Source organism: Coffea arabica, chromosome 9e (genome assembly GCF_036785885.1).
Source record: "Coffea arabica cultivar ET-39 chromosome 9e, Coffea Arabica ET-39 HiFi, whole genome shotgun sequence".
In the NCBI taxonomy this organism is placed as follows: domain Eukaryota; kingdom Viridiplantae; phylum Streptophyta; class Magnoliopsida; order Gentianales; family Rubiaceae; genus Coffea; species Coffea arabica.
In genome coordinates, this window is record NC_092327.1 from 388,058 (window position 1) to 532,236 (window position 144,179).

General features: G+C 34.6%; 9 protein-coding genes and 1 non-coding gene across 11 annotated transcripts; 5 read left to right on the top strand and 5 right to left on the bottom strand.

Annotated features, from left to right (window-relative positions):
- The first annotated feature begins 14,000 nt into the window (after positions 1 to 14,000).
- LOC140014859 (protein S40-1-like) lies at positions 14,001 to 14,417 on the top strand. The gene has a single exon (XM_072066486.1). The coding sequence runs from the start codon at positions 14,001 to 14,003 to the stop codon at positions 14,415 to 14,417; it is 417 nt and encodes a 138-aa protein (XP_071922587.1).
- A 19,965-nt stretch (positions 14,418 to 34,382) lies between these two features.
- On the bottom strand, positions 34,383 to 45,060 carry LOC113707668 (exonuclease 1). The gene is made up of 14 exons (XM_027229949.2): positions 44,759 to 45,060; positions 43,926 to 44,045; positions 41,885 to 42,008; positions 41,642 to 41,779; positions 41,258 to 41,467; positions 40,918 to 41,093; positions 40,710 to 40,782; positions 39,549 to 39,672; positions 38,818 to 38,981; positions 38,668 to 38,722; positions 37,929 to 38,590; positions 37,717 to 37,768; positions 35,066 to 35,288; positions 34,383 to 34,984 (listed from the first exon to the last, which is right to left on the bottom strand). Exons 1-14 carry the CDS (start codon positions 44,917 to 44,919, stop codon positions 34,906 to 34,908), a joined length of 2,361 nt encoding a protein of 786 aa, XP_027085750.2. The 5' UTR covers positions 44,920 to 45,060; the 3' UTR covers positions 34,383 to 34,905.
- Positions 45,061 to 54,717: 9,657 nt separating this feature from the next.
- Positions 54,718 to 54,819, bottom strand: LOC113709153 (U6 spliceosomal RNA). Its single transcript, XR_003452576.1, has one exon. It is a non-coding gene; the product is annotated as a U6 spliceosomal RNA (small nuclear RNA).
- A 1-nt stretch (position 54,820) lies between these two features.
- LOC140014871 (bidirectional sugar transporter SWEET2a-like) lies at positions 54,821 to 57,788 on the top strand. Of its 2 annotated transcripts, XM_072066504.1 has the most exons (6): positions 54,827 to 55,356; positions 56,502 to 56,538; positions 56,630 to 56,846; positions 57,046 to 57,204; positions 57,311 to 57,430; positions 57,565 to 57,788. In XM_072066504.1, the coding sequence occupies exons 1-6, from the start codon at positions 55,203 to 55,205 to the stop codon at positions 57,679 to 57,681; spliced, it is 804 nt and encodes a 267-aa protein (XP_071922605.1). In that variant the 5' UTR covers positions 54,827 to 55,202; the 3' UTR covers positions 57,682 to 57,788. The 2 variants fall into 2 exon arrangements, with proteins under 2 accessions (XP_071922606.1, XP_071922605.1); XM_072066505.1 differs by lacking the exon at positions 57,046 to 57,204 and having other exon boundaries at positions 54,821 to 55,356.
- A 4,071-nt stretch (positions 57,789 to 61,859) lies between these two features.
- On the top strand, positions 61,860 to 64,714 carry LOC140014794 (uncharacterized). Its single transcript, XM_072066230.1, has 2 exons — positions 61,860 to 62,114; positions 62,771 to 64,714. Exon 2 carries the CDS (start codon positions 62,780 to 62,782, stop codon positions 64,631 to 64,633), a length of 1,854 nt encoding a protein of 617 aa, XP_071922331.1. The 5' UTR covers positions 61,860 to 62,114; positions 62,771 to 62,779; the 3' UTR covers positions 64,634 to 64,714.
- A 3,688-nt stretch (positions 64,715 to 68,402) lies between these two features.
- Positions 68,403 to 74,359, bottom strand: LOC113710517 (eukaryotic translation initiation factor 4E-2). The gene is made up of 5 exons (XM_027233568.2): positions 73,929 to 74,359; positions 69,993 to 70,158; positions 69,755 to 69,880; positions 68,817 to 68,882; positions 68,403 to 68,716 (listed from the first exon to the last, which is right to left on the bottom strand). Exons 1-5 carry the CDS (start codon positions 74,207 to 74,209, stop codon positions 68,666 to 68,668), a joined length of 690 nt encoding a protein of 229 aa, XP_027089369.1. The 5' UTR covers positions 74,210 to 74,359; the 3' UTR covers positions 68,403 to 68,665.
- Positions 74,360 to 76,834: 2,475 nt separating this feature from the next.
- Positions 76,835 to 79,826, bottom strand: LOC113710129 (oxoglutarate-dependent flavonoid 7-O-demethylase 1). Its single transcript, XM_027232966.2, has 4 exons — positions 79,599 to 79,826; positions 79,253 to 79,500; positions 78,829 to 79,153; positions 76,835 to 77,288 (listed from the first exon to the last, which is right to left on the bottom strand). Exons 1-4 carry the CDS (start codon positions 79,815 to 79,817, stop codon positions 77,025 to 77,027), a joined length of 1,056 nt encoding a protein of 351 aa, XP_027088767.2. The 5' UTR covers positions 79,818 to 79,826; the 3' UTR covers positions 76,835 to 77,024.
- Positions 79,827 to 89,223: 9,397 nt separating this feature from the next.
- LOC113710128 (uncharacterized) lies at positions 89,224 to 100,002 on the top strand. Its single transcript, XM_027232965.2, has 2 exons — positions 89,224 to 93,169; positions 99,746 to 100,002. The coding sequence occupies exons 1-2, from the start codon at positions 89,224 to 89,226 to the stop codon at positions 100,000 to 100,002; spliced, it is 4,203 nt and encodes a 1,400-aa protein (XP_027088766.2).
- Positions 100,003 to 120,154: 20,152 nt separating this feature from the next.
- LOC113709573 (protein SRG1-like) lies at positions 120,155 to 123,952 on the top strand. Its single transcript, XM_027232371.2, has 4 exons — positions 120,155 to 120,442; positions 122,025 to 122,272; positions 122,683 to 123,007; positions 123,331 to 123,952. The coding sequence occupies exons 1-4, from the start codon at positions 120,185 to 120,187 to the stop codon at positions 123,595 to 123,597; spliced, it is 1,098 nt and encodes a 365-aa protein (XP_027088172.1). The 5' UTR covers positions 120,155 to 120,184; the 3' UTR covers positions 123,598 to 123,952.
- A 6,160-nt stretch (positions 123,953 to 130,112) lies between these two features.
- LOC113709398 (cysteine-rich repeat secretory protein 55-like) lies at positions 130,113 to 131,078 on the bottom strand. Its single transcript, XM_027232151.2, has one exon. It carries the CDS (start codon positions 131,054 to 131,056, stop codon positions 130,268 to 130,270), a length of 789 nt encoding a protein of 262 aa, XP_027087952.1. The 5' UTR covers positions 131,057 to 131,078; the 3' UTR covers positions 130,113 to 130,267.
- Positions 131,079 to 144,179: the final 13,101 nt, after the last annotated feature.

Genomic DNA, 144,179 nt, shown 5'->3' on the forward strand with positions numbered 1-144,179 from the left:
TATGAAATAAGAAAATAAAAAGTATAATTTCATTGCATGCAAACATAAAGAATCACAGCTAAAGAGAAAGATAGAGAAATCTTAGCCAAAATGATGAACAAGTCCCCAAATTTTCTATTTCTTCAACAAAATGAGTGATACAATGAATTCTCCAAGTTTTTCTTACAAGTTTCTCGCTAGAGAGAATGAGGGAGAACTAAAACTAATGTCCACCAAGAACTACCAAGAATCCCCTCTCTCTTCAATGATTCTTACATATGTATTGTTAAGAGAGTCAAAAAGCGATTAATGATAAGACATAAGCTCTTTTTTTTTCTTTCCTAAGCAATCTTGAGCATGTGCATCCAAAATTCTGAGGTAAACTTGAACTAGAAAGCAGTGTGAAAATAGAGCAAATTGCAAAACAAATTACAGGAAAAACATGGGAGAATATGCGATCACCCAATACGCAACCTAAAGCCGTATATTGAGGTCACATATTACCTTCTGGATTGATTTCTCAATAGTTTTTTGCTCCAATTCCTCACTAATCATCATGTCCAAATGTTTATTCATGCAATGCACCATTAATACTTGCATTTGATCTTCTACTTTCTGAATTACCATCGAATCAAGAGCTAATGACTTCGAATCAAATTCATCTCGATCCAACGTTGAGAGCTCATCTCAATTTCTGCAAATATAACCAACTTTTGCACATTAGGTTGTTCAAATGAAGCTTGCAAAATTTAGAAATTTAGGGAGTAAATTATATCTTAAATCATCCTAATTTATACCAAAAATACACACAAAATGTTACTAATATCCATATATAATAAACACTTATCAAAGGGAATCAATTTTGTTAGTGATCAAGATTCTTTCCACAGACAAACCTTCCTCCACAATCTCTCTCTTTTTTTAATTTTTTTTATAGGGTTACCCTTGATAGAGTTCACAATAATTGGTAATAATGAAGACTTCAAATTCAGCAAATATAGTCTTCATTTTACACAAAGCAACTAGCTTGCGCAAAGTTCCTACAAATTTGATTATGATAATTTTAGCTCTCTAGACAATTTTTTCAACAAAAGTAGCTTTTTTTCCAATAAAACTCTCTCACTTGAAATTGGTGCTTTCTCAAGTGCAAAGAGAAGATGGGCCCTTCTATTGGGTAAAAATATTACTCCCTCCATCTCATTAAAAGTGTCATACTTTCCTTTTTAGTTGTCCCAAAATATGTGTTATGTTTGACATTTCTAACTACTTTATACTTTGAAATTCCCCTTATATCCTTCATTAATGATGCATAAAGACAAATGTGATGGAATTATTTTCTACTTTTTACTTTGACTAGCACATGATAAAGAGTAAAAATGAATCAAAAGAAAAAAAAATTTGGTAGTGTACTGCATAAAAAATACATATCCCCAAATATGACTAAATAAATGGGATGGAGGGAGTATACATTAAGGATCATAAAGCAATTATGACATTTTTCAAATCTTTTAGAAGAGAGATTTGAATCAATTGTGAAAGGTGAGACTTTTTAGAACGCTTAAATCAATGAATCAATAAACTAGATTGATTTCCACAAGATAAGGAATCAGAAAAATCCACTGGGGAAGATGATAAAGGTAGATTGATTTCACAATCATTAAACTCATTTTAAAAAATTCAATTTCTTTCATGAGAATTTGATCAAATCCAAAGTTAAAGCATCTTGATATGGGAGAGAAATTGAATTTCATCCTTTTGGAATATGGGATATTTTCGTCTTATGGATCACTTTTGCAGTAGCACTATCGTTACTCTATTCAGATTGGGATGCTTTTTGAAGTTACTCTTAAGAACAATGGCTTTTTCGTTTAAGAGTCATAACTTTTTCTTAATGTCACCAGCATTCTCATTACTTCATCTCCCCCCGGGCCCCCCTTCCCCCTCTTTTAACTAAGAAAGGGGTCCAAAGACAATACAATACGTGCTTATTTTCAATTCTCAATCTCTATTTTTGGCAGAAGACTGCCCAAGTCAAATTCCTAGCAACAGCCAAATATTAAGAATTTCATGATATGTCATCATGAATTGTACTCTTAAGGAAGAATTAGAGAGTGCACCATTTTCACCATGCTTATGTATACGCATATCTTCGGTGTGGCTATTTATGTGATTTGATCATGTCTACAGGTCTATATAGATCATACAACTCAAAATATTCATCTGTTTATGACTTTTAACTAAATCACAAGATCCTAGGATTTTTTATATATAAATTTTAAGGGATGGTAGGTGCAACTCCAAAGGTTGTTCTGCAATTTATGAATTTAATGGTATAACAACACTAGTTATAGAAATTTGTAAGAACTAATTTTTGCATGGCTTCAATAATACATGCAATTTGAATGAAAGTTTTTGAAATTTCACTTTTGTTTCTTGTAATCTCACGTCTGTTTCTCTACCGACAGATGTATAGAAGCATGATACATGTACTAATAAAAAAGGATTATAAAGAAAAGCGTGAAAAAACTTTTAGAAATACTTCAGCCTCAACCTTCTCTCTCCCCTCTCTCTACCCTCAACCTTCTCTCTATATTTCTTCCTCCATAGGAGGGAAATCTTGGCCTCAAGCCAAGGTCTCACTTTCTCTTCCTTTGTTCTTACTTTTATTTAATAAAGTCTCTTCTAGGGTATTCTATTGAGAGTTTTCTTCTCTCCTAAGCTATGCTGATGAGAATTTTGTTTTGTTTAGTTTTTGTTTTTGTTATTTATTTTTTCAAATCTAAGAAGTTCTTCTTATCTATATGCTGTATCTAAAATTTCTTGGGTCTTTTCGTCATATCTCAACATCAGTCTTGAGTTTGAACCAATTGGATATCATATCTAAGGGAATAGACATGTGACGTGCGCAGGGTATACATATACAATTGGCTCATCCACAATTAAGTTTTACATTTATAATTCCTAAATACCCCACACGCGATTTATCGTAAGTATACGAATCGTGAGCGAGTATAGGGTATTAAGGGTCGATCCCACAAAAAAGATTGCAATTACCGGTGATTTTTGAACTCCTTTATTATCTAGACTACCATAAATATAAAAGTAATAAAATAACACTAGAAAGCTCCTAGAGGTATGAAATTCCTTACTACTTTTGCAAATGAAGTTACCGGTTAAGTGAATGCTATTATCTTGGCTGGTTATGGTGTAATTTCCTTATGCATATGAAACCTACTCTCGTAGTGAATCAACTATACTTGTAATTAAGCCCTACCTACTCTCGTGATTATGAATTAACTACAAGCTCATTTCTTCTATGAAATTACATGAAACAAGTCACTAAAGCCACATAGGTGCACCTCTACTCTCGTGAGTGTATTTCCTAGGTTTATCACTATCTTGAACTAGTGTTAAATTCCAATTCTCATTGCAAATTTAGCACCTTTAGATAATCACAACTAATGTCCGGTTAATCATGATTAGATAAGCAAAAGTGATAAATAACTTGCTCAAAATAATATCATCAAATAACCAAGTAAACATCACTAACAAGATATAGCAAGTTCAACCATAACTCTAGGCATAAACTTCAACTAAACATGATAAAATCACAAAACCAAACTTGTATTATAGCTAAACATGAAATCAAATACAAGAGAGAAAATAGTAGAAGAGATATCACCCTTGTCACGTGAGATCAACCTCTCCATCTTGCTCCTCAATCTTCATCCAAATCTAGCTACAAATATAAGAAGGATAAACTACTCTACCTATACTATACTAATGAACTAAGAAAAACTAGTGAAGACTACATTTTTAGTGAGTTTTTCTAGCCTTCCAAAGTTGTGAAAATGGTCTCCAAAGGCAGCTATTTATAGAAGATTCAAGAGCCAAATGAGTTGCTTCTAGTTATCATTTTTTACTCTTGAAACTCTCATGAGTTGTTTCTCCAACTTTCTACCCTTTTCTTGGTCAGATACAGCCAGAATTGCTAACTGGAATTAAGTTGGAAAAGTTGTGTGAAAGCAAGGCAAGTTGATGAGCAAGTTGCAGCAATCAGGCAAGAATACACGACTTGAGAATACGCGACTGCAACCCACGTTTTCATTGAGTCGCGTTTTCACTTCTGTGCATTTGGGACCACTTCAACTACTATATTTTCGGTGATAGAGGCCGAACTAGCTCTTGTATGAAACACAAAAGTTGTAGCCCTTTGAGTTAGCTTTCCAATGCCTCAAAACTCATCCAATTTGGAGCTCTGTGGGCCGATATATGACCAAAATACCAAAGACTGGTCAGAGCTTTGTTTCAGCTTACGACCACAGAGTTTGTGCTTCTGTATTTCAACTTTTTGACAAGGAAAACGACTGATCTGGATTTTGATGTCTTCACGCCAAATGTAGACTGTCTCTTAGCTTTAAAATGGTTCAAGAATCATCTCAATCCAATGCTTGTAGCTCAAGATATAGCCAAAATACCACAAGGTGTCAAAGCTGTGAAACTTGCTTCCTTTTGTTCTTGATTGCATTTCCTCTCTTGCACTTCATGTCTTCTTTTTATCACTTTAAACCATCAGCAATCATCCAATTATCTTCACAACTTATGCCATTTGATGATTGAACCATTAAACCTACAAAAACATGAAATTTTTACCATAAAAATCCATAGAAAAAAAATTTCTACCACTTAAACCATAAAATACATATTTTCACTAGAATCTTAGTTAATTAGCTATAAAACTAACTAAAACACACCAAAACTAAATAATAAAACATACTTAAAACATGTAAAATATATTCTTATCAACATGCATAAATATCTATGGAGCGGTTCGTTCAATTGGTTAGATTTGATGATTTGTGATTTACAGTGTAATCTTTTATATTTTGTAAGTCTGTTAAATGTAATGATTTTTCAGATCAAATATATCTGTGACATGTTCAATATTGTTTTCTACTATTAACACAGATTATTTTGTCAAACAAATCGTGTTGGACGATTTCCAACTAGATTATTAATAATATTGACTTATGTTTTATTTAAAAAAAAAAAAACACACACACACACACACATGTACCTTACAAAAGTTTAATATCTTTGTCGAAAGTAGTCGAATAACATAGGTTTCGTTTGATAAAACTGAATCTGAATTCTGAAGTCTTAATTCTGAAATTTGAATACTGAAATAATTAATTTGCTGAATTTTAAGCACTGAAAAAATATATGAATGTCTGAATTTTAATGCTAAACCTATTTATACTGTTTGATAAATATTTATAACTAAATGTTTAATAAGTTTAATTTGACAATTTTGCCCTTATATCCTTTCATTCAAAAAAGAAATAGAATTTATGATTTAATTAGTTTAAAATTGTAAGGTATGAAAATGACAATATTTATTTTTAAATCAACTTAATATAAAAGATGAAATATATTATATGAGAAGTATGGAGAAGATGTAAAAGTCATTAAAAAGGGAGAAAAAAGAAACTAAAAATCATTAGATAGAGAATCTTAAATTGTTTAATTAGATAAGAATTTTGAACATAATTAACAAACAAGGGTAAATTTGGTAGATAAGATAAGGTAGTTGAAGTAATTCTATTGATTCTTATCAGAATTAAGCATTCAGTTAGGATTCTTGCGCTGAAAAAAATACACACAGGTTCAGCACTGCTTAACAAGTTCAGCAAATAGATTTTCATTTATCAAACACTCAAAACATCTGAATGTCTGACAAAATTCAGATTCAGCACTTTTTTATATTATCAAACAGACCCATAATCTCCTATTGTAATAAAATACATGTTACCATTCTTGTATAGCAAATTAAACAAAGGAAATCTTCTAACCAAACAGGTTAAGAAAAATGCATAGAATCTTAACACAAGAGTTTGAATTATCAAAAATCAATTTACGTTCAATAGCCATCTCAAATTTAAAAAAAAAAAAAAAAAAAGGCTAATGCATGAACTCAAATATTCAAGGTTGTTCACCCACGATGGTCACCAAGTCAAGCATTTTTGCATTGACAAGTTAAAATCAGGTGTCTCAGACTCATCTGAGAACTGACTCATTAAATTTAATCTTGAGACGTACGCCAACATCCCTCCTCAAATAGCAGACAAATAAAAATGTTACTTCCATCTCCATCTCCATCCACGTACTTATTATGTAGTCATTCTCTTCAAAAAGAGCTCAAAGAAAAAATCCAATGAAAAAAAGCTTGAGCATTCTTTAAATATATAAGTACTAGATATTGCCCCACCTGGCCTTTCCGTTTTCGTACGTACTTGTCATTTCTGGGTTAATTTCAGAAACTTCCCCTAAGGTTTATGACAGTTTCACTTAGCACTTTTAAAGTTTTAAAAATATTACTTGCCTCCCCTATTTTTAAATTTTTGTAACATTTTCAACCCAATTCAAATTATGTGATTAAAATATTCATTGTAGAAAAGTGAAAATAATTTCTTTCCAACCATGCCCATTCATTGCCTTATTTTTTTAATTGTAAGTATAATAATCAAATGTTAAAAACAAGGACAAAAGCATGAAGATGTACTTTTTAAAAAGGCCAAATTATAGTAACTACAACCATAATCAATATTCTTTTTTAAAGTACAAACAAATAATAAAAATTTATTTAACATGCTTTCAAATTACAAAATAATTTTTTTCCTTTAACATTTGTCTATTTGGCACTCTAAGGTCACGTTTTAAGGACTAAACCCTATTTTTTTTCTCACAAAAGCATATATTTCTTCCATAAAAATGTTACAATTCAAGAGATCAACTATGATTTTAAAGCTTAATATTGGATCTAGTTTCATTTATTGATATGCTTATCGTTTGCTTTTAGATTACCAAATGAGAAAAATCTTTCTTTTTAAGTAAAATATTTTGATTGAATTTAATAAATTTTGTGAACTGTTTAGAATCTTCAATTTTTATTTATCTAGATCAAAGGCTTGAAAATTTAGAAAAGGTAAAGAAATTTTAAATTACATTTAAAACTTATTTGAGATGTTTAGAAGGTGAAAAAAGTTATTTTCTTTAGCTTTATAATATTTCAAATAGTTTTTATATGCTTTGTTAATTATTTATAATTTATCAATTTTAAAATTTGTTTCCAAACTATATTTAAGATTTGCTAAAGGATCTCTCAACCCTACACTTATAATTTTTCACTAAAAAACACATCGATCAGGTTTTCAAATATCAAGGGATTATAAATTGAATGCAATAATTTTTTTTTGTAAACATAAAATTTTAATCATTTATTTTGAATTGAATTGAAAATGTTATAAAAATTTCAACATAGGGGATGCAAGTGATATTTTTAAAGTTTTAAAGATACTAAGTGAAATTGTCAGGCGAGATAGGTTTCTGAAATTATCCCTTTGTTCAATTCCTTGTATAGTAATTTTGGCAAGCAAGTATAGTAATCAATCATTGCCCCCAAAATTGAGACTTTCTCTTATCCACTAACGAAACGAAAAGGAAGTAACCATTTACTACACGAAATCAATGACAGAGGCAACGTGGCATGAAAACAGGGAATAATGGAGATTCCTTCGAGTGCGTGGCGTATGGGAGTCAGTTTCGAAACGTGTCACGGTTTGAGTGGTTTGTCGTCTTTGAAATTATTCGACCGTGTGGTGTCCATCTGACAACTCGGTGGACGAATTATTTGAGGCGGAGCAGCAGCCGTTGGATGCGCCGAGTTCCATCGTCACTTTAAAAGTACGGCTCGAATCCAATCATTAGCTAAATTGCAGCTCACTCTATTGGAAAATTTGAAAAAAATGCCAATATTTTACAAGTTTTATTTGTAAAAATAAAATTTGCTTGCATCACACAAATACATTTTTTAATTATTTTTTTATATTTCTAACTTTTCATCTCACCTATATCAGATCATTAAAAATACTATAATATTATTCTAAATAATATTTTCAAATAATCTCCTATCCAAATGTACCTGTATTACGATTGACTGCTTAGCATTTTATGGTGTGTCAAATTTCAAAGGTTTTGATTGTATACATAGAGTCTGTCGAAATCGGTATTTTATTTGCACCAATTAAAAAGGGTTTCAGATTTTTTTTTGATAAATTAAGCAATAATTAGGTAGATGCATTTACTAGTATGATAGTGCCCATTGTACACCCATTTAAAAGTCCATATATGTTTGGCTGTGAGTGTGGCCATCTTTGATTTGGAGGTCGTATACGATAATTTGGTGAAATTTTTAACCTTATTCATGTGTATTTTGAAAACCAAATAAAATAATCTAAATCAATTATAGATGGTGAAAGAATCTAAATCAATTATAAGTCTTTTCAATTTTAACCTAATTTTCAATGTTAGTCTAATTTTTTCTTTTGATAAAAAATAAATTTTATTGACAAGATTGCTGAAATCATTTAGTACAATTTGATTTACATCATTGAAATTTGCACTATTGACAGGTTAACATGTACTACAACTAATAGATTTACAATTTAACAAACACAAAGATGTGAAAAATTACGAACAAATCTGAAAAATACAAGAAATTTCAAAATATCTTCTAAAAATATAAAAATCATTGCAGCTCCATTTTGTACACGTTACAATTATCAAATATGTTAATGAACTATTCTAAACTCTAATAATGACAATAAGATCTATCGAGATAAACCCAAAATTCAAAAAAATTCAGATCTAACAACCGAATTTAAAATAAATTCAGATCTAATAACAAAATAAGAAAAAACTATACAAAAATCTCACTAGAAACTTCTCGGAGAATAGAAAATTTGGAACCCCAGAAAAAATAGAGAACTTTCACTAAGAAAATTAGGAGAGACTTTATTAGAAAAATCAAATATAAAATGAAAAAAATTAGGAAAGACTTTATTAGAAAAAAATAAAATATAAAATGAAATCCATGATCTTGTTTCCAAAAGGAAAGGCTTTTTGAAAAGAGGAAAAGAAGTAAGGGAGATGGACTTGGTTCTACTAGTTAAGGTTGATACCTACAAATTGGAAATTATGGATTCAATGTTAGTCCAGATTGAACCTAAAAGTAAGTTCATAACACAAAAACCATAAACTTCTCAACTTGGTAGGTCACAAAGGAGTAGCGTGTGCCATTCCATGCACCGAGCTATTTATTACGTGTATCCAAAACCCCAGTTTAGACACATAAAACTTCCAAATCGACAATTTCATTGCAGATGAGCACAATATTATTGGATCTGTAATTTCAAAATTGGAATTTTACGGAGAAAAAATCATCAAGGAAGGAAAAAAAAAAAGACAAAAATAGCTTTTCGCTCTTTTCTAATACCATCTTGTCCCCACATGTCACTTGACTTTTTACGTTAATTGTGTTCTTTAATTTCAAAACCCCAATGACGGGGAATATATTATATGTGTTTAGATGAAATATACACATGCCTTCAAGCCAATACAACCAAGTTCTTGATTACTTCAACTACCAAAAAAGCTACTCTTCCCAACCAGTATTTTTGTTTCGAGCTTATCGTCATCTCTTTCTGTCCATACGTTTTGCAATCTGCCGGATTCCAATTCATCATGTCCTTCACCAGTTAAATATTTTCAATCAGTTTAGCTGTCGGATGTCCAATGAGCCAAAACTCTGTAACAAGGGTTTTAAGTATTATAATTAACGCGGATATGTCTAACGGGTGCTCATAGGGCACGCGTACGCGTTAAAATATATTTTATATGTTATATTTTTAAAAATATAAAATTAATTAGAAAAAGTAAATAAATACAAGAGATGATAAGCAAGATTAAATAAGGAAAGTATATAAACACAACCGTGGGAAGACAAAATTAAATAGAAAAAATATATAAATGCAAGAGAAGATAATAATTGTTAATATATATATATATATAATATAGGTTAGTGAATACTAAATATGTTAATAATTGCTCTAAGAGCACTCGTTAAAGAAACCCCTATAATTAATGCAAGAAAGAGTTAAATAAATGGGGTATAATAATTATAATTGTATATAGTCACATAATAAATTAAATATAATTTAGATGTGCTAATGAAGGTATCCACAAGAAAAATCCATTTTCAATTTACAACTTCTTGATTTGCCAAATAAACCACCAATTAAATGCATTATAATTCATAGTCTGTTTCCATGTATTCCATTTCTTTCCTTCAAACACACAAGTAATGCACACAGGCGCACACTTCAAATACTAGTTACCTTTCCTAGCTGGCACTGAAGTTGAGTGTATTGACAAAACAAATTTGACTTGAAACCCAAAATATGCAGTAATTTAATGCTGAATTGAATTACTACCAGAGAATTCCTGAATAAAGCGGCAGACGTTATTTGGTTTTCTCTAAAAGTAACGCGCCGTGTTGCACAACCTATTACAGCTGGATTGTATAGGACTTTTAGCTTCTATTGAATGTTTCCTCAAGCTGGTCAGAAGAGCTTGATGGAATAATTTACTGATTTTCTTGGTTCAACCTGTTATATTTTACGTGGCTGTATATACGCAACGGATCTTCTGTCACATATTCTGTGTCATTCTCTGTCCCACTTTTTATTATATTGCTATTTCTCCTACATAAATATCATGTTTTAGTTTTTTTTTTTTGTTTCCTTAAGATCCAATAACTATTAATTCAGTAAAAAATAAATACAACAACTTCAAAAAAGTAATATTTAATAGAAAATTAAAAAATACAACAGAAAATTTATAAAAAAAATCTCATTTTTTATGCATTTTGATTTTTTGAGTTTGTTAAATTTTGTGTATTACTGAATTAATAATTATTAGATCTTAAGAAAACAAAAAATAACTAAAATATGATGTTTATGAAGGAGAAATAACAATATAATAAAAAATGGGACAAAGAGTGACACGGAGTATGGGACAGAAGATCCGTTGCGTTGTACATATGTGAGTTGAGGTAATTCCAATAAATGTTGCCTTAATTATCTGTCCATCAGTCCAAATAAGCGGGTATCATTTGATAAAAAAAAAATTTAAAATCATATAGCTTAATTAAGGCATTTAATCTTTCAAAAAAGGGACAAAAAATTTTGGGGGATTGAAGTGGCGAAAAAAATGTGAAAGAAGGAAGAAAAGAGGAAAAGAAAGGAGCAAAATCTTTTTAGTAAAGCCACATTGATCTTAGGACAAAATAAGTCACATTGTTCCTTCATTTAAATTCTGTTTATGTACGAGAACAACAAGTGTCACCCTAAAATATAGTGTAACATGGATTGACACTTAAAATTGTGTTAGAGGATTCAAAGCCAATAAATAATATAAAGCAATTCAAACAAGAAGAACATGTATAGTTAGGTATGAAAATTTCTTTTATTGTAGCCTTTCAAGTATATCGCACATATCACAATTACTTGAACATAAAACTGTAAATAGTCAATTTTTTGTTGGCACTCTTAGATTCGGATTCTTGCATTAAACATTGAAAAAAAAAAAACAGTGTATTCTTTTATCATCATCATCATCCTCGTTGTTGTTAACCGAATTCAGATAAAGAAGAAAAGAGTTACTTTTATTGTTGTTTAACGTGGTAAAGTTTGACCTTACGGAGTACAAGAAACAATCAAAATTTGTCGCTAAATTTGAAACACATTTTGTTCAAATTTCAGTCAAATTTTAATTAGTTTGGAAAAAAAATTAGAGTCAAAACTTGTTAAATTTTCTGACTTTCATCATCTAACTCCCACCTAATACATACTCTAGTCAAAATCATTTACACGTGCATCCATATCATCTACAAAATAACAAGTCAATCTTGTGGATAGATCTAGTTATAATATTCTACAAGCTGAAGTGTTCATCCCCATTCCATTCAACTCTACCTTTTCTACACTTCATATGTTCATAGAAGTAAGAGTTGTGAGGTTTATTTTACAAAAATCTCTTAATTTTCTAAGCGAGAAGAGAATAACAAATACATAAATCACCAAGGTGAAATAATTAATTAGCCCTCGAATGGGCAAAAATTGTAGTATAGTGTAATTGTATGAGTACGTAACACAGATTTGAGAGAATTAAATTCAGCATCTCTTTTTTTTGAAGCCTCCACTTTTTTTTCTTTCGCCATTAGACCAAGATCAAACTAATTTAATAAGAAGCAAAAAGTCGGATGCTCGAATTACATTTAACATTTCACAGGTATAACTTACAGCTTAATAATTGACCTTCAATTTTATTTTTTTTACATAATTTTCAATTATTTTTTTGTTTTTGTCTAGATAGAAACTTCAAACCTTACAAAGGAGGAATGAGAAAATTGAGGGCTTGAAAGCCGAACTAAGGACTTCACAATTACTTGGCCAACTCGACCAATGTCTTTACCAACTAAATTGGGTCTTGGGATAATTAATTAGCTTAATTTCTCTTTGATATTCCATTACTCTTGCAATCCAAAGAGTGCAAAAGCCTCAACTAGAGACAGTGAAACAATATATAAGATTGAATAATGGAAGTTAATTAACCGTAAAATAAAGTATTATTATACACAAAATTCAATGGCAAAGTTTACTCAAACACTTCACGAAAATTTTGTTAGCATTAAGTAATAAAATAATATTGCGACTTTACCGAATTAAATGAACAACTCCTGTATCTTTCATCAATTTTGGGGCTTTTATATCTATGAATCTATGTATAAATACGTCTATATACAAGGTTTATTTTCCACCAATTAAAATACTTATACGTATATTAATGCCACGAGATGTTAAGTGCAATATACGCTAAAATATGTCAGCCAAAAAAATAAAAACAATTAAAGAGGGAAATAGAAGCCAGCGGCTGCTAGATCCTTAATTTACAATCGTCATTGATATAAACCCCTTAATTACTCTACGCGTCATGTATACAAGAATTTGCCTACTAATTCAACAAGAATATACGCAGCATTATGACATAAGACGTCCAATGTAATATGCACTATGTGGAGACAATTCAAGGACAATTAAAGCTTAATCCTCAAGAGTCTCTAATAGCACGAAATTAATTATTTGCAATACCTACACTTTAAATAAATTTTAAAAAAAAAGACTTCTTCCATTTATTTTTCGACTCTACACAGTTTAAAAAATTCGATATTTGATCCACTAGCAAAATGATCTTTTCACATTTACCCCGAGTATAAATTCAATGTACTTGCTTTTGGAGCTTTAAATTTCCAATGGTTTTTTTTTATTAATGTGTTTCATGTTGTAATGTGACCATTTTTGGTAGGAATTATACAAAAGGTAAAATAGGAATGTTGAATTTATTGATTCTCCATGTTGAAACATAACAAATCACTTGAAGACAAACAAAAAGAGAAATCAAGATTAATAAAATAAGGTGGAGAGAATATTCCAATTTACATGAGTTACCATTACTCTTGAATTGTGCATATTCTAGCCTATACTATCTAAAATTTGTGATACCAAATCGTACCATATCACCTTTTATATATGTGCCTCTATATACATTTAAAAAAAAGAAAGAAAGAAAACCATTTTTGCAACACAGAAGAAGATCAAAGGCAATATACAAATATTACACACAACAAAAGCCGTGAGTTGCAAGTAACAAAGCTGGCTTAGTTTAGGCAGCTATTCTTTTTCTTTTCTTTTTTTAAATGCAGCTTGATTTGGAGAGTAACTTTTAGAGAGAGAGAGAAAGAAAACTTTTTAGAGAGAGAAAGTTGGGTCCACACTCAAACTCCTTTCTTCTGACAACATCTTGTGTCATCCAATCAAAGAGTACTCACTACGATTTAGATCCTTAAATAATCCAATCAATCATTTCCCCATTTCCCTATAAATTCCATCCCCTTTCCCTCCTTTCCCCAGTTTCCTAGCCACCATTTTTTATCATCTTTCTCCCTTTCTCCATCATTTCAGCAGTCCCCGTATTCATCTGCTTGTATCAGCTGAAGAAGTTATACATACTTTTTTGTCAAAAAGAAGAAAGTAAGAAAAAAAAATAGCAAAACCCATTTTCCAATGGCGGAAGAATTTCAAGAATCTGAGGTGATATTTCAAGAAATTGATGGCAGTGAAGACAATGAGGAGTATTATATTCCTATGGAATTGAATTCCAGGGAACTGAGGAAAATCTCCAACCCCAAGAGAAAAAAGTTGAAGACCAAGAAAAATACTTCTGCATCGCTTCCTGTAAGTATACCGGAAAGTTTTTCGGGCAATAATTCTTGTTTTCGGTCCATGGAATCAGACTTTAACGATGATGATGATGGCGACGACGGAGAGATGGAGCCACCCCATGTAATTATCGGAAGGCGAATCACCAGAAAAGTGATGGCATTTTCCGTCTGCACCGGAAATGGAAGAACTCTCAAGGGAAGAGATTTGAGTGAAGTAAGGAATTCAATTCTCCGGATGACTGGATTTCTTGAAACGTAACATAGAGTTCAGAAGTTTCAATGAGAGAAAAACCAAAAAGAAAGGAAAAGAAAAGGAAAGCAAAGAAAGCTTATTTTCTCATCTTCCTTTGTCTCTTTTGTTGTTTAATTATTGTCAGTTTTTAACTGTCACAGCTGGATATTGTAATTTTTTTTTCGATGTAAGAGAATTACTATAGTGTACAAAATTCCCAGAAAAGGGAACCAAAAAACAAAAAAAAGGAAAATGAGTATCTCAAGTTTCCAAAATTAGAAGGGAAAAAAGTGTTTCATAGCTCAAATTGTTCAAGTCATTATTAATTAATGTTGTGATTTTTTTATTATTATTATTATTTTTATGTTGGTGTAGATTATGAATATACAGGTTGTTAAATTAGGTTTTTGTTAGGCTAAGGTGGGCGCTGGGCACACTGTTTTCTGCTCCTGTCCGGTCTTAGAACTGCCCAACAAGAACAGCTGTTTGCAAAGGGATGAATGCAAATTCCAACTTATGATTAATTGTGTACAATTTGAAAAGGACATTAGTATATGGTTTATGTGTCCAAATGTGTTGTATTTGTATTCGATTCCTTATAATGAAGTACAAATAATGCATTAAATTAGCATTCTTTGTAAATGTGGAGAGATTTTACAATAGTTTCAGTTTAAACTTTCACGCCTTCTAGATACATAAAATTGGCAATAAATTCTTCTTTTTAATTATTATTTTACCTTGTCAAGAAAAAGCCAGTGCACCCTTTGTATGTTGAGTTTACTGTGACGCCTAGATGCAGAATTTAAGGAAGTGTAAGGAATTGTGTACTTTCTTGAATTAATTAATTCAAGAATGTCTGAACTCAATTCGATTAATTGGCAGATTTAATTAGTTCAAGCCCAAAAATAGTTTTAAATGATTAAGGTTATATTATATTTCTAAATGCACTCGAATTTTGAAGAATGCTTTAAGGCGGAGGGTCACATTTTTCTGCATCGTAATATTGCAATAAACTCACCATACACAAGCCCTCAAGGGCTTGGTCTGGTGGTTGAGGTTGCTGAAGATGGAGTTTCAGGTCCCTGGTTCGAACCTTGCTGCCAACAAGTTGCTGAGGGTGGTGAATAGTCTGCGGGGTCCACTCTCTGCGAGACACACCTAAAAAAAAAAAAAAAACTCACCATACACAACAATGGATCTTGTTATAATACGTGAAAAGTCAAATTTCTTAAAATCTTGTTACGTATAATTGGTTTCAACTAATTAAATTCTTGTGATTTCCTAATACTTACGCAAGCCAAAATATGGGATCTTTTAGATGGAGGACATTTGTGATGGGACAAGGGATAAAACGCAATTTGGTGGCTAATGATCTCAATAGAGAGGGACTGCACCATTTTTATAAAATAAAAAAATTTGACTTAATCTAAGATAGTGATTTAACATGTCCTTGTTGAAATTTTTATGCTTGTTCGTACAAAGCTATCCTAGATTAGGTTCCTAGCCCAATGTTTCCTCCCAAGTTTACATGTGCTAGACTCATTATAAAACGTAAAACAGTGGGGAGTGGATTATTAAATTTCAGGTTAATTAACTTGTTTGCATACCACGTAGAATCCTCAAATGAGTAATAATTCTTGATAAACAAAAGACAAAACGCTTCTAGATTAGGATTACAGCATAGTAATATTTGATGAGACTAATTGATATTCTCTGGGATTGTGAGTTGGCACATTAACTTATGATTAGTACCTAATTAGTCACATCTAATATATAGGAAAAACTATTGAAATGGATCATCTATGATTTAAATTTCTATTTTCAATATTAAAAATGCCATTGAAAAGTCATCCACCCTAATTCTAGTTTTGCCACAAATCAGAACCAGGTTCAACCTTTTATTTTTAAACTCTATTTTTCCTTTTTTTTCTTTCTTTTTTTTTTTCTTTTTTTGCAAAAAAGTTCATATTCAGAATTGAATGTCACACAAACCAGCAATGCAGCACTGTTCTTAAATCTACATAGCACTATTTGACTGTGTATACTACTGCCTGTACAATATGGATCTATTGCTTCTGCAGCTGCGGATTTAATTGTAAATTGCATCGAATGGTCCGAATCGAACCAACTCACCTCAATCTAATTTGGGCTTTTTTTTTAAATGAACAGTTCAAATTGGACAGAGTTAAAGTGATCGAATTTAGACTATTTCCTACGTACATCACAGTAAGTTGCTTAATGCATTGATGACAAGCCATGGCCTTAAAATTGGATGAGTTTTCCTCTCCTTTTAAACTTTTATAGAAGATTGAAAAGGAATCACAACAATAATAATTTTTTGAAAAAAATAACTTTGATATCAGACATTTTCTTCAAAATACGAATAAAGATTCTTGACCTTTTTTTTTTTTGTCAATACGATAAGTTATCCTACACTAGGGGAGAAGGAGAACCTGAAGAGGTTCAAGGATAACTCGGAGGGAACTGAACTACCACCGGACCAAACTACGCACCCGTCTGGATTTTTTAAACAAAGCCATTTTAATGTGAAAAACTTTTGTCTCCCATCCCACCAAATTTTAATGTATTGGTGGTGGCCACCGATCCAAAGGCTGATGGTTTGAACAAAGATTCTTGATGCCTTACTATATGATGTTATTGAAAAAGGTACTGTCGAGTTCCCGAGAAATCAGATTCTGTATGGTAGAAAGGATGCAAAAAGGGGTGGGAGAATTTCTTGTAGAATTTGCTATTACGTTTAACGAGAAAGTAGAGTAGAATTTTCTTTTTCTTTGGTTGGTGGAACTGATTCGCTAAATTTTTATCAATGTGATGTGTCAGAAGGGTCAATTATTAGCATCACAGCAGAAATATTTCTATTCAGGATTATTAGCAGTCAAATATGAAATTTATATTTAATCCATTTGTGAAAGGGCCTAATGGTTCGCTTTTTGTACGAGTACAGAGAATAATCAGAATTAACAAAAACTGATCTTTGAATGATTAAAGATTTTAGTTTTTTATCATTATAAAATATATAATTAGAATACAAAAGTCACTGAAAGCATCAAAAACCTAATTTCCAAAATCAACGGAGACCAAGCCCTCAGTCATTTGCACCTCACATGATTCTATGAATTGACTAGACTATCCCAACAAAAATCAGAAATTGACATGGACAGAGAATTGAATAATTAAAGTGATATAAGTGTGACACATGATTTTGGATAATACATGTTAATCATTTAATCAATTCATCAAAAACTTGAGCGATAAAACCATTTTCACAATGGTTGAAATGATAAGACAACTGATGCAATATTTTTGGTTGTCAAGCAAGTAATCAGGTCACTTCATTTATTTATTAACGAGTTATTCTTCCACTAAAGGGCAAATTGATCACTTCATTTACAATTCTTTTTCCGCCATGTCGATTACTAATTTTCTGTTGAGATAATTTAATCAATTTAATTAGTAAATCATGCAAGATGCATATGATCAAAACAACTAAATTTAGGCAGCCAATCCGATTGCACCTTATTGGAAATAATATAATATTATAGGTGAACTACAACCTTTAAGGAGGTACGCTATAAAAGAGTATATTTTGAGGAGATTTATAAGAATTAACCCTTAAGTTTATCAATATCGAAAACATTTTCTATTAAAAAAATAAAAATTGATTTCCTACAAATACTCAATCTGTTACTCTATTCCTAAGCTAAAACCAATATTATAAAAGAATAGAAAGAAAAAAAACAAAGAAGTACTGGTTTACTTGTGGCCATTTTATTTTCTGACTAAATTAACAACTATAATACTTCTTCCGTCCCATTGTTATTATCATGTATTCACTTTATTGATGTTCTAAATAACAAGTCACCATTTCAAATTTAATACATGTTTTATAAAATACTGCCATTTAAAAAAATAACTTTTTAAAATTTCAATACGATCTATCAAAAAAATTTAAATTTAACAAATACATATATAAATTCATTAATATCATCTCATCTAAACATAATAATTATCATGCATCCACACAAAGTTTGAATTCCCAAAACTACTCCAATATTGAGACTTGGGACGAAGGGATCCAAAAATTCTGCTGCCTCATCATTAATGTGGTGATGCCCAAGGTTTGTTTGGATAGAGTATTATTTGAAATATTATTTAGAATAATTACTGTATCATTTTTTGTGATGTGATGTATGTGAGATAAAAAAGTAATTGAAAATATAAAAATATGGATTAAAAAATATATTTATGATGCAAGCGAAATATTATTTGAGATATTTGTGCTATTCAAACACTCCCAGATGTCAGACTCTCAACTGTTGAGGTGTCCGAAGACACATTTGACACCCAGGCCACGTGGTCGGCATTCAAGCCTAATTGCATGTGTGCAGTCGCCACGTGCCCAACCAACGAGCCCGATAGATTAAAATGTTTTTGTACCAGACGGACACGTGTCTATATCACGAACACATTGACGTGGACCACATTGTAGCCACAAATAAATTGAAGACATCGACTTTAAACTTTTTTTTTTTTTTGAATAAAACGTATAGCAAGAAATTGTTGTATGGATTCTTCTATGACGTGTTGTGAGAGCATATTACAAATATAAGTGGTCAGTTATTTGTTTTTTCTGTAAAATAAAAAAAAAAAGATTTGTCGTATTAAAGTGTATATAATTCACTGGTGAATACTAATGGGTTTGTTTGGATTGTGAATTATTAGAGATATTTTTACTGTAGTACTTTTTGTGATGTGATGTATGTGAAATAAAAAGGTAATTGGGAAGATAAAAAGATGTGTTGGAAATTATAATGATGATATAAGTAAATATATTTTGGCAAATAAACTGCAATCCAAACAAAATTAAACTTAGAATTTTTCAATCTATTTTGGATTTGTAACATAAGATACTCTGTTAGAAATTTGCAGTAATATGAAACTCTTTTATTCATTTTAAAATTTTCTTCATATAGCTTATTTTTATGAAATGATTTGTTTGGATAGAATGTCATTTGAAATAATTATTGTAGCACTTTTTGTGATGTGATGTATGTGAGATAAAAAAATAATTAAAAATATAAAAAGATGAGTTGAAAATGTGTTTATAATATAAGAAAAAAATTATTTGAAAAAAATGGAATATTCAAACATATCTAATTATTATTTTACTTTCAAAATGTGAACCCGTGCATATTACAGATCAAAATGCTAGTTCTTTTTTGGGTTGAAGGCCTAGGCTATAGTTCGCTAATGAATACCATCAATAAGGGGTTTGAAATTTTGAACACAATAATTCATTGGTGAATACTAATGTTAAACTTTTATGGTGACTCATTTTTCTCCTTGGTGGGCTTAGGGGCAAAGAATTCCAAAAAAAAAAAAATCATATAAGATCAAGGCAAAATCTTTTGCTCCCAAAAGATACTTTTTGTGCAAATATACTAATGAAATTCGAGGAATGAGTGTTCAATAGGACAAAATTGATGTTTCTTAATTGTAAAGTACTTGATAATCGTGGATTGGTTTTTTGCATGGTCAAATTTGACACTATACTAGGACTCTTATAATACTAGTATTTAACATACTAATTGATGGTTTTTCCAATCAGAAACTGTATGCTATCCTTAATGAGGATCTCCTAGGCAGGAGAACCTCCAAATTTTGAGATTACAATTTACAGGGAGTGAAGATTTCATTTTATCATGGAGAAGTATTCTTATTGTTTTGGCTAAATTATAATCATGTACGGGAAAAGAGGTTTAAAATTTAGACTCGACCTTTTTACAGGGAGAATTTGTGATTTAACACATAAATAAATTCCATGTAATACACTTTTTTTACATTGAAAAATTACTCTACTACTTAAAAAGAATAAAAACAATGGTTAAAAAGATTTATACATTTTCTGACGGTTTCTCTGTCAGAAAACATACCATACCAATAATACCTAACAATAAAGAAAGATATTTTTTTGTTTTCTGAGAGAGACAGTCTGCTGAGCTATTGTGGGGGCTTTTTGTGCCACAAACTTCCAAAAATGAGAAAACAACAAAGGCAAGGATAATCACTAGGCTTAAGAATACTTCATGTATGCTATAAATTAATCTTTTGAATAGAATATATAAATTAATAATAGAGTATCTGTTTTGGACGTCACCAAAATGAAGGGTAGGTGAGGTGCAATTCTACTTATCCCACTCAGCAAAGACCTAGAATTCTAATTTTTTGTTTTTATCCAGATATATAAACATTAAAAAAGCAAAAAAAAAAATTTTTTTTTTTTGGGGACTCAAGTTTGGGGCGTCAATCTCAAAGTTGAGTGGCTGTTCAGCCATGACAATGCGTCTTGAAATTGGAAATTGATGTAGCTGTAACATCAAAGAAAATTATATATGCACAGACACAGACAAAAATAGTCAGAGTTTAATTATAAAGATTTATTAATCTAGAATTGTGCAATCTTTCCAAGGAATATACGTATATGGATATACCAATGGTGAGTGGAGAATGAACCAATCGATTGATTGAGATGTTGTACAATATATGTTAATATAGAATTGTGTCATCTTCCAAAAAAGAGCAAATTACCTGAATAGTTTGATCAGACAAAATGGTTCAAAATTATACTTTTGATAATTTAGTAGGTAAAAGTATACTATTAATAATTGAATGGTCAAAATTCGACTATTCAAAAAGTTTAATTACTACCCAGGTAATTTGCTTTAAAAAAAAACTGTACATATACCGTAATAGTAATGGAGATTGGAGAATGAACCAACAAATTTGAAGAGTATAATTACTTTGGATTGAGATAAAGGAAGATAGGTGTATCATCGATTAAAGAAAGGCCAATTGGTATACTACTAAAATTTTGATGATGTGGAATTAGGTTCTCAGTTCCATTGCTCTATTTTCTAGTTCAGGCATATTTTTCTGGCTTGAAGGTGCACGTTTTAGCTTCACACGTTAAAAAGGAAGCACTTGACAACTAAAAGTTTTCTGGCTTTAAATTTTTTTTTCAAGAAAAAAAATAAATAAAATTGGAAATCTTTGGTGCGTAAATTGCTTTTGAAGGTACACTTAATCGATCAATATCAATAGAAAAATTGAAAAAAAAAAAACATCTTCTATAATATTTACCTTGTGATACTAAAAATATTTGCAAACATGTAGTAACAAATATAATGGGCCGATAAGTTATTGAACAGGAAAAAAAATAGTTATTGAACAGAATTACTGTTTCCAATTTAAGGGCTTTTGATCCTTCTATGGGTGTGCTTAACATTAAATTTTCAGATATAAAGCTATTAATTTGGTAATTATTGTCACGATGAATAATAAATCAGATATCTGAAACGTTTATACTCAGAATCATGTCAAAGGAAAAGTACATATTTCAGATTTTAGGTATTCTGATGTTTCATTTCATTCATGGGCACTCAATTTTCCAATTAGTTAGATTTTTTCCAAGAAATATCTGGAGAATTAAAGCATTTGTCATGGACTAGGCAGCTGGAAACAGAATAAAGAAAGCAACTCTTCATCTATTTTTCCAGAAAACGAACGGCAAAGGTCACATTTCTTGAATTGAAGCGTCTTGCTCTTTTGTCAAAATTGTTGAAGATAAAGCCCTTATCTACTGCTTAGAATTCAAAGAATCTGACCAAAATGCTATTCCAGTTCCACGAGTCCAGACTCATGTAGCTGTTCATTTTCCCAGTCACCAAAAATGCCAAAGAATGTACCACCATTAACAAATGGATAAAACTAAGGGCTCTCAAGAATTACGTGTAACAAGGAGTTGCCCATTTGTTTGAGATACTCAATATAATTGGTTTTGATCCTAGGAAAGAGTTTTCGTCAACTTTAGGGTAGGAAGCTGATTATGACATCTTCTAAGCTATAATTGCGTTGGCTTATCATTGAGGTTCCAATTTTGGATTAGTTAGGAAAGAAAATCAATCTTCTGTCCTCGGCCAGTTGCTTTTCAACAATTGTATCATGCTTAATTATAGCATTCCTACAGTGATGATAACTCTTGTAAATGACAATTATCCTTAATGGTACACTTTTTTTTTTTTTTTTTTTCTAACAAGCGTCCAATCGGCACATGTAGCAAACCAAATTTGAATCTTACTTATCCTATAAAGACACATATTCACATTTATTTTTTATGTACCTTTATGCATTCCTAATTTAACTTCACTTGACCAAAAAAATTAACGATTAATCTTTTCTACATTGACAGTATAAACACTGTCAATTTTGAATAAATGACAATTATGCAAAATTTAAATTCGAAATATAACTTTTACACATGTGTCATTGATCCAACGGTGATAGTGTATACACTGTCAATGTATATAAGATTTGCTCAAAAATTAATGCCCGAACTTCTCTTAAACAATAGTTAGTTAGTTAGTTAGTTATAGAGTCCGCTAGAAAAAAATTCTTTCTTCTTAGCAATATTACATAGTTCTAAGATGATCGCAACATAGGGAATGAAAATCAAAAACCAAAAAAGAAAGAAAAAGAAATATGTTGCACATTGATGAAATTAGGCTTCTACCATATCATAATCAAGTTTGGCGATTTCCAAATTAGATAGTGAGTTTCAAATTAGGTAGTAACTTAACAACTCAATGGCTTGTCTATTACTCTTATCGGTGCTAACCAAACATGCAAAATTATCAATTGCCCATTACATTTACTTGATCATTATCTACCAAGTTATATATTGAAGTATCACATGACAATGAGAATTGTATATCCACAAGAAGCCAGCCTAGTATTCAGGTGACACCTAGGGGCATGGAAAGATCCAAGCGTTTAAGTAAAATATGTCCTATAATCTGGAATTAAGGCCATATACTACGTATACGTGGATGGTATTGTATCAACAATAACTGAAAAGTCACTATTTGCCCTAATGGAGTAAGTCCTAGCACTATTAGATTGGGACAACTCTAGACTCAACTCAACTTTGGTTCATTTACTCAACCTCTAATACTTGTCCGAAGCGAAATGGTAAGTAGATGATAGAGAAGCATATAAGCATTATGCTACATGGAATGCTTAACGTATGGTTCTTTGATTGGAAATACCTAGCTACTTTCTTTGACAAAAATTAATTTGACCCTCGGTTTTCTTTTCTTTTCTTGTTTTTGGATAAACAAGAAAATTTTATTCATTCATATAAAAATGCACCTACGGAAGCAAATTTCACAGGTGTAATAGAAAGAAGGGATTTCTTTCAAATTTGAGAAGCCAACAACAGATAATATTATAAAACTCAAACAATTTTTTTCAAGTACAGATAAACCCTTGAAGCTCCAATAGATGAGTTACGCATGTCTTGTACAAGCTCCAATGGAAAGTTTAGATTTGACCAAATTGATCCGAGAAATCTCAAATCTAATAAGATTAAAGCACAAATTAAAAAACTCTCACCAAGGAGACAAAGAAGTTCTCACTACGAAAATCCCTGGGGAGAATTAAATTCTCATTGGGAGAATCGTAGAAGAGAAAATTTGTTGAAAATTTTAATTTCAGAAACAAAGAAAAAAAAACCCTAGGGAGAGAAACTAATAGAAAAGGCCGAGAATAAGATATGGAGGAGTTTGCTTGCTGAAGAAACTTTGATGCCAAGAGGGAGAAAATAGGTTTTCTTATCAAAACAAATTCATGAACATATGCGTTTGCAGATCAAAAGTTTTGTTTTTCTTAGAAAATGCTGCACTTAGCGGGGTTTTACACGATTTCTTCTGCATTTTCTTGATATTCTCGAAATATCAGCCAGTTTTATGTTAACGGAAAAACAAAATCTGCAATAGAGATTTAAATAGAAATAGGAAAAAGCTCTACTGAAAATGGGAATAAAATGAAATGGGATAATAGCATGGTATCTTGTTACTAGCACTAAATCCTCTTTGTGAAGCAAATGTGAAGTGTCACTATGACTACCCAAAGTCAAATCAAATTGTTGAACCGCTGCAGGTTTTCGCTTTACCTTGGGCCATGAAAATTACTCTATTTTCCAATATAATACTAGTACAAGTAAAAGAGCCTTTGTTTGTCCTTATTACCTTTTCTTCACTGCATGTCACCCCCTCCCCCCCCCCCCCCCCCCCGGCCAACAAAAAAAGGCAGAGAAAAGGAAAACCTGAATTTTTAGAAAGTAGATAAGAGGATTTGATTCATTAACCTACACCCAAATAAAGTTTTAAAATTCTCTTGATGGCTAACCCAAATTCTACATTTATCTAGTTAATATTAAACCGATTTAGCTAGGTGAGAGGGATGTCACTTTTTATTCCTTTTTAAGTCCCTCTTCTTGTTCCCAAATATTAGCCCATGTGGGGTCTCTTAATGTTATCCGCTCCCCAATATTAGCCCATGAACGGTTCAGTCCAATGGATGCCATCGTTTTCAAGGATGCGGTAGTGAAGGATAAAACAACAAAACTACATAGACTTTCCCAGAATCCAACTTTGGACTTTGATCTGAGCCCACTTTTAGGCCCCTATCAGCCCAAAATCTGTGGTTCCATTCAAACCTGAGAACATAGAGTGTTTGGATTGCAAATTATTTGAGATATTTTTACTGTAGTACTTTTTGTGATGTGATGTATGTGAAATAAAAAGATAATTGGAAAGATAAAAAAAGTGTATTGGAAATTGTAATGGTGATGTAAACAAATATATTTGAGCAAATAATCTCCTGTCCAAACACACTCACCTCTTATATGAATTTCTTCTTGCACTTTTTGTAGGAGAGAGTAGGGGTGTGCAACGAATTCGAATTCGGTAATTCAGAAATTTGAATTTGAAATTTTTCAAAATTTTGAATAGGAATTACCGACCGATTTCGATTTCGATTCCGAATTCAATTCGAAATTCGGTAAATTCCGAATTCATCGAATTCGAAACCTTTTTTCCTTTTTTTTTCTTTTTTATTAGATGTATTGTTATATAATATAAATTTTATATTACATGTATTATAAAACGAAATTGAAATAAAAAATATTATTATAAATATTATAAATATTTTTCGATTTCAGTGCCGAATTCCGAATTACCGATTTCGAAATTTTCGAATTCGGTCGGTAAATCTAAATTTTTCGATTTTGCACACTCCTGGGGGAAAGCATAAAATTGGTTAACGGAAGTTTCGATCGAATTAAATTAAATTTGGTGAATTCGGTGAATTTGATTTTGATTTTATTTCGGTTAAAGAATTTGATTTTGGATTCAAATGTTCAATTTCGATGTTAAACGAAATTTCATATTTTCTATCTATTATATTTATATTTTTAATTTTTAATTTATTATCCCTTGCAATTTATATGTTTTATGTTATATTTTAAAGGATAAAATACAAGGTAACCCCCTATTGTTTCGCTCGAAAAAACACCTTACCCCCTATCATTTAGAAGCCTCTACATAAACACCCTAAATTTCATAACTAAAGTGGAAATGACCTTCCGAACCGATTGAGTTACTGGCAGCATGTCGAATACCCAAAATACCCTCATTTGTAATAGAGAGGGAGAGAGAATCAAGAACTGACTCTCTCTCGTTCATCCTTTGTAAAGAGAAAAGAAATCCTAAAAAGGTGAAATGTGAAATTACGTTTTACATTGTTGGTGAAATATCGTGGATCTGAGTTGAAGACAGCGTGGCTGCATCTGGTCGCGAAGAAGGGAAGGTCATACTGGTGGCTGCATCTGATCGTGAAGCTTGTTCGGCATTTTTTAGGTAAGAATCAGAACTTGTTGTTCGATATTCAGTCCATTTAATGTTTAGTATTTGTATTCTATTTCCACTATATATTAGGGCTTACGTATGTGGTTTCTAACATTTTTATAGTAGGTGGTCCATATGTAGGTGGTTTATCGAAGAAAAATGGGTAAAATGTAAAGTCCTTAACTTTTTTAGCTTTTCTTGAGTACGTTGATCTTTTTTGGAGTGTATATTTGATGTCAGGAGGAAATAATATGTGTCGGGTTTGGATCTGGGGTTGACTACTATATTAGCCATTGCCATTGTTGAAGCAGAAAACTATGACAGTTGGACTTGGTTTTTGAAGGAGCTGATTACTCATATTAGAAGGGACAATGTAGTGCCTTATACCTTCATTTCTGACAGGCAAAACGACCTAGAACATGCTATAGAGGAGCAGTTTTCAGGTGCAGAGCACAGATTTTGCCTTAAGCATCTGTTTGAAAATTTCAAGGCAAAGTTCAAAAACAGTGAACTAAGGGAATTGTTTTGGGCTACTGCATCAAGTATCTCAGCAAAGCAGCACTGTTGCAGTTAGTGACAACAACCCTAATTCTCGGTCCAAAAGATCTAAGAAGAATTAGGATCAAAAATTTATGGATGTTGTTTTTAGGATTTGTGTCGATGTAAACAAGTTGCAATGGCATATATGCTATCTTTTGGTCATGCCATATATAATGGATTAACATGTTTTGTAAGTGATGCAACTTTTTAATCCTTTAATATTATTGGGATTGTTGCTAGTTATCTGTAGTGACATTATTGGCATTATTGCTCTTTTTTTGTAATGCCATATATTAGATTGTGGCTATCATATTATGACTATCCAAATTACTAATCATGAGTAAACAGGTTGTATACCTATTATCTTTCTTTCATTAAGGAATACAAACCATGACAAAAACTGGAATTTTTTCATAAACCAAAATCATTACATTATTTGGTACATCATATGCTGCCACTAACCAAATTACTATTTTTTATAAGCAACAATAACTAGAGATAAACAACAAACGATAAAAGACAAAATCATTATCACTTTCAACATCCCCACCGTGCCTTCAACCGTACTCAATGTCACTCTTGGAGAGACAACTTTCGTCTACTCTTGTTCCTGGACTTTGACTAGTAGATTCATTGCTCATTTCATCCCTTCTTATAGGATTGCACCATGTCCAAAAGAAGCAGGACTCATTTTCACAAACGTAGTACAGCCTAAATTTTATGGATTTGTTCGATTCCACGATCTTGATTTTTGCTCTTTTCTTGTAGAAGCACCGACACTGTTCATACCTAAGATCCGTCAAACCTCCTCCAAAATTTGTAGAAGTGGACATGGCAACTTTCAATTCTCCCTAGGATCTATCAATCCTCTTACATTTTTTGCTCTTAATTCTTCTCGCTTTTTCCTTTCACTCCTTGATGGCTTCAAATGTCTTCTGCCCTAATATGTCACTTCAATATAGCAACTGAAGGGTAGTTTGGGAATGAAACTCAAGGTCTTTCCAAAGGAATCCCCCGTACCCATCACCACTAGGTCGCACTCCCGGTCACAAGTCAATTTTCACTTTAGCTATGAAGTTTAGAGTGTTTATGTGGAGGTTTCTAAACGATAGTTGGAAAATGTGTCTTTTTGTGAAACCACAAGATGGTTCCTTGTATTTTACTCTATTTTAAATCTTATTTTGGATATATACATATATGTACACATGTACACATTGGTCTTTGGTTATTGACTATTTCATCATTATGAATGAATATATTAATACCTCTTTAGTAGCTAAAAACAAAAAATTACATAAGTCAAAGTATTATACATCAAATAATAATAATGTCTAATACTAAACTGCTTATTACATAATATGTGCTTAATTCACATGCATATAAAAATAGATGTGGATACATTGTTCTTCTTTAGAGTTTATGAATGATTACTTTATACATTAATTTACAAAATCGCGTGATATAACTTTTAGATATGAATTGCAAATAGAGATGAAAATGGATGAATTTGTTTAACTAATTTTGAAATCAAATTCTGATTTTAATTCAATTAGTCTTCAATTTGGTAAAAACGAATTCAATTTCGACTTCAGTTGAAAGTTAAGCCAATTTTATTTAACCAATTAATCAATTAACTAATCCATTCTTAACTTTAACTTTATGTTGGATTAGTTTATAGTAAGAATTAATCTTACATATAATTGATAGTGTATAGTATCATGGTTAGGTATATGAGACATGAGTAAAACTTGAATTTTTTTGAGGAAAAAACTAAGCAATTTCAATAATGAAAATGCTGGAAATCGTCCAGCGTTATTTACTTGGCAAATATTGGAGCGGAGCTCTAGAGAATTTCAAATTGGTTGGCTGATCTAGCGTATTGTGCTAAAATATGCACAAATCCAAATTACATCCACAATATGTTGTTTTAGAATGGCTATGTGAATATCCTTAATTACAAATCCTATATTTCTTCAGAGTTGCTAATCAACTTAACACATGAGGAAGCATCTCCTTCCAAGATGAAATTGGGGATCATGAGGACCTCTACCAATGATACCGCCTCTCTTGCTACAAGAGGTTTAGCCGACTCAACATCAACTATACCTTCAATCTTATTAGATAAGCTAGCAATAAACTTTTCCTACACGTACCACTTGATTAATAGCTAAGATAGAAGCATCAAAATTAACCTTGTAGTAGGGAAAAGATGGTCTGGACCAGGTGCAAGGATGCTGCTGAGTTAGTGTTGGTGAAGAGTGAACACTTCCTTCCTAGAAAGTAGCAACATGGTAGTGTGCAATACTAACAATTGACAGAGGGTCTCAGAAAATGCCATTGAAAAGCATCTCATTCATATTATTCTAGATTTCATAGCAGGGAGTACCAAAGAGTTCGCAATCTTCCTTCAACAGAAATCTGTGTATGTCCTTGAGCCACAACTCAACACAAGGCTGACAGCATGAGTAAACTTTCCTCTCAAGATAACAAGAGCCCATATCTGAATTGAGCCAGGACAATTGTAAAAAAGATGGTACAAATCACCATGTGATCCCTTGCAAACAGCATAAAAGAAATCCATTAGGATATTGCATTTCAAGAAATTAGAGAATTATGAGATATATGCCAAAGTAGATGCTTTGTCCTGTTAGGGAGCTCAAGTGACTAGATTTTTCTCCAAACCATATCTTTGCCTAACATTGTACCATTTCGCATCGTCTGACCCGAATCAAGGATATCAGAATCCATTATAGCATGATATCCACTTTTTACTATGAATTTCCCATTTCTTGAATAATGCCAAATCCACCTCTCTTTCATCCTTGTTCTGGCAAGAGGTAAGCTTTTGAATAAACTCAGATACAAATACACTTGTATCCAGGATGCGTAGGAGCCATTTATCAGGCTAAATGTGAATAGAGTCTCTTGACCCAACTCATAATTTACATCCAATGTTCAAAGTCCTTTTTCTTTCTAGCATTCCTCTCCAATTAAAAATGGGCAACGTTTGAGAAATATTTGGCTTTAAGGACACGGTAAAGAAGAGAATTTGGGTTCGTTAGAATCCTCCATACTTGCTTGGCCAACATGGCACAGGTTAATGTCTTCATGTTTCAGAAACCTAGGCTATCATATAGTTTTTTGGAGCACATAACTTGTCCTAGCTTAACCAATGCATTTTGTGCTTTTCTAGAGAATCCCTCTACCACTGGTTGCAAGTCATAGAATGTATATCCTGGATGATACTATCGCGTAAAAGGAAGCACTGCATGGTAGATGTATGGATTGTTCAAACAATCATTTTGAGCAGCACCTCCTTTCCCGCTCGAGATAAATTTTTCTCCTTTGATCTCTGCAAATGATGCCAAATGCGATCCTTGATTGAAGAAAAAAATGTATGATTTTGATTTTCCAATGATCATAGGGAGACCCAAGTATTTGTCATGAGAGTCTACAACTAACATATTTAAAATTTGAGAGATACTAGTTCAAGTGTCCTAGGGAGTATTTGGGCTGAAGGCGATAGCAGACTTATCTAGATTGGTACATCATCTTGATGCTCGTTTGTAGGCTTGAATCATCCTCTAAAAATTAATAGCTTCCTCTAAAGTGGTTTTGCTAAAGAAAAAATTATTATCCACAAGCAAGAGTTGGGCTAAAGACGATAGCAAATTTATCCAAATTAATACATTGTCCTGATGCCCGTTCATAGGTTTGAATCACTCTCTGAAAATTAATAGCTTCCTCCAAAGTGGTATTGCCAAAGAGAAGAGTATCATCTACGAACAAGATATGAGATATCAATGGAGCCTTATAGTTAACAGCAACTCCCTTCAATTTAGCATATTGAGAGGACTCTTGTAAAAGACAAGAGAGTGCTCCCACAAATAATAAATAAATAAGGTGATAAAGGGTTGCCCTGTCTAAGTCTTCTCTGTGGAGTAATGGATCCAAATTCAGCACCATTGAGCATAAAAGAAAATGTGACCGAGGAGAAGCACATATTTATTAATGAGATGAACTTTGTGTCAAAACCATGTGCACTCATGACTCTAAGAAGAAAGTTTTTCTCAACCCTGTCAAAATCCTTGCTCATTAAACCTTCCCTTTCCTACCTTTTAGTTTTGATATCGTGATGAAACTCATAAATAACAAAGCATGTTATCTGTAATTAACCTACCATGAATAAAAGCAGATTGAGGCTCAGAAATGATATGAGGCAGAGTAGACCTAGTTCTATTAGCCAAAACTTTGGATGCTAGATTTTAAATAACATTGCAAAGGCTAATAGGCCTAAATTGAGAGATTTAGCCTAGATTCTTACGTTTTGGAATGAGGACAATATGCATAAAATTGACACTACTACTAAAGCCACCATTATTTAAGAAGGATAAGACAAACTTGGTGATGTCCTACCCTACAACATTCTAATATTTTTGAAAAAAATGGGACTAAAGCTATCAGGACCAGGAGATTTATAAGGGTGTGATTGAGAGACAGCTTTAGATACCTCTTTGCTGTGAAAGTCTTAAGAAATTGTATATTCATCTCTGAAGTCACTTTAGCTCTTATGTGCTCAAGAATAAGTTGCAAATCTCATTCCGACTGATTTGAATGGGAGAAACTTTTTCCAAAATGATCAGTAATGATCACCTCTACAGCATTTGAATTTTTGCTACATCTTCTATCAGGATGTTTAAAGCCCCTAATTGTCTCGTCGTTTGGATGCATGAGCATGGAAGAAGGAAGTATTCCTGTCACCAAATTTATACCAATGCCACTTCGCCCTTTGTTTCCACCTCATGCCTTCCTTGTCAGGAGTTTCTCAAGCGAATGCGCAAGGCTGCCTACTTTGGATTTGGTGGAATCCAAGCTTGTCCGTTGCTGGAAAACATTAATTTTCTTCTTGTTCTGCTCCATTTCCCTTTTAACATTTCCAAATGATGCTTTGCTCCATGCCATTAAACCCAGCTTACAATCTTCAAGGCATTTGTTAACATCCTCACCAAAAATCCATCCTTCTAGGATTACTCAATCACGCTCCTTTGACTTTAACCACATGGCCTAAAGCCTGAAAGGGCAATTTTTCTTCCTTTCAAAGGGATCAGTGGTCCTATCTTTGGTAGTCACCAATATTGGGCGATGATCGAAGACATGGGAAAAGAGATAGTTGATAGTTGACCATGGGAAAATTGAACACCAGGCTTGAATTTGATCAGCACAAGCTCTATCGAGACAGGCTCTACTCGTGTTCAGAGCGATAGGATTGCTGAGCCAAGTATATTTATATCCTTCGAAGCCAAGATCCGAGAGCTCACAATAATTGAGTGCATCACAAAAAGAGCTAATTTGCCATCATGGTCAATTAACAAGTTCCTTGTACTCATCTTAACTTAAAACTTCTTTATAATCCCCAAATCAGAGCCAAGGCAGATGGGAGCAGTTTTTCTATGTTTTAAAACTCAACCGTACATCTTGCCTGAGAGAGGTATTGGGTTCGCCATAAACGCCTGTGATTCTCCATGATTCTATTGTCCCGAAGCTACTCCTGACAATTGCATCGATATGTCACTAGGAAAAACTCAGGGTAGAGACATCAATATCTTTCGCCCAAATGAGGGCTGGACGACCAGAATTGCTGCTGGAATCAACAGAAATACCAAAAAATTAATCTTAGACTTCAATTGATCTACTACTCTACTATTGCATTTTGTTTCACAAAGGAATAAAATTTTGGAAGCTTCTTGTCCGGCTAAATCACAAACTTCACAAACCATCCATGGATTCCCAAGCCCAGAACAATTCCAACTTATGAGATTCATCATGCTCGGCGGTGCTGGCTTTTCATAGGTAGTAGCACTAGTAAGAGGAAGAAATACTTCATTAGCTTCACCAATGAAGTCAAGCTTCTTCATCCACAAGTTTATGGTTTTTGGATGTCAAGTTTCGATCCTTGGATCGTTTCAATTTCCTTTTCCCTGAGGCTTTGGCGGAAATGGATCCTGTGGGAGAGACTCATGTTGAAGAATTCGGTTTCCTTTTCCAAACTCCCCATTTCGGTCCTTCAATTTGTAAAGGAACTAAGATCACAAATTGGCTCTCAATATGAATTTGGGCATTTCTGCTTCCCTTATCAGTTACAATAACTTCAATGGGAGTATTCTCAGCCTATGTCGGAGACAATTCTGCCAAACTAGACTCCTTATCTTTACTTACCAAACATATTTCCGGATGAATCCCACTATTGTCAGTTTGAGTTGTAATTTGTTTGTATTAATCCCACTATCGTAAGTCCTTGTAATCTTATTTTAAAAAAGAAAAAAGTGACCCAATATTGACTAAAATTCAGAATAGCAATAACTGCAAATGGATCTTGATTTTTGGGACTCCAAATTACCAAATAAAATTGGGTTTCAAATCCAAAACTAATACCATAAGCTTAAACTCTCTTGGTGGACATAAATAATTTGTGTGATATTTTACCATTTGTTTTATCATTTACCTTGACTTTTATAAGATTACATAAAAAGTTCTGTGATATGCCATGTTTTTTAGTAGATTTCACGAGATTTTTATATATAGAGTTCACGCATATTAAATCTATTGTAGATGATGACACTGATATATATCTAAAATTTCAAAATTACAAATCCAATGTGTCCCGTCAAGGATCACGTTAGTCATTTTGAAGTAATCATTAACCTGCTGTAACATGAAAAAGCAATCATTTTTCTTTCACTGACCAAATTTTAACAATATGTTATTAAACTCGGATTGGATGGTGACTCAACTAAACTATTGGGTTGGGGTCAACTAGTCGGATAGGTCAGACCGTTCTCAAAAATCCACTAACGTCAGCATGATATCATAATTATTTTATATTTTTATAAGTTTCAGTAATATTGATATCATAATTATTATATTTGATCAATCATAGAAAATGTTCCAAAAATATTAGACTTGCAATCAAATATACATCTAATAATTATATATAAAAAAATGTAAGTTCACAGCTAAAATATGTCCATTCACTAAAACTACTTGTAAAACTAAATTAAAACAAATTAATGCAAGTTGGAATCACTTATTCTAAATTGATAAAATCATAGGGACGAAAACATGTTGATTTAGAAATCATTCAAGAAAACAAGTAATTTTGGTACTTACACTAAGTGGGTGACGTTTCTTATTCCTATTAATAAATGAATGTGTTACAATTTCAGTAACTTAAATTATGTTTGGAAAAAATAAGAAAGAAAAATTTGAGAACCGGATCAACCCGTTGAATCGAGTTACTAATTTAATCGAATTTTTACGATTTTGATTGATTTTTGACCAAAACAATTTTATGCTACAAATCATCTCGAAAAGAAGACCGGTTCATGATCGAAGCAGTCGGTCCGATCCGGTCCGGATCTAATAACACTGATTTTTAATAACAACAATGATCGTTAGATTAACACACAATACTGTAGATAACAATCGTAAGACGAGTTTGATGCTGAACAGCAGCGTTTTGTGCCATCTCCAAGCTTATTGAGACAGCCACATAACCAAGTACCTCAAACCTGTACTTAACAACATCAAATTCGAGCACTAATTGTTAAAATTCCAGCTGCAAAAGGGGCCTCAAGGCCTTTTGAAGAAAACTTCTGATGCGGAGAAAGGTACACTTTCAACTCAAAAATTGAATAACAAGCAGGAATCTTCTCTTCCCACAAAAAGGAAGGGGATTGTAGTCTTGTATGGTACAAATATTCCACAGTAACAAGAAGTGGCCCAGAACGTCAAAACTTTCTGGCCATGAAAAATCCAATGTTAAATCATTATAATCATCATGATACAAAGATAACTACTGGCTAAACCATATCGCTATAGCCACATGCACCATAAACATCAGAACAAGAAATGGTAGTGATTGTTACAAGGGAAATGTCAAGGGGACCACCATTCAGTCAGGCGCTGAAAACACAAATTCTTGCAAAAGATGTCCCGGATCAATACCTGTCAGGGGCAACAACATTTGGAGCATGGCAAACAATAATATGTGATGGCAAGATCAACCCCAAGATCAGCTAAAAGATCCTACAGTCCCATCACACTCACTTATAAGCATTGTTGATCAAGCACCTTAGCACTAGCTGGAACTGACTGGAGAAGCACAGGAAGTCATCCAGGGATCAACTTTGGATACAATGTAACATCCATGCTCAGAGTCTACGGGAAGTTGATGATGTCTTCTTACTTGGTGCATATGCAAATTTACTGAGATCCATGTTGCTGGACGACCTTTACATAAGAGGTAAGACTAGGTCAATCCAAAAACTCGGATTGGCTAGAAATTACACCATAAACCAATGCTATGGTTACCTGGTTCTACATGTGTTCTTTACATCTTTAAGGGGTGCGCGGAGACCACTTGCACGAGAACCATTTGACGTGAATTTAAATGATGATATGACTGAGGCAAATTTTTCCATTGACTTCTCTGCTATATCAGAATAATGTCCTAAGTGAGAGATATTACACCCAAATTTTCCTTCTTGAGCGTTTGTGTCTCTAGTTGTGTCACCAACCATGGAAGTATCATCACCTGACACAGATAAACAAATTATGTCTCTACTAAAATGTCCTCTTCTCTAGATTGCTACAAAGTAATCATACACCTTTGTGCAATTGGAAAAGTAAATTTACATTTATAGAACAGATAGTCCCAGTCCTAAATCTTTCAAACTATTTGATAATACCAGTGCAATAGAACCAGTTACTACAGTTGAAAGTTCTATCACAAGATTCCATCTTTCAAAAAATTGCAGACTAGCCGAATAATCGTTTTAAGTTATGTACATATGGAGTTCTTCCAGGAAAAAAGAAAGACCCAACAAGGCCACAGAGTTTATCATCCCTGATCAACTATAAAAGAATTGTTTGAATGCCAAATAAGGCACTGATTGGGTTGCTATTGATAATTTGTGTTTATGTTAATGCTTCAACAAGTTGGTGGCCTAGCTCTTATCCTGGTCATAATTATTGGCATCAAGATGGCTAACAACCAAAGAACAAACATGGTGTACAAGACAAGCATTGTAAAAATACCTTAAAAGCACATTTACTGTCCATCTTTAGACAAGTACATGATGTGATATTGTCCTAAGCCAAGATAAACCACATAGAATTCTATCTAAAAGCTTGGACTAAGAAGACCATAATAGCCCAAATTTGTTTATCAGAAATTAAAAGTGTCCTTACTAGTAGCTTGGTGTTGAACAATTTTGGGCAATGGTCAAGACTCCCAATTACTAGAGCTACAATACATGCCTGAGGTGTTAAACCCCTGATCAGTTGGTAGGGAGACGTAAGTACATGTTTGCAAACTATGAAGTCTGGGATGCCCCTGAAGAAGGAAGACATCAAATCCCCTTTAGCCTTAATGGACATCGATCTTTGTGGAAACTGTTGGTCATTTAATACCCTTTTGACATGCTCAAGAATATCCTAATAAAACCTAAAATTAGAAACTTGTTAGGTACTAAGTAATCATTTAGGAGCCTTCGATGAACTTGCTAGACTGCTAACAATTTACTGAGAATTATCTAAAGCAGAGAAAGTTTCAATTAATAAAACACAGCACAAGGTATGCTCCATTGATACATGTTATGGGACAGAAACTATATGGCCAGTATACACAACAGCTTCATCTCAGCATGTGGTCAGGAAAATTCCAACATGAATATGAATCTTACAAATTAGTAGTGATTAGTATTAAACTTTCTTTTTTGGTATGCTTATCAGAAAAAAACAAATTGTATATGCTTCTATATTAACCTAAAATTAAAAAATTTTCAACAACCTAAGCATTTTTATCCCATGCATTATCTCAAAAGTGGTGTAATATCTTTAGCTGCTCATCCACTTCATATCTACCCTCATATCAATTTCACTCCTAAAAGAAGCATTCCTTCACATAACAACAAAAAATGTTGTTAAAGAGTTGTTTTCCCAGACCCACAATAATAATTCTATACGTCCAAACTTTTTCTAGATATCAAACTTCCGTCTGAACAATGTAAGTAAAGCCTATATTCCCTATTAGCCTTTCCTATTAAAGTATGTCAAATCAACCGTAAAATCCACAAACTTTCAACTGTCCTGCAACTATACAGATGCAACCTGGTATTTTCTTCAGTCGAAAGAGTAAAGGTTTGTCTATAATGAAGTAAAACCAATGAACTGAACCTATTAACAAATTCATCGACATCCCTTGTGTTACCAAAGTCTACCAGTGTCTACAGATGAGACCAGAGGTAACAAGCCATAGGATGAAATGTATCTGGTCCATTTAGTCCAAAGAAAGTGGAACCCATTGTCACATGCACTTCTAATCAGGATGAGTGAGCCAGATTCAAAGGTCATTACATCTATTCCAACACCCAAGAGTAGGTTGCTGACAGGGCCGTAAACAGTCTACAAGAACTAATATGGCAGTATATTAACATAGCAGCAGAGTGGAAGAGCCTAACAAACAAACATGTTGCCAAATCTTGTGCATTTGAAGAAAAAAGTTAATGGAAGGACAAACAGATATCAGTAGCAAACACACAGAACAAGATGGGAAAAAGAAGTGAATTCTAAATAACTTTAGTACTGCTGCCAAATCTTGTGCATTTGAAGAAAAAAATTAATGCAACCACGAATAGATACAGTAACTAACACACAGAAAAAGATGGGAAAAAGAAGTCATTAAATTACTTTAGTACCGTTTTAGTAGCTCCATATGAAGCTTTTTGCAATTGAAATGAAGTATACCAGTACACGCTATTTAAGACTTGCTAAATGAGATAGTCCAAAAATCAAAATACAATTTGACTAATCAGAGTAGTCAATAATCTCAGTAACCTCATTATGCCCAAGTTTTTTAACCAGACAACAAAAGAAAATAATTTGCTGCAAAATAATGCATTTCAACCCAGAAAAAGAACCTACTGACAATTCAAGAAGACCAAGCTGAGATATATACATACTTTGCATTGGAACAGCTGGACCCTTCAGCATATCATTTCCCCTGGCATCTTCCTAAAATCATGCAAACCAAAAATATTAAAGCCGATTTTATTTCCTTTTTCTTTACTCAAAGAGAAGATTAGAACAAGACAAAGTAGTCAACCTAAAAGATCTGATATTGAGATCAAAATATTAATAAGGTACCATCTGAGTTTGAGTGAAAAGAACTTACTCTTGCATTTTCAATATTAGTGATCTTTCTTTTCTTTCTTGAATCTTCCAGAAAACTCTTAGTTAAAGAAATGTCAGGAATTGAATATTCATCTGTGTCAGTAGCTATCTGATCGTCTACCTTCAGCTTTTCATACTTGTTTAATGAACTATGCTGAAAACAGAAACTTCTCCCAGTTGCATTTCCCTGATCTGTGGTTGCTCTAACTTCAATCTCATCCAAGACATATATATTGTTATCATGAGGAGCATTAGATTCCTTGACTAATGGCTTTTCACTCTTGTCACATGGACCTCTTTCCCTTATGGATTTGTGTTTAAAATAAGAACTTCGAACAATCACATTTTTGCTCATTACGCTTATTTTTTTCTCACTGCTTTCTGAGCCAAGCATATTTGCACAACTGCCAGCAGGAATCCCACATTTATTACTAGCTGCTTCAGCTCTATCTTTCTTTTTAACCTGATTTGTTTCCTTCACATCCTTGTGCAGAAAATAGGAACTCCTCACAATCGTTTTTGTATTTTCTGTTCTCAATTTGCTCTGATTTTGGTCTGAGGTGCTTTCCTTATGCAATGCACTACAAGGTTTGCAGACTGAATGTTGTACCATAGCAGGTTGTGCTCCTTTGTCCTCTTGAGTGTCTTCTGATTCATCTACTCCTGTTTCATGTAGAACTTTCAGACATTACTTCATCTAACAGGAAGTTGAAGTGCTGAAAGGAGACACCTATACTTACCATGATGCCATGATTCCAATAATTCAGAAGCCTTATTAGCGGCGGTACAGTCCACCTAAAGGTAGGTTCATACTAGCATTAAATAAGAGTTCAAATAGCTATATCAAAAGTGAAAAACAATTGAATCGATGTAGACACCAATTTACTTACTGACTCTGGCAACATTGTGGTCAATGTCATCAATCTTCGAGATTCAGCATCTGCTTCAATCGTCCTTGTCGTACTAAAAATTCCATTCTCTGGATTTGGACGCTTAAGCATAGGTGTAAGTCGTGGGGCTATATATTTCCTCTTTGCTTCAACAGAAGCAAAACCTTTATGTGTTAAGTCAAACAGAGACTGTGATCAATAGGGTGGTAACATACTAGTAAATTTTTAAACAGGGAGAGCTTGATGTGATGAACATCATCCAAAATGAGTAAAAGAGAACTTGTTCCTGCAATTAGCATCCAAAATGGCAGGAGAAGTGACGTTCCCATGGAGGAAAATTAGTTATCACCAAAATCTCAAACTTAAACGAGGTATAAATTTACCAAAGGATTATGCCTTTTCCACATACCTGACTCTGCAAATGTTTTCAGAAGCATGGGCTTTTTAGGGATCTCTTCCAAGGAAGAGAAGGGAAATTTTAATTCTACACTGTAGGCCCATTAAGTGTGTAATGCATCACTAGTTTAGTATTCATAAATGTGGTGCAATGCTGCTAGTAAGTTTGAATGTAACAGATCATTCATAGACTCTACAGCACATATGAAAGAGGATGCATGACAACAAACTACTAGGAGATGCAAGTACTCTGGTACAAGCATTCAGGAGTTAGAAAATTTCATTGCTAACAATAATGAAGAATGTAAAGCTAAACAAAGGTGCAAAATGGATACAGAAATAGTTAGTCAGGAGATTCTTTTGTGCAGGCAGATCAAGCTTTTTACTTTCACCTTCAGGTTTGAAATTCTTTAGCTGGTAAGATTCATTGACTGCCAATTCGGCACCACCATGCTCATGCTGTCAATGAAAAGATGAAGAAAGCATCACAAAACTTAATCAGTTAACGAAAAAGTAAGCTGATAAGCAAACGTGCAAAAAGTCAATATTTATGAGAAAGTTCCAAAGTAAAGATTACCAATCTAGATTTGGAACATCTCTCATTATCAACAGAACCAAGTAATACTATTTGACTAGCAAGACTAATGAAAAATAAAAAGTGGTGAAGGGAGTACAAGTCTGATTATGAAATCAGATTTTTCAAACCATCTCCCTTCACTACAATCAAGGACATAGTGTCTAACATTTCGGAAGTCATAGTGGAGATCTCTCTTGTGAATCATCGTTCATAATTTGTTCAAATATTGTCACTAGCTACTAGTCAGGACTAGGCTAAGTACATACTGGAAAGGGAAGCAAGAATGTGAGGAAAATACCACCAACACTTTGATCATTCAAGGGTAAAACCCAGTTCAGAGGATTAGCCAAACAACAATTTGAAGTTTCAACCATAGATAAAATATGCTTACAACTAAAGTAAGCTCATAAACTAAAGTCTGATATTCTGCCAAGTACATTTAAGGTCTTATGACTTTTCCAGAAAGTACCAATGTGTTATCATGTTCAAATAGTCAATAGTTGGGAACAAGCACAGCCAACTTCAGATAATAAAAAAAAAATGCAAGAAACGTAGCTCCCACCATGCAAAACTTAACCTCAATAATAGACTATAACCTTGAGGCAAAGCAACAAAGAGAAAGTAAGCCATATGTGGTTTATGATATTTCCCATGTATCCGATGAGGGACAGCACTTTCAAGTCAAAAACAACATTAACCAGTAATGTAACTGCTACCCAGGCACATTAGTGACAGAGAAAATCATAGGGATCTTTCCAAGAAGGGACAAGGACAAGATGACCTCATTGTCCACATGGAAACATATTATAAGTAAGCAAAGCAGTAAGAACTTCATTTACTTATAAAATTAGGAAAACAAAAACTTCCTATAACTATATGTGAGGAAGCCAACCAGTTATCAAAAGAATCATCCATATACCTCAAATGGCATTTTTGTAAAAGGATCAATGTCACCTTTTGCTATCCCTTTAGCTACATCGTTAGAAATCGATGTGTCTGTGGTTAAGGTGTGACTCACCAAATATCAAAAGTAAATGAAATATAGAAATGTAAGATAGAGATATCTCAAGCACATAGACTTGATACTTGAGAAATACACAAGAAAGATAAAGATTATTCAAGGATATGGACCTAAGAAATCTAAACTGGCATCAAAACTATTTGGTGGCTCAGACAAATGTATTATCTCTTCAGTAAGAGGATCATAAACTCTTTGATGCTGGAAAGTTAGCATCGCCTTCCTGAAAGATTCTTCATAAAGAGGAGAAACCGCAGCACTATTATACTTCAAGTGCTTTAGTACCTGGGATAAGTAAAAAGAAAAGAAATTTTATTTAGTGCAAGCAACAGAAAATAGAGGACTAGCATATTTGCAAAGTTAAGACGCTTTGGCGCTTGCTTCCTGAAGTGAATAAAATACACTCTACTAAATGCTTGCTCTCCAACTAGCTTCAACAATGAGACTACCTTGTCGTAACTTTTGAACTTTTTCATCAGTGTATGAGCTTTCTTCAGACCCATTCCAGGCAAGGACTGCAGATAGTCACATCCACTCAATATGCACATCTCAAGAAGCATCTGCTTGGTAAACCCTATCAAATTTAAATCCTTGTTTTGTTGTAGCAGGGAAGTGCGAAATTCAACACCTTGTCCAAACTTGTCCATTTTATAGATGATCTGGATTTGGCAATGGATCAGACCACACATGTTAATCACATGATATCGTGGAAGGACACATTTTTTTTCATGTATCAAAATTAATCAAGCTCAATATAGAACAGATTGCATCAACTAGGGAATGTGTCTACACTCTGGGGAAGTCATATTTGGCAACATTAGCAACGAACTTACTCTGGGACAACCAAAGGCAATTAAATCTGAGTCCTCAGTTATAACCGCATCAACCTGTTTGCTGACTGCCAAAAAGGTCATTTGAGCATCTGCTTCATATGGAGCCACGACATAGCATACATTTTCCTGTTTCAAAACCTTTGGTACACAAACATTAGAAAGAAGCAGTAGTGAATGGGAAAGACATTAAGCACTACTTTGCCAAACCATGTGGTTTATTGTCACAAGAATGCACATCTCTACCTGAATTAGGTCATATGCAATTGAGGGTGAGATGTCAACAGCTTTTTGATAGCATTCATAAGCAGCAGCCGGATTACCATTCGATTCATGCTCAATGGCACGAGAAAGGTTTTCCCTTCTTGATCTGTGGTACAACATTGAACAAATCTCAACTTCATTTTCTGTTTTTGTTCTATCTTTGCTATGAACAAATACAGATTATGGCTTTTGCGCTGAACTAGTCAGTCTTAACCTTATCTTTTATCAGCTATTATCATTTTTTTTTGTCTGCATTCCATCCCTGTGCATGTTTCTGACATTGAGATACCCATGATGGACATATTTTTTCACTGACAAGCCTAATGAATCTCATGATGATGTGTAACAAACTCTTTTTCTATTAACTCTAAATACAAGAATAGAAATCAAGAAAAAAATAGTTTTATATTTTTGCTAACAACCACGTTGTTCTAAGTTGCCATAAGACAGCTATGTGTTATTCTCCTTCCAGGAGACAAAATGAAGGACAAGGTTCATCTACTTTAACAGAAACAACTGCTTACACCCATCAGTCAGATATATCAAGTATGAAATCTGTCTAGTAGAGTTTTCAAAAATTCATTATTCATCAGAAATACAATCAAGAAACTCTTTTTCCTATTTTCCTTAATTACATTTTGAAGGAAAAAGCATAGTGCTCTTACAGGGGATGTTTTCATAGCTATTGTGAATAACAACTACTGGATAATATTAGATGTATTATCAAAATCATTACACAAGAAACTTTAAGTAACTGAGAAAGTTGATATATTGTTAATTGACCTAACATTTGTTCATAAATTGGAAAACTGCTTTACTGTTAGAGTTACAGTGTATAAACTTTTACCGTTACCCATCTTTTACTAGAGTTTAAATATATTAACACTAATTAATAAGTCAAAGTTCAAAAGATTCGAGCACTTGCACTTGAAATAAAACAACAGTGACAAACATACAATCAGTCAGCAGTAAACTAATTTTTTTTTTTTGCAAAGCATGTGATTTATATTGTAGAGTCCAACTTGTATAACAGGAGAATCTCGTATGTTGTTAAGTGGTCTTAACTTTATGAGGGCTTAAAGAAATTTAAAAAGATCTACAGAGACCTAGGTGGGTTGGTTCCTTCATCTGTTTAGCATTGATGAAGTGTAATGAAGACATCAGCCATTGCAAATGAAGCACAAGTATTTTCAAATGAACATACTTTCCAACATCTTACAAAATATAGCATTTTCCATTTTAAGTCAAGAAAAGAGCCCCGATAAAGAAAGACCAAAACTAACACATAAAACCCAGCTAGCCATGTCCAAGTCGGTAGCTTTGCTCAAAACTAACACATAAAACCCAGCTAACCATGTCCAAGTCGGTAGCTTGGCTCTAAGTAATTAACTTCTCTGACTAGTGCATGACGGAAAAAGGAACACGTATTATACTGTGTTGAATGGTGAGGTTATAACATATAGAACAATGTGACAGTAAATTAGAAAAGGTACAAATATAACAAATAAAGTAGTTTTTTAACTTATCTTTGAGATGGAAATGCAACTACATAGGTACTGTATCCTTCAACTGAAAGGAGGCAGGTAAGGCAATTTCTCCTTTTCATTAGTGGAGATTAGCATGGAGCGGAGGTAGAAGTGGAAGATTTGAGTAGGCATAAGGTTACATGAGGGGATGGGAGCATTTGAAAAGAAGAGAAGGTACAGAAATCACAGATGAGAAATGAGATCACATGCTCAGTGAAATTCCTTCAGGCATTCTCTGAAGATGACTTGATCAGTTATCATGCACCAAAAAACATTTACAGGTGAAAACATGGCTACACTAAATTTTTAGCCTTTATTTACAATGAGATTTATCAGCAGTGCACTTGTCCACATCTACACACTTATCCAAAACAATCTGCTTGCATCAATATTCTGTACCAGCACAAATGTCTTTTCGGCTGAACAGACAAAGCTCATGCAACTTTAATCATAATAAACTATATAACAGAAGCTGACAATTCTTCAAGATACAATACCTTGCACGCTTGTTCTCTTGCTCACTTTTCATCGGTAGAGGACCTCCATCAAACACAAGTATGGGTTTCACACCATAATGTCGAAGCATATTCACTCTGTGCATGCAATACTCGATATGCCTGCAAATTTAACAGATACCTTCAGAGTTCTATTACCAATGGAAAAAAAAAAAAAATTCACTTTCTTGTTGTAGATTAAGTATGACAAACTACAGAATTCCCAACACTTCTAAAAATGTAATTCAGGAAAAAGTGTAACAATTATGGTAGGGAAAATGGCTGCGAAAGATTTCTCCTCTCTAAACTATACAATGCTCCTGAATTCAATGTTTTCACCTGTACTTAGCAGTCCTAACTATATTACGTGAAGCACACAATTCATCTCTTTTTCCTTTTTCAATTCTTCAGTAATTACAGCTTCAATTCCAACTTGCCAATAAACAGATAAATTGCACAAATGGGCATTTCATCACGCATAAGAACTGCAAAAAATCATATATCAATCCAGACAAAAGAAATAAAAATCCCAAAACAGGGGTTTTTCACCATCTAAAAGCCCATTTAATTCACATTCAATTCGCACACCAATACAAAAATAATCAATTCAAGCCATTAATCAACAAGAAACATTAATATGTTAGGAAAAAATGTAAGAAAAAGGCGCCCTTTTGTTGGCATTAGTCAAAAAACCAACAGCGACATTTTCATAAGCTAAAAATTTAATTTTTCCAAACCCTTTCAAGCCCTCAAAAGAACCCACAAAAGAAAAGAAAATGCATAAATAAATAAGCAAAATGATTGAACAATCATGTGTTCACATAGAAGACGAATACTTGGTGGTGGGCAGGCCTTTGCAGAGCTCTTTGCTGCAAGAAAGAGCCCCTTTGTGAAGCCATGAATAGGTGTCAACAGCAACGCAGCAGTCCTTCAAATCTTTTATGTGTATTGGCATCATTATTGATTTCAAGAGGGGCAATAGGCCTTGGATACCCATTTCTTCTTCCCTCTTTTTGCTTATAATCTAGTTCAAGATTCTATTGTTGCTGCTGTTTTAGGGGTCCTGGAAATGGGGTTTGAGCTGAAATGAGATTTTAGGGCTCTATTCTTGGAGGACTAAGCAAGGGGCTTTGGGAGGAAGGGGGGTGATTGATGGGACGTTATGGAGGGAGGAGTGGCGGGAAATTTTTGTGGAAAATTTGAGCTCCCCTGGGGGGCAAAACGGGGAAATCAAAGTATAGTTGGGAGAAAAATGGATAGGGATAATTTCAGAAACCTCCCTTGAGGTTTCTAATAATTTCACTAGCCTCCCCTAAAGTTTATAAAATTATACATACCTCCTTTGAGGTTAAGGTTTTATTAAAAAAATTAGTCTAATTAAAAAAAATAACATTAAAAAAATACTTTAAGGAGAGATAAAACTTTTATTCCATAATTACCCAAAGGAAACATGTCAAACTCCTTACTCTTCATATTTTCTTATTCTATCACTTTTTTGCACCACGTTTTTAGTTCGATTTTTCTCCAATTAAACTTTTCACTTATTAGAATAATATAAGAGCAAAATTAAGTAGTTTCTACTCAAAATAAAGCTTAAATAATAGAGTTGGCTTGCAACTTATACATCAAAATATACTACAAATTTAACCCTATCACATGGGATTGCTTGGGATTATAATTTAGATTGACATTTCTTATGCCCATTTATACTCATAGCGTCAAAAAGGGACTATTCCTATAATTTATGACAAAAATAAATTCATTGGAAACCTAAAAACAAGCACCATTTTTAACACTAGTAATCTTTCTAATTTATCTTCTTAGCTTGCCTCCCCTTGAAGCATTTCACATTATTTATCATAAAATACTATTTTGTTTTTTGGTAAATGTCACCTAAAGATTTAGCATTTGTACAACCAATTCATATTACTGGTATGATCTAAATATGTTAGTGTAAAAAAATAAATTGTAAACTAATAGTGTATGAAAAACATATTCATCTATATATAGTACAATAAGAGTAAATTATAAACTATTTATGAATAATGAGTTGGGATGACCAGGGCAGTTGTTCATTTGCAATACATTTACACCAATAATTTACCATTGTAAATCGTTTTGTGGAAGACGTTAGGAAATTGGCTTAATTTTTTTTAGACAGATTTCTTGTTTTGTGTGCAAGTAACTAGTTTCCTAATTGGTTTTCGTTACTTGAAGTAGTAGCCAAGAAATATTCTATTTAATTTAGAATTAGAAGTTATTTCCTATTCTGTACAAGTTTAAGAATTAGAATTGGTTTCCTATTGTTATTTGGCTTTTGGCCAAATAATGTTCCCTATAAATAGGTGGGTTAGCATACTACACAATAGACATACAAGGGCACACAAGATGCGACATGTAACCTTATATATGGGGTGAGAGATGGTTCTTGAGAGATGAGAGATGGAATACAAAGGTTGGGTTTGAGTTCAAATTGTATTCTTGTATAGGGTTTTCCTCTCATAATAAATAACGGGTTTCTCTCCGTGAACCTAGGCTCAATGGTGGAGTCGAACCACATTAAATATTGTATGTCGTCTATCTTTCATACTTGTGACTTGTTTGTCATTAAATTATTGTGTACTTGATATCTCAATAGTTGTTTATTCTACGCTTGGATCCTAACAAGTGGTATCAAAACTTGGTTGTGAGACTGGGCTATTTACAAGCACTTGGATCCCAACAAATTGAATGGTTGGATCAAGAGTTTGGTTGTTTAATGTTGGATCCTGGTTAACTATTGAGATCAAGTGGATTGGTAGTTGTTACTAATTGAACAAGTTAATGAGTGGTATCCTTGTTTCAATGATTTGGCAAAAAGTATTGATGGTGAAGGATGGAAAGTCAAAAAGCATGGAGATGCTTGACGGTGAATCTAGACAAATGATTCAAGAGTCAAGGAAAAGGTGGAGTCCAATGTTAATTTTGGACATGAATCATTGGAAACTTTCTCCTACCTCCGACGGTTTATACTTCATTTCGATTATATTTTTTGGGTAGTGTGGCACGTGTCCCAAGAAACAAGGAGATCTAATTTTCATGCCCCAGAAGACTCTAACAGTTACGAGTTTTTCGTTTTAGGTGGAATCTTGGAAACCACACGTGGCGAGCCAGTCCTGAAAATGGGAAGAAGTATGGTAATTTTATCACTTGGTTGCCTCAATAGTTAGGGTTAGAACTCACAGAAGGGGATCCCAAATTGCATATGGTGGTGAGGAAGAAATCCTGCAAAAGAAGATAGTGAATTGATGCACGTTCTCACGAGTCAATTGGAGATTGGACTCGGGGTAACTACACATATTCATTTGCCGATTGAATCAATTTGGTATCAGAACTGTATTGGTTCGGGTGTGTAATTTGGTACCATATTATTTGGTAGTTAAAAGCAAATGGTTACTAAAAGAAATTTTCGCCAAGGTGGAGATTTGTTAGGAAATTGGCTTAATTTCTTTTAGACAGGTTTCTTGTTTTGTGTGGAAGTAACTAGTTTCCTAATTAGTTTTTGTTACTTGAAGTAGTAGCCAAGAAATATTCTATTTAATTTAGGATTAGAAGTTATTTCCTATTCTGTACAAGTTTAGGAATTAGAATTGGTTTCCTATTGTTATTTGGCTTTTGGCCAAATAATGTTCCCTATAAATAGGTGGGTTGGCATACTACACAATAGATACAAAAAAGGCACACAAGAGGCGACATGTAACCTTATACATGGGGTGAGAGAAGGTTCTTGGGAGATAAGAGATGGAATACAAGGGTTGGACTTGAGTTCAAATTGTATTCTTGTATAGGGTTTACCTCTCATAATAAAAAACGGGTTTCTCTCCGTGAACGTAGGCTCAATGGTGGAGTCGAACTACGTTAAATATTGTGTGTCGTCTATTTTTCATACTTGTGACTTGTTTGTCATTAAATTGTTGTGTACTTAATATTTCAATAGTTGTTTATTCCACGCTTGTATCATAACAGAAGATATAAATAAAAATTACTAACTTGTGAGTTTCGAATGTTCATGTAAAAAATATTCTTTCAATGAGTTGCAGCATTAAAACATTTTATTTTGGCTAAAAACTGATAATTGAGAGATCAAAAACAACAACTCATTTGGATCTACTACTGATGCAATCGTTCTTGCCCTTTTTACCAAATTGACATATTTGTGTAGCTTTTACGATTGATGTATTAAGAGTCATCCTACAAAAGAAGGAAAAGGACCTAGTATATTGAGTTTTTTTTAAGACACAAAACATTTTGAACAAAATTGTTTCTCTTTTGAGAAATTGTTTTACTAGAATCAAATAGTTTTTTATTTTGAATTCCAAATGGATACTGAATTAGTATATATAATTCGCTATATAAACATATGCATTCGCATTAATGATCCCCTTACACATAGATAAATTCGTAATTCAACTAATTTTACCCTCTCTAGGCAAAATCTTGATCAATTTTGATACGTATTGACTTTTCAATTTGAAGTGTAGATGTTATAGTTTTTGTGATAGCATCTGTTCAATCATAAGTAAAATAGAGTGGTGGATCACAATTGTTTTCCACTAGCGGATTATCAAACACCAATTGGACCACCAGTGTATACTGTCATTCTTCTGGAAAACAAAATAAATTTAAGAGTCGTTTCTTTCTTTTAGGAATGGCAACGGCCAGGGGACCTCCCCCGGTCCTCTAGTCTCCTCCACCCCCGCCCCATTCCCCGCTTCCCTTGCGGAGGCACCTGCAGGAATTAATAAAAATCTGTCCTATAATTATATTGTTACTAATTTTTTGTCAAAATTCAAGTACTTAAAATATAAACACATAATCAAGTCATTATCCATTATAATTTTATAATTAAAACTCATAAAAATAATTAAACAAAAATTATTTGAATACAATCCAACACGATGAGATAAATACAACTAAAGTAGTCATCACTTTTTAATTTTAAGAATCATTCTATCAAAGCATGCCTTTAGTCATTAAGTATTCAATTTCCTTCCTCAATTGCCATTAGGAATTTAATATAAATGTATTAGTAAATTTAGAATAACTAATTAATAATTTTTATTTGCATACATGTATAATTATTAATATTACATATACTAATATATATTATATAATACTTATAACCAATAATATGTTTATAACTAATTAAATTAAATATTATACACACACACACATTTAATTTTTCTAATGGGGAGTGGGGGTATACACCACTGACCCCGCCCCATTTTTTAATCAAAGGGAGGGGGAATGCCCTGCCCCAACTCCTACCCCATTAACCCTCCGCAGACACATGTTCCAATTGCTATCCCTAATTTCTTTCTTTCATATTCTAGAAGTAAATTTTCAAGCCTTATCAACCAATGCGGTAAATAGGGGTGAGCAAATGGTACATATTCAGTAATTCAGATATATGAATTCGATAAATTCGATTATTGGACTTACAGAAATTTAAACCGCTTTCAAATTCGAATTGGAGATACCCGAATTCATTTCAATTCCGAATTTGAATTCGAAAACGGTAATGAATTCGGTTAAACCGAATTCATTAAAAAAAACATAAAAATTCTACCGAATCCTTTAATTGCAATTTCCGGCCTAATTAAACCCTGTTATCAAGTTTAATAGCTACCCTGCTATTGTAATCAATCTAATTACAATCTTACAAGCTACAACACCAATTCAAAGGAAATCAACATCCAAATTATTACACACACATTACAAATGCCAAAATTCATCAACTGAAAATATGGAAGGCCAATATACAATACAACTACAAGTCAGTAATATTAGTTACAAACTTACAAATTACAATGATTGGTGATAAGTGATATTAGATACAAACTTATCATTTACAATAATTAGTGATAAGTTACTAAGTTACAAACTTATAATTTATTTCAAATCAAAAAACAACTTATTTACTTACTTATGTTATTGTATAGTTGTATACACAATGTCACTTATTTACTTATAAATTACAAAGTATGTAACACATTATACTTACATTTATTCTTATTCTTATACAGCTTTTCTGGAAAAATATGCAAATCACTTAATTTGCTTTTAATAGTGAAGGCCAATACACTAATACATTGATTTGCAATTCATATGCATTCACTTAGACTGCTTAGTTGTCTTGTTTATGCTTAAAGCCTTAAGATTAGTGAATAGAGAAAATGAATTTTTATGTTAAATATGTAATGTAATTTTAGAACATACTAATACTTGCAAGTTACAAGTTACATATTCAAATATCAATAATTCAAACATGAATGATATACCAAATTTCCAATATCTAAATTCTAATTACTAATTAAGTTTATTGTTTAATATTTAGTATTATACCTCTACTTATTAATTATTATCTAATTCTAGTCATGTATAAAATAATAAGTATTATAGTTATGTTATGTATTGTTGTATATTTGTATTATTACAGTCATATAACAATTAACAAATACTAAAATAGTATATTGTACATCATTATATATTATTATTATTATCATAAGTACATGATAATACCATATACTAACTATTATTAATAGCATTTACCTATATAATATAATAATATATTAGTAGTATATACTATTACTAAATAGCATTTATCTATACATTATATAATTTTATAAACTAATTTGGTATTCGAATGCGGTAATACGGTAGCCTATTTCATTTTACTGAATTTGAATTCGAAATCGGTTATTACCAAATTCATAATCTCATTACCTATTTTATACCATATTAGAATTTGGTGAATTCGATAAATACCGCTTTTGTATCAAATTACCAAATTGAATTTGAATTCAGGTATGAACCGAATTTGTTCACCCCATTCGGTTGGAGTGGGGTGGAGGTATACTCCTCTAACCCCGCCCCATTTTTTAATCGCGCCCCATTTTTTAATCGAAGAGAGGGGGAGTGCCCTGCCCCGACCCCTGTCCCATTAGCCCTCCGCAGACACCCGCTCCAATTGCTATCCCTAATTTCTTTCTTTCATATTCTTGAAGTAAAATTTCAATCTTTATCAACGAATGCGGTAAATATCCAATAATAAAGAGGCGTGTGCCGAAAGCGACATGAAATTTTTTTCCTGAATTTTGAAAGGGAAATCGATTGAAAAGCAAATCCCTGGACACTTATACTCATTATACGCATCAAATTTCATTCTCTCCAAAGTTGTGAGTTAACATTTGTACACTAATCAATCAAGCAATTTGGACTCGCTAATACTGAACCGCAGGCAACTTGCACGCTTGTATTTGAAAAGTCAGAACAAGGAGTAGTTTGTTTTCATGGGAAAAAAGAATGGAGAAGAAATAATTTATTGTCCAAGTAACATATTATTTCAATAATTCGACAAATATGAATGCTAAAAACCACTTAAAAAAAAGAATAAAGATATAAAATAGGACTACGACTAGGCCCTATTTGATAATTTAATTCAACACTTGAATTTAATAGATTTAGATCTTAACATGTTCAAACTTGTTTGATAACAAAAAATAGATCATTTGAATTGATTAAGTGGCACTGAATTTTTAGGTAAAACTTGCTCTAAAAAATAAATAATAAGTTATTCACTTATGAATTAATGTGATGTACATGCAAATGTATCAGATTTAGTACTTCGCAATTTAGTAACTTAATGTTTCAAACTTTAAATTTTATATTTTAGTTTTCAAACTTCAATTTTATCAAATGCACCCTTAGTTGTTTAACAAGTCTTTAGATAAGGGGAGAAGGGTAGGATTTGATGGTAAGATATGAGAGGTTGTAAACAAGATGTCATGGGGTTGGCTTACCAAAAAAAAAAAGGGGTCTTTGGATAAAGTTTTTTCAACCCCGCAATCAGGCATATTAATATTGGGTTTGGGTTTGAAACTCAAAATCCAAACCCAAACCGAAGCCCACTAAATCATTGAGGTCTCCACTTAGACCCGGAGCATAATGGGTTGAGAACGAATTAGATCCGGATACACATTTGGGTGCTTCATAGGTATACATGGAATTTCATATAATTATGAATTAAAATTAAAAATTTGTGTGACCAGAGGTTTAAGAATAGTTAAAAATTAATATCCAGTGTATGATAAATATAATAAATATACCTCTTTCAATACCATGATTAATATTGAAGAATGTAGCATGTAAAAAATAAGAACAGCAATTATAAAATTAGTATCAAATTAGATCAACTAATTGTACTTCTTTCAAAAATATCATCTACATGCAATATTTTAGCTTGTCCGTGCTTAAGATTCCTCCAATTTTTTCCCCTCAATTTACTGTAAAACTATATGTTATTGTACAATTTGAATTTTGCTTATGAAAAGTCATTCACAACAAATATTTTTTTTTAAAAAAAAAAATCTTAGTTGTTCAAGCTACTTTAAAAAAAATATTTTGTTAGGTAATATAACATTAATTAATGGCTAAAGTGTGTTGTGCAGGTCTAAATAGGGTTTGGATATGAATTTGGATTTTAGACGTATAACTCCTTTTATATCCTAAGTCTCAATAGGATCCACTTTTGTATAGGATTTTTTATTATTTTCACATCATATATTGATTCATCGATAACATGGTAAGTAGCCTATATTTAAGTGAATAGGGTTAATTTTACTTTGTATCCTTTAACTATATCACAATTCTCATATTAATCCCTAAACTCTAATTGGGACACTCTAATCATTAGGTATAAATACTATTGTATTTAAATACAATTGTCAACAAAATCCACAAAACTAACCAAAATGCTAGTCATTTGAGTAGCATGATTACACGTTATAAGGGCATAGAAGAAAAATTAGATTAAAAATAATCAAAAGAGTTTCTAAAGTTAGTGGGAAGAAAGGAATTTAGGGATCCAAAGTAAGAGCCAGGGTGTAGTCTTTTTTTTTTTTTTTTGTCGAAAAAATAGATGTCCTATAACCTAATCTAGCCTAGTCTAAGGGGAAGGGGAGGAGGTTCGATGTGAGTACAGACTCCATCGATGAAGGTCAATTAAGACCGCCACAAATTGTGGCAAATTTGTGGGAGGCAGGGATTGAACCCCTGACCTCCAGCATCACCTTTAATGGTGATTACCACTGGACCAAATGGCCAGTGGCTAGCCAGGGTGTAGTCAAGGGATTAAATTGTCTCAAATTAGAGTTGTGGGTAAACCTTCACACCATGTTATTGTTAGCATCAATGGTGTTAACTGAATTGACCACAATGGAAGTAAAATAAATGGTGAAGAAATTATGGGACATGTTTGGCCTCTGAAGTAGATAATACATTGAAGCTTTAGTCCTTTACTGGCTGCATCATTGAAGCGTGAGTACTTGTACCCAAAAAAAAAAAAAAAGATAAAGTATTTCAATTCTCTTTTGTGGCTTTCAAACATTTTTTGAAATCAGTGGTATGAAATGTTTGCGAATTGTACTGATAAACACGCATGGTGCCAAAGACGAGCAGAAAAAAGCAGCAACATGAATGTTTCACAAGAAGAACAGCCTAGATGTTTTACAGGTTTATCTAAGGTTGGATTGTGGTTTTCCGTAGAAAATTTTTTTACGTTTTTCACGAATATATTTTTTAATTATCTTTTTATTTTAAATACATCAAATCGTTATTGTATATTTTTTTACAAATACTCTTAAAAATAGCAATTCAAACGGGCCTAAGTTTTCAGGCTTCCAATGAATTTGTCTTTATCGTACAACTATAGGAATAAAAAACTTTTTTTTGGACATTTTAAGTAGCAACCCCATATGATGTTCCAACAAATTTCTCATAAGTCTTAACCCGTGAAACCCGGATCGATTTCATTTCAAGGATTTTTAATGATTTTGTTCAACATCACTTGTGGTCCACTCAACGCTCCCTTTGACCAAAATATTTTATTTCTCGCTTAGAGGTGTCGTTTACGCTAAAGCAAATATCTTCCAAAAGGGATCTAAATTAAAATATTGCAAAAGCATTTAGAGCTTATCCAGTCACCAATTCTGCAATATCTTTGGGGATTTTATTATTTTAATCATTTTATTAGGTACGTCGGTATATAAATATAAATATATATATATATATTTGAATCATAAGAAACTCTATAAAAAATGAAGAATAGAGTAGACCGTGACAAACAATATTACTATACAAAACACCAAAAAAGATGGGAATGATAGTGCTGGCTAATGTGCTGGCAATACAGTACTACAACATGATTAAGTTATAGGGATATATACTGCTATAGCTGATAATCAGCTCAAATTTCTAAGAAGTGATTATCATAATTTCATAGCTTATGCGAGATTGGTGATCAGAGAGAATACTAGTAAATAGGTATTTGATTGGTAACTACAGCTGCCTAAAATGTTCTCAATTTAAAATAATCGTATAACTTTAATACCGTCCTGAAATTGTAGATTTTGGTGTAGTACAATAAATGTGGATCATAAAAATCAAGGAGGTTTTTGTTCAATAGTTAAGATGGAAAGTCGAGGAGGTTTTGATGTAATAGTTGAAATTGAAACTCCAAAACTTAAAAATCTTGGATTATAATTATCGTTTCCCTTCAATTTCTCCCTTCCTGCTTCTTAAACCTCACTCTTTATCTGCTAAAAAAATAATTAAAAAATATACATAATGAGGAAAATAGAGTGATAATTTTTTTTTTCTGGAAAACAAAATAAATTTAAGAGCCGTTTCCTTCTTTCTTTCATAGTCTAGAAGCAAATTTTCCATCCTTATCAACCAATGTGGTAGCTATCATTTCAACAAAACAATCAAACAATAGTTTGTGCGTGTCATCCTTGCGCAGGGGCCATGCGAATCTTCTCTATATCGTTCCAATTTTATCGAATGTCCCCGAAGGGACAAAACAATAGTTGGTTACTCAAAAGTGATTGTTGCTTCCCGTACTTACACCTGTGGCAATTTTATCTTTTCCCTTTTCTATTTGAGACAATAATAGGGTGATACTGATACCCCAGTAAAATTTAAGTTGGTTGGCCTTTTTTAAATAAACCTGGAAAATGACCGATCAAACTATCATAGTATCATACGATTCATATCAACAAGGACAACCTCAAGTTGAAAAACAAAAATAAAAAACGTGTGCTTAGAAAAAGCATGTGAGAGAGGCGCGCCATCTCAGTTGGGCCCGTATTTAGGAAGCCTCTTGGCTGGCATTGATAATTGCTGCGGGTTTCCACCATAAAAGCTAAAAATAATTAGTAGTATGTTTATTCAAGAACTTATATGCTTCAGAAAAAAATCAGAAAATTGAGAATTAGTCTTAGTTGTAGAAACTGTAATGACCAAAAGTTTGAGAAGAACATTGGAAAGATGATGATTCAGCAAACAGGGCTTATCTCTACTTATTCAGTTCTCAGTTATGCAGCTGGAGTTGCAGGTTCCTTCATCCATCTCCATTTTCTTCCTCCTCCGTTCCTCTATCTGTGGATTTCTTGCTCCTCTTTCTTCAGTTTCTTGCATAAGGATATCATAATCTGCTTTGTTCATAAACTTAGTTTTACAAATTTCATGTTTATGGATCTTTATTTGTGGTTTATCATCTCGTTTTCTTGGTAATGAGTTGACTTTAGTTTGGGATATTCCTCAGTCCTTATTTGAGTAAGCATCTCTGTACATTGAGCTGAGTATTCCTTTTTTTCGCCTTTTCTACTTTTCAAGAATACTACTTGACAGACCTTTTTCGTTCTGTGGATTCAATTATTTATTTATTTTTGGGTGCTTTTTCTCTCAGTCGCCTGTTTTTCTAAGTGAAAGGAGGAGGAGGGAAAAAAGTACAGTAACTTTAATTTTTTTTAAGAAAAAAAAAGTTATTAGATGGAGCTCAAAGAGCGGTATATGAGAAGAGATGAGCCTATATATATATATGTATATATATATATCAAATATGCTATCATAGCGTAGCAACCTACCATAACAGCAAGCATAAGCCATAGGCTGTTTCTGAAATATTAGCAGCATCTCTGGAAAATATTATTGTTTGCTTTGACTGCAGTTTATGGCCATCAACATATCCAAATTACCTTTTCCTTTTTTGGTAATTGCAACTAAAAAAGCTGAGTTTTGTATTTCTTAGACAGCATTATAGGAATTAGAAGAATCTTGAACGGCCTAAAAAAATAAAAGTAAAAAGAAAAATTAAATGATTAATCTTTCCTATATTGATAGCGTATACATTGTCAGTATTGGATGAATGATAACTATACAAAATTTGAATTTAAAATTCAACTTTTGCATACACATCATCATAAATCTAACGATGATAGTGTATATACTATCAGTGTATATAAGATTTGCTCAAAATTAAAACAGGGTTAATAGGTTATGAATTAGTAGCAGAAGTGGGAAGAAATTTATAAGTGGTGTTGCTTTGGTGAACTATGGAACTTTGTGAGTTTTCACAGGCGATCAAGAACACTATGGTCAGTCCAATTAACCAACCCTGCACATTATGCAAATATATAAAATGGCAAAAGCTCCAGAAATTTAATCAAGCAAGTAATGATTTTGCCCCTCCTGATGCAGGAAACTTCTTTGCTTTTGTGCTATTTGTCTCTCCAATGTAAGTACTTAAACTCGCGATGAAAATTCAATAAAGAAATAAACACTAATGGTCACAATGCATTCACTAATTTGTACATATGTTTGTTCAGGCCAACATTCAGAAGGATTATCAGAAGGCAGTCTACAGAACAGTTCTCTGGGCTGCCCTATGTATATGCCCTTTTAAACTGCCTAATATGCCTTTGGTATGGAATGCCTATAATATCTCCTGGCATCATCTTAGTTGCCACAGTGAATTCAGTTGGAGCCATTTTCCAAATGATATACATTATCATTTTCATTGCATATGCAGAGCGAGGCAAAAAGGTCAGACTAGTGCGATTAATTTTTCCTATACTAATAGCGTATAAGGTTTTCTACTTTGAGTAAGTTTAGACGAGTAATATGCGCACAAAAAGACATTTTGCAATTTTACATATAGAATATATGTGACACCCATCTAGATTCGCTTTTCTGTAATATCGTGTAACGTAACGTAGCATCTGAATCTTTTTTGTTTTTGCAGGTAAAAATGTTAGGATTGCTATTGGCTGTTTTTGCTGTATTCAGTATCATAATTTGTGTCAGTCTCAAACTTTTCGAGCCTCCCAACCGGCAACTTTTTGTTGGTTATTTGAGTGTTCTGTCTCTCATATCAATGTTTGCTTCTCCACTATTTATAATTGTAAGTGCAGCCACAGATTTCATCCTTCTATGGCTTCATCCTTCTTTCCTTAGAAGTGGCATTGGTGCACAATTGACACATTTCTGTGACAATGGATTGACTGCAGAATTTGGTGATCAAAACAAAAAGTGTTGAGTACATGCCATTTTATCTCTCACTTGCAACTTTTCTGATGAGTCTTTCTTTCTTTGGATATGGGATGTTCAAGCAAGATTTATTTATTTCTGTAAGTGATAAACCTGTTTTCTGTATCATCTATTTTCATTATTTTTTTGGTTTTTTTTTTACCTGAATAGTTCATTTATTTTTTGGCAGAATTTAATTTTTACTGTCCCCCTTATCTCTTTTGTGTCTAAACAGGTTCCTAATGGGATTGGCAGTTTGCTTGGAATAATACAATTAGTGCTCTATTTCTGTTACAGCAGATCATCTGATGGAGGAAGGCCCAGAGCACCTCTACTTGAATCTTATGCATGAAATACGGGAAAAATTCAAAGTTGTTCTTAATAGATGTTCTTGTGCAGGTTCTTAATCTATTTCGATGTCTTGATGATTTGTTACTCAATTAAGTTTTTTCCTCTTTATCTGCCTGTTTATTTTAGGCTTTTGTCTTGCTCAATGCTTTAATTTTTTTTTCTAAAAATAAAATACTTTAATAGTCCCTCAACTTTTGCTAATGATCCTATTTAGTACCTAAAATTTACAAATACAATTAGGATTAATCTTATATATACTGTTAATATATACACTATCACTATTAGATATATGATACATGTGCAAAATTTGAATTTGAAATTTAAAATTTGCTCATGTGTTATCTCTCCAATCGTAATAGTGTATATATTGACAGTATATATAAAATTTACTCATATATTTAAGTCCACGAACTTATAATTTGGTTGTAAATGATTTCTCCAAGCCAAACTAAGAGCCTATTTGGATTACATTTTTGGGGAGTTTTTGGAAATGCTTGTAGAACAATATTATTATAGCACTTTTTGGAAATGTGTGTAGAAAAGATAAAAAGATAAATGGGGAGTATAGTTAAGAAATATGTCCAAGCAATGCAAAAGATTTTTCCCACAAAAAGTAGCTAGCTAAACTAGTATAGCAATTTTCACTTTGACCCTTAAGGTTTGATTTAGTATATCTATTTTCCTCCTCTAAAGTATAAAAACAAGGCTTAGTAACCTTTTTCTTTCATTAGATTTGCTTATGTATTTAAGACTTGATTGATTTGACTAACAAAAGAATTGACACGACAAAAGAATTGACACCAATATATTTCTAACAATTTACATAAACTAAAAAAAAAGAAGACAATAACAAGCATAGTATGACCTTGTATGTACAAAATGTTGCTAACTTTACTTATTGTCATTGTCATCACCATCATTTTTATTCAATTTAAAGTCTCATAAACCATAAACAATATAAAAAAATAAACATAAATTCAATAAGAATAAAAAAGATTTTTAAGGAAAATAGATAAAAGAAAAAAGTTTGCTTTTATCAATTGTAATTTTTCTACGTAGTCAACACTACGCACAATATGATAAATTTTGACAAGAAAAATGATAAAAAGATAAATAGATATTACCATATATTATTATTTTTCTTTCTTCTTTGTTTCTTTTTCTTTTTGGCACATAAATTCGGCATAGTCCTTTTTCAGTAAATTTGCTATTTGGATTCAAAAATTTTGATTAAATCATAGGCGATTCTATAGCTACTATATTTTTATACATACACTGTATACTACTATTTTTACATTATAGGTATATATAACGGAAGGGGAGCTTATTGTTGACTAATTTTTTCAACTAATAAAATGCCTTTTTGACCCTTACAACAAAAGGTAAAATGGTTCCACTAAGTAAAAAATCACCTCATAAAAGTAAAATTAACTCCTGTTAATCCTACTTTAATATAGTATAAACGTATATACACACGCACACACATACATATGTATATATTATAAGACAAATACGAATAAAATATTCTTTCTTTAATTATTTCATGCCTTGCGTTGGTTTCAAAACTAATGAAAAAGATTACAAAAAAAATCCCATGCCACGGCTATATGGTGCCCCTCTCTTTCTATAATTTTTATCATTTTTTTTTTTTGGAAAATGCAATTTTTTGGTAAGTTTTAATTATATTAACAATCACAAACTGCTAAATAATTAGTCATTTGTACTACATATTTATTTCCATAAAATCCTCTATAAATTAATCCCAAATAAGTATAATATATATTTTTGGAGATAATTTCACATACCTCTCTTGAGGTTTACAATAATTGCAGAGAGTTCCCCTCAAGTTTTGAGAGTAACAATTACCTCCCTTCTCAGTGCACGTTTACTTTTAACAATAGGGATAATTTTAGAAATCTCCCTTGAGGTTTCTAACTATTTCACTAGCCTCCTTTCAGGTTTCAAAAATTACACTAACCGTCTTGAGGTTAATTATTTTTGTTACATTTGGACCTAATAAATAATTAAAAAGTGATATTAGGAGAGAGAAAAGCAGCAGAGAGAACAAAAGGCAAGTTGAAGAGTAACTGATCAAATACACAATTGTCTATAGCAAGACCATGCATGTGGAAAAGCAAAATGCAGAAAGTTGAGAATTCAGAATAAGGCAACAAATCAAGGAATATCTTCATATAATCAGGCAAGAAAACAATACTATAAAAAACGGGAAAAAAAAGAAAAGAAAAGTACTAAATAACATGTTTAACGTTACAAAGATTCAACAGCAGTTGAGGTTAACAGAAATGCCAAAAAGAAAGAAGAAATCATGAAATATTGTTAAGAAGATGACTTGATATTGATTCAATGCACAGTTGTATCTCTAGTCCGCTTCCTCTTGCTTCTTATGTTTTCTCTCTGTATATATATGCAATTATGCATGTACCATATAACACAACTGAAAAAAAGGGGATTCAACAAAACTGAAAAAAAATGATCTCCAAAGTTAAACTGATGATGTGAATAAACCAATTTACAAGATTAGACACAAGATAGAGAGATGCAATCCATGAGATTAGAATCCCAATGGGTGATAAAGTAATATCAGCATGTTAATTAGTGACAACTGATTTAATCCTTGAATAATATTCCCAACAAAATATACAAGGGCATCTTGGGGGTAAAAACGTAAATACATTTTTTTTTTTTTTTTGAATTTGAGTTGTTGAATATTTTTTTAAAAATTTTTACTCATATTGGCGAGTACAAATGTAAATACATAATTATTCAAGAAATTTATTTTTTAAAAAAAATTCTTATAAAAAAATATAAGCAATGTTTTAAAAAATTTTGAACCTTTCAATATTTTTTGATGTTATTTTATTTCTTTTGAATTTTTTTGATGAAATTGTTTGCTCATACATCTATATGTATATCTACACAGAATTAACATTAACCAAACAATCCAATCCACTAGAATGACATAATTAAGAAGACATTTTGGGGAGTAAAGATGTAAATACGTATTTTTTGAAAAATTTCATTTTTTGAAAAATTCTTTACACATAGAACTTTATATCTATAGACAACAATGAATATAAACAATTTTTAAAAAGTTTTAATTCTCCAATATTTTTTTTGCAAAATTTTTTTGCTCATTCATATTGCTACACATAGATATTTATTTTTTGCACAATTTTAATTTACATATTTAAAAAAAATTAATACTACATTAACTAAGCAATCGAATTCATGAAATCATTAAAATCACAGCCCCTTAAAGTTTTAAGGGATAATTTCAAAAACCTCCCTTAAGGTTTCTAACTATTTCATTGGCCTCTCTCTATTTTTCAAAATTACATTAACCTCCATTGAGATTTATTATCATGTAACATCTAGATCCAACAAATAATTAAAAAGTGATATTAGGAGAGAGAAAATAATATGATTTTACATTTGCCCCTCATCTACTAAATTATTTAATTAATCTAATACCAGCACAAACATTAAAGAAAACATTATAATTTGTTGTTTATTATCATGGATTAAATCACATATGGCATAAAAAATAGTATATCATTCTATATATTTCATTAATATAAGATCCAAATTGCTCTTTTTAGTTACAAACCCATTATCAAACAAGACCAACAACAAATAATTAAAAAAATATGTGACCAAAATATTATAAAGAACGAACTTTAATACAATGAAAATCTTAGCAACTAACCTGAATATGTTGACAAGAATACTTATGATGTTAAAGTTTGTTCTCAACCCAAATATTAAGATTAGTTATTGAGATTTTTATGGTATTAAATTTCGCTCTTTGTAATATCATGGTTACAGATTATTTTGATTATTTGTTGTTGATCTTGTTTGGTAATAGGTTTGTAACTAAAAAGGGCAAATTGGACTTACATTAAGTGAAACATATAGAATGATATATTACTTTTGATGCTACATATGATTTAATCCCTATGGTAAATAGAAAATTCTAGTATTTTTCTTAATGCTTGGGTGGCATTAAATTAATTAAATAATTTAGTAAATAAGGAATAATGGTGGAATCATATTGTGTCCCTCTTCTAATATTACTTTTTAATTATTTGTTAAACGTTATTATTTTTGTAAGATTTAGTTCTAAGGGAGGTTAATATAATTTTTAAAATTTAAAGGGAGAGTAGTGAAATAGTTAGAAACCCCAGGGAGGTTTCTAAAATTATCCCTGTCCTAAAGCCAGTTGGACGCCCGAAAGTCAGCACAGTTCCAAAGCAAAGTGTGAAGTGGAGGCTCTTATATAAGATAACCAGTTCTAAGGGAGGCTCTTATGTTGTAAAGGAGAAGTAACCCTACTTTTACTGTTCCTTCACTATCTTTCTTCACTACCTCCTCGCCCCGCAAATTCGAGCAATTCCAGCGATTCGTTCTTCAAAGGTAAATTTCTACCCAAAATCCTAATGCAGTTTTCATCAATGATTCCATGGATTCTTTTGTTTGATTGAGTTCTGGGGTTTTTAGTTAATGGGTTGCGTTTGTTTTTGTTTCCTTTTTCTGTGATTTCCGAGTAGGTTTTCTTGAGGGTTTTTTTTCCCTCGTTTTTTGTTTTGCTTAGGTTTTTTATAACCCGCGGAGCAATCGAATCGGTGTTTTTATGTTTTGGTTTGTAAAATCGTTTCAGTAGTAAAGTTGACTTAAACTTTGAGATAAGTGAATCGGTCGATGCTTTTGTTCGTTTTTGCTTTCTACTCGATCAGAAATTTGCTGAAGGTTTCCCTGTTTTAGCGTTTTTTCCTTGGGGTCTTGTGGGTTCTTCTTGAGTTTGCGGAAGCCCTGTTTCCTTGTATTGTTAGAACTAAGCAAAGATGTAACTTTTTTGGGTTTTGTTTGATGTGGTCTTTTGCTATGAGATTGTGCTTGTATTGGGGTTAAGTGGCTCTAGTTCTTGAGTACGTATGCTTCGGAAGTGTTTCAATTTGGTTTGATTTGACCTAAGTTGCGTGCTTTTGCTTGCTGGCTATAATTCTCTTTGAATTTTAAGGTATTTGTGCAATTTGAAGGAATTTTGAATCGTTATCATATTGTTTCTGCAGTTCTTTAACATGGCTGTTACAGAGACTACAGTCAAGAACGACTCGGAGGTTAGAGTGCCGCCGAATTTAGATAGAAAATCATGTGAATCGGGGTCACGTGCCAAACTCTTGGTCTCGAATGGCTGTAACAAGCGTAAAGCTGAATTTGTGCTAGATGGTGAAAGGGAGAAAAGGAAGAGATTGGACCCTGTCGTGAAGCAGCAGTGTCGAACTATTCTGGAAACGTTGATTACTCATCCTACTGGATGGATTTTTAGGACTCCGGTGGACCCTGTTGCATTGAATATTCCTGATTACTTTTCCATAATCTTGCATCCGATGGATTTGGGGACAATAAAGTCGAAGTTGGCTGGTAATAGATACTTCAGTGCTGAAGAGTTTGCATCTGATGTCAAGCTGACCTTCTCAAATGCCATGCTGTATAATCCTCCTGATAATCCAGTTCATCGCATGGCAAAGGAACTAGAGTGCGTTTTCATAAGAAGATGGAAGCTTCTGGAAGCTAAATGGAAACGTGAGACAGCATGTGCTCAGCAGGACACTTTTTCAAGTAAGAGTGAAAAGACTGCTCAAAATACTATGAGGGCTTTTGATAAGAAGTCACTGGAGCAGATTTCAAGTGGCCTTGAAAAGAATGCTCAAAATAGAGCAAAGCCTTCCTATAAGGAGCCACAGGGGCTGATTTCAAATGGAATTGAAAAGAAGGCTCAAGATACTAGAAAGGCTTTCTGTAAGAATTCACAGGGCATCGTTTCAAATGAAAGTGAAAAGAATGCTCAAAATACTAAAAAGGCTTTCTGTAAGAATTCACAGGGCCTGATTTCAGGTAAATTTGAAAAGAATGCTCAGTGTAAGAAATCAGATACGGTCTTGGTCGCAAAGAGGTCAATGTTATTGGAGGAAAGGCAGAAGCTTAAGAAAGATCTCATAGAAATGTTGAAGGGAAAGGTGAATGGAAAGTTGCAGACTGTCCTTCAAAAATTTGGTTTCTTTGACATTAGAAAAGAAAAGATTGATGTGAACATTGACGATCTTCAAGATGACATCTTATGGGAGTTGAAGAGAGTACTGAAAGATTCTTCAGATGCAAGTTCTGCGAAAGAGAGCAAAGATAAAATGTTGTCGACTCAGACGAAAATTCAGCACCGTGAAAGTAAAGTCATTCAGGACCGTGAAACTAAAACTATTCAGGACTGTCAAAGTAAAACTATGTCAACCCACTCATGCAGGGTGAATGCGGATTCTGTTTGCCAATTAACTGAAGGTTCTGGAAGTGGTGAGGATGAAGAATACACATGGCCCAGCTCTGGTCTTTCAACAACAATAACTTCAGTTATTTCGGGTGAATGCTGGACTCCTCTTATTGATGATGAGCAAGCTCTGAAGAAAGCTTTACGCATTGCAAAGCTCAAAAGCCGCTTTGCAGAAACTATTTCTAAAGCAAATGGTGATAAAACAGATGCTGAGCAAGAAAGAGAGAGAGTGAAAAGACTGCAACGTGAAGAGGAGCTATTTAAGGCACGAATAAGAGAGGAGCAGTTAAAGAAAGAGGCTGAATTGAAGAGGCAGAGGGACAAAGAAAGAGAAGCTGCTCGGCTTGCATTGCAATTGATGGAAAAGGCTGTTCAGCTGGAGGATAATCTGATGACTTTGAAGGAGCTTGAGATGCTCACTCAGTGTTCTCCCACCTTTATTCTCCATGGGTGTTGTCCTGTGATGGTTCTAAGACGTTTAGAAACTGGTGAAATCTTGAACCCCTTGGAACGGTTAGGCTTGCACATAAAGGATGATTTCTTGGAGGAGGATGACGATGAGGAAACATTCTTGAGTTGGGAAGGTGAAGAAGGGGAGATCCTCGGATGACACTCCCATTGACTATTCTTACCTGCATTGTATCCAGAGTTCAAATCTATACATGTATATAATATTTGAGGAGTTTTCTCATTGAGCTTCTAACTTCCAATTCTTTGTTTTTTGGAATTTTGGAATTTTTTAATTCATTAAAAATTTTAGGTATAATTTTGCAAACCTCCCCTGCGGTTTGTAACAATTGTAGAGACTCCCCTCAAGTTTTTGAAATTACATCTCCTCTGTTTTACTATTTATGTAACAATATAGGTCCAATGAACCAAAGTTTGTCTTAAAAATCTTAAATTATCCTTTTGTTCAAAATTAAAAAAGAAAAATAAAGCATACTCAAGGGATAATTTAAAAAAACTCCCTTGAGCTTTGTAACAATTGTAGCCATCTTCTTGAGATTTAAAAAATTACAGAAACCTCCCCTAAAAGTATGTTTGGATAACAAACGATGATATAAGCACAAGAAGTCTAATGAATATCCTATATTGCCCTTATTTGATTTACAAAAACAAATTAAATGACAAAAGAAAATCAAATATTAGCATTATTTGTTAAGTAAAAAATTTTAAGGTAATTTTTTTGTAGTAAAATTTAGGTCATGTTTCAAGGTATCATTTTTTTAATATTTGGACCTTTTTTTTTTGTTAAGTAAGTTGTGAAGAAATTGTTTTTAACAAATGCATCCCTACTAGTCGGCTATTTATAAAACTAAGTAAGAAGTCCATTTAAATGACCGAGGAATTGAATATAATGTATTAAGTGAGATAAGGTTAGAACTTTTGGATAAAGAAATATTTGCAAAATATGGTTTCTTTTTTCTTTACATCCACTTTTTTATTTTAAATTTGTAAAATTGTTAAAACTATTATAGTCTTTTCATAACATTAAGGGACGTAATTGTTTAAAAGCATCATGGGGGGTTCATGAAATTATCCCTATACTCAATCGCATTCTTTCACACTTTGCACAAACTGACTATCACAATCCTTAACAAACACCCATGCAAAAACTCCATTCCAAATTCAAGTAGCTGCCCAAAGGATACCACATTACCTATACAACATCAATGTTTGCCACAAAACAAAAAAAACACCATTGACAACCAATTTTATACACCAAAATTAAATCTCAATGCCTCAACACCTTTCCAATACAATCTAATCACACTCCCATGTCCTTAAGAATATTAACATCTCAAAGTAGACAATAAATTCTACTTCTACAACAAAATGACAATAAGCAACGGTAACCCTATGAAAGAAATCCTTATGAAATTATAGACATTTTACAAAATTTTTTTTGATAATAGATAAAATATGACAAATTCCACTCCTTTGGCCCTTCTCCTATTTCAATCATCAATTTTATTATTTATTTCTATATTAGCGTGAACTTCTTCATTTCCTTCCATTTTGACATATAAATCTACTCCTTGTATTGATTTTACAATTTTAATTTGCTAATGTCCACAAAATTCAAGATAAAAAAAAGATGGTGTAGTAGTATAATAACTAAAAGGAGAGGAGCCAAAATAGACAAGAGATAGAGAAATATGTTTTTTTTTCGATTTTGTAAATCTATTGCCTTATATTGTGAATTGTCTACCAACTAGAGGGTATTATAGGTACTTTATTGTGCCAAGGGAAGTAAGTGAAATTATTGAGGGGAGCTAAGTGAAATTGTCAAAAAACTCAAGGAAGGTTTCTGAAATTATCCCAATTTTTTATGCTTCTTGATTGGTTGGTTTAAAAGATATCCATTTCTTACGCCTCAACATTTCCATATTTAGGTGGTTTTTATTCAAATAAATTTGGAAATGCAACTATAATTAAAAAAAGGAAACAAATATATTTTAGGCATTATTGTAGCAATAATAACAAAGAAATCCTACCAAAAAATACACGTATGCTGAAAATTAGTTAATATTAAGGAAACAAATAAATATATCATTAATGAATTATAAAGCAAATAAGGAAAGATTCACCAATATAGCCAAAATGGGCCTAACCTTAATAAGGATCAAGAAAAATGGGCCTAACCTTCATAAGGATCAAGAAAAAAATGATTTTACGTAGGCTGGCAACAAAAAAAAAGGTTTATTTGATTACCAAGTAATTATTTATGTCTAGACATTTACCCTTCTTTAAGCCTGACTTTAGGAATGAGAATGACCGAAAAAGGAAGTACAAAACTTTATGAATGAGAATGATTAAGGTGAGAGGGCGGAGGGGGAACGCTTGGATTGGGCGGTAAGATGATAAAATGGAAAGAATTGTAAGTGAGAGAGTTTGTATGTAAGAGGTCTTAAATTCAAACTCTCTCACTTATAAAAAAAAAAAAAAGTGAAAAAAGTCTTTCCATGCTCTATGAAATATTAGCCTCTTTTAAGTTTTAAAATAATAAAACTTAAGAGTCCAATATGAAATGAGGAATGGTTGGACGAAATTTTGGACAATTTTGGACGATTTTGGACGAAATTTGACAACAATTCTTCTTAGAGTAGTAGTATTGACAAGCATGCTGAAAATTGGTTATCAGGGAAACAAATAAATACGCATCAATGAATTATTAAGCAAACAACTCAAAGCTAGAAATATGTCCAACCCGGTTCTCCCGATCCAACACCTCAAACACTCTATCATAACCATACCAACTGCACCTAAAGTTAACTATACTTATCCCATTCCCCCGACAATAACCATAGTAACCGCACCTAAGGATAGCTGTAACTGCCCCATTCCCTTACACTGCTATGCTTTACTCCTTTCAGAATTCACATGTTTATATAACGGTTAAATTTTCTCAAAACAAATCAACTATTCAAAGGTACAATAATGAGTTCGATTTGAAATGAAAACATGGCAACGTTGGTTTCTCTCAGTTTAGATGGTTCTCACACCTTTATCTTCTAACATACTCTTAAATTTAATTGTTAAGATTAATCTTCTTTAACTAATCGTGTATATATTAATAGGTATACATGCATGCCATATATGAAAGAAATAGAATTCAAGATTAACCCCTAATGGTTATAAAAACTTGCCGGGTTTCAAGGTTTAATGCCTTGCGATAATATTTGTAAAAGGAATACGTTAGGTAAATAAAATCAACTACAAATCTTTTTTTTTTTTGTCATTCGTCGCTATTTTATTTATATATTCTACTCTATCTTAATACTCCCTCCGTCCCACTTTGATAGTCTTGTTTTCCTTTTCCGTCTGTCCCAAATTGTAGTCCACTTTCCCATTAAGAAATGTAGTAATCTTTCAAATTGTCTAAAATACCCTTATTATTAATACATTGTTATTAAATACTAACCCACTACATTGAATACATTGAACTTTTCCAATACTAACCCATTAGCTGTAATTGATATTAATTGGCACTCTTCGTGATTAGCATAAGGGTATTTTAGGAAATTATTAATCTAAATTTATGTTTCCAACCAAATTAATTACACTTTCTTAATCTGTGTGAAAAAAAAACCAACACTAACAAAACGGGACGGAGGGAGTATATCTAAAGGGAGGTCCAACTGGACCTATGGAGGGCAGATGGGAACTGAACTACCACCGGACCAAACGGGTGTACCTCGCACCCGTCTGGATTTTTTAGAAGACAGGTGCACTACAAATCGAAACACTTTGTTTTGTTACAGAGGGAGAGACAATCCTGTCAGAGGCCCAGAGCAGACTCTGCACATTCACTCAATGCTTTGCTTCTCATTTTGTATTTCTCGTCTAATCATAGTAGAAAAGTACCAAGACAACAATGAACCACAAGCATACCAAGTCCATTAACTACAAAAAGTTGTGATTAGAGAATTAAGGATGTCAAATAACTGCAAGGTTGTGCATCAGCAAATCTAGAGATGGTAACAAACAGGCAATACACTTGAACATGTATAGAAACAGCTCAGCAGTGGCATAAAAGACTGCCAACAAAAGGTGAATCCTAAAAGTTTGATGTGCCCAGCACCCTGTGCAACACCCAGAAAGCAATCCCTAGCATCCTTCTAATCCTTGAAAAGTCCTGCTATACTGTGTATCTATTTTTGGCAGCTCTGTCAAGCTTCTTTGCATCCTCCTGTGAGAGAATAAAAGCAATTAATTTCTGATTGCCCAGAAAATTCTGCACAGAAGAGAAGAGAAGAGGGGGGGGGGGGGGGGGGGAGAATAAGCCTTACATGAAATATGAATCCCGTTTGGTCATTGTAATCTAGAAAATCCTTCCATTGCTTCCCAATGCTAATCTGGAAAAGGTAGAAACAATTGTAAGCATTACAGAAGTTCTGGTTTCAATAAAAAATTCCGAATCAAGGTGCACGAGTTGACAATGGCAGCAATGGTCCAGCAGACATTATCTCTCATGCTTGCATGCTGGTATATTGGCATAAGAAAGGCTTTTTCAAGTTAGACAATAGAAAATACCCACTCTGGCAATAAACCCACTATCTGTCTTTTCCTTCTGCTTAAATACAATTCAGATCACCAGTACTCGAAATATAATCCTTCCCAGGAAGGAAGAGTGCAAACTTCACCTTTAAGTGTGATGCTAAGGAAAAGATTGAAGCCTATTCATTATGACTTTCATATGAAATTAAAATATTTGGAGTAAGAGTTTTCAAGACTAGTAATGTGCAACTGAACTCGTAGAAAAGCAGGCTGTTTAAATATTCCTTATAAAGAAACAAACAAAAATAAGCACCGTCAGCTAATCAAAAGAATGTCAAAGACAGATAATATCATGGACCTCAGCTATCCCAAACCTCCAAATAAAACTGTTTCAACTCCGTCAAATTAAACAAAAATAAGCACCGTCAGCTAATCAAAAGAATGTCAAAGACACAGATAATATCATGGGCCTCAGCTATCCCAAACCTCCAAATAAAACTGTTTCAACTCCGTCAAATTGCCAACTTGGTAAACGTTAATAGTTCAATAATGCAAAGATGCATGAGCGGAAAGTGGCAAATGACTTTCATACATTTGTTCCCAAATCAGTAAAAATAACGGTCTCAAAATTACAACCATAGCACTAGCCTTGAGAGTATAATTGATCCACGATTCATAGTTTAATCAACATAGAAATGACCGTTTAATTAGTCATTTGACATAATTTTACCTGAGCAGTTTCATTTGCAGCATTCTTAGTCCATAGAGCTATTTTTTCCTGCCTAGCTCGGACATTGACAACAGCTCCACAGATTTCATCACCATAATCAAACTGTTCTCCAATCAGTGCTAGCAACTAGTAGAACAAAATCCACAATTAAACTTTGAATCTCTTGAATGCTATAAAATGCAGATTCAACTAATCCACAGAATAAACTCAATTTACACTAGGATCAATATTTACATACCGTATAAAGCCAAGAGGTGTCAGATTTACCCCTTTGAAGGTTAACAGTCCACTTTCCTCCATTACCACAAACAGGATCCTCCCACTTAGGCTCTATCTTGTTTTTGAAACAATGGAAGTCAGCTCCTACAGCCAACTTGCTTGGATGGTGTATATTGTTGTAAATGCTGTAAACAACATATAGATTGTTACTGCCTGCTCCAAGCAGCAAGAACCACGTGGAAACTATAAAAACAAAGCTCAGAAACTGACGAGAGTGCCATAGCGAAACTTCAAACTGTGAATTCTCACTAGAAAAAGGGCTAAAGAAATAAACATCTGAGGCAAGAGTAGACTTGCTGAGTTTTTTTGGTTCGTGGAGGGAAGGGGGGGGGGGGAAGCCGTATATCCATGTAGAACTTAAGCAACTGTATTAAAATCCATGAATCACAAATCAAGGCACCCCTTGGGAACATAATAATTTGGGAATAGATGCTCCATAAAGCAAAACAAGTGTAAAATGTTTCTGATCTCGACATAATTTAACAATTTCTTGACACTTTTTCAAGTTTGGGAAAAATTTAACTGCAAAAAAACTGCATTAAAAAGTAGACACCAGAAAATTTCAAGACAACATCCCCCGAAATGAAGTGATTTTGGTGGCTAATATTTAGGTGACTAAAACCACACATTCATCCTGAGAAAATTCTCCAGAAACAACATTAAGACCACTAGTGCTATTGATACCGAAACCATTGGACTTTCATGGAATAATGTCCTTATCCATCATTCTGAAAGATGACATGCTAGGTCACAAGAAAAGGAAAGGAAAATCTGTTTTTAACACCCATATTCATGCCACTTTAAAGAGAGGGCATCAGCATAACAACACAAGTGGCATCAATCCTGATGACCACACCAAAATCTTGATTTCAGAGGAAAGACAAGAATTTTACCTGTGTAATAAAAAAACAGAAAGAATACAAAAATTACAAGAAGCCTATGAATTGGCAGCAACAAGGGGTCCACTATTAATATAAACTCAGCTGACTAAAATCAAGCAGCGACCATGAGAAAAATTTTGCAGATACCATCAAGGCTATTGAAGACAGAAACCACTCGTCTAAACAAAATAATGTCCTTATCCATCATTCTGAGAGATGACATGCTGGGTCCCAAGAAGAGAAAAGGGAAAATCTGTTTTTGACATCCATAATCATGCCATCTTATAAATTGGGCATTCAGTTAAGCATGCAAGAACTGTTGCTTCTTAGGACTATCTTTGATTTGATTAAACAGACAATCATTAATGGAGGAGAGTACACTAATATTGATAATTAGAGAAACCTCTCAAGCAAACAAATCTTCCAAAGTTTAGCAGGAATTGTTCTCCCATCCCTCACAACGTAACCTGATACTTGTAAATACACACAAGAACACAAAAAGATAAAGTCGACAGAAGAATAAAGAGTATGCAAATATTGACCATTAGAGAAACCTCTCAAGCAAAGGAATCTTCCAAAATTTAGAAGGAATTGTTGTCGCATCCCTCAGTACGTAACCTGATACTTGTAAATACACAAGAACACAAAAAGATAGTCGACGGAAGAATAAAGGAACAATATCATATCTGGGATGCACTAGTTAACATGTTTCATGTTGAATGTTCCCAGTCAGGTTATATTATTCAGTCAAAGATATTGCATCTGGTCAAATGCACTTGCATTGCTTTTGGTAGACAAACATATCACAGTTGTCTAAGTGTATTTACCATAACAATCTCTAGTGGTACTCTAGTGAAGGGTTACAACCTTCAATTGAAAAAGGAAGACCTCTAGTTTACAGTCGCCCTATGAAATGTATCCACATACAATATAAAACAAAATGTAAATTCTTTTACACTCGTAACAAACACCTAGTGGTATGAGGAAAAAAGATTAACCAGTACCTGTCAAACAGGAGGTGAAAATCTAAACTTTCATTTACAGTACGGCCCTCCTTAGGTTGACAACATGTGTAAAGTACAATAAGAGCTTAGCAGTTAAGATGGTCCTCCTCCACAAAATCTTCAATCCAACTGGTATTTGACTAACTTCTTTTCAGACTATGTTCACTGACAGATAATTGCCCCCTATTGAAAACTATAATGAAACCTTTCAAATTTACAGAACTTTACTTCCTTAGAAACAAAAGCATAGTTATCTGAGTCAAATCATACTTATAATAGCTTGGCAGCTAACAATGTAAAACTAACATCTTGACATTAGTCTGACCTTATATCTTAACAACAAACCTAAAAAGAATGAATTTTGTGCTCACAGAGAAACTCGGAAAACCACTACTGACACACAAATTCTACTTTGGGCCTTTAAATTCCCAACTTTATTACATAAATCAATAGAAGTTAAAAATGAAAGTCCAATCAAACAATCCTATTGGGGGTGGACAGAGGGAACAACAATCATAAACTCCAAATTTCAGAAATTGTAGCTACGAATTACATAAACCAGACAAATGAAACATAAAAAATATCCAGCCAACAATCCCAAAATCATGTGTGATTGGAAGAAGAGGTGCAATAATGTTTTGTTATCAGAAAAAAAGCCAGATTCATACAATTTGATATTCTTAGACCTACTTAACAAAAGAATTTTGTTTGAAGTAATCTTACAAACAGTTAAGAGATTTGATAGAAAAAAAATTCACTTTCTGAGTGTTGGTCCTGCCTTGCTATGTCTTCCAAATAGCTGTGCAATTATGCTAATGAATTTATGCTTGTTGGTGTTTGTGTGGAAGGATAACTTTCTCTTACTTGAATATTGTTCTAAGCAGTTTCAAAAGAAAGAAACTAAAAATAGATAACTTCAAATGAAAACAAAAGAACTAACAAACTGACTCTAACATGCCACAACACCCATCAGACACCTTAGTCTGGTTGTTTACCCAGCTGACTGATGAACAGATGTTGGCGTGAACAACCCACACAATTACTGCCGCCACTAATGCAATTTGAGATGTTAAAAAGCATTTAATGTAATTCCACAATCAAAATACATAGAAATGCAACACGACCTTTTCATAATATGGGCAACCATCAGCATAATTATACAAGAGGCATCAATCCCAATGAACATACGGAAATGCAGAGTCCAGAAAAATTATAAGAATTTTACCTGTGAACAAGCAAAAACAAAAACAAAACAAAAACTGCAAGTAGCCTGTGATCTGGCAGTAGCAAGGGTCCACCATTCATATAAACCATTTCTATACAAGTTCTTTTCGCCTTTTCTTTTACCCTATCACATATTTGATTTATTGCTCGTTGCTTTATTACACCTCGCAAAAGACAATCTTGCTAGAAGCAGAAATTATATACATACATTCAAGCAGATACATAAGCAATTTATCAAGACATTGTCTTTTTTTTTTTTGGTTTATAACAAGCTATAATTCAGTCATTCACTCCATATATGCATATAACGATACCCGCATCTTGTGACATATTCTGCATATAAACATACATAACACAAAATTCTTGCATGTAAAGTACAACATCCTAAATAAACCCAAGCAAGAAGTTAACAAATCTACCCAATCCATCATTCCATTCATTCAAAACTCTCGCCTCATCTCCACCATAAATACTTAAAAAATTTTCCTTATTAATCCTAATTATAATTCTCAGATGCCCTTCACGGCAAACAACTCAAGATTGCAACCTCTTTATTATTTACGCAACAAAGCGCGCCATTTTCACTAATTTCCCCAAGAAAAATCCCTCTTTTGCTTCACTTTCCCAATTTTGTCCTAATCAAAATTTCAACAATCAAATCAGGCAAAAACAAAACCCTAGCATAACCAATCACAACCCCACACAAACCAGATAATAAAACGCCACAATTTACCCAAAAAGTCCATCAACAATTAAAATCTAAACAGGAAAAATCCATTGAATTACCCCCAGAAATCTTCAACAGTGGAGAAGGTGTAAATAGGGCGAATGGAGCTGCCCCAAGCGACCTGTTTGGACTTAGCAGATGGATTATCAAACCAGAAAGTCCATGAATGCTCCAATGGATGCTTTGTTACCAAACTCTTACTCGGATTCCCCATAGAAGAAGACCCGGTTTCCTCAGATTCCTCAACGATCTCTCCTTCCTCTGGACCTTCATCATCTTCAACCGGTGGTATTTTCTCCTCCTTTTCCTCCGCCATCGGTTTCTCCAGCTCCTCCACCATTGATTTCTTTCAAGTACCTCTCCTTCTGATTATTCAGAACTCCTTTGTTTCTCTCCTTGATTTGAAAAAAATAAAATAAAATTGCAGGAAATAATTCCAAACCGGTCTTTCAGGAACGAACTGGAGTCGGTTGAGTAAATTATATAGTATAAATCTTCCATTTTCGGATTTTTTTTTAATTCTTTAGGACTTTCTAAGAATGATAACCCGGGTTGGTTTGGCATTTGGCTTTCCCGAGTCGGTTGTATCGGTTTATTGGGTTTTTTTTTTTTTAAACCTATATACATTATCTTTGAAAACGGCTTAAAATTTCAGTATACCCTTGTTTTTTTTTTATTTCTGTATGTGTAATTTTCTTTCCAATGTTCACTTTCCTCAGTCAATTCTTTTTTAAGATCGTTTAAAGTAACCTTTCTATTTTATATTTTGTACCTTTTTTTTTTTACTTTTCGTAAGGTACAACAAAGTTATTAGTTTTATTTAATTATTTTAAAAATTGTACTGAAGTGGCTAGTTCAGGTGACAATAAGTTTGCTAATCAACTTCAAAACTAAGTGAATCAAAACTTAAAATTGGTAAATCTGGTTAAAAACAATATAATTAGTTCACCTAAATTGGACTAGTTAGATTGATGTTTTGACTTTTGCTAATTAAATTAAACACATGTTTTGCTTGGCTTTCAGTGCTAAAGATATATAGTCTTTAGTAACATATCTAATAAGACATTTCTCCACAAAAATGTCATAATGTAAACTTAACATAAGGCTTATGAGGAAATGCCATTAAAAAATGTAATAAAAAGATCAAAATTATGTCATATCATCATCACTTATCCGAAGTCAAAACAAAAAAAAAAACCAAAAAAGAAAAAGAAAATTCTAATCACACTTTTCATCTCTCACTTATCACTTCATTTTTCACTCATTCACCTTCTTTCTCCCCCTATCCCCTTTCTCGCCTACTTCTTTTTACACATTTTAAGAATAATCTCAACTATCAATACAAATATATGAGTCCAATAGTTCTTTTTATTTATTTGTTCTTTAACCACTTGATTTTGCATACAATGTGTAGTCAAAATTGGAAGCATGATAGTACAATTTAATTTTAGTTAAGCATAACTCTTTTAAATTATTTTTCCCAATTTATGCAAATAGACCATAATTATATGTTAATTTTTCAAAAGCAAAAGACTGGTTGTGTTGATCGGTTGAACCAGTTGGACCACCCACAACCCGCTGGCAGACCAATTTGCTGACGGTGGGTTTGAGAACATCCATTATATCTCCAGTATGAATCCAATTTTAACATTGATCCTGCAAACTTAAAGTCGTTGATTTAAGAAAAAACAAATTTTCATTTATTAAGGACAACTTTAGTACTACGTGTTTTTTGCGAGAACATATTTCTAAAAATTGAGTTTTTCAGAAATACATTTTGAAAGATTTGAGGGGAGAATGTTGCCTGCCATGTGAATTCTAAAGTTTTGTAATACTAAGTATCATTATTAACTGTTTAACAAGTAACTAAATTTTGGAATTCTAAAGTCTAGATAAGCTCAATTATAAAAAAAAAAAAAAAAAGTCTAGATAAGCTCATGACTAGATATACTCTAGACTTAAAGAAAAATATGCTATTTAGGTCTTAGCAAAGTTGAGGCAGAAGTTCTTTATTATCAAGATGATTTTAACAAAACGCTAATAAAATCATGTCCACAAAATATAATAAGGAAGTAGTAATAAATTAAAATATGCATTAGTATGTCAAACTTATATAATAATTCATTTTTCTATCTTCTTTTTCTTACTATCTTACACAAAAAAAGGACAAATCTATCTATATGAACATATCGCAAAGTTTTACTCTAAAGTATAAAATTAAATGAAATAGCTAATTAGTCACAAATGTTAATTGTCGTACATGTTTATAATGAGATATCTTTGGAGATAATATATAAAATTTTAAGAAGATAATATGTAACAATAAACCATTTATTAAGAAATTAAATTTTGTAGATTAACTAATTTAGCAACAATCTAAAAATATTTAAGGGAAATTAATATTTTTCCTAAGGCAAAATTTAAGTGAAAGGAGCAATGAAATTTTCTAAAATTCTAACATGGGCAAAACAATAATTGTAAATGCAAATGTATCAAAATTCTTGGGGCAGCTGCCCTTGCTGGCTCGGTAGCTCCGTCCATGGGTCTTACAAGGCAACTCGACAAGTACGGGCTAAAATTTCTTACATAATTTCTAACAGTGATCTCCTCAGAGAAATCAAAACTATTCCTAAAGTAGTTGGTTACCAGAGAGTCCTAAGGCTCTATTTGGATGTAAATCAACGGATTCGCATTCTAATACTTCAGATTTTCTGGAATATTCTGCCATCGGATGTTTAGGCACCCGTTTGAATCGGTGGTAATTCGAATTATCCCTTGACCCCTTTGAATCCCTCCTCCCTTTAGTATAAAGGAGGAGTAGGTGTAGTACCCCTTGGGTCCCCCCTCCTGCTAATATAAAGTAGGAGTAGTTGTAGTGCAAATTCTATCGTGTCCGAAAAAAAAAAATCTCCTTAGAGCTTAATTTAAGTTTTTCCATGCTTCTTTGGAATTCGTACAAGAAATATAGTAGCAAATAATATGTATTCACGAACATATATTTATGATCAAATACACGAGTGTAGCAAGCATGGATGCTATATTAGCACATATTAGGAATTTAGAGGGTAAAAACAAACTAGAAACCATATGTAGGATTGACAAATACTACTAAATTCAACCCTAATAGTAGCATCCCACATTTCTTAAGCATTATTCTAATCAGTCAATGTGTCCCTTTCAATCTTCATCTCCTTTAAGAATGACTTGCCATCGAGCTTGCGAGAGAAGAAGGTTTTCACATACTGCTCCATTCTCAGTCTTCTGAACAATGGTGGACTTTCTTGGGTTGTTGTGCAAGTAAAAGGTCCAATCTCTGCTTCAAATTTCGGGTTGAAGAATATTGCTATTGAGATTCGTTCTTTACTCGAGTTCACGGTCGCTCTATGTTCTACACTCTTGTAGGTGCCATTGCTTAAGATCTGCATAGATAGTTTAGATACCAATCAAATTAAAACAAAGATTATGCATAACAGATAAAAATTTGAACTGTCACTTGAAAAACATATTAATTACTAAAAATTGCATTAGCTGTACTTGTTGTATTTGCAGATTTTTGAATGAATTCATGTAAACGATAGATTTAATTAGTTTTCTTTCAAGATCAGTTTCGGTTTCTTTTTGCAATATTCATAACAAGAGTAAGTGATTGAAATTTAAAATTTTTTACTAGGAGAAAACAAAGATGTTTTTTGTCAACGCTAAACCTATTTGGATTGTAATTTTCTGGAATTTTTATAGAAAATGAACTACAGTGATTTGATATATGTGAGGTAGAAAGGTGATTAGAAAATATATTCATGGAAAACATAGAAATTTTTTTGGTGGAAAATAACTTTGCAAACAAGGCAAAGAAATGACGTACTTGAGATATCATTTGGCATCCATGGCTGGAGCTTTTGAAAATGGTTAGCAATAATTCAAATATAGGGAGGTCAAAGAGAATAAGCAAGTTATATATATAGAAAGCCTTACTTCACCTACTAAGAATTCTCAAGTCGATACCAAAAAAAAAAAAAAAAGTAGATACCAGAAAAGGACTATTATTACCACTTAATTACATGAGTGTGCCAAAATGGTATTTTGATATTTCATTGCTTTGACCTAGCAATTTAGAAGTGTGAACTTACTGAAATAAAATTTTTAAAGGGACAAGGGCAAAGACATGTGTTTTGAAACTCGAATTGGACCAGTCGATTGAATCGGTTGAATCGAAAATTGGGTAGGCATCCGGTCCGAGTTGTCTTAAACAACCGTGAAACAAAAACTCGGTCAAATCTGGTCAAAAATCGAGTTTAACCAAAAATTAGAAGAACCGCTTTGAATCAGATTTTTTTTCCCATCTTTTCCTTTTTTACCATTTTTGTTTTCCTTTTTTGATTTTTTCTTTTAACTACTCTCAAATCTCTTCACATATCCTACTATAAATCTCTCTCAAACAACTCCAATGGAAGATCCAAGTTAAAAAAGTGATAAAACATAAAAAAAAAAGAAAGTGAAAAATTCACCAGAAATATTTTATCAATTTTATGATTTGACCCCTAGAGTACTAGAAAACTATTATTACACCTAGAAACATTTTAGAACTTATAGCTATAGCCCTAAATTCTTGTATTACTCTTCAAATTAGCCCTCCAATTTGGTTCTAAACTTGTTGAATATGCATTAAATTGTAAATTCCATAAATTGCTACTTAATTATACTACCTTTTGTATTTTCTTATAAAGTATCTTAGAAACATCAAACATACACTGAACCTACATTTCTTAGTCTTAATATGTTTTTAAAAATTTTACATAATATATTAATTTTTAAAATTAAATATTTATGACATCATAATGATGTCATCTGGTTCTTGGATGGGTACCCGTCTTTAACCGAGTCGATGGTCGGTCTGAGTTTCAAAACATTGGCAAAGACCTCTTATCAAAATAAATCCAAGGGAAAGAAAGGCGGAAGGACCTCTAGAATGTCCCCCACAATTACCACAAAGGCATTTGGGAGAATGTTGACTGGAATCCAAACTCCATCCTTCTTCACTTGGAAGCCTTCCACTCCATTCACTTGCGAAAGAATGGTGATTCCAGTAGCATCAGAGTGAGGAGAAATCCCCATAACCAGCTCTGGTTGGGGACATGGAGGATAGTAAGTCATCCTCACTGATTGCATACCATCTTCAAACATGTCCTCCATTTCTTTATTATCTACTCCCAAAGCTTCCCCCATCAAATTAAATAAAACCATGGCAAGCTTTTGGATCTCTTTGAAATAAGTCTCCATGGATTCTCTGCAACAAGCATATCCAGTTGAAAAATCAATGATGCAAATGCTCAAAGGTTTAGGCAGACATGAGAGAGTACATGTATGTACTAGAGTTGTAGTGGACCTTAGTAATGAAGGGAGCTTTGGAAGAAGATGTGGCTTTCTTCTATGGATGGGGTTGAATACCATATAAAACCTATCCGCCCAGTCAACCTTTTGATCATCTGAATGGAGTATTGTTTGGCCATACCCTTCAAAATCACCTGGTCTTAGCTCGTACCTCATCTTCTCTTCTAATGGCAGCTTGTAGAATTCTTCAATTTCATACTTGAGTTTCTCCATCACTGACGAGCTAACTCCATGGTTTACCAGCTGCATATATGTGATCAGCAATCAGTTCCATGTACATATATGAAGAATAAAAACGAAAAGAAGAAAAAGACATTGAGGTATAATATTGAGTTCAAAACCTGAAATATGCCCCATGTTTTGCACGTTGAATGCAGCTTCTGGAGATCAAAAGCCTTTGTTTCCTTAAGAGTCAAACTTTCCATGTCAACTGTAGGGATAACTGGCATGGGATTGCCATCAGAGAAGAATGAAGGTTCTTGATCATCACGTTTATAACGCTGTGGGACGACAAGTAGAGGCTCGTTATCAAGCTCCTTCAGGGTAATTGAGGTTTTCATAGAGGGTGATGAGGCCATGCTATGCTCTTGTGGTTTTACCTCAACACGAGTAGTTGTATTTATATATTCAAGGCATACAACCTTCATCCGCACCATTTTTTATTTGGGCAAAATACACTTTACCCCCCATATTTTAGCGATATTTTACTTTACCCCTCTATAGTTTTAAAAACTATATATAACCTTTTCATAGTTTAGATTAAAGTGTCAAAGTGGCGGAAAAGATCATTGCAATGGAATCCATAAAAATATCAAAATTACCCTTGTTTAAAAACTAAAATAACTGAAATGCCCAAAATATATAAACATAATATAAATGACACTTTAATTCCATATGATTTTATATTTTACCAGATAACCCTCTTATGATTTAGTGTTTTACTATATAATTCCCTTATAGTTTTCAAAATATATATATAACCTCCCGTGGTTAATAAATAATTTTTAACTTTATACAGGAATACTTTTGATATTTTAGTTGATTTCGTTACAGAATGCAAATTCTGTCACTTTGACACTTTAATCCAAATTATGAGGAGATTATATATAGTTTTTGAAATCATAGAGGAGTTATATGAAAAATAACTAAATCACAGCAGAATAAAGTGTATTTTGTCCTTTTATTTTTGGTTTGTGGGCTGGGGATTTGGAAGGGTTGACTTCAATGCAGATATTACGTAATGTTCATGGGGCTCAATGCAGATATTTCTTTAGTGGAATCGTGAATTTTGTTTGTGTACATTAGCAGAGTGAAAAATACACGAAATCGTGTAAGAATTAATCCAATCGGACGTGGTCAAACAAAACTCAATTGCACATGTCTAGTTCCCATGCACGTGTCTAAGTTGATATGGTTCATTACTACGTCACTATTGCTACAACGAACATAAAAAGGTCAAAAGATGAGACTAAATTCAGGAAGTCTCTTTAAAGATCTTGTTTGGCCTTTAAAATTTTAATTTCTTCATTTTGATCCTGTAAACTTGTACATTATATGTCAATTGATTTTAGATAGTGATTACAGTTCTTGTGCTATTAAAAAGTGATTCAATAATTGGATCGTGTTAGGAGAAGTAATTTTCATATGAATGATTACTGTTCTTATGCTATTAAAAAGTGATTCATTAATGGGGTGTTAGGAGAAGTAATTGTCATCTGCTTTTTTTTTTTTTTTGTAATCTCTATTCCTTTCTAAAAAGAAAGAAGAAAGAAAATGGGAAGTAAATGGTAAATTTCTTGAGAACTCTCTACAATTTTTCGAGCAAGTCTATTTACTCCATTAACTCTATTCCTTTCTAAAAAGAAAGAAGAAAGAAAATGGGAAGTAAATGGTAAATTCCTTGAGAAGTCTCTACAATTTTTCGAACAATTCTATTCACTCTGAGTGCTTGGGATAATTTTTGATACTTCACCATCCAATTTATGTCAATCAATTTAATTTCCAAAAAATCTTCTAAAATCAAGTATACATCATACCTCAAGTTAAATTTACTGTTAGATGATGAAATGAGAGTTGTTGACCCTTAGATTATAACAATTTCAAATATTTAAAATTTATATTGTTATCTTCATTAAGGGATACAAGTTAAGGGACTAAAAGGGCGATAGAAAAATTTCCTTTTCCTACTACACTTATCAAATTTGTAATTTGACATTGGCACAAGTATAATTACCCAAAGTACCTAAAAAAAAAAGAAAAAATTATCTTCACTAATTTTACCTTGATTTTCTACTATAAAAGCTTTCACAAAGCAGTTTTTAACCAAAAAGTAACAAATCTACTCCGTGTTGGTGTTCAATATGACCATATTGAATTTTGGTGATCAGTTAGCTAAAAAGATGTACAAATACTTTTCTATAAAAGCTTTAAACACTTCATAGGTGATCTTATGTTTTTGGTGTGAATGCACATGTTCGAATTAAAGAAAAGTCAATAGTGCAAGTCTTGGATCACTTTAAATTAATACATCAAGTAAGAAATCGATAATTTGTTGGATGTTGGAAGATTTGAAAGGACTTCGTTATATTAGCACACAAAATAAGGCCATCAGCAGGAAGTCTAAGAAATCTACAATTTACTGATAGGGTTCTGTTTGTTTGGATTGGAAGTTTTTTCTAAATACGGTTTTTTAAATACAATGTTATAGTAATATATTTCAAAAATACTTATAAAAAAAACTAAATACACTCACCAAAAATACAAAATAATAATAATAATAATAGCAGCAGTAGTAGTAGCAGCAGCAGCACCTCCTTCTTCCTCAACTTCGGCCACCACCTTGCACATCCTTCTTCCCCCCTTCCCGACCCTTTGGTTTCCCCCTTTCCTCCTCTCCTATCCCATTCCTCTCCTCCCCGAGCCACCTCCCACCTTCTTTCCTAACTCCGCTTGCTACCTTGCACCTCCTTCCCAATCCCCTACCCCCTAGTTTCCCCCTCTCCTGCCTCTTGGTTTCCCTTTCCCCTCCCCTCCTTATCCCCTCCCTGCCCCTCCCTTCCCTCTTTCCTCTCTCCCATTCGCCTGCACCCTCTTTGGAACACTCCCTTCCCCTTCCTCGCAGCCCTTTCACTCCCTCTGGCAACCAAAACGTATAACTAGATTTGGTTGTGAGAGGGAAGAAAGAAGGTGCGGAAGAGGGGGAGGGAGGGAAAGAAAGGATTCCCAGGGAGTGTGGGGGAAAGGGAGGGGAGGGAGAGGCTAGAGGGGCAAAGGGGAGAAAAGGAGGGTAAGAGAAGGGGGAGAGGTCAGGGGACGGAGGAGGCGGTGGCCGCCGATGACGTTGGTGGAGAGAGGTGCGTAGTGGGAAGTTTTGCAAAATTTTTAAAGCACCTTAATAAAATTTTAAATTTTAAAAACACTTTCAAAATATAGTTACAATAAAAGCTTTTCGTATACAATGATATAGTGTATTTTATTTTAAAAAAACCTTGTAAAACACCTACTATGTACGGAAAATTTGAGGGTTGGAAGAATCAACAGCGGAAAATAGAATGTAAAGGTCAATCGTGGGATATTGTTGTCAGAATTGTCCTTCTTGGTGACCACAAAGGTTGAAAAGAGACCCGTCACCTAGTTTAAAGCGTCCCCTAAGAATTAAAGAGGGTTGGCCCAATTGCGCAAACTTTGTCAGCCAGACGATCGCTAGCCAATCAACACATATTCCGTGAAACAGCAGATAAAGATCAGAAGAAACACGTTTTTCATTCCGCAGAAACACGTTTTTCTTTGGGACAATTCAAATTGGGAGGCCGACGATTTCACTAAAGTATCTTAAAAATTGAACTCGTCAGAAATGATACAGCGCCACATCAGCGAACTTGGATGATACTCAATGGGGCAAGAAAGCTTGCATAATCATAAATTTGAAAAAGAAAAATAATGGAACAAGCTCAATTTTATGCCGATTGCATCGTGGTACGTAATAATGAAGCAAGATATAATAAGGTTCCTTGCTTTTCATTGGTTTTTAGGACAGCATAATTAGTTTTGGATTTTTTTGGGTATGCTAATTTATTTAAATTTAGGGTTAGGCCAGTTATATATTTTTTTTCTAAAATTTTCTTATAGCTTAATGTAGTTGTTTTAGGGAAAAAAATGTTAGTATTTGAGATAAAATACACTTTAACCCCTGCAGTTTAAAACTTTTTTACATAACTCTTTTATGATTTGCAAAAGATACAGACCATCGTGATTTCAACATGTAATCCATTATAATTTCTGCCATAGACACAATGAGCCGGTTAACCAAGATCCTTAATACATCGAATTTACAACATTTTTTATAAAGCTTTTAGATTTTAAGGATATGAATGTGCATTTAGAAAAGAAATATTTCTTTCACCTCTTAATTACATGTACAAGCCTTTTATAAAGATATAAAAAAATGGCTAAAATCTACAGTTTATTGTTTACGCCTGTTCCTCATATTCAGTGGAAACAAAAGAATTGAGACGACTCAATTTGTTGTATATAGTTAGGAGACAAATTGTGTGTTTAAACGCATTAAATTGAATAGTTCAATCAACACTGTTCATACCATCATCCTTTGATTGGGATTAGAAGGTTTACCGTCTATCCTCGTGATTAATTTTAGAAAATCAAAATTTGGAAAGTACAACCTTTTTCTCATAACAACTTAAATTTCTTAAAAAGTGGATTCTGCTTTATGTATTTTTGACCAACAATTAGTAATGCTTAATAAAACTTGACATTTCCATAGAGCTCATGATGTAAAAGATAAAGGATTTGTGCTTGTAATATTCGTATCCCTAAAGCGTTTAACGCATTATAAACATGACATTTTCTGAGCAACTTTTAATGAATTTTGCTCTAGGGGATTTGCTCGAACAATTAGTAATTAATACCTAATAAACAGGAAGATAAAAATTAGTTAACTTAGCGAAGGGTCTCTAATTGAGTTGGTTTCCATCGCCTCAAGTTCATTTGACACATCGAATCTAGATATTCAAACAGATTAATTCAAATAAAATTTCATGCTAATAATTTTTAATCTGGCAGTGGAATGCTGGTAATTGCTTCAGTATTTTGATATATTCTTTACAAAGTCATACACTTTCCACTTCATGTATATAGATATATATATATATATATATATATATATATATATATATATATATATATTGCGTTTTTCTACCTTGAGCCACACAAGTCTATTTCGATAAAGATGATCGATCCCTTAAAATCAATATATATATATATATATATATATATATATATGATATTTTTTTAATACACTGTTAGTGTAAACGTACTAGCGCTAGAAAAAAAGCAGTGGTTTAGATAGAGAAAAAGAAGAATTCTTTTGTTTAGGCAAAATTCATTAATAATTATTACCTGTCCATCCAATTAGTGAGTCAATGTTGTCTACGTTGATAGTGTAACAAAAAATTTACTCAATATAATATACAATTAGGATTAATTTTTCATACAGTATCAATACATTCACTGATGGATCTATATACACATCACATCATTTCAATTTGAATTTGAATACCAAAATTTATATATGTAGCATATATCTAGAGCCGCTAGTGTATACATTGATAATGCATAAAAGATTTACTCTAAAACTTGATGATGCTAAATACTTTATCCTTTACATCTAATATGGAGTATTTCAAAAAAATCCCTCACATTATACTAGTTTAAATGTTAACTTCCATAATAAACATACTCCACTCCAAGGGGATGAGATCGCATATATCTTTCTTGACGTCTCATTAGATAAGTAGGAACGAATATTTATCGTAAACGCCACATGATCAAACACAAACAAAATCCATATCCAATGTGTTGGCTCTTGAGCTTTACAACTTATGACACAAATGTTAAAGCGAGAAAAATAGAGTACTTTTGGCTTGGTGATGTGAGGAATAGGTAATTCTCTTATACCGACATCATTCATGTCTTTTTCATCATTATCAAAACTAGTGTAAATGGTGGACACTGTATCGCCTTACTAATGCATAGTAATAATAGTATAGAATGATGGAGTGAGTTAGAAGAATTGTTTGTTAAATTTCGAAATTGAGTAGAATAATTATAGATTTTTCAGTTACGAGACCTAATTGTCTAGGCTCATTTTCTAGCTTATCATTTTTACTTATAAGTTTGTTTGGATAGAGTATTATTTGAAATATTATTTAGAATAATTACTGTAGCACTTTTTGTGATGTGATGTATGTCAGATAAAAAGGTGATTGGGAATATAAAAAGGTGGGTTGGAAAATGTGTTTATGATGCAAGTAAAATAATATTTGAAATATTTTTGCTATCCAAACACTCCCATATATAATTTGTGATTGAAGTTTCTTTGACGAATTGTAAGTTAAATAGTTTGATTCCATAACACCAAAAATACATTTGTAATATAAATTTCATTGTGACATTCAACAGAACGAAAAGCAAGAAGAACATGAAGGAGCCGTATCAAAATTTCTGGACCACTATCAAAATTTCTTTGTCCTTTAACTAAGTTCAGCTGCAATTATTTTACAACCAATATTTTGCACATGGATATATTAGATATACATCATCAGTCAGTTATCATAGTACAAGATTGACTTTCGATCTCTTTCACTAATGGGGGAGCTCCCATTAATTAGCTAACTTTTGTTTTGTTTTATTTTCGATACCTTAAAACTTTTTGACTAGAAGCTACAGCTAATTGGCTATAAAAGTCAGTATTTGCAAATTTTGCACATGGAGATAGATAATTCATCATTTCTTCTGCTTATTAACATCTATTCAAAGGCTAATCACATGGCCAAACTCTTTGAGTTTACTCCAAGAAAGGATTAAAATTAAGTGCAATAAAATTAAATGTGATACTATTCATAATTAGAAAGGTGGGCTTAGCGCATTTAACCCTACTTTTTATCTCAAAGTGGCCACTAACTCCATTTTGTTAACATTATTCTACAAAGCATCGGTTGCCAGTCAATCAGTCATAATGTATCTTAGTTGGTGCTTAAAAATCATTAGCAGTACATTTTGGAATGAATTGAGGCTGCAAAGGACAATTCCAATGTGAATCCTGGCTCTGCTGTTGAATCAATTTAATACTAGAAGTCTGCCACGTCTTTGTGCAGCAAATAAAGCACATGTTGTGGACGGATAAAAACTTGCATCTTGTTTGTCTTTGACAGCCCACAGTTGCATCGCTTGGTAGTGTCTTGTTTGTCTTTGACAGCCCCCGACGGCATCGAAGGCTGCATTGGTGTTTTGCTCCTATTAAAAACTTTGGTATGATTGACGGCTAACCACATTGAGAGCCACCGCTTTTGTGCAACATGCACTGAAATAAAAGAAAATATTAGTGCTAGTCATAGTGAAATGATTAGAAGAAAAAATATCGTTGCTAATATTGGTTCACCTGCGTAAAGACTAACTTCATTTTGCACTCCTAAACTTGTATCACATCTCACTTTGCATCTTAAATTTTACTTTTGAATACTTTGCATTCCAATCTCTTAATTCTGGACACTTTGCACCCTAAATTTTCAGGATTATCCCATTTAAGTCCAATTAATAATTACATTCTCAAAATTAACAAGATAATGGATAGTGAAAATTAATGATAATGAACCGTTTTGTTTTAACTACGATCTCTTAGCTTTTTTTTTTGAAACCATTTTTAGCATATTATCATTGATTTATAGGGTTTCAATCACTACTATTGTTAGCAAAATTGCCGAGATTAAAAATGCTGCAAATTAATGACAATGTATTATCTTTTTTTTTTTTTACGATATCTTAGTATCTTTTGACCACTTTCAACATATTGTCATTAATTTGTTGGATCCTTCATACCGTTAATTTTACTAAAGTTATTATTTATTAGATTTAAATTGGATAAATTTGAGAGTTTATGGTGCAAAATGTCCAAAATTGAAAGTTTAAAGTATAAAGTGTTTAAAATTGAAATTTAGGGTGCAAAGTGTAAAAGTGATACAAATTGTACAGGGTCCAGGCAGAGATTTCTTGGATGTTCAAATCGGTGAGTAGAGGAGACAAGCTTCATCAACCATTACTCTTCAACTTCTCAATCTATCTGTTGTGCCTCTTGCCAAGGTAACTTTTGAAGGTAGATTTGAGAGCAGAGTTATAGTTCGGTCCAAGCTTCTGGACTGGACATCTTGGGGCTACGGACATTAAAGGATCGCTTGGATTGATTATGGGCAATTTCATCCCATAATTTTCTGGAGTTATTACTCTCACAAAGATTGTTGGAAAAATTGGATTTTACAATCAGCTTAGCTTCAAAGAACCAGAGGAACTTAAGTCATGTAGACCACATGTTTGTCATAATGCCTATACAGAAAACTAGCTTTGGATTTGGTAACCTGGATTTGGTTTTCTAGCCAAAGGTGAAGTCCACTCCGGTTCTATAAACTTCTACATTCTTACCATTTTTGTGCTAAGGTTTACAAGAAGTAGTTTGGGCAGTGGTGCGGCAGTCCATGGCTGCCGTACGGCCACCTGATGGAGGGCAGCCTGCCCCCCCTACATTTCAACGCAAATCATTTTCTGATTTGTTCACGAAAAACTCACAGCAGCCGACACTATCCTTTGCGGCACAGGAGGCTACACACAAAGGAGAACCTGCATTGATTTTCCCACAGGCAGCGGTTGAAGCTTTGGCCAGTCCATTTCGTTTTGCATTGATTGGGAAATTCTCTAGAGGTAGACCGAAGTTGGAGGAGGTGAGGAAATTCATTGCATCGCTGGATTTACGTGAGAACCCGACGATTGGCCTATTGGACGCAAGACATGTGTTAATTCAGTTGAACAATGAAGCTGATTTCCATCGTGTATGGTTCAGAAGGATCTGGTATGTGGCTTCATTCCCCATGAGAGTATTCAAATGGACCACAAACTTCCATGTTGATAGGGAGTCGTCGGTGGTTCCGCTGTGGCTTCAATTACCAAAGCTCCCGCTGCATTTTTTCAATAAGGAGGTGATTTTTCAGATTGCTTCTATGGTGGGTAACCCTTTGTTGGTTGATGCGGCTACCCTTGCGGTGTCACGACCAAGTGTGGCACGGGTGTGTGTTGAGATGGATTTGTTGCGGTCGACTCCGTCGCGGGTTTGGATTGGCAATGGAAATCATACTGGTTTTTGGCAAGAGCTGGTGGTTGAGAACCTTCCAAGGTACTGCTCACATTGTTTCCGCCAAGGTCACGATGTGGAGATTTGTCATGTTTTAAAGCCCGAATTGAGAGGAACCTCTGGTCAACATGCCAAGACTACTGGGCCTGATGGGCCTTCGGAGGATAATACAAAAAACCCAGCAAGGTTGATACAAGATGATGCAGTGATTGATGGGGCAAAGGGAGAAGTTAATAGAGTTGTGGCTAGCAAAGAGTTAGTTGCTCATGATCAGTCACCAGGTGGTACATCTCACGAGCCTGAGCAAGAGGACCAGGTGCAGCAGTCCTCTGATACTATAGCAGCACAGCATGAGAGGAAAACGGAGGAGGAATGTGGGGCGGTGGCTGTCGAAGGTATCGAGGTGGTACTGGGACATGAGAAAGGAGAGGAAGGTTCTGAGATTGCAGGGAGTGCGCTGCCCGCGAGGGTGGTCGTGTGTTCTGCTGAGGGACATATTGATGACATACAGGATTCTCAAAGGAGGGTAGGTACCCTCTCCCCTAGGGGCAAGGACCTTGTCCGACAGGAGAAGTCATCACTACAGACCGGGCATTTGGAGACGGTGTCACGTGGTCTCCGAGCTGGTCTCCCGTCAGATAGAACACTACGCTCCATGGTTAGTTCTTCATCAAATTCTTTTTCTGTCCTTTCTGATGATTAAGTTTCTTTTTTGGAATATAAGAGGGGTAGCTCGTGCTCGTAATTTAAGACGATTAAGGAAACTTATTAAAATGTATGATCTTCAATTGGTGGTTGTTGTTGAACCTAAATTGAGGGTGGAGTCAATCACTAATATTAGAATTAAATTGGGGATGGATTGTTGCTTGTTCAATCTTTGGGGTTCTGTTTGGATTTTCTACCGGTCGTTGTTTACGTGTCAGATTACAGGGGAGTCTCCCCAACATCTAACTATTAGAGTTAAATCTCATTTTTTTCAAGACTTCATTACTTTATCTTGTATACATGCGAAGTGTACGGAGCAGGAAAGAGAAAACTTGTGGAATGCACTTTTGGGGGATAAACCCGACTTCAACCCTTGGTTTTTGATAGGAGATTTCAATGTGGTCATAAATACCGAGGAGAAGAGGGGTGGATTGCCATTTAGACCGTCGGAGGGATCAGAATTTTTGAATTTCATGACGATGGCCGGTGTCTGTGATGCGGGATTCTCTGGTTCAAGATATACCTGGTGTAATAACCGTTCGGGAACGGCGCGGATATGGAAACGTCTGGACCGCTTACTTCTATGCGGGCGTGCTTTAGAGCTTCCATACCAAATCATGGTGCAACATTTAGGACGTGACCCGTCGGATCATGCTCCATTATTGTTGTCGGTGGATACGAAACTAGATAACAAACCCAAGCCGTTCCGTTTCTTAAACATCTGGACTACTCATCCTGGTTTACTGGGGGTTATCAAGGATTGTTGGGCTCAACCAGTCAATGGTTCTCCTTTGCAAGTATTGGCCTTGAAGTTGAGGAATGTTAAAAATGCCCTCAAGCAATGGTCTAGAACGACATTTGGGGATATTTTCCAGGGAGCACGTGATGCCGAACGTATGGTAACAGAGGCTGAAACAGCATACGACCTGGATCCTACTGAGCAACGGCGGAGCGAGTTACATCATGCTCGGGCTCGGTTACGCAGAGCGCTTATAGTTGAGGAGGGTTTTTGGAAACAAAAGGCGCGGGTAAGGTGGCTCTCGGACGGAGATAGGAACACCAAATATTTTCATTCCTTGGTCACGGAAAGGAGGCATAGGGCAGTAATTCATCGGATCAAAGATACCGCTGGAGAGTGGATCGATGAGGAATGCCAGATTGGGGAAGCAGCAGTGGGTTTCTTTAAGGAGCTTTTCACAGCAGAGGGGGGCCTTCCTTGCCTTACTGGTCTGCAGATCATACCGAAATTGATAACGGACCAAGAAAACTCACGGTTAACGGACATTCCATCTCTTACAGAAGTTAAAGACATAGTCTTTGCTATGGACGGAGAGAGCACAGCAGGGCCGGACGGGTTTACAGGGAAATTCTTTACCTTTGCTTGGGAGGTAGTGGCTTTGGATATATACCGTGCGGTTATCAGCTTTTTCTGCGGCGCTGAACTACCTAGGAGTATCACGGCTACTTCAATTGTGTTGTTACCCAAAGTGGAGAACCCCCAAGATTTCAAGCAATTTCGGCCAATCAGTCTATGTAACTTCACTAACAAAATCATTTCCAAACTATTATCGACAAGATTGGCGATAATATTACCCCGGATTATATCTCCACAGCAAAGTGGGTTTGTCCAAGGGAGGCAGATTACAGATAATTTCTTGTTAGCCCAAGAGTTAGTAGCGGATATTAAAAAATCAAATCGGGGTGGCAACGTGTTCATCAAGTTAGATATGATGAAGGCTTATGATAGAGTCTCATGGCCCTTTCTACTACAGGTGTTACGGTATTTCGGGTTCAGTGAAACTTGGATAGACATGATATGGCGCTTAATATCGAATATTTGGTTTTCGGTGCTTGTAAATGGCGGTTCACACGGCTTTTTCAAATCTTCACGGGGTTTACGGCAAGGAGATCCCATTTCACCAGCCTTATTCGTTATTGGAGCTGAGTTGTTGTCTCGAGCCCTCAACAAGCTACCCACACAGAGAGGATTTACTCCGTTTAAAGTGCCTCCTCATTGTCCTATAATTACGCATTTGGCATTCGCCGATGACGTGATTATCTTTTCTAGTGGCAGCAGGTCATCCCTACATTTGATTAAACGAGTTCTGGAAGATTATAGTGAGGTATCAGGTCAGCGGCTCAACCCTCAGAAGAGTTGTTTCCTTACTCATCCACGCTCACCAGCTCAGAGGACAGCGGTTGTTAACCAGGTATTGGGATATAATAGAAGAGTATTTCCGATACGGTACCTTGGTTGTCCCTTATATGACGGAAGGAGTAAGACGATTTACTATACGGATACATATAATGCGGTGGCGAATCGCATTTTGTCTTGGAAGAACCAGATTTTATCGTCAGGGGGCAAGGTGGTATTGATTCAGAGTGTGTTAGCCTCTATGCCAATTCATTTGCTGGCAGCCGCGTCCCCTCCAAAAGGGATTTTGATGGCCCTAGAGAAATTGTTTGCCAAGTTCTTGTGGGGATCCTTGAATTTGGGGAACAAGTACCATTGGATCAGTTGGGCAGATCTGTGTCGGCCGAAGGATGAAGGGGGTGTAGGCCTGCGGGGGTTGATGCAGGTCTACGACTCATTTTCCATTAAACTCTGGTGGAAATTCCGGCAACAGCAATCATTATGGGCAAAGTTTATGCTCCAAAAGTATTGTGCAGGGCAGCACCCTTGTCTTGCTGATATTGGTCATCGGGGATCCCAGGCTTGGAGGAGGATGGTCACAATGCAGCGTTTTGGGGAGGAGAATATTACTTGGATAGTTCGTGAGGGTGCTTTGGATTTTTGGCATGACAATTGGATGGGGTCAGGAGCGCTTTGCAACAAGGTGGATGTCTTCCATGATCATTCCGTGGTTGATTTTGTAGATCGACGGGTCTGGAATGTGGGCATGCTCCATCAATTCTTAGATGGAGAACTGGTTAGGCAGGTTCTAGAGCTTGATCCTCCTTCAGGTAGGGGCAATGACAGAATGGTGTGGACATTGACGAACTCGGGTGTTTTTTCCACTGCATCGGCTTACTCATTGATCAGTCATTCCAATGACACCTCTTGGCTTTTTGCCCGTATATGGCAGCAAGGCCTTCCAGTCAAGATCTCTTTTTTTATATTACGACTACTACAGGGGAGGCTCCCTCTTATGGATCGACTAAAGAGGTTTGGGGTCTATGGCCCATCTAAATGCTTCTGTTGTCAGAACCCTCAGGAAGAGGCCTTGAATCATGTATTTTGCTCAGGAGAAGGGGCACGATCGGTCTGGCGTCACTTCGAGAGTACTGCTGGTGAATTTAGTGGGGTGCATACAACACGTCACATGGTGTGGTCTTGTTGGGTAAGGAGGGGAACTAATGACCGTGTAAAATTTTTACAAAATATACTTCCTTCGGTAGTATGCTGGGTTTTGTGGAAAATAAGGAATGAAGGGGTGTTTGAAGATCGGAAGATGAGGATAAGGGATACGGTGACTCGGATTGTTCAGCTTCTTCATGATTTTCTTCAATCACGGTTCCCGGGGGTGCAGTGTTCTGCTCCTACATGGGAAGGGTTACTTCTCGAGTTGGGTAGTCATCAAAGGCGGATGATTATTAAGCCAGTTTATTGGGTAACTCCGTGTGGAGGTTATAAGTTGAACTCAGATGGATGCTCTCGGGGAAACCCAGGAAGGAGTGGGGGGGGTGGACTTGTGCGAGACAGTCGAGGAAATTTTGTATTTGGATACGCGGAGCCCTTCGGAGTGATAACTAGCATGCAAGCAGAACTTCGAGCGTTGTTATGGGGAGTTAGACATTGTGTGATTCGAGGGTACTTGGAGTTACACTTAGAGGCAGATTCTCTCACCCTGGTTCAGATTGTTCAAGGGACTAGTGCGTGTCCTTGGCGTCTACAGAGAGATCTGGATGAGTTGATGATATTCAAGCAGTCTTTCCAATCCATCACACACTGCTACAGAGAAGCAAACACACCGGCAGATCATCTGGCAAATTTTGGTGCTGATGCTTGCGCAGGTCATGTGTTTAATACATTTTCAGATTTACCACTATTGGTCAGGGGGGCTATTAGATTAGATCGATTGGGACTTCCTACGTTTCGTACACGGTGTCTGGCATGAATGGGAATAAGAAGCAAAAAAGACCAATGCAGGTGAAAGTGACAAGATTAACCGCTGAGCTTCAAGGATCAACATTCAGATTCACTGGAAGACATCCTAATATGGACAACGGAAGATTTAATCTTAGTATCAGATTTTCAGTGCTTAATCCTTCGCTATATTGTATATTTATTGTCAAATTGTGGTTTGATGGCAGGGAGTTTCGTCCTTTTATAAGGGAAAATTCTGCCGAAATTTTTATAAAATAATAAAATTTTATGAAAAAAAAAAAAATTAGAGTCAAAAAAAAAAAAAAAAGTGATACAAATTCAAGAGTGTGTAATGGACTTAGTTCCTTGCATAATTAGGGAATGCAATTAGGCCTGTCAACGGTCCGGGTCTAGACCCGAACCCGGCCCGGATCCGTGAAATTATTGCGGGTATGGGTATGGATTTAATTCCGTTACCTGGATACTATACGGAATATAGTATTCCGATCCGTATTAGACCCGGATCTGGATATAAATGGATTAATAATTTAAAATATGTATATTTATCAATATAATTTGATTAGGGTGATGTTTTTGAGTAAAGTCAATTTGACTTATTTTCTTATTTGTTTTTTTTGTATTAGTTAGAAATTAGTGTACAAATATATTTTTTTCAATTTTTATTAGAAAATTGTAAATTTTCATAATTTTTTTCGGGTAGACCCGGATCCGGATCCGAGACCCGTCAGATTCGGATCTGGAACATAGAGTAGAAAACCCGTTGGGTAAATGGGTCGAATCCGGATCCGATTTGGTATGCCGGGTCCGGGTCCGGAATAATGAATTCCGGTCCGGACCCGCCCCGTTGACAGGCCTAAATGCAATATAGCTGTTGCACTCAATATATCTTAGTTATTTGTCATCTGTACCCCTTTTAATACAGATATAAATGCCACCTCAATGTTAAACATAAGATAACCTTATCGGTAATCAAATAATATTGTTTCTTAGTCATCCATGTAAACCTGTTAACTACGCAGCTGCCCAAAAACGTCATTGTCAAATTGAAAGATTAACTTAAATTGAAAATTGGGTTCTAATAGAAATAACGTGCAACTTTATACTTGGTTGCTTAGAATCTTGTGTCGGTAGAATTGTATGTCCATGCATGTTACCAATGCTCCAATCGTAAATGCTATATTTTATTTTTTGTATGCTCAGTTCTTTTCTGGCTGTTTTAACAGCAAAACTCAAATGATTAGTTAAGGATTAGATTTAGAAACAAACTGTTCAGATGCAAGTGAACTGCATATAGCTAAATTTCCTGATTTGGAACCGGTTAATTTGGTTAATAACTTAATCGTAGGAGCTTCTTTTTTGGTTTTCTCTTTTTTTTCTTGGACCAAAATCATCCTATATTTTTCGCTCATATGAAACTGCATCTTACAAAGCAAATGTATGGCACTGGAGAATTCCAATGAATCTTTTACTTTTCCTTTCTGAGTTACTTTATCAAGAAGTATTTTTCTCCTACCATGAAATTCTCGAATGCAGACAATATTTCCATATTCTAAAACCTTTAGGCAGCTAAGGCCAACGTAGTCAGCATACGCAGCTAAAGCTACAAAGAACCCCACACACATTATAGATTAAATTTGGGTAAGGCAGAATCCGCTTAAGCAGATGAGGCTTATGCTAGGACATATCAGTGTTACTACTGAAACAAAGCTAGAGTCCAAAGCATGGGCGGCTGGGGGGGGGGGGGGGGGGGAGGGGAGGAGGGGAGAGGGACAGGCAGGACCATAGGATTTGTTGCCAGTGCAACCGCGAATATTTAGGTACTACTCTATCAAAATTTTGGGACCAGGAGTACGGGCGGTTGTTAGTGACAACTGTCCGAAATGGTGTAATTCAAATTAAACAGATAGTACATCTTTACAATGAAAGTGTAATATTCTATTACCGTTCATATGAATCCATACATAATAATTGAGTGTCTGTTGTAAGAATGTATGAGCTGTTTAATTTGAATTACAGTCCAAAAATCCTTACACTGTTTCGAATGGTTGTTAGTGATGACCGTGCATGCCCCTGGTCCAAAATTTTGTGGCTTGATCTGAATCGTAATTTCTGAATTTTGTCACCAACCTATAGACTGTTGACTTTGAAAATGTCCATCCCTTTTCCCAAACACGATTTCTATAATTTAATTGGCAGCTTTTTTATTTTTATTTTTCTAGTTTCTTTGTTTACATAGGTATCTACGACCACGTTGCATGTACTTTTAAATAAATATCATATGAAAGTCATGTTAGGGACTTAGTCAATTCTTCAAAAAGGAAAAAATCGAGAAAATGTAGGATTAAAGAATATGGTTAATTTTGTATAATTAACAGTGTATACATCGTTATCATTGGATGTATGATAATTTATCTGAATTTAAATTTAAAATTCAAATTTTACTTATGTGCCATATATCTAATATTGATATTACATACAGTGTAAGTGTATATAAGATTTACTCTAAAGAATATCAGTGTTAGACGTTTATTAAAATTATAATGCCACGTAGTAAATTTAACGTGTGAATGTAGTTTCTATACTTGATTGATTTGTTCATTCAATTGTCTGTAATATTTTTGACTTCTTTATTTATTCATTTACAACTTTTTGAGCACTACATACATAAAGGTAAATGCTAGGCAATTGCAGTACCAATATGCTAAATGCAATATAAAGATAGCTCCTAATTGCAGCCATAAATATATATCGATTTTAAACTGATTTTGAATCACGACAGTCAAAAACCTCTTTTATTTGGATCCACCGTTAGCAACAGAAAATCCTGCATGTAAAGGTTTATAATCAAGTTGAAGTGTAGGATCTAATGGTAGTGAAAGGGGGCTAAACAATGTCACCTTTGTTGAAGATTTTTGGGCTTTCTTTATAGGCTTTTTGGTGTTAATTTGATTGTGCATTGTCATACCAGATTGTGTTTTGGCTTTGTTCTTCATACAAATAATGAACCAACACCGAACTGGTTTTGCAACTGAGTTTTAAAGTTAGGGTTTGCTAAATCGAAAACGATTTTATATTTTGATGGTTTACACTTTACAGCTATGTTCAAAACAGTCTAAGTGAATTAACTACACAATTTATTTTTTTTTTGTAAAAAATAATTCTACAGCTAGGTTAGCTAAAGTTAAAAAGATTTCGGATTTTGATGGTTTACAGCTGTGGTTTTTAAAGCAGTCCTGGAGATTTAGCTAAATATATATATCCAAACTCTTTGCGTCCTTATGTTATGAATTCCTTCCAATTTAGTTTCTGTATAATGTACACAAGATCCTTACTCTTGCCAATATAAGCAGCCAAGTACATTGTCAATGTTAAATTTTTTATACTAACAGTTATGAATGTATATCATATGTATAAACGTTGAATTTTAAATTTAAAATTAAAGTATATAGTGTATATTCAATACTGCTCGTGTATACACTAATATTACATAAAAAAATTACCCCAAATTTTAGTGCGTGTGTGTGTGTATTTTATATGAAAAGTTAAGTATAATTTATGTAAACTAATGAGCGTCTTGGGTCAACCTTCAGAAAAATCTTTTAAAATATGACGATTATTGCTCTCCTTTGGAAAGATTTCGTTTCTGGCACCGTTAAATGCGCTCGTACAACTCAGATTGTACTCGTATGTTTAGAATTCGATTGCATGGAAGGTCATGCAAAAACATCTCAACTCTTCCACAAAACAAGCTAAACCTCCAGACATTTAAAGCATGCTACATTTAAAGCATGCTACTTTTTCAATCCTCTTGTAAGGAACATTTTGGAAACGATTCACGCTGACAAAGATGGCAACATCAAGCAAAGCGCTTTTGTTTTGTTTTGTTGTACTTTTAATTGGTGCTTGCCTAGCAAGGCCAGTTCCAATCTCATACCCAGCATTGAAGAGGAATTCAATTCCTTGCGATGCAAGAATTGGCAGCCAAAAGAATTGCAAACCTGGAAAACCAGTGAATAACTACACTAGAGGGTGTAGTGAAGAACAGCATTGTCGACACGGAGCTTGAAGGCCATATCTACTTGAAACAAGTTATTCAAAAAGTGTTCTTTCTTGTCTCATGGCATAAAACTGGCTATCTCGTCTTTGATGTTGTTATCCAGCCTTAGAGAATCATGAACAAAATGACTGTTAATCATGAACAAAATAATTGTTCCTTTTCATGCATTTCAATGGACGATATATATATATATGTATGTATGTATGCATGTATGTATGTATGAATTTGTATATGTGTATGTGTGTGTGGATAATTTATCGTTTCCTCTTCTTCATTTCTTTTGGCCTCTCTCAATTGTCTGTCATCTTGAAAAAAGGTTACGTTTTCTGGCCATTTCAAGAATGCTTGTGATTTATTAACGCTTTTAACTTGAATCCTCACCAGTGTAGCTGAAGTCCCTTGGCATGTCCGCAGCAGTATTCCATAATTTTATCGTATTTAATTGTAATGGACAAGTTTTTTTAAATAGTGATTAAATTTCAAATGAAAACTTACGGTGATAATTTATGTCTATTGTCAAATTTCTTGGTAATAAAATCATATTTTCCATTTTATTAGGTACCACATAATTCAAAAGCACCTCCCCACCGCACCCCCGCACCCCCCCTCAAAAAAAAAAGAAAAAAAAGAAGAAGAATCTACCCAGCCACCCTTGTCACCCCCAACTTCGATTCCTCCCTTTTCCTTCTTCCAAAATCCTAACAATTCGTTTCAAATCCCTCTTTCTGCCTTACTTTGCCTTCCCCAAAATATCCATCTCCACTCCATTTCCCAATTCTCTATCTGCAAAATTGTTACATTTCCCTGCCGTTGCAAGGTTTCTTGAAACTTACTTTTTAAACTTGGATCAATCCAGCTGGAATGCTTGAGCAAGTTCATCATGGAATGCTTAAGCAATTTTTGTAGGTTTCGCATAGATGCTGACATTCATCATAGTTGACATAAAAAAGTATTTTTTTGACCAATGAAAAGTGTTAAACTTTGGGAACATTAAAATGAGTGCATTAAGTCCTTCAAAAAAAAAAGTGCACAAGTGTATTATTCTCTAAGAAACCCTAAAAAAAAAAATTTTTGAATTCAGATTGTAGTTCCTTTAGTATACTTAGAAACCCTAAAGAAAGGAATGTGCGTGTGATTATGAGAGTATTAATCGTTAATCTCGTGATTTATTGTTAGCCATTTTTTCATGTTAAAAAAAAACTTTCGGCAAAGATCACGCATCATTGTGATTGAAAGTGATTCTGGAAAGAATTGTAAAAAATCAGTAAATCGTTTTAAATGTAGTTTAATTGGAAATATTGGGGACCAAATTTGCTTTGATCCAAACTTTGAGTACTGGAATCGCTCCTATGCCGAAGTTTAGGAACCAAAATTGCATTTCTTCCATCTGAAAAACCACAACAGTTGATCCAGAATAACTTTTGAACTAAAGTTTAATATCCAATGATTGTCAAATATACATTTTTGCATATTTTTGGAGAAAATTTTGTAATTTCTGTATTGTAATAGTCTTTAGTTATATATTTTATAGCATTCATTTACCACATTGCATTTTTATGGTAATGGTCAATATTTTGTGATAAGGCATAGTTTTTTTTTGTTAGTGTAGGTGGGAGGTCTCGAACTTGGGACCTCTCATATATATTCTTTACTCCCGTACTATTCAACCCATCCCTCTTGTTCCCGTGATAAGGCATACTTGAATCATTTTTGTTTAAAAAGATTACTAATTTTTGTTGGATATTAGAAACTTTTCGACTGTGCTAGGCACAACCAAAGCCTAATGTACTGGGCTAATACTTTGGGATAGGTCTTTGACTTTCATGTGCAAATGGATGGAGAAGCATATATAAATTTTAAACTTATAAGAAAAGTAAACTCTTCATCTAGTGCCTTAAAAAGTATTGAGAGCATGCAAATTACATCACATATTTGTACTTGTTTACACCAAATCAGAGATTCAAGTTGCTAGAGAAAATTACATCACATATAAGTATTAGAATGCACTGCTCTATCAAAAGATATTGGAGTAGTGGATTCTAATACTACATTTTGAGCTTCAAAGAGTCATAAACAATACTAATAGTAGTCATTAGTAGTTAGGGGAGGTCCTAGTAAGTCTAAGTATTAGAATGCATTGCTCTATCAAAATATATTGGAGCAATGGCTTCTAACACTACGCTTTAGGCATGATAGACCTGCACATTGAATGCTAAATAGTTCTCTAGCAACATCAAAAGATTTTAGTGAGAGTTGATGAGAGGTTAATTTTCTCCTTCTTGCTATTTTGGTTTCTTTGTTGGGTTGGCAATGGCTTTATCCATGGAAGTGGTTTTTGATGAAGCTGGGGTAGCGAAGTCTTCAATTGTTTAGTAGCTCTCTGCTGTGGTAGTTGCTGCAACTATTTGGTGAGCCTCTACTTTAGTGAATGTGAGGGCTCTTTTTGTAGCAGTTGATTCAGAGATGAGGCTTTTTTTTGGCTCAGTTGATTCAGCTATTTCTTCGAGTAGCAGCTTTGTTATTGGTGTGAACATTTGCTCTTCTGCTAGCTGCTTTTGTTTGGTGCTTGATGATGTTGCAGCTTTTGAGGTTTGGAAAGTTATTGGTGGATCTGGTAGAGCCAATGGTATGTTGTGGACTTCATCTATGCTGTACGCTTTGATGATTGCGTTTCTCCTTTGAAGTTGTCTCATATGTTTTGAGAAAATAGATTGGCTTGTACTTTCTCATGATGCCAAAAAGTTCTTGGGTCATTGTTATTCCCTGAGATCAAAAGAGTGATGAAGTGTTTATAAATTTTTATTTCTATGTGCAAGTGGTAACTAGCAATTTAAAAGTGAAGTTTACTGCAGTACATGTGCCTCTGCATCCTTAAGTTGGGTAGCAGTCAATTGTATCAATCTTTTTGCTTCATTTCCAGATATTAAGCATTGAAATCTTGCCATTGAATTAGTCAATGTTACTCCAATGCAACATCGTAAGTGAAACATAAGAGTTTTAATTGATTGTATAATATAGAGTGTGATAGAATAAATTTTGAGAGGTTAACTATAAAAGGCTACCTTAGCTCTACTTTAGCTTCTTGTCTACATGATGAACATTTTATGATCCAATTTGTGTCTACGTGTGACGACTGGAAAATTCGCTCATATTTTCTTAAAATTCCCCCTTAGTTTTATAGTTAGGGCAATTAGGGTTTTCACGTATTCTGGTAGTATGATTAATTGTGGAGGTGTGTGTATTAAATTTGGTGGTTAAGAGTGAGTTTTATATAAGAAAAAGTGTGTGATTAGAAGTGTTAATAATAAGTGAGTGAATCATAAGTTAAAACATTAGTACGTGCGAGCTAAAGAAAATCGGCTTGAACCGACGTGCACCGTTTGCTACCGATTGAATACACCACTTGAACACCGCTTTATTATCTTAATCTCTTTGCTTTTATTTCAGAAATATCAATGCTAAAATATCCTAGAGGTGGCCGAAAATTTTGACCAAAAGAAAGAGGAAACGAAGAAAAATTTTGAGATTTAACCATGCGGCGACACTTGGCGGAAATCTACCCAACTTTGACTAAACCAATTTTCTTTCTTCTTACCTTTCTCTTGGCTTCCATTCTGCTCCATTTCCTTCTTGTTGGCCGAGGTTCAAGAGAGAAACTAGCAACTTCCACCTTGAATCAAATTTGTTTGAGCGGAATCTACAAAACTAAACCGATTAACCTTTCCTTTTGGTGCTTGGAAGACTTGGGGTGCTGAAAATTTGGGGAGAAAGTGGTTTGTTTCTCACTTACAAGGGGCTTTGGGAAGGTATCATGCTTGAACTTGCTTTACTTTTGTTAATTTTACTAAAGTTGGGGATAGAAGTTCTTAATATTGGATTTTGATGGTTGAATTCCTAGTTGTGATGATATAGTGGAATGTTTAGCTAGGGTTTGTAATTTTCAGTTGTGATTATTGTTATTTATCTAGTATATGATGTTGATGAGCTTGGATAGGGACTTGGGGTAGTGATTCAAGGCATGAATGTTAGTTTTAAGTATTGAAACATCAAATTCCAGCAATTGTAGTGGAATCTGCTCTGTTTCTGACCTGCATGTTCGTCCATGATAAAGGCCGAATCAGGTTTGGCTCAAAACATGAAAGTTGTAGGGAATTGAGTGAACTAGCTGCCTGTAAATTTCAGTTCAATCGAAGCACTGTAGCATGTGAAATGACTAAAATACTCCTGACTGCCCAAATGCCTGTTTAACGGACAGTTTTCTGTTTTCTCTGAGATTTCACATTTTGACCTTGAACATGCAGAAACTGGGTGTCGATGTCTTCATAGGAAATGTAGGTCTCTATCTTAGCTTTGAAACGCCATAAAATTTACCCCAATCTGATAAGCGTAGCTTCAACTGTGACCAAAACGCCGAAAGATGTCAAACCTATTACTTAGCCATTCATCTTTAAAATTGGTTTCCAGCTTTGATTTTGATGGTTGCATTGCTAGAATTGCCTTGTGTTTGGATGAAATTAAGCCTAGTTGAAAGGCTATTGTGTTAAGATTGCTTATGTGTGAATTTGGGCTGAGTTGAGAAAAATAATAAAGCCATAAATCACTGAAAAATAGCTAAATACAAAGGGCGTGCCGTCCAAATTTTCACTCGAGGGTTAAGCGTGTGTACTCGCGACTTGAGCAAAGATTTGAGGTCGAATTGAATTGGGATTGTCTATGATATTCGAGTTTTCTTTCGTAGAGGTATATAAGTTAAAATTTGACCGAAACTCGTACCCTTGGAAAAGTGAAAGTAGCGACCATTCGGAATATGTTTTCCTTGTCTTTTAGCCACTTTACGAACTTAAACGTTTTAACCGCTTCCGAAACTAAAAGAGCGATCATGAGTTTTCTAGGGTGTGATAAGCAAAATGAATACTACTTAAATGAGTTTCATTTATTTGATTTTCTGAAGCGAAACTCCTATATTTCGAACTCTAGAGAGTTTTACAGTCCTAAATGATATTTTATCGCAGATTTAGACTCCAACAAAGGAGTTGTACATGAATGTGATTTTGAAAAGCATTAGACCTTTGGTGAGTGCTTCCAAATACATGATTGAACTTGATACTTGATTAAATTCTTTACCAACGTGATCGGATAAGATTTGCTTGGTTTGGTCGGACAAGTGTGTACTTTATCGCACTTGACCTGACTCAACTAAACACTTGATATCTCATTCATGCTTGTACAAGTAACTTGATTTGCATTGACCTGTACTTGTATTTGTACTTGTGTTTGACTTGTAAGTGCTGAGCGACAGTATGTACCACATTCGATCCGAGTGGGAGGTATTTCTCATTCCCACCTCCGTACTTTTTCTCTTGATTAAGTCGATTGGTCATCGACTATGTTGACTACTTGGGAACCCAAACCCCACTGGTTAGTTAATCGAGTCGAGTTGGCAAGGGTTTGGTCGATTAGATAATGAACCATGGGTCTCTTGTTTTGTCGAGTGGAATGATACCTCCTCATCTAATCGGTATGCTCGAGTATTACTACCAGTGTTTAGTTGGTGTTCGGTAGGGGTGACAATCGGGTTGGCGGGTCGGATTGAGACCCGGGTATAACAGAAAACCCGCTGACCCGCCAACCTGAAACGAGTCAGGATACCTGACACGAACTTGAAAATTTCGGGTTGGTGGGTCGATCTGAAATGACCCGAAACTTAATTTTAATTTATCACTGTAATTTCTAATAAAATCAATTTCTCACAAAATTAATTACATAATCAAGTAATAAAAATTTAAATAAATAATTCTAAACCAAATCTAAAATAAATTAAACACCATAAAAGTGTTTTATCCCAAACCAAATATAAAATAAATTAAAACAGTATAAAAGTAAAAAATAATATAATATATTATTTGTCCAAATATAATAATTTCAACTTCACACAAGTTAAATAAATTCATTTAGGATTAAGTAATTAATGCCTTTGAAAAAAAAAATAACTTAGTTTAGTTAAATAAAATAATTTTTATGTTTATTAAATTATTTTTAATTCGTAAAGGAATTATATCGGGTCATATCAGGTCACCCACGGGTTGACTCGAAATTGACCTGTTTTCTTTTCGGGTTCATCGGATTCGACTCGATTCTGACCCGAACCGCCGAAACCTCAACCCAAACCCATTAATTTCGTGTTAGATTCATGTCGTGTTTTCGAGTCGTGTCGGAAATTGCCACCCCTAGTGTTCGGGCCTGGTAAGGGGGTTGAATAATGGATGGGTTGGTGTTAAGCGAAACACTACTAGATTGTTTACTTTACTCGAAAGTTGACAGGGTGTCAACTACTACTTGATCAAGCTCTGGTGAAGCAACGAGAATTTGGCTCCTGAGAGCCATCTATATCCTTATACGTTGATTGTTATTCGTAGTGTTATTGTTTCTTTTAGAAAAAGAATTTTACACTCGCTCATTTTGAGATTTGCTATTTGAAGTATTATTGCTCACTTTTATGAACTTGTTATACTCGCTACTTTGCTACTTTGATACTGACACTTTGAATAATGATCAACTTGCTATTTGGAACCTCATTGAGGTTTAACTCACCCTATTCCGTTAAATTTGTTTTCCTTATAGGGGGTACGAGTGAGGGCGTAAGATTGGTACAGACTAGCATAGTTTAGTTTTTGAAATTTTGCGATTGTACTCGCGCTAATGCTCGATTAGGGTTGAATGTATCTGAAACTCATATCTTTTGATATATTTGGGATTGTATGGATGATTGAAATAGAAATGAATGTGTTTGTACGTTCCAAATTTAGAAACTGTTATTTCCTTTACTCGTGAGGTTGTAACCTATTTTATTCAAAGTGAGTGAGTGAGTGAGTCCTGGCGAGAGTTGAGCAGGCGGTCCGCTAAACCCTGGGGTATGCCCTAGGGGGAGGTGGAGTCGTCACACTACGTCAATAATTTTCAAACAATTTGAGCATGCATTGAACCAAAAATGCATTTGGCCAAATGTTAATTGTATTCTGTCGCATATCCATGTTGTTTTTTGTTGCAAATCAATTAAATCTTTAGTACATTAGTATCTTATTTTATGCAAACTTCAAGTGTAAAATGATTATGTTGATTAGTTAGAGAAAGAAATTAGACTATTCTTACTATTCCAAATGAGATCACTGCATCATGAATGGTCTTGATGTCTTCTTGATTTGGTGGTAGGAGTAGTAATACTGGATCCTTGTATGCTTTGCTTCCAATAAAATCTTAACTTTTTATTTGTGGATGCTATACTTGTATTTTATTTTTAGGATATGAAGTAATTAGGATTATTAATTAAGGCTTGTAGAGTTAATTATATGTGTGTATGAAGAATTGATGGACTAGTGGATTGATGAGAATGCATGATAATCCTATTGTTATTAATGAAAGACCTATTAAAGCAGCGAATTAAATCAAAGCTGAAATAGATGGCTCAAGTCTCGCTTTGTTAGTTCGGCAAGTTAATCAAATCTGAGAGAAATTACACTTAGATTCTTATGACATCCCTTATCTCTAAAGGTTTTAACTTCACCCAAGTAACTCTAATATATTGCAAGAATCAAATCTGAGAGAGATTACACTCGGATTCTTCTGAGATCCCTTATCTCTAAAGGTTTTAACTTTACCCTAGTAACTCTAATATGTTGCAAGTTTAAAAAACCACAAACCAAATAGTTTGAAGAAGAACCATCCAGGAAACAAAACATGAGAATTCTAAGAAAATAGCTGAAATATATAGACCAAGTGTCCCTTTGTTAGTTCTGCAAGTTAATCAAATCTGAAAGAAATTACAGTCGGATTCTTTTGAAAAATAAGTTATTTTGTCAACCCATAGAGGAAAACATACATAGAGATGCATTATTTGTTTAGACAAAAACTTAAAACACTTACAAGACTAGTAGTTTTAAGCAATCAATCCAAAGATAAATCATCACCAAAAGCTAATAACATGAGGGGAAAAAAGAAAGGTAATACCTTGCAAGGACACCTAGGCTCACCTTTACCCTCTAAACAAAAAGAATTATGAATTAATTTACAAATCAAAACTGATAGTACAATCAATAAGCCAGGCAAACATAACATATAATTTACCAACAAATATGCTATTCATGTACCCTATAACCTCAAGAACCACATAACATCATCAGCCAAGGAATCTAATAGCAAATCCCCAAAATCCAAAAAAGATGTGAAAAGAATTTAACCGCTATAATTAGGCAAACTTTTATGAGTAAACAATGAGTGCATAATGAATTCTTACAGTAGGGGGCTTACTGTTGCAGGCAGAAACTTTTACTCTCATAGCAAAGATCATAAGAGCAGTGACAATGGCATTTGCGAGCGTGTTGCCTTCAAATTGTTGGAACTCATGCCACAAAGAAAGGAGTATCAATTTTTTCCTTTGAACAAAAAGGATTTAATGAAAAGTTGATGTTAAAGTGTAATACATATGTTAAATAGTAGAAGGAAGTGAAATATCTTACTCTTTATTTACAATCACAAAGTCTCTTGTGACTGAGTTTGGAGTTATTTCTTTTTGAGGGAAGGCATATATGACCCGTGCCTTGACACCTATAGTTTGAAGTGTTAAGTTAGAGATCAATGTCTATAGGAATATAGTGTTGTATAAAATTATGTGGAGGTATGTTTTTTATATAGTACTTACTTATGAGAGTAGCGTCAGATTCTGCATATTTATGAGCATGAAAGAGGTTGTCAAAGGTCAAAGGATATGGAATCATTGGAGGAATTGGCTCGAGGTAATGCTTAATCAAAGTTGAGCAGTGAAGGACCCAAAAATAGGTATATTCGTTCACTCTATATGTGGGGGCAACATTGATAATAGTTGCACCAGAAACATAGTATCGTTGGTATGGTACTAACAAATTTCTGAAGAGTCAGATGCAATTCTTATAAGCTGTTGCAGAGACTTTAGTTCCCTGTTTTTAGTGCTTCTAATTGCATTAGTATAGTACAAGGCAAGATTATTGTGTGTCCTACATGTATAGTTTTGGATGAATAAGTATATAGTAAAATGGTTATGAATTAAAAATGAGTTGTAAGAGATATTGGTTCCCTGTTTCTAAGAACTAAATAATGAGAGCATGACATAAAGTTTTAGCTTCTAAGAAGTGTACTTGATAGTCAACTTTTACTGCTAACTTTGTATAGTTTCTGCAATCCGGGGTTGATTCCATATTCACAAGGTGATTATTTTAAGGTTGACCTAAATTCTTGTTGTCATTTATGTATGACATTTGCCGTCATGACTAATTTACTGCTTTTTAGATGTAATGTACATCCTATGTCTCATTTATTAGGTATAGTAATGAGTTAAGTGATAAGAACATGTAGGAGCATTCTAATTTGTATCAGTGATGTATAGATTGAAGACTAAATCTATGTTAATGAGTTAGACCTAGTTTATAGTTGTTTATTATAGCAGGTGATAAAAAAGTGTAATAGTTAGTGACATACCTGAGTATCAGTAAGAATGAATCGTTGAAGTCTTCTAGGTGGAGCTTTTCGAGTGTATTGAAAGTGGCTCCTTTCAATGACCTGAACAAGAACTATCCATTTCTCCAATTTCTTGTTGATGTCCAGAAGATTCGTAGCCAAGAAAAAAATACAGAATAAAAGAGAGGATATCCTTACAAAACACCTGATTATAGTGCAAAAGATTGACTTTTTTCCCTTCTATCCTAGAATGCTAAGCGAGAGTTTGGTTAGGAAGTCCACTGCAAAAGGAAAACAAAAAAATTTTAGAGGAAATGATATCCGCCAACAATATTCTTGATAATGTTGATTTTGTTCTCTTAAAAATCATGTTCCAGATAAAGCATACAAAAAAAAATTTTGGAAAAAAATTGGGCAAAAAAGGGTAACAAATGTACAACATACCTGGTAAAAAAAAGGAACAAAAAGTGGAGAGTTTTGAGTGTTGTTAGTTTGTTCCAAAATATTTTTCAGAGAGAAGATCATCTTTTGGAGGAAGCATACCGAGCTTCCTTCCAGAATGTTAAGTGAAAGTCTGGCTAGAGAGTTCACTGCAAAAGATAAAACAAATCCAAAGAAAGCGACATACATCGACAAAGAACTTGTTCTCGATAATTTTATTTTTGTTTTGCCATGCTCCAAAAAAAGCATACGAGGAAAAAAATGAGAAAAATAATAAACGAACAAATCTACAACATACCTGAAAAATAGAACAAAAAATGGTGGGTTTTAAGTGTTGTTGGTTTCTCCAGGATAGTTGTTAGAGAGCAGAAAATACTTGAAGACCATCTTTTGAATAAGCTGTAGTTGGCTTCGGATGAACTTTGACAAGGGGGAAAAGGAAGTAGGGATGGAAGAGAATGGAAAGAATGGAGCTTTTGGAAAATTGTTGCCTCGAGCCCACCCCATGATCCATATGCTTGAAAAAATAAGGGGACAACCAACAAGTCTCATCATCACAAGCACCTAATCCTCGAGACTCGGCGGACGAAATGTACGGCTGGAGTGGGTAGAGAAGCAAACTGACTATGAATAATCCAGTCTAAAAGCAGTTTGGAGTGGGTAGAGAAGGACGTCTGGAGCGGGTAGAGCTGGTGGAAAGGCAAAGGGAAAGGCAAAGGTAGAGCTGGTGGAAAAATGGAAGGAAAGGCGAAGGGAAAAAAATTTTCACACGCAAGAAAACCAAAGCTGCCACCAATCACCTCGCGCCACGTCACCATGAAGCCAATCACATCTGAACATGTGGTCGACGAACATGCTAGGACAATTATTGTCACTCTTTTGAGTGGGTTGCATGCAAGCAAAACATTCGGTGGCTCACAGAACAGTCCAATTTGCAAGCGTTCGGTCACGTGCACAGGTTGTGGAGGACGACAACTTTTTAGCCAATCCTAGAATGACACGTCAACCGTAACCACAAACATTTTGGCAAGTTCCTAAGCTCTTAGTCTAGGAGTTGGGGCATGGATGGTCATCAGACAGACCATCCCTGAGCAGTCCTCTCATAAAAGGAAATGAGAGGACTGCAATGGACCACGTATATTGGGAGCAGTAGTAAAGGAAAACGACATCATTTCACTAAGTGGGCAGAATAAAAAAGTAAAAAATGTATTGAAATCCTAATGGTGTCCGTTTGGGGCAAACAGATTGATTCAAAATTCAAATATCAAATGCAAAATTTTGAATCAACTTCATAAAATGAAAAGAAAAAGTCAGGAAAACATGGATTCATTCTTTTGTACACCAAAATAAGTCTTGCCATCTCTACGGATATTTGCCAAAAATAATTGAGAGATAAAAATGCAAACATTGAAATGGGAGGAGAAATTTAGGGCACGTTTATGTGAAGAAGAAAGGAGGCCAAATCTATTGAGAGGAAGCCAAGCTCGTGAGGCATTTTGTGTAAAGATTGAATGACCAATTTATCTTTGTAGACATCTTTGGGAGGGAATGCAACAATTGAATGAGGTTAAAAATTGTTAGGACGATTTCTCTGCATCCTTTCCAGGGCAGGCGGCAAAGTAGAAGGGAATGGAGGAAATACATTTACAATAGTCTCCGGTTTTGTCGAACAACTGGTTAACAACAACTGTGCCATCTAACGTTGGTGAAACATAATGGCCCAATTCGACGAAGGTAATGTCACTGAACCATGTCCTGAACTACATCTAATGATTTGTCACCTAAGGTATATAGATATAGTAAGAGCCAACTTGGGGGAGATATGCACAAGGAACTTATGTGTGCCAAGTGTTTGTAAATTTGACTTAGTAGACGAATTAAATGACTTGGAAAGTTTATCGGCATATAAAATAACAGGAAGAGTATGAAGGTAATCATTACTTGCTTTTATCATTCTTGTTGTAGGATAGCAGTGATACCATACAGTTTAGAATGTATTACTGGCTGTGGATGGGCATTCACATCATAGTAAACAGACACACATAAAGATAAAAGATAAGTAAAGTGAGTCATTGTAAATTACACGAATGAAATAAGGAGTGCAACAAAATTCTACCAGGATTACAAGGTATCTGAGTGATTGTGGTTAGTTATATTTTTTGATAGCAATTTTTTTTTTAAATAAATTACTGATAGTTGAGAAATACTTTCATGTAACTCTAAAGAAGGATTCTTTCAAAATTATGAGATATTTGAGTGATTATGGCTAACTATACTTCTTGATATCAAATATATTTTAAGATAAACTGCAGATAGTTGAGGATGCAGGACCTGGATGGTTGCCAATAACAACTGTTCGGAATGATGAAATATTTTTTGAACAATGGGTAATTTTATATGAACTACTTGTAAAATTTAACAACAGAGATGAATTATTACATATGAGATCCACAAGAACAGGAACACAATATCACACCTCTGTTGTAAAAATGTACAAGAAATTTACATAGAATTACAAAATATTCAAAAGAAATTACATTGTTCAAGAACGGTTGAACTGGCAACCGTCTTTGTCTCATGTTCGATAGTTAATAAATACTCCCATAGATCTCTAATTAAGTAGGTTCTAATATGGTTTGACATCTATATACATAGAGAATCGCATTTAAGTGGAAAATAATAATAATAAAAAGGAATAGTGGGTATAAGGGGGAGGGAACTGCACACTTTATTAATTAAACATTGTTGGTTGCTACTTCATGTTAGATATTTGGTACATATTCGTGCAATAGTAGTGAATTAATTAAAGAGAATTTCTTTTAAACTTGGTTAGTATAAGTATAGATTGTAGATATATGTGTTACGCTATGTACATATTATTTTGCTGAACTTACCTCGTGAAAGAAATTGGTTGCAATTCAGTGTGCCTTAACATCGTATTAGAGAAGTATTATTTTTTGTGAATAAATCGTAACAATGGATTCAGATTGTGATAGTGTTGTAAAATGGTTTCAAACGAGAGGTTTTTGGAAGAAGTGTTGCAGAAATATAGTGTCATCAGTCAATGTACCGAGGGAACACAAGAAATAACTGCTGCGGGACAAGAATTTTTCATAAAGGCTACAAAATGGTGAAAGTTGGTGAGATCTAAAGCAGAGATACACTGAATCGAATTGGACTAAATCACATAGGTAAGAATATTGCAAACTCATCACAATATTTGGCTTGTTTTGTGACTGAAGGAGGATGAACTTATTTGCATGGTTTTGTTTATACAATTTGTTTAAGATGGTGTGGCATGAATAATGAAATTGAAACTCTGATGAAAACTCCTAAACAAGGAAACTGTGGGTAACACAAGTTAGATACACTAAGAGCCAACTTGGGGGAGGTATGCACAGGGAACTCATGCACGCCAAGTGTGTTTGTAAATTTGACTCAGTAAACGAATTAAATGACTTAGGAAGTTTATAAGCATATAAAATAATAGGGAGAGTATGAAGGTAATTGTTGCTTTTTTTTTTTATTCTTGTTGCAGGATAGTAGTGACACCGTATAATTTAGACTGCATTACCAACTGTGTATGGGTGCTCATATCACAGTAGACTGACACATACAAAGATAAAGATAACCAAATTGAGTCATTGTAAATTACACAAATGAAATAGGAAATACAACAAAGAGGGATTCCTTCAAGATTACAAGGTATCAGAGTGATTGTGGCTAGCTGTACTTCTTGATCACAGTAGACTGACACATACAAAGGTAAAGATAAGCAAATTGAGTCATTGGAAATTACATGAATGAAATAGGGAGTACACCAAAGAGGGATTTCTTCAAGATTATAAGGTAACTGAGTGATTGTGGCTAGCTGTACTTCTTGATCACAAATACTTTTTGAGATAAACTACTGACGATTGGAAAATACACTCATGTATATCTAAAGAGGGATTTTTCTAGGATTACACGATATCTGAGTAATTGTGGATAGCTATACTTCTTGATAGTAAATATTTTTTGAGATAAACTACTGATAGTTAAGAAATACTCTTATGTATCTTTAATTAAGTGGATTCTAATATGGTTTGGCATCTATATACGTAGAGAATTACATTGGAGCGAGAAATGAAAAAAGGAATAATGGACACAAGAGGGGAGGGAACTACACACTTTATTAATTAAACATTGCTGGTTGCTACCTTATGTTAGAAATTTGGTACCTATTCATGCAATAGCAGTGAATTAATTAAAGAGAATTTCTTTTAAATTTGATATGAGTGTAGATTGTAGATATGTGTTACACTATGTACATATTGTTTAGCTAGACTTACCTAGTGAAAGAAATTTGTTACAATTCAATGTTCCTTGACATCATGTTGGAGAAGTATTACTTTATCTGAATAAATAGTGACCATGGAGTAAAACTGTTATAGTGTTGTAAATTAGTATTTCACTAATGTAATGATGTTAAAACCATGTATATCTAAATGACAATAGAAGAAAAATTTATAAAAGGATAGGAAGGAGAGGGAATGAGGATTTGCACATAATATTAAACAGTAACTATTGTTACCTCATGCTTGTAATATTGTACCTTTTTGTAGAATAGTAGTATAATAAATGAAACGCATTTCTTGAAACTAGATGGGTATAAGTATAGATTGTAATTTGTATCTAGTAGGTCAAATGACACATTGTTTATATTGCCTTTCTTATAGTTATCTTAATTAGTGTTCATGTACATCTTGTTAGATAACTATTACATTCTATGATAGACAGTGACAGTGTAGAAATACTTTAACATGGTTGTAAATGTACAATCAACTAGCATAATGATATTAAATCAGGTCCAGGAGATTGATAATGGAAACCATGTAGGGAAAGAAATACAGACATTAATAAGCATTAGTAATTTTTTACTCTTATTTATAAGTTAGAACCTCGACTAACTGTAGCAATCCAATAATTGAAACCTACAATATGAGAGTTGATTGGCATGAGTCTTGGTTCTAATGTCTATATGTTAGGTTGAATATACTTGTTGTTCAAAATATTTTACTCACAATTGAATCTGCTATATCATTCTTGGAACTAATTTATCTTGATTTAGGAATGTTGGGAGAAAACCTTATGTAATTGAAATGTAGTTGTTTATCAAAAAGTTGGTGCAGATGGCATGAAGGAGATTGAGAAGTTTGACTAAGAAAGCATCTAGAGATGAAAAAAGTGAAAAATCGGGTAGCAGCAAACTTGAGGCACCATCAAAATCCTTAAATACGCAAGTTGTCCATGTTTTTATGTTGCGCCAATATGTTGGTAGATAGTGAGATGTAACTGTTTGACTGATTGCAATTACGAGTTGTTGAATTGGTCTCACATTGTGTTAATTTGCATAGATAAGAGCATATGAAGTATTAACCAAACTGATATGTGTTGAACAAAGTAAATAGTCTTTACAATTTGCATTAGCAGTGGCAAGATGGCATGGAAAAGGGCAAAGAAGAATCCAAGTGATAAGGAAGAAATATAAATAGAGGGAACTACTGACCTTGCAAAACCAATCCTATCATTTATAATTAGAAAGGAAAAGAAGAAATCAACTTGAGAAGAAGAAATGGAGCAAACGAAACTCAGTAAACAGCATTGTACAACTCTTTTATCTTTCTTTTACAGATTTTTGTTATCACAACATTTGTAAATTTTCGATTTCGATTTGTAGAAAATATTATGTAGTGATAGGCAAGAATCCTTGTAGATATCATTATAATTATTGTAAATTTTTGTTCAATTTGTAGATTTATTTGAAATATTGTATATATCTATTAGAATTATTATACATATTGTTATAACTAGATTGTACATTTGGCTAATTTTTTATTCAATTTTTAGAAATATTTGTAAATAATAAAATTATCTAACAAAAAGACACTTTGTTATGTTTATAAACTTAACAAACTTCTCTATTTTTCATTTTTTTTACGAGCAATCCATTCTTCATTTTAAGTCGCACATCATCCCTCTTTATGTATATGCTATTTTTATATGTATCATATCTAATAAACCCAAGAATATTTATTCAAAAAGCAATTAAATGATAGAAATATGTCAAAGTTGATATTCCAACCAACCTAAAAATATTTGTTCAAAGAACAATTAAATGCTAGAAGTATGTCAAAATTGACATGCCAATCACTTTTCTAATGCTTTTAGTTCGGGTTGATAAAAATGAAAATGAGTTACATTATGGTTGGGTGTTACAAATTTGTTGATGGATAATTATTGCTTTATAAGATTATAATATATTGACAACTAAAATCTTACCTAAAGCCACTACTTTCATGATAGTGGTAGATGACTAGTTAAATTTTTTTTTCAATCAGCATGTATGTAACTTATAAGTAACCAAATGTAACTAATTTTTACCAATTTGCGAAACCAAAATCTTTATTTCCTTAAATATATCATAAAATGGGTTAAACAGTTTGTAAGACATTAGCAATGGAAAGTCAATAAATACCAACATGGGGTACAACATCAGTATGTTACTAATTAGCAATAGAATGTAATTTTTTTTTTTTACCAATCGATAGAATAGAAGTTATTGTTTTGGATATATTGTAAAACAGATCGAACTAATAATAAAAAATTAGCAATAAATAATGTTTAAATACTAACTAAATATACAATACTAATAAACAGAATCTAAAATTAGTAATTTAACTTTTTTTTTTCCTTGGACATTGTAAAATAGATTGAACATGTGGTAATGTATTAAGAACTAAATGTAAGTACATTCTAACAAAGATTTTAGTTACATTTGGTTATTTATAAGTTGCATACATATTGATTGAACAAAAATTTAACTAGTCATTTATCACTATTATGGAAGTAGTGGATTTAGGTAAGATTTTAGTTGTCAATATATGACAATCTCAAAAAGTAGAAATTACTCATGCATATTGCAATTAGTCATCACAACCACATGCATAGTGCAATGGTACGCATACACTTAGAATGATTATTGGTGTTTTGACCCACTTGTGCATCTTCTTGTAGGCTGCAGTGGGTCCGTAATTTTATTTGTATGACTAATATTAATTTACTTATAAGCAACTTACACGAGGTGATTTATGAGATATAATCAGTTTACAAAAATGTATATCATGTTAGATATTAGTTACTTATCCGTGTATATCTATGAAATGTAGTGCAATGGTACGCATAACTTTGAAATGGTTATTGGCCATTTGATCAACTTGTGCATCTCCCTATAATTGATGCATAATTTTCCTTGTATGAGTAGTATTAATTTGTCTGTGAGTACTTTACACGGAGTGATCTATGAGTTACAATCAGTTTATAAAAATGTACATCATGTTCGGTGTTAGTTACTTGATTATGTATATCTGTAAAAGGAAAATTAGATATAGTGCAATAAAAAGTAACTACGTGAGTTGGAATGTATTTTAGAAACTTTGGTGTAGTTGATATTAGCATTTTTCTGTGGAGTGTACATGTTTCCGTTTTATCAACAAATTTGTAACACCCAATCATAGTGTCACTCATTTCCATTTTTATAAAACCCCAAACTAAGAACCTTAGAAACGTGGTTGGGATGTCAATGTTGGCATCCTTCTATCATTTAATTGCTCTTTGAACAAATATCCTTAGGTTTATTAGGTATGATGCATATAAAAATAAACCAAATGTACACTCTAGTTTAGGGATGGCAATGGCGGGCAACCGTCCCGCGGGGGGCTCTTGGGGAGGGGGTTGGGGCGGGGGCGGGGGCGGGGGGGGGGAATTTTTTCCCCCTGTTTAGAAACGGGGCGGGGGGCGGGGAAGTATACCCCCGCCCCGCCACCCGTAAAAAAAAAAATTATATATATAATTATATATAATACTCCCTCCGTCCCATTGTTATTGTCATAGTTCACCTTTTTTCATGTCCCAAAATTTGAGTCACACTACCATTTTTTTCTTTAACATTCCATTTGTAGCCTCAAAAGAGACATTGATAAAATAAAAAACAAGTATGATGGAACCCACAAAAGCAATAAATAGACATCCAAAAAAAAGGTGCGTGGACAGCACCAAAAATTTTGATGGCCATAAATAGGCGCGTGCTTGGCAACAGCATGAAAAAGAGCTTACATTTTACATGGACCCACAGATTCTTTTCACATCACCATAGACAGCAATTAAGATTTGATATCGGTCAAAGGGGCACGATTGGAAAAAAATGTCTCACATTCAAATTGATTGAACTGTGCATAATAAGTTAGAATCCCCAAAAACGTCCCTTATTTTGGGACGGAGGGAGTATGTAATTTAATTAGTTATAAACTTATGATAATGATATTATTAGTTAGATGTATTATATAATGTATATTAGTGTATGTAATATACTTGATATTATCAATTATACGAATAATTAGACATGTCTACTAATAGAATTTATTAATTAGTTATACTAAATTTACTAATATATTTATACTAAATTTCTAATTACACTTAATAGAATAACACTTTTTTCTTAAAAAAAAGCACAAACACAATAATGAATTAGTGATTGTATTTGTACCAAAAGTGAAAACTTAACTATTTTAGTTGTATTTATTTCATCATGTTGGATTGTATTCAAATAACTTTTGTTTGATTGTTTTTATGAGTTTCAATTGTAAAATTAAAATGAATAATAACTTGATAATGTGTTGATATTTTAGTACTTGATTATTTATTAAAATTTAACTATAATAAAATTTTATTAACCCAGCGGGGAAAATTTTATTAATCCCGCGGGTGCCCCCGCGGGGGAAGCGGGGCGGGGGGAGTTTGTAGGCAGCGGGGCGGGGGATGGGAGAGGGGTCCCCGGCCCCAACCCCGCCCCGTTGCCATCCCTACTCCAGTTATAACAATATGTATAACAATTCTAATAGATATATACAATGCTTCAAACAAATTTACAAATTGAACACAAATCTATAATGATTACAATGATATCTACAAGGATTCTTACCTATCACTACATAATATTTTCTATAAAGCGAAATTGAAAATTTACAAATATTGTGGTAACAAAAATCTATAAAAAAGAAAGTAAAAGAGTTATACAATGCTGTTAATTGAGTTTCACTTGCTCCATTCTTCTTCGGAAGTTGATTTCTTTTTTTTCTTTCTAATTATAAATGGTGGGATTGCTTTTGCAAGCTCAAAAGTTCCCACTTTTCATATTTCTTTCTTTTCACGTGGAGTCTTCTTTGTCCTTTTCAGCGCCATCTTGCCACTGCTCAAGCAAATTGTAAAGGTTATTTACTTTGTTCAACACATATCAGTTTGGCTAAGGTTTCATATACTCTTATCTATGGAAATTAAAATAAAGTGAGACCAATTCAACAACTCGTAATTGCAATCAATCAAACAATCACGTCTCACTCTCTTGCCAACATATTGGTGCAACATAAAAGCATTGACAAACTTACATATTCAAGGATTTTGATGGCGCTTCAAGTTCGCTACTACCTAATTTTTCACTTTTTTCTTTTCAAGCTGCTTTCTTAGTCAAACTTCTCAATCTCCTTCATGCCATCTGCACCAACTTTTTGATAAACAATTACATTTCAATTACATAAGATTTTCTCCCAATATTTCAAAATCAAGACAGTAGTTCTAAGAATGATATAGCAGATTCAATTATGAGTAAGAGATTTTGAATAACAAGTACATTCAACCTAACATATAGACATTAGAACCAAGACTCATGCCAATCAATTCTCATACTGTAGGCTTCAATTACTGGATTGCTACAGTTAGTTGGGGTTTCAACTTATGAATAAGAGTAAACAATTACTAATGTTTATTAATGTCTGCATTAATTAGCTTACGAAAATATACACGATCTTTGAGGTATAATCAATGAGGTATTAGTTACTTTTTTTTTTTGTCAAAAGAGGTATTAGTTACTTGACTGTGCATATTTATAAAAAATAGATTGGAAATAGCACAGCAAAAAATAGCTATGTGAGTTGGAATGTATTCTAGAACTTTGGTATAGTTGATATTTGCATTTTTCTGTGGAGGTATAGCTATGTGGTTGTTTTCATGTTTGTAAGGTTTTCTCCTGACATTCCCAAATCAAGATAAAGTAATGATATAATAGATTCAATTATGCGCTAGACATTTTGAATAACAAGTATATTCAGCCTAACATATAGGCATTAGAACCAAGATTCATGCCAATCAACTTTCATACTGTAGGTTTCAATTACTGATCTGCTACAATTAATTGGGGTTTCAACTTGTAAACAAGAGTAAACTTATGTTTGCATTTCTTTCCTCACAAGAGTTCCATTATCAATTTCTAGGACTTGATTTAATATCATTATGTTAGTTGATTGTAACCGTGTCAAAGTATTTTTTCACTGTCACTGTTCTATCACAGAATGTAATAGTTATCTAACAAGATGTATATGCACACTAATTAAGATAACTGGTAACCATGTTTCCACACTAAGAAAGGCAATCTGAACAAGATGTCTTACCTTCAATTTTTTTCTTTTTTTCCCTGACTTCTTCCCACTGCATGTTGCATGTACTTATCATCTATCTCACGTATTGAGTTCTATAGATGTTGTGAGAGACAAATACTAGCCATTTACGTATTAAGTGATTTAGATGGAACCTCAGGTTGTCTGCCATCAAGCTTTCCTGTTGCTTCATCTCTGCCACATTTCTTACTTGAAGTTCTCGATCTTTTTCCTGCCATTTAAACTGGAGTTTTACACAGATAATTGCACTTCAGTTCCATTATGCTTTCCTCACTTATTCTTAATGCATTACAAAGTACTAACATATATAATATATCACTTTCAAATCTTAGTAACAATAGTTATGAAAACTTGTAACCTATTTTCCACACTCTGTTTGCCAAAATTAACAGTAGGTTAATTATTTTGTTTGGCCAATTCCACTTACAATCTACTCTCACTCATTTATCAAGTTTGATGGGATTGACTTCTTCTTCTATTTCTTGTCCTACGTTACAAATATGAGTTAATGTAATAACCCGGAGGTACCAATTTCACAGTTACGTTGATGAAATTTTACAGAGCAGTTCTTACACTGTAATTGCTAACTCATTGCGTGTTATAGTTATCCAACTTCATGTTCAAGCACACTAGCAAAGTAAAACTTATAATCTTTTTTCCACATTTAGTATGCCAAGCTAAAAACTATGTTATTCATTATGCCTACCCTGTTCAAATTGTCATCTACTGCCCTAGCTATCAAGTTTCAAACAATCAATTTCTTCTTCTATTTATCTTATGATTATGCAAATATGAGTTAACTAACAAACAATAGGTAGCAATTTCATAGTATGTTCACGCAATATTACATATCAGTTTTGCTACTGTAATTGCTGACTCACTGCATGTAACAGTTATTCAACATGGTGTCCAACCCCACTAGCTATAAAACCTTGTAATCTTTTTCTCTGCAATGCGTCTACCAATCTAAGCGTTATGTTATTTTACTCCGCATAACAATTTTACTCCGCGTCATTATATATTCATATGAAATGTTTCTTATACAACATGCTGTAAGAGGCATTCTTAAGGGAACTACCTTTGTAACACTTTTTTTTTTCGTTTTGTACGTCGCCATGAATAGTATGTACAAACCACACATAACATATAATCTGCACACAGGCGCTGCTAACCAACAAAATCTATAAGAAGTTCATAGAAACAACCAGTAATCCTGTTATATAATGACTACACTATTGCTACTAATGCGAGAGTTATTACCCCTATTTATCCCTTCCTAACAACTCCCTCTACCAATTGGTTTGGAAGTTCTCCTTTTCTTTTTGGCAAACACTTGGTGTTCAAAATTTCTCTCTACTTTACTCTCCCATATGGCCCATGAACATATCTAATTTCTAACATCTATAGAGTTTCGACAACCATGATATAAAATCATGTGATGCTATTCACCAAACAATGGAAATTATGTCATTAGTTTGCAATATTGTTACTTGTAGGGTTTATGTAGATGCGATTGGGTGTCACTGCTTTGGACTCCATCATCTTTAGCTTCATTGTTCAGTCATGACCTTCCCCAACCCTTTATAGATATTAGGCCTCCAAGACTTTTTCCTTCAATATGTAGTTCTTCCTTTTCCTAAGTGTATTTTGACTGCTCTTCTTCTGCCCCTTGTCTGCAACTTTCCTATTCATTGATTGTATTTTGCTTTAGTTCTAAAGTTGTAAATGAATATTGACAACTTTTTGGAGGGAGACTAAAAAAAGTTTTTTGTACCAAGAATTGAAATGAAGTTGGATAGGGGGCAGGGACGGTTATCAGAAAGACCGTCCCTGAACGGTTCCCTCACAAAACTGAAGAAGTGACCATCATCAATCCACGTTGACAAAGCTCAAAACAGAGTCGTTTTGATTAGTGAGTAAGGAAAAAATTTCTAAAAACCTATGTCTAAGTTTAACGCCTCCGTTACCAACCATTGAAACTCCCTTCCACAAAATCCCGCCTAATAGACTCGCTATGACTTCATTGGAAATGGGGCAGGAACGGTTGACGTGTGTGGTAGTTGACGGCCATGATTTGGTCAAAAAAATTTGTGCGGTTCAGATTACATCTTGTAACGTGATTTTCACGCCGTGTGTGGGACCCACAAAAATTTGTTCTAAAGTTACGTCGTGTACAAAGAAAGTTACACCGTGTGCAATCAAAGTTACGCACAGTGAAAAATGCACACAACCGGCAGAAACGGTTGCACCTCCAACTGTTTGTGTCCCTTGCAACCGTTTGTGCCCCTTGCAACCGTTTGTGCCCTTGTCCCTTGGTCTATATATGTTTGATAATACTAAACTGGATCCATTTTAACACTTGCTCTCTAACGTCTGGCGTCGAACAGTCCATGGCGGAGTCACCTCTACAGTTCGTCAACTTTGGCAAATCCCTCGTAGTTCCCAGTGTCCAGGAGCTTGCCAAACAGCCCATCTCAAAAATCCCACCTCGATACGTTCACCACGACGAAGAATCACCCATTGTTTCTCACGAAACTTCGCTTCCAGCAGTACCCGTCATCGATGTTGAGAGATTGCTGTCTGAAAATTCCATGGATTCTGAGTTGGAGAAGCTTCACTTAGCTTGCAAGGACTGGGGATTCTTCCAGGTTAGATTAATTTAGTCCTTCCTCCTCTTGCTGACTGTGTAATTGATATCCTGTCTTGAGCTGAGCTTGTGGGATGATTGATTCTATTGACATATCTCATGGTTAAAATTTCTGCAATTTTGAATTTATGGAGTATATTGATGAGAAATATTTTTGCAGTCCAATAAGATTGAGGGAAGTTGACATTGGATATTGCTGTATTTGAATTCGGATGGTCGAGATTATATGCTGGATTATACGGTTATTAGAATACGATATTTGTATTTGGTAATCTTGATTGTTGATAGCAAATGTGCTGGGGATTTCTGTAAAGGCTAGAACTATCTAAACCTAACTGAGGAGTCTTGCTGAGCTTGACTTCATTGCAGCTTAACATTCTATGTCTACAGAGCTTATGCGGAATCTTTCAAATTGTCTACTCTATTATGTTATGTGAATCTATATTTCGGGCAAAGGAAATGCATATGGAGAAAATGAGCGTTGACTCAATATTGTAAAACAACATACTTTTCACAGTTCATGTAGATTGGACATACGCTGGAGGTGTTTCTGTCATGCCTGTGAACAATGTCCTGGTTCATTCTTTTATTTAAAAAGTTGTAATTTGTTTGAATTGGATTTGCTTTATGCATAGCCTTATATCCAATTCTTACTTTGAAAGGCATCTTGGCGTAGCTAGGTGTAACTTTTAGAGGTAATAAAATGTTCTGTGCACTTTCCTATCGCCATATTTAGTGCTTTCGTTATGCACTGTAAATGCTTTCCATAGGTTATAGGAAACTGGTGCTTTGAAGCTGCATCAGAGCAAGAGTATGTAGTATATTGGGAGCCCAAAAAGCTTTAACATGAGTTTCAAGTAAGATGCCTGATTTCCAATTTTATCAGCCAGTATATGGGCGCTTTGGTAGGTAAATTAACATTAGTCCTCTCACTTTTGAATTTGAGGAATTTGATGAGTGAAATTCCTCTTGGATGATTGGATTGTTTAGAAGTTGAAACTCCTTAGATGAGGAAAGTGGACTGGATTGTATCATGTCCTGCTTTCTTATGGCATGTAAAATTCCGCCAAAATTGGGTCCTTACCCAACTGTTAATGTCTATTAAAGAAGCAAGATTTTATCCGAGTTGAGCTGTTGTGATGTTATGATGAGCTAATCAGGTCGGATATGCAGAAAACCTTGATGCTATAAGAATCTGCACAAATAATCACTTATGACCAAGGTTTAACTGAGGTCACTTCAACCCTCAAGTCAGATCTGAGATAAATGGATGAATAGTTCTGAAGGGAACATTGATTGTGTAGTCACCAGGAGTTAGGGGGATAATATATAGGGAGATTAAGGACATATTTTGTACTGTGTTAATCAGGTCGGCTCAGCCTATTATCCATTGGGTAATAGCCAATACCCCTCCTGTTCCATCAGGGTCATCTATGTGCTTGTATCCTGAACACAGTGTAGCATCATTGGTCCAATTGACCATGCACCCAAACCTATCATTGGTCCTACTTTTGTTGATGAGCAGGTTTTATAAACTATTAATAGGTGAATTTTCTGACTCTGTTTCTTGTTTCCTGGAGTAGGTCGTAAACCATGGACTTTCTACTTCATTGCTAGATTGCTTGAGGAATGAAATTACAGATTTCTTCAAACTTCCTTTTGAGGAAAAGAAGGCGTTATGGCAAGAGCCAGAGAATCACGAGGGCTTTGGGCAGCTTTTTGTTGTATCAGAGGAGCAGAAGCTTGACTGGTCAGACATGTTTTACATAACCACCCTCCCTGATAAACTTAGGAAAGTGGAATTATTCGAAAAGCTACCCCGAAAACTCAGGTCCTCTCTCTCTCCCACCCCCTCCCCTCTCTTCTTTATCTCCACCTCCTCTTATTCTTATGTAGTTTTTCTGCTGAAACTTTATAAGTCAGGTAATATATAGCCTAAAGTTATATGAATAGAATGGTATTGACCCTTTCACTGTGCAATATAGGGACTGGTAATCTGGTAACATTACATGAGTTTGAGAGTTTAATTTTGTAGTTTCAATGCATGAATTTGCTTGTCAGTCGCAGTGCAGCTGCTGTAATGAGCAAGGCCAAGGGCTGTTAATAACAGTCAATATATGCTTGTTTAATGAAATGTTTCTCAAAGGAAATGGTGCGCCTCTTGGCTTTCTACAGATTTTTAATTTAAGAGAGATGATATCTTGTTAACAAGCAATTTTTAGCTTCTCTTAAAAATTGCAGAGATGCAATGGAAGCTTACTCTCTGGAAGTCAAAATCCTAGCCATGACACTATTAAGGGAAATGGCTAAGGTTCTGAAGATTGATGAGGAGGAAATGAAAGGCTTGTTTAGTGATGGTGTACAGTCTATGCGTATGAACTACTATCCTCCATGCCCAGAGCCAGAAATGGCAATTGGTTTCAATCCGCACTCAGATGCAGTTGCTTTGACAATTCTATTTCAGCTGAATGGAACACCAGGCCTCCAGATACGGAAAGACGGAAAATGGCTACCAGTAACGCCACTTCCAGATGCATTAATAGTCAATGTTGGTGACATAATAGAGGTGAAGCTAATTAGCTTATGACATACTAAAATTAGAGACTATTGTGATTTTGGAACTTGCATACTCTTTGTAGCATAAATAGAAGGTTGGTGTCCTGTCAAATAGGATATCAGAGAATGGTCTGTGGACAAGGGTATATATCTTGATAGCCTTTCAATGAGAATACCATTTCAACTATTTCATCAATCTTTTTTCTAGGTGAGCATAGTGTAGACATTATTTAAGAAACTTCTCGAACATGTAGCTTTTCCACAGGAACTGTAGTGCTTGTTCATATTGGTGCTTGTGAAAATGCTATTCATATATCTTCTTTTGCTGCACAGATCCTCAGCAATGGCTTGTATCGGAGTATTGAGCACAGAGCAACAGTGAATTCTGACAGAGAACGGCTATCTATTGCTACATTTTATAGCTCTAACCTAGACGCAGAAGTGGCCCCTGCTCGCAGCCTTATTGGACCACATAATCCGGCAGTTTTTCGTAGTATTCCAGTAGAAAAGTTCTTCAGGGAATTCTTTGCAGCAAAGCTCAATGGTAAAGCACACTTGGAATTCATGAAGATACAAGCGGGAGAACATCAAAGTTGTTGAGTTCATAGGCTGCCAGATGAATGTTCAACAGGTTAGTTAGGCGCGTATGATCAACCACATTTGGTTAGTTGGGTTCATAGGCTGTCAGATGAATCTTCAACAGGTTAGGCATGTATGATCAATGACATTTGGTTGAGATTTATTGTTCTTCCATCCAGCATAACATACAGATCGATCTAGAGAAGTTCAATGACCTGCTTAATTGCCTGATTTCGGTTCTCTGTACTTTGGATGCGCCATGATTCTCTGTTACTATGACCAGCCACATCATGGCAAAGATGTAATGTAAACATCCCTCGATAGTTCAATGGGAAGACTGAAATTCTGTATCGAATTGTTATTTTTTTTCCCCTTATTTGAGGCGATTGCACTTAATTAGCTAACGTGATTTTGTACTCATTAGCATTTAATATGAACTTTTTGTGTAAATGAGCTAACTTTGTTACATCAAAACCACCCAAAACACTGAAAGTAATTGTAATATTTGAAAGGTTTGAGAAGCGTATAGTGAAATTGTGATAAACCTCAAGGGAGATTTTTGAGATTATGCCTTGAATCTAGTACCAAATCAATTGTTAATCACAGTCATACGTTAGCAAGGTTAGGGAGAGCTGAGGATTCATGTATATTTCTTCTCTACAAGTTTCTATTATCTATACTTTATTGAATCTAAAAGTGAAAAGTTACTTTTTTTTTTTTTTTTGTTTTTTCTACTCCAAAAAAACATGGGAGGCTGCATGTTCCATTCCCTACGCAAAAAATGGTTTCAGTGACCAATAAATAGTTAAATACCTCATGTTTAGTTTCTATTTCTAGAAAGTGATTCTGACCCTCTCACATTATTCCACAAAACATGCAAAGCCTCTGCATTGTTTGACCTCGTATCATTACATAAACCCAGAGACATGTGCTAGTTAAAAAAAAAAAAACAAATCAATCATCTGATTCTTTATTCAAGATGGTGCAGACTTGCAACAAAGTCCTTTTGCTTTGTCTTGTTGCACTTCTGTTAACTGCACCATCTTCATATGCTGAATCGATCTCAGGAGGTGCTATGAAGGGAGATGATCCTAGATGTAACCGGAAAGACCCTCAAAATTGTGCACCGGCACGTTCAAAGAATCCTTACAGCAGAGGCTGCGATGCAACAGATCATTGTCGACGAAGTGGACCGCCGGCCAAAAACTAAATTACATTAATGTTTTCGGGGAAAAATACCAGTCTTCCACGCCTCATTGTACTTGGTATGCAATGAATCAATGAAGGAATAAAAATACACGAATAGATTATCGATTCATCTTACTTTCTCATAATTACTTGCAAGATTTCATTTATTTTTTTTTCTTTTAATTTTTTCACAGGAGGTTAGTGAACACTGATTAGTATACCAAAATTAATATATGACTTGCTATGTGAATGCTCAAATTCACATTTGTCGTAGGAATATATTTAGACACTTGTTCAAATTAATTTTATTTTTACGAAAAAATTAACAAGTACCCCTACAGTCTTTAAACAAACCCTTTTTTACTGTAATATGTGTCATAGGATTAGATTTGCACCTGACCATCGCAATGATACTTAGAATGCTACTTGTGTTTAACTTGGATAGATAGCCGTCAAAAAAACATGGCTTCAAATTGTAATTGTACCCCAAACATTTGAGAAAAAAAAAGACAAGAAAAGGATTAATCTTCAATAAAAGCACAGTGTATACATTAATGTGGTTGGATGTATATCACATATGCAAATTTGGATTTCAAATTCAATAAAATTAGTTGTGATGCAACCAAGCATAGTATTAATGTATAGAAGATTAATTCAAAATAAAAAATTAATTTGAGTGCGTAGACGTGTTGCTGTAAATATTTGGTTGTCACTTTTCTTTTTAGCGCATTATATTGTTGTTCAAGTTCTTTTCTGAGAAAGATAATAAGCAAGGAACAAGGCTTTCCAGGAGCGTGATCATGTATGTCTTTATGCATAATTGCTTCTATTCTTATGCATAAGTACGAATAGTGGTTATTTATGTCCAATTAAATGCTAATGATGCCTTCTTGCTGTATCTACAACTCCACTCAAAGCTACTCTAAACCCTTTTAGTGAATGGGAATAGATATTTTATGCTAAAAAATATTAGTAAATGCAAAAATAAAAGTGAAATTAAGTTCAACCTCATTATTTGTAAACCAAAAAAAAAAAAGGGAAAATCATTCAAAACATCCCTCACATGTTGTAAAATGACTTTTTTGTACCTTACTTCTAAAAGTGTAATTTTATGTCCTTTACAAATTCACATTAGTCAAATTTGGTCCCTATCTAGATATCTAACTAGTTTTTGGCCGAAATTCACCTTGTGCAATCATTTTTTAAGGAGAAATTGTCAAATCACATTTCACATAATCTGACCTATAGTCCCATATTTTACAAAATGAATTTTTTTGTCTCTCACATTTCATTAAATGAATTTTTTTTTATCCCTCATTGATCGATCATATTTACTAATATCCTTTTTTTTTTAAAAAAAATCCATGTATATATCTATTTGATTTTATTTGAATAGTATAAATAGCATGTAATGTATTTCTATTTGATTTCACCTACACCTACAGTTAGCTTGTTTAGGTGAAATTAAATATAGATATATTACATGTTATTTATACTGTTCTGGTGAAATTAAATAGACACATATATATGAATTTTCAAATACAAGAAAAAATTGTTCGTACATATGATCAATGAGGGATGAAAATTTTCATTTAGTGAAATGTGAGAGAAAAAAAAATTCAATTAATGAAATGTGAGAGACCAAAAAATTTATTTTGTAAAATTGAGGAATTATAAATCAGATTATGTGAAATGTGATTTGACAATTTCTCCCTAAAAAATGATCACGTGCAAGGTACGCAGTGGATTCCAGCAAAAAACTAGTTGAAAATTCATTCACATGTTTCTTGAATGATATTTTAAAATTTCTAGTTGATTCATTGTTCTTATGGAAAAACCATAGGATAAATCAAATTTAAAATTGGACGAAATGTATCTAGTTTGCGCAAGATTATCGTTAATTATGAAATTTGATGATCTACAGCATGAAATATGTTTCAACAGAATAGGAATTAAACGCATTAATCGGTGTGGAAAATGTAATCTTTTTTTATATGGTTGATAAGATGCATATGACATCACAAGAGGTAAAAGTCACCAATTAGCCGCATTGAGATAATTTACAATTGATAAGGTATTAATCTAGTGGTTCATGTCGAAGTCTCACGACTTAGAGGTCTGATTTTAAATATTCATTTCTTCTCTCCACTTGTTAAATTTTCGAAAAAATTTGGAATATAGCAAAAGAAAGAATGAAAATTCGAAAAGAGAGTGTATGTTTTACTAAATTTGTAAATAGGTAATTTGTCACTCTTCGTTGGTGCCTTAAAAATAGAAGTTGTAAGCCAAATGAAATGCTGTTTGTCTCTCCGTCCTTGTCTCTCCTGCTTCTTTATCTTTGCAAATTACTAATTGTATAACCAAGTCCCTAAATTTGGTTTGAAAAAACCTGAATTCCTGCGACCCACAAATTCTCCACTTCTAAACCCCCCAATCTTTCACACCTAAATCTCTAATTGCCCACAAACAGACCCCCAAATTCCAACTAAATCCTTGCAATATCGAAAAATAGTAAGGCATCTAAACATGTAGAACCGCAAGTAGAGTTCTACCAGCCACCAATATACATCTGCAATCATAACTTAACAGATGATACAAACGCGCAGACGTAATGCGTTGATTTTCTTCACTATATAATTGAGGTCATTGTCATTGTTGGTTTATTTTTTATAACGTAAATTTCGTCCAAAATATACTTATTCTGAACAGGTGATAAAATGGTACAAGGAAGAGATTTAGTATTTTCCTTAACAATATTAGAGAAAATGATGCTCAATATTTTGCTGTTATGGTACGTGAGCATTTGTTGTGCTGTAAATTATCAAAGTGGTAATATTAAGAAATGCAATTGATGATGAAGAATAGTGGTTTAAGTGGTCGAATATCATTAACATTTTGTTGGATAATGGTAGCTGAGGCTGATAATGCGAAATCAGCAATTTATTCAATATGTGTACAAAAACGTGGTGCTATACATATAGTAATACTATTTAAGTGCACACTTACCTATCTCGATGGTGATCAAGTGTAAAAATGTAAATGTCAAATCATTAAACGTAAAAGAATGAGTGTCAAGACCAACCAGATTTTCTAGTATAATATATCCACTTGGGAGTTAGGATCCCTTTCGCCTTGATATTGTGACACTCCAACCTTTAAATTTTGAGTAATTTGTTGGAAATATTTCAGGTTGCATATGTGATCACACGAATCAATAATGCTCTCACTCAAGCAACTCATACCTTCTTCCAGAATCATGGTTCTTTACGTGCAAGTGCCCGTGATTACATCCATGGACACTGAAGGATTCAGCAAGAAATTTCAAAGTGACAACTCTTTTTAACCAAGAAACAGTAATACAACCAAAAATATTGTGGATAATACTGTCGGTGTCAGCCTTGATACTATCAACCCTTCATTTGTAGCACAGTTGGAAGCAAGAGAGGAGGCAAAATCTGAAAAATCACTAAGAGCAGACAAGCTCAATTTCTCTGAGGATTTTTTTCTCTCGCCAGGCATATCTCACCGTTTCAGGTTGCCTTCAGCTGGAAAGCTATGCGTGTGCCCTTGGAAATGTTTTACATATTTGGACCTAGATTTTGAGCTGAAAAGTCGAATTCCAAGAGGTTATTAACTGAAATGTGGATGGTTGAGCTCGAAATAGCTTTCTCGGATGTGGAAATATAACTTTTCCTTTTCTTTTTTTCCCCAAGATGTTATCTTGCTCTTTATTGTTATTAGGGTCAAATATAAAAAATCTCGCTGTGATTTAGCAATGTGATTTAGCAAATGTTCATATTAACTCCCTCTAATTTGAAAACCTATATTTTACCTCCTTACGGCAAGAGCTTTAACAAATTGAGCTATTTGCGAATTTGTTTGAGTTCGGCTCGTTCGAGTTCGAAAAAACTCAATTGTTCAATAAACGAATCCAGTTCAAAAACAATATTAGGATTGTTTAATAAACGAATCAAGTTCGAACACAATATTAGGCTCTTTTAATAATCGAGCCGAATAAGAACCTATTCGCGAACTATTCGAATAGTTTATGAATACATATATAAATAAAAGTAAATTCATTTAATATTATTAAATATATATATTATATTTTACCAAAAAAAGTAATTATACATAAATTAGCATTATTTATTTTTAAAAATCAATAAATACAATTAAACTTATTCTACATAATGTATCATTTATTAAAAATATAATTAAATCATCTTCAAAACCAAATTTGAGCTCAAGTTCGAACTCGAATTTGACTCATATAGTTTAATGAGCCGAACTAGAGTTTGAACTCAAATATTTATATAAATAAATGAATCAAATTCGAACAATATTTGTAGTTCATTAATATTCAAACTGAACTTAAACACTGTTGGTATAATATACAAACAGAGTCTGAACACCAAGTATTCGGTTCGATTGAATTCGTTAAAGGCACTACTCACGGCTTCATTTTGGCATTGCTTTGAAGGACAATTTGATTTCATTCAAAAAGTTTGACTATACCCATTTGACTATTAAATCTAATAGAAAAACTAATAGTTTCACTTTAACTCAAACCATAAGGAGTTAAATTATATGTTTTCAAACTATGGGGAGTTATTTTGAATATTCACTTAACCATGAGGTGCTTTTTTATATTTAACCCTTATTATTACCTTTTACTCCCCCTTTGGTTTGTTGCTTTATCACATTACTCCCCTATAGTTTAAAAATGATATATAACACTCTCATGATTTAAATTAAAATATCACTGTTGTTCTTCTATTAAAACTAATGGTCAACCGTAAAAAGTTAAAATCAAACTAATAAATTGATAAATTCGTCCTTTCACTACTTTTTTCTGTTTTCTTTTCTCTCTCTTTCTCTCTCTATGGGAAGAGAAGGGATGATTTTGAAAACCTATATTTTAGCTTGCAAAATCTTAATTAATTTTTTCTAAATACAAAATAGATGGAAGGAAAATAAAAAAATAAATAAGAAACAAAAAAGATAGAAGGGAAATATAAAACAAATAAATAAGAAACAAAAATACCAAATCTTTTTTTGACTACAAATACCACTATAGGTTTTTTAACCAAATCTTTAATGGCATTTTCTATTTCTCATATATATATTTTCATTTCAATGTCTTTTTTTTGTTAGGAGGGAATAAAGAATGTTAGGAGGGAAAAAAGAAGTAATGAAAGGGTATTCCATGGCCAACCATAGCGAAATAAATAAAAACACATTCCCACCCTTTACCCGCATGTTGTGGCATAGCCCGCCACGACAAACTGAAACGTTTGTGGCAAACCATCAGTGAAGAATTTGCGTATGGGTAGGGAGGGATTCATCAGTTGCCCTGCCAATGACATGACAGATTATTGAGTATATATATTGATCGTGGAAACGAGGTCACACAGGGATTTGTCGATGATGACAGTACAGAAACAACTGAGCATACAATTCAGTGTAGAGCTGACTCGCTCCATATAACAACCATCTAACTTATTTAAGGGTTGTGTACTGTAGACGAGTGGTAGTACTTTAGAGGCATATTGACTAAGGTCTCTTTTGGATCAAGAGGAAAGAAAAATGGATATAACTCATAACGGATGATGCAGCTACCGTAGAGAACTCGGCATCCTTTCTTGTTATTGCAGAAGGTGGGGAAGTTCCCAATTGCTATGGCCAAGCACTGATCGCAAGAAAGCGGCGAGAGGTCCCTAGTGCATTGAGCCAGTTCATATAAAGTCAGAAAAGGTGACAACTGTTTCTTTCCTCTCCCAAGCCCTTTGTTTCCGGGCTTAACAGCCTCTGAACTGATCTTATCCGACAAACTTGCCAGTTCTTTGTTGAAAGAATCAGGATTGGTTACATTCTCAACATTGTAGAAGATTATCCCAACTGATGTATCAACTTGTCCGAAGAATTTGTTGGTACCATATCTTATAAAACAGTAATCATACCAAATTCGAGCATCAGATTGACTTGGGCAAAGTTTGCGAATTTGTTTTGATGCATCTTCGACGCAGCTCGAGCAGTCTTCGCTGCTCACATCTCCTCTGCATTGTGCCAGGCCAAAGACTTGGTCTTCGGCTTTGCCGTAGGAGATGGTGCTGAAACCATTCTGGACAGTTCCTGACATCAATTCAGCCAATAAACTATCGATGTTTGCTGACAACTGGGTACTATTTATTTGAGAATTGTGATTGCAAAACTGACTCCAAAGCTCTGAGGATTCAGCTGTGCAGATGCAGAGTATTGTAAATAAGAGAAGAAGTCTATGAAAGGAAGCCATGATGATATGAACTGAATGTCAAGTGGGGTATCCACTGTCCAGCAGGCTAGGGACCCTTTGTATTGGGTTAAATATCTTGCTAGCCAGCTCTTGGATTGAATTGATCGAGGATGATGAAGCTAGCAGACATTTTTGACTTGGGAGGAGCAAATTAGCAGTGCCATTCATGTCCCGGTAAAACCGTAAAAGTTGACGAGTTATATTCTTCTAGAGAAAGAGAGATAGAGAGAGAGTATGTGCGTGTCTTCTGCAGGAAAGGTGGCAGTCTGAAGTATTTGGTGCAAGATCTTCAAAAGTTTTTGGAAACAAAAACCTTTCTTCAGAACACTCTACCTTGCCAAGACATTTTAGTCAATTAGACTGAATCAAATTATTAGCGTTTGTTGCCACTGATCCTTGACCAGTTGTATCATCTAGACGTTTGGATCCAGTAAAAGCTTGAGCTAGATGAATATTTTGTTTGTTTACTTCTCCCCCAAGAACAAATTAAGAAAAGGTTCCCTCCTAAGTAGAGGTGGCAAAATGGGTGGGATGGGCGGAATTTGCTTGGGTTTGAGATGGAACCGAGTCATATGAGTTTGGACCCAACCTTACCCATATGTGTTTTGAGATTAACTTGGGCGGGATCACTTTGGGATGAGTTTAGATTGATTCCGCCCAATACCAAAATCTATTTTCTACATATTTTTTTCCTTTAATTCATTTTTTATTTTTTAAATAACTTTAATTTTTTTATTTATTAAATTTCTTTTAGTCTTATTGTGAATTTATATTTTCATGAATTCATTTTACACTCTATGCAAAGTTCTTAGGACAACTACTCAGCTGCCTTGATACTCGATAACATAAAACATTTGATTAAAGTTATGCAATTGAATAGAAAATTACAAGATAAGATCACAGCAAGAAGGAATCCTTCTCTTTGATCACCCAAAGAGAAATTGCATTCCTGGATGTAAGTTAAGCCTATGTGAACGCTGCTTCAATTTCTTTGTACAATATTGGAACATTTAAAATACAAAGAAAATGACAGAAGAAAAATCTATTGAGATCTACCATGTAGAAATTTTGTCAACCTCAACATTTCCATTGTTTTATTTCATGATTCTAATAAGCGGTTTCACTCTGGATACAACACAAAGTATTCAGTGGAAGTCGTGTCAAAGTACTTGTTCATACACCATTAGTTCCATTCTCAATGAGTAGGATACGGATTAAATTTTACGGATTCCCGCCAAATGAGCTCCTTGATATTCTCTTCAGTGAAGGATGGCTGCTCAAAATAAAAAACGAAAGGCCTAGGACAAACAAGCTCCTCATTGATATCATGAAGAGGTGCCAAATATGGGTGGGGAGATATTTGGGCCCAATGGGTACCCAAGTATTTCCCAACATTTCCTATCAATTAATGAGTACAATTGGGATATGTCCCATTTTAAATCCAATATCAAATTATAATACCCATTCCGCCCAAAGTCCCTTTGGGTATGGGTAATCTATTGGGATTTGAGACAAATTGCCACCTCTACTCCTAAGTCCTGACAGCTAGGTGTGTAATTAAGAAAAAGAATTTCTTACAGCATTAATAGAAAAGTCTTGCTTCAACTTGGGGAAAAGTTAGTGAAATATGCACATGCTGTGGCAGGCCAAAATGTCCCCACCAAAGACCTTGAATTTTATCATTGGAAGATTATGTCACACACTCACGCACTGCAACAGGAGGATGCATGGTGAAGGTGGTCATTTCGGCCCGGCTCCACCATGGAGGCTCCACCTCGGCCTTAATTCAGGCCGACCCGAGGTGGAATATTCCTGAGATTCCAGTATTCATCCTGTTCACCTCAGCCATCGTGGTGGCCACTACGAGGTGTCACTATGGCTGATGGGACGGCTGAAGTCAGGTCACAGACTGACACTTGCAAGGGAATAAGACGTCTGATAAAGCGTGTCTGACAGACCCATCAAGACAGACTGACGTGTTCAGTCTGTCAGGTCTTAGGAAGTTGAACCCAACCGTCATTCCTTCCTAATTGTCTCCTATAAATACAGAAATCTCACTCAAAGACTAAGGAGATACACTGTAAGCACTACACTCTAAAAACTCTCTTACAACTTCCCTCTTAATCTAGAATAACTAGATCGTTGAAGGTAAACCAGGGGACTCTACCCCACGTCTGGTAATTTGAGTAGGTGACTTCCGTGAGACCGTACCCACTTCCGGAGAATTACTCTCTCGCCTAGGTACTTCCTGCTGAATCCGAAAATTACCTCTTCAATTGGCGCCGTTTGTGGGAACCCGAAGACATCAAAGAATGAAGCCTACGCGTTCTAGGAGCAGGAAGGTTCTCACCATTGGGGCTGTTCCCAGTGCTACAGCTCAGCAAGAAAATGCTTCTGACAGGTGTCGAGCTTGTGTAATAATAAATACCTGCTTGAGAAAAATATAAATTTTTTGTGTATAGTAGTGAGCAGGGTCGAATCCACAGGGATTGGAAAAAAAATTCGATTCTTTTCAAGTTCGGGACACGGGTGATTTTTATTAGATTAAAACTAAAAATAATTAAACAATTTAACCAAAAATAAATAAATAATTAATACGAATGTAAATGGTAATTAAATAAATAATAAATAAATTCTAACCAAGGATACAACTACGCAGACACAGTCCATTCATCCGATCATTGATGCACAGGGGTTCACTTAATTTAATTAATAGGTTAGTTATAGTCGCCGAAAAGCTCTAACGACCAGGTTTCCCTTAATTTATTGATAACCAAGGTACGACCGTTGATTATCCCTAATCAGGAAATACTCCTAGGTACGACCGTAGGAATTAATTTCCTAATTGCATTAAAAACTAGAAAAGCCTAACCCAAATTAATAACACGCTACGAGGGTTATTTAAATCAGATTGCATGTTCCCTTAGTGTAAGAAAACACTAGTTGCCACTAATATTAACCAATTAAACAATTACGGATTTAATTGATTAAATTAACAAGAGATTAAAAATTCAAATTACACATCGGGCCCTTGATATCCAATTAACAAAATAATCCCATGAAAATTCAAATAGAAAAGATGCAAATATTAATAAATTAAGAAACACATGAAAATTAATTAGATCTCACAGATATTTGGGACTGCGTCTTTGCGTTGATCCCTGACTAGAGGAGAAAATTAGCTACACCTCATAAGAAAATCTCCACGTAATTTAATTGAATTCAAAGACATAAACACTCGCTAATAATTTAGAATAAACTTTGAATCTCCGTAGACTCTTTGAAGAAAAATTACATACCACATAACAAAAGAAGGAACAAGTTCCTTCTTACATAAAAGACTACCTATTCTCCTACGGAGCTTCTTTGGAGAGAGAACTAAAAACTAGTCTAATGTCTTCTGCACTCGTCCCATTTCCCCCCTTGGAGAGAAAACTAGTCTAATATAAATGCAAGCATTTAGTCTTCATAGCTTTTTCATAGCTTTTTCTCCATGAGCCCACTAATCTAGTGCCTTCTTATTTTATTGGAGCACTAGTCTCTTAAGGGACTAGCTACGTAGGAAGCAATTGGTAAGTTACATCCAATTATTACATGTCCATCATGGCCAATGAATATATCTTCCAAAAGCAGGACAAACTTTCTAAATCAATCCGTACGTGGTCCCCGCTGAATTGAGATATGCAATTCAATTCTTCTTCATCAGCAAAGGAATGGACGTTGGTCTTCACTGGACCAATTGTGTAAAGCTTTTAGAAGCTTTCACGTGTGGAGAAATCTTCTCAAGAAGGTTCCCTTTTTTAGCACTTTTCTGTTCCACTTTATGAAATTATATCCAAATGCCAAATATAAATATATATTGACAATTAAAGCAATATTTGGCAAGGATAAAGAGGAGAATTAACAATAAAATTACTAACAATTAACAACCTATCAATTTCCTCTACACTTAAATCATGCTTGTCCTCAAGCATGAGAACAACTAAATTCAACAATGGCTAACTCTCATTTCATTTATTGCCAAGCTGCGTTTATCCCAAAATCAAGTTTTAGTAGATAAGTGTCAAGACATATTTCTCCCGTTTAGCTCCTGAAATCATAAACTCGTCCAATTCATGGCTAACTCATCTAGGAAATCAAAATATTAAGCTAGCAAAAGTTAGCAATTGGGTCAACTGACAACCAAAATCTCAACATTGAAGAACAAGGATCGGCAGGCCAACATGATCATAAGCTTACACATTTTTTTTTTTTTTTTTGAGAATTCTTTATTTATTTATTTATTTATTTATTTATTTTCGATAAATGCTCAGTCCCAAGCTATTCAAGTCTTTTAACGTGAACTTTGACATTTTTAGATGAAAGAGTCCAGTTACTCAACTTTTTACAACTTCAGGACTAACTACTCATAGATATCGCCACTTTTTGACGCGAAAGTCAACACTTGTGGTGAAAACTCCCGATTACTAGGTGACGACACTAGCGGAGTAGAGTCATTTATTAATCACAATTAAAGCACCAGAATATCAGATAATTTAAAATCATAGCCCACGTCATCTCCTAACATGGAGAACTGAGATCAACAATCGCCCAATTCACACAACAATTGCTAGTAAAATATTTGTATTGCCTAAACATGTTAACCACAATTTGCACCAAGTCATTAAACTCATGATATTCACCAAGATAACATGCTTTTACTTACCACCTAAACTAAATTCATAGAATAAATCACAACTAGCAATAGAAGAGTGAGTTGCCATATTTATTCATCAAGACAACAGTAAGATAAGCAGCAAATTAAAGAAACACCAGTCAAATCTAAATCTCCCCCCACACTTAAAGCACACATTGCCCTCAATGTGACAATTAAACATTAAAAATAAGAAGAAGGGCAACGAAACTCCCCTTAAGTCGTCAAAACAGCGGCGGGCAAATTGAGGTTCAACACCCACATGGTGCATAAACGCCGCCAAATTCTGCGCCACACTATGCACATTCGTATCAATATTGGTTACCTGAGCCTCCAGTTTTTGAACTCGCATCTGGAGTTGGTGCCAGTCATCAGCCCTTGGGGTTGGAGGAGGTGGAGCGGAGGTCGAAGGGCCGGGGTCACCACTAGCAGTGGAGGAACGGGCACAAGATGAACGAGGAGGAATACAAGACGGTCCCGGTGGTGGAACCTCCCACCCGTTGTCACCCTCCCTAGCCAAGCCCATTTTCTCTAGACAAGGGATGTTTAAGGGCTCCATTTGACATGCTACATGCAAATCATGGTTAGAGAGATCAAGCACATGCAAATTAATAGCCAAGTGGGTAATGTATGATCCAAGAATCAAGGGGCGCTTCTTTTTAGTCAAAACAGACTTGAATTGAGAAGCTAGCCAGCACCCCAAGTTAACTTTAATATTATTATGCATGCACCAAATAAAGAAAAACTCCGACTTAGACAAAATGCCCGAGCTATCTCGCCTGCCTGAGAAACTATAAGCCAAGAAATGCTGGATGTATCGAGAAATTTCTTGGGTTGAAGGAATTTATGGTGAATTTCTGATTTATTGGGCATTTTCTGATTTTATATTATAATCATGGATTGGTCATGAAGTGATGGATTAGAATGGTATAAATGGAGCTTGTATGCGTTAATTGTGATCGTTTGCGGAAAATTTCTGGTTTATGCGGAAATTCCGGTTTCTAGGGTTTAATTTGGGAAATTTTCTAATGGTTGGCTTTAAGCTTCTAATTGGCTTGATTGAGGGGTATTGTGGCCCTAATGGAATATGTGTTATCGTTTCCGAACCGTATGTGCAATTGTGGTTAATTGCTATATGATTGGGTATTTGATTGTAGGTTGGAAAATAAGGAAATGTAGGGGAAATGCTGTCCGAACTTTTAAAAGGCTTGATTGCTTTGCGTTTGTGATTTAAGGCTTGGAATTGAGTAAGGCAATGATATTTGACGGATGGTTTCTGAGCCGTGGAGGTGAGTGACTTTAAACTATTTCCAACGTTACCTTTGAAATGTTTCTTGCATCGTTTCTTTGATTGCATATCCTGTGTGCCGGCATATAAGTTTTTGACATGTTTTGGCTCAAATGAGTACTTGGAATTCGTGTACTGGACACCAACATCTCCACCTCTGTTCACTTGGAGCAAATGGCTCCCGAGCTCAAAAAGGGGCTCCCTCGTACTGTTAATGTTAAATGATTGTTTTGAGCGTTGGACGTCTAAGTACCATGATTTCACTGGCTCACGAGAGCGATGAAAGTGCATTGATTACTGAATCATGACATTATTGAAATGAACGATTGTGAAACTGATTTGATAACTGATTTTATTGGTTACTCGCTGAGCTTCTAGCTCACTCCAAAATATTTTATTCCCCTCCACAGGGCTCAAGGCGAAGAAAGGGCTTGTAGTGCTTATTCATGGATTATCTCATGTACGCATTGAATTTGGATTTCCTTTTGTGTAATCGTTCATATTGGGATTGTATTGAACGTTTAGAATTGATTGGATGTGTAATAGTCTAGTTTTGGACTTCCTCCTGTATAATAGTTGGTATCAAGGATCAGAGTGGCGTAGTGGAAGCGTGGACGCTTCGCTTTTGATATGTAATTATTGGTTAATTTGATGTATATTTGAGTTTTACATTGCAATTCGTTTGAGGTTTGTAGTGAACGATTGAGTCCCGACGAGAGTTGGGCAGGCGGTCCGCTAAACCCTTTGATTCGTCTTAGGGGGAGGTGGGGCCGTCACATAGTCTCTTAAGGGACTAGCTACGTAGGAAGCAATTGGAAAGTTACATCCAATTATCACATGTCCATCATGGCCAATGAAAATATCTTCCAAAAGCAGGACAAACTTTCTAAATCAGTCCATACGTGGTCCCCGCTGAATTGAGATATGCAATTCAATTCTTCTTCATCAGCAAAGGAATGGACGTTGGTCTTCACTGGACCAATTGTGTAAAGCTTTTAGAAGCTTTCACGTGTGGAGAAATCTTCTCAAGAAGGTTCCCTTTTTTAGCACTTTTCTGCTCCACTTTATGAAATTATATCCAAATGCCAAATATAAATATATGTTGACAATTAAAGCAATATTTGGCAAAGGATAAAGAGGAGAATTAACAATAAAATTACTAACAATTAACACCCTATCAACTTCTGAAGGATAGGGGTCTCCTGAAACTCAGTCCACTAACGGAGAAGCCGTGTCTCGAATGGCTGAGTTCGTGGCTGAGAACCCCATCATTTTGAGAAGTTGGGAAGATATCTCAAAAGGCAAGGCAAGTAAAAGGCCGAATCCTCCAAGAGAAGATCTAAAGAATCCCCCAAGATCCCATCCAAGGAAGAATTTGATGGGAGACTTTCCTTTAGAAACACCCCGAAACGAGCCTTATCTAAGACTACTTTTAGAATAGCTTCCATCTCCAAGGCTCTTTCATGAGATTTGTTAGGGAAACGAGCTGAGGAAAAACTTCGGCTCCCGGGAAGATTAGAAGTGGATTATATGAGGACTCCACCTTTTACGGACGACATCAACGAGGAGAGGCTTCTCTCAAACTTCAAACTACCCGCCATACCATCTTATGATGGCTGAGGTGACCCTAAAGATCACATTCACGCGTTCATCTCGACCCTCCGATTATACTGTATTCCCGACCCAGTTATCTGTTGGATTTTTCCAGTATTCCTGCAAGGGATTGCTCGAAAATCGTTCTGGGGTCTGGAACCAAGGAGCATCTCCACCCTGAAAAAGTTGGTGGACAAATTTCTCTATCGATTTATATCTTCCAGGCCGACGATGAAAACCTCGGCTTACTTGCTAAATATACAGTAGAATTCGGGGGAGTCTCTCCGTGCTTATGTGCAGAGGTTTCAAGATAAAAGCGTGCAGATACCTGATCCCAAGGAGCAGGTAACTATAGCTGCTTTCACCAACGGGCTCACTGCCGGAGTGTTCAACACTGGGGTACATAAGAAATACCCTCGTACACTTCAGGAGTTCTGGCAAAAGGTCGAAAAAGGTATACAGCCCGAGGACCTAAACCGCATGAAAAGAGAAGCCCAGGTAGCTCGCTCGAGAACTGATTCCCGAAGGAAAAAAGAATCAAGCTGAGATGAGCCTGGCATCGCTGACGGATTCCAAAGTCCCAACTGAGATTGCCGAAGTGTGTTCGATAGAATTGCCAAGGGAAAGTCGTCTGTCCCTGATTCCGAACTCACTCCATTAAATACCAACTGATCTCATATCCTGGCTGTCATGGAGCAGAACCACCTCGGGCGTCCTCTCCCAAGGATGGTCGGGAAGAAGGAAAAAAGGAATTCCAACCTCTGTTGTGCTTATCATCGAGATATCAGGCATGAAACTGAAGATTGCAATAATTTAAAGAAAGATATCGAGGACTTAATCAAGCGGGGTTACCTGAAGCAGTTCGTCCGTAGAGTTGGAGAACGCCAGAGGAGTGACACCCGTCAAGACCGCCAAGGAGAATCCCGTCGAGAAAATAATAGAGGCGAGTCCCATTGAGAAGGTGGCCCAGGAGTAGTTGCCGACCTTTTGAAGATCCTAGGGAGACGAGAAGATCTCCCCGAGATGGATCCCCTGGTTATGGGCCAAACATAGTCGGGCTCATCAACACTATAGCCGGGGTCCAACGGGAGGAGATAGTCAAAACTCCCGGAAGATGACCTACAAACAAGCTAATCCAGACTATGTTGAGGCGAGCTCTCGTCTTACTGAGACAAACACATATGGTTCAAGTGATCCCGTCCCAACTGTTTCAAGCAGTCATGAGGTCTTGGTAATTGAATTACTGACCAATAACTATATAGTGAAAAAGGTGTACGTTGACCCCGAAAGTTCGGTAGACGTCATATACTACCGGACTTTTGAAAATCTGAAGTTGACCAGAGATCAGCTCGTACCCTTGAAGACTCTTTTAGTAGGGTTCAGGGGACACGTTGTCCACTCGAAAGGGATGATTACGCTGACAGTGACAGTCAGACGACACTCTTGGTGCCGAACCGTCCCTGTCAATTTTGTTGTGATCAAAGCTGATTCCCTCGTATAATCTGCTTATGGGGTGACCCACCTTGGATGGTTGCGGGCTGTGTACTCAATGTACCATTTAAGTTTCAAATTCCCCACGCCAGTAAGCATAGCTGAAGTAAGCAGCGATGTCTGCGCTGCAAGAGAATGCTACCTCGCTACTATAATGTCTGAGTTAGATACCTTCGGTTTAGCTCGGGAGACCTTGTCCTACGCAAGAACTCAGTCAGTCGATCGGAGCCCCAAGGCAAATTAGCTCCGAAGTGGGAGGGGCCATATTGAGTAGTTGAGACCAACCAGAATGACTATTGTAAGTTAGCTTACCGAGATGGTACTCTGGTACCCCAAACTTGGCATGCCGAGAATCTTAAATTGTATTATCTTTAAATTATCTGTATTCCATTCCGAACTACTTGTGATGTATCTTCTGCTTACCTTCTTAGCATAACTATCTCGTGTTGTTAAAAAAATAAGGGAACAAGTAGAGGTGGAATAAGTGGAAGAACAAGCAGAAATGAGAACAGAAGAAGTGACTTCATTGAAAATATAACCACTACAAGAGTAGAAAAATTTCAAGTACAAAATGCCGAGGTTGAAGGCTCTTCTAAGAGCCTCTCGCCTCGGCTGAACCCTTTCCTGCGCCGGTCTCTTCTGCTGTCCCGTCGTCGAGCTCGCTACCCTCTGGATTCGGCTCGAAATCGGCCATCTCACGGTTGAATTCATCTCGCACTTCAGTTAGGTTCTTCCTGACCTGGATACCCTCAGCCATGCGATCACACAAAGCCTTGGCATTCTCATTGTAGCTGTCCTTGTCCTTGAGCAAGTCCAGTTGTTCTGAGGTGAGATAAGGAGCAGCATCTTGGACAGCTGAGGTGTAGCCAAACATGAAACTCGGTAGGGTCAATTAGCCGAGATCACGCGTAAGGGCCTCGGAGGTGCCGAAAGCCTCCATAGCCAAGCTCTCAGCTTTGTCAATAGCCTCCTTTGAAGACTGCTCCTCTTCAAGACGTCGGTTCTTCTCTTTTTCCAAGGCGGTCTTCAAGGAGTTCATCGTGGTCTCAACTTGCTCCATCTCGACCACCGCGATGTCTCTTTGCTTGAGGGCCTGATCTCTTTCCGTCTTGGCCAACTTCAGCTGTTTTTCTAGCAGGAACACTTTATCTAAGAGTTCGATTGAGAGCTGATTCTCAACCATGTTGGTGTACCTTTGCATCAGCTCGGAGAAGAAGGCCGAAGTAGAAGCCCAAACAACTGAAGCACTTTGCATCAACTCGTCAGAATTGAGCCTTGTGGCAAAGGCATGGTCCCGGGGCAGAGTGGAATGGACCAAAAGATGATGGGCCACCTTAGGGTCCTTGCATCGGTCATTGACACTGATGTCCCACTCCAGATATCAGCGCTACCCGGGATGCTTCTTGTCTTCCTCAACGGGTTGGGATTGCACGAGATATCGATTCCAAAGGGATGACCCCCTGACTTGCACTTCGGTAGTTTGAAACTGCTTACCCCAGCCCGGCGAAGGAGCGGCAATTGTTACATCTCGGGTAGCCACTCCTTCGGGAATGGCCGAAATTCGCGAGGCGTCCTCGGGAACGACTGTTATTGGTGTGCTGGCTATGGCACCCGAGTTACCTTTGTTCTTCTGCGCTTCCGAGGTCTGAATAGGAGCTTTCCGTTTCTGTGGCTTCTTGGCCACTGTAGCTGCGCCCAAGGTGATAAGGTCCGAAACTCTCACCACTGCAAAAGAAAAAGGGATTATTACTTAGAATCAAGGGAAAGAAAAAATAAAGTAATGAATTGAAGAATACAATATTTTTCAAGCCGAGTAGAGAAGTGGAGAGGGCGGTCCGAGTTGATTAGAGTTCGGCTGATCCCGCCGTCCACAAGAACCATCTCGGGATATGCCCAACTGTTGATCTTGAGACCCGATCCGAGGAGTTTGCAAAAACTCTCCTCTTCATGCTGACCCGAGGAAGGATCCTTGGCCAAGGTAGGCGGCCTCCACCAAAAATCCCTAGGGAAGTTCTCGGTGGGGACGAAAATAAAATTCTGTTTCCACTCCTTTATTGATGAATGAGAGTCCACCACCAACTTCGGCACGCTCTTGCTTCGGTTACTGAAATAGAACCAACTCTTCTCGCTCCCGCTTTTTTTGATGGTATAACAGCGGCGGAAGTGGTTGGCTGTGAGAGTTAACTCCTACTCTCGGCAGAGTATCTCAAACCCAACGAGGATGCGGACCGTATTCGGGATCAGTTGAGTGATCCTCACATCCCAGGACCTTAGGAAGTCCCAGAAGAATCTTGTTGTGGGCATCCTCAACCTGGCTTCCAGCTGATCGATATAGATGGCCACCCTGCCATTCGGGGATAGCTCGGTTGTCTGGTTCGCCTTGGGTGAGTAGGTGCTATAGTGTCAACGGAAGGGGTACCTGCGGATCACCTCTTTTGTCGCCGCCTCGTCAACCACACTGTTGAATAGAGGAAGTTGGCCGAAATCTATAGCCAAGAGGTCTGAAGGGGTGGCTGGCTCCTGTACTCATTCGTCCCGGGGCACCTCGGATCCGAGCTCATCGTTGTACAGCATATCAGATCCTTCTTGGCCTTGGTCTTTAGATGCCTCATTCCCACTGGTTATCTCAGCTTCTTCTTCCCTCGAGATCGATGAAGAACTTTTTTCCTCCTTGGCCGGGTCGGGCCTCTCCGCCGCGTCGTAGCTCGGCCTGACTGTTTCCTTATGTGTGCGAACTGTCCGAGCCATAGTACAGATGGTAAGAAAAGAGGTAGGTTTACTGTTTTGGGAAAAAAGAAGGCTGAAGTGGGCAGTTGAAGTAGTTCGGGTGTTCTCTCTCATTTCGGATATTTGATCTGATTTCGGACGACTCACAATAGGGGTGCTGTAAGTTTCTGCGGTAAAAGAATTAATGGCGAGAAAGGGTCCCCCTATTTATATAAGCATAGGGAAAGATGAAAGGGCAGCGTCCCTCGAGTTTCCCAAGGCTGAACCCTCTCTCCTCATTTATGACCGGCCATCATTCCTCCCCCTTGTCACACGTCTTTCACATACTGTCATTATGACTGACAGCCATCTCATCACCCTACGTCTTTCACTAATTTGACGTGTCATCACCCTGACACTCCGATGACTTTCTATGTTCACACGAAAACCCCAGAAAGGCAACCAGAAGCCTGTTCCTTCCCGAGGCTTGGAAGACTTATTGAGGGTGGTCATTTCGGCCCAGCTCTACCATGGAGGCTCCACCTCCCTGAACTCCACCTCGGTCTTAATTCCACCTCGACTTTTAGGGCGATCCGAGGTGAAATATTCCTGAGGTTCCAATATTCGTCCCGTTCATCTCGGCCATCGTGGTGGCCACCATGAGGTGTCACTGTGGTTGATAGGACGGCTGAAGTCAGGTCACAGACTGATACTTGCAGGGGAACAAGACGTCTTATAAAGCGTGTCTGACAAACCCATCAAGACAGACTGACGTGTTCAGCCTGTCAGGTCTTAGGAAGTTAAACCCAACCGTCATTCCTTCCCAATTGTCTCCTATAAATACAGAAATCTCACTCAAAGACTAAGCAGATACACTGTAAGCACTACACTATAAGAACTCTCTTACAACTTCTCTCTTAATTTAGATTAACTAGATCGTCGGAGGTAAATCGGGGGACTCTATCCCATATCTGGTAATTTAAGCAGGTGACTTCCGTGAGGCCGTACCCACTTCGGGAGAATTACTCCCACGCCTAAGTACCGCCTGTTGAATCCGAAAATCACCTCTTCAATTGGCGCTTTCTGTGGGAATTCGAAGACATCAAAGAATGAAATCCACGCTTTCTAGGAGCAGGAAGGTTCTCATCATTGCGGCTGTGTCCAGTGTTACAGCCCAGCAAGAAAATGCTTCTGAAGGGCATGGATCTCTTGAAGCACGGCCCACTAACGGAGAAGTCATGACCCGAATGGCTGAGTTTGTGACTAAGAATTCCAACATCTTTGAGGAGCTGGGAAGATATCTCAAGAGGCAAGGTAAGCAAAAGGTCGAATCCTTCAAGAGCAAATCAGAA

What these genes read in the sequence shown, in the direction of transcription:
- LOC140014871 (XM_072066504.1), top strand. Translation starts at nt 55,203, where the DNA reads ATGCTTCAGAAAAAAATCAGAAAATTGAGAATTAGTCTTAGTTGTAGA. An exon ending in TTATGCAGCTGGAGTTGCAG is followed by an intron (nt 55,357 to 56,501) that starts GTTCCTTCATCC and finishes CTCCTGATGCAG; the next exon opens with GAAACTTCTTTGCTTTTGTG. An exon ending in CTTCTCCACTATTTATAATT is followed by an intron (nt 57,205 to 57,310) that starts GTAAGTGCAGCC and finishes GATTGACTGCAG; the next exon opens with AATTTGGTGATCAAAACAAA.
- LOC140014859 (XM_072066486.1), top strand. Translation starts at nt 14,001, where the DNA reads ATGGCGGAAGAATTTCAAGAATCTGAGGTGATATTTCAAGAAATTGAT.
- LOC113709573 (XM_027232371.2), top strand. Translation starts at nt 120,185, where the DNA reads ATGGCGGAGTCACCTCTACAGTTCGTCAACTTTGGCAAATCCCTCGTA. An exon ending in AGGACTGGGGATTCTTCCAG is followed by an intron (nt 120,443 to 122,024) that starts GTTAGATTAATT and finishes TTCCTGGAGTAG; the next exon opens with GTCGTAAACCATGGACTTTC. An exon ending in AAGCTACCCCGAAAACTCAG is followed by an intron (nt 122,273 to 122,682) that starts GTCCTCTCTCTC and finishes TAAAAATTGCAG; the next exon opens with AGATGCAATGGAAGCTTACT.
- LOC113707668 (XM_027229949.2), bottom strand. Translation starts at nt 44,919, where the DNA reads ATGGGTATCCAAGGCCTATTGCCCCTCTTGAAATCAATAATGATGCCA. An exon ending in TTGCCTTTGGTTGTCCCAGA is followed by an intron (nt 41,468 to 41,641) that starts GTAAGTTCGTTG and finishes TGCCAAATCCAG; the next exon opens with ATCATCTATAAAATGGACAA. An exon ending in CCACAATGTTGCCAGAGTCA is followed by an intron (nt 38,723 to 38,817) that starts GTAAGTAAATTG and finishes ACCTACCTTTAG; the next exon opens with GTGGACTGTACCGCCGCTAA.
- LOC140014794 (XM_072066230.1), top strand. Translation starts at nt 62,780, where the DNA reads ATGGCTGTTACAGAGACTACAGTCAAGAACGACTCGGAGGTTAGAGTG.
- LOC113710129 (XM_027232966.2), bottom strand. Translation starts at nt 79,817, where the DNA reads ATGAAAACCTCAATTACCCTGAAGGAGCTTGATAACGAGCCTCTACTT. An exon ending in AAACATGGGGCATATTTCAG is followed by an intron (nt 79,501 to 79,598) that starts GTTTTGAACTCA and finishes ACATATATGCAG; the next exon opens with CTGGTAAACCATGGAGTTAG. An exon ending in TTGTGGGGGACATTCTAGAG is followed by an intron (nt 77,289 to 78,828) that starts GTCCTTCCGCCT and finishes CTATCTATGCAG; the next exon opens with ATCTTAAGCAATGGCACCTA.
- LOC113710128 (XM_027232965.2), top strand. Translation starts at nt 89,224, where the DNA reads ATGTATGATCTTCAATTGGTGGTTGTTGTTGAACCTAAATTGAGGGTG. An exon ending in TGGTGCTGATGCTTGCGCAG is followed by an intron (nt 93,170 to 99,745) that starts GTCATGTGTTTA and finishes CCTCTACTTTAG; the next exon opens with TGAATGTGAGGGCTCTTTTT.
- LOC113710517 (XM_027233568.2), bottom strand. Translation starts at nt 74,209, where the DNA reads ATGGTGGAGGAGCTGGAGAAACCGATGGCGGAGGAAAAGGAGGAGAAA. An exon ending in ACTGTTGAAGATTTCTGGGG is followed by an intron (nt 70,159 to 73,928) that starts GTAATTCAATGG and finishes TGTTGTTTACAG; the next exon opens with CATTTACAACAATATACACC. An exon ending in ACACCTCTTGGCTTTATACG is followed by an intron (nt 69,881 to 69,992) that starts GTATGTAAATAT and finishes TTGTTCTACTAG; the next exon opens with TTGCTAGCACTGATTGGAGA.
- LOC113709398 (XM_027232151.2), bottom strand. Translation starts at nt 131,056, where the DNA reads ATGGCTTCCTTTCATAGACTTCTTCTCTTATTTACAATACTCTGCATC.